The 144,179-nt window shown below is 39.0% G+C and overlaps 2 protein-coding genes across 2 annotated transcripts; one reads left to right on the forward strand and one right to left on the reverse strand.

Annotated features, from left to right (window-relative positions):
- Positions 1–4,310: 4,310 nt before the first annotated feature.
- On the reverse strand, positions 4,311–27,498 carry SLC17A5 (solute carrier family 17 member 5). Its single transcript, XM_041477492.1, has 11 exons — positions 27,264–27,498; positions 23,825–24,021; positions 22,135–22,368; positions 21,574–21,661; positions 18,839–18,925; positions 17,504–17,622; positions 16,419–16,577; positions 14,066–14,198; positions 12,221–12,368; positions 7,526–7,616; positions 4,311–5,991 (listed from the first exon to the last, which is right to left on the reverse strand). Exons 1-11 carry the CDS (start codon positions 27,322–27,324, stop codon positions 5,854–5,856), a joined length of 1,455 nt encoding a protein of 484 aa, XP_041333426.1. The 5' UTR covers positions 27,325–27,498; the 3' UTR covers positions 4,311–5,853.
- Positions 27,499–43,372: 15,874 nt separating this feature from the next.
- Positions 43,373–113,797, forward strand: CD109 (CD109 molecule). The gene is made up of 33 exons (XM_041477478.1): positions 43,373–43,493; positions 43,813–43,973; positions 58,138–58,166; positions 61,770–62,000; positions 62,144–62,269; positions 68,178–68,217; positions 68,698–68,782; positions 71,098–71,194; positions 72,243–72,378; positions 73,226–73,335; positions 75,045–75,284; positions 75,607–75,708; positions 75,799–75,861; positions 77,313–77,489; positions 78,369–78,521; positions 79,248–79,322; positions 79,752–79,812; positions 80,332–80,467; positions 81,237–81,354; positions 84,094–84,207; positions 84,413–84,631; positions 85,305–85,449; positions 86,186–86,362; positions 90,377–90,458; positions 91,751–91,979; positions 92,478–92,643; positions 93,732–93,922; positions 96,289–96,444; positions 96,530–96,595; positions 100,841–100,977; positions 105,095–105,251; positions 105,665–105,767; positions 108,052–113,797. Exons 1-33 carry the CDS (start codon positions 43,423–43,425, stop codon positions 108,240–108,242), a joined length of 4,344 nt encoding a protein of 1,447 aa, XP_041333412.1. The 5' UTR covers positions 43,373–43,422; the 3' UTR covers positions 108,243–113,797.
- Positions 113,798–144,179: the final 30,382 nt, after the last annotated feature.

The following is a 144,179-nucleotide window of genomic DNA, read 5'->3' on the forward strand; positions in this document are numbered from 1 at the left end:
CATTCTTGTTCTTCATGAAGCCCAGATGGTCAGGGAAAAAGGAGTAGGAGAAAAATAGTTGGGGTTTTTCCCTTCACATTTCCCCCTATCCTCCAATCAAAACCAAACAAACCTGCTGTCTGCTTATCTATTGACTCTTCTCATCCAGTAAGATGATTTGGAAATAGAAGATTAGTCATTTACTGCTAGAATACTTCAGAAGGAGAGGTAGAAATATCAACAGAACCATGTTTTCCATCAGAAAACATGACAATATGTCTGACTGAGCTAAACGTATTAAATAAAGTACAATGGAATTTAATATAGGAAAAGACCAGAAAAAAATGATATATTCATCTCCTACTCTGAAGCAGCCATATGGAAACTTCTGTATACTACAAAAAAAAAAGATTTTAAGAAATTTCTTTAATGAAATTTCCTTCCAAGAATTATCAAAGGCTATTACCATTTTTCACTCAACTCTATAGCAAATACAGCCTTTGAAGAAATGAGAAGGCAAACAATTTTAGCATAATAAGCCACACTTCCTTTCCACTGTTCTGCCTTGGGCAACTCCAAGGCACCTTCACTTTCAGTACGTTACCACCTGGTACAGGTTATGTTGCAATAAGAGCAAAGTTTCCCTTGTTCTGAAGTTCATCTGTGTTCAGTTGAAAATGTACACCAATTCCTGAACTATCTTTAATTATCTGCTAGCTGAGCTCCCATGTTTTGTGTCTGATCCAGGCCTGAACTCTACCAAGATGCAATCTTAGTAAGTGTACTGCAGAGAAATGAAAGTCAATTCAAAAGTTTGGAGCTTACACAGGATATGGAAAAGTAACACATGCAACTCTTTTAGGACACCACTTATTAACTGATAAGGCCAAACAGTTAAAATTTCACATGGAAGTAACTTTCCTCAAAGAAATGCAATTTCACTGGATTGAGTTATGACTCCTTTGAGAACTATATTGGCCAGATGTATAATGTAGCTTCTTAGCAATTACCAAGTGTTATGTTAAGTCAGATCAATGGTGTTACACACAATAAAACCCTGGTTTCTGTGTCAGGGATGTGAATCACACAGATGCAGCTTTAATTTAAAATGTATGACCAACCACCATTATGCCAGCTTTATGAAGGAGGAGAAGTAGAAAGGTTGCAGTGGGATTTAATTTGGTCTCCAGTGTCTCACTCAATAGAGTGTTATTTTATCCTCTGGCATGCCTTTGTGTGCCCCACCTCTGCCATTTGGTACACAATGGGATTTAAATAACTCTTGGTGTCTTCTTGCAGTTCTTTTTCTGGCTATTTGAAACACACAAAATGTTAATAACTAACACCTTAACATAAAACAGGTCCTGGGGGCTACAGGCAACTGCTGGGTGAAGAGCAAGAAATTCAAATAAAGAGAACTCATTGTTTTACTCTAGCATTTAACATGGCAAAAATTACTTCTGCAACAGACTATATACATCATATATATTGTAAATAAAAGAGCCCTTTCTTAAGCTATATTTGAGCACTATAAACATATAGTCAATTAGATACAGAATTGTAGAAATATTAATAGCTGTAGTATGAGTGAAGCATGAAGAAAGCAAATCAGCAAAGCTTTAAATTGGCTCTGTCATGTTCTGATTAGTTAAATAAATGCATTTTAGAAAAAAGGCTATTATATTTATTCATATAAAAGAGACCAAATAGGAGGCTACACGAGTCTTCTTCATACCTTCACGATTTTCTACTTTGTTGGTGGTGAATATGTCAGTTCTAGTGTGGTGATTTCCTCCCCATGGACACAGAAACAGCAGAATATATTAATACCAAATCATTAATGTCACATTATATCCTTTCCTTAGCTTCAAGGCAGACATAACTTCCTCAGGATAACAATTCGGGCCAGTATAATGGAGATATAAATAATTTGGGCTTGTATTAATGGAGACAGCATTTTTACTGACAGGTCTCAGAAAAGGATTTGACCGACCTACAACTGTTTGAGTGGTAATTGCTTTGATCAATTTGATGTGATTTAATTGATCTTCAATAATGTAAATTAAGAGTAGACATTCATCTTTTTGAGATACAGGTGCACAGGAGAAATGGGAGATCCTCTTAAAATGCTACTAACTGCAACAGTTTACAAAATACAGTAGCAGTCTTTTAGTTGTGATGATTGAGCTCAAAATATGAAGGAGGAAGCTTAAAGTTTAAAAACAGGTCTTTTTTCTCTGAAACTCTAGGTGATCTAAGAGAAGATACTACCTTTCCACACAAATTGTGTCTCACTTATCTGTGGGATGTATAGGCTTTCTCACCCATGGTTTTCCTTCCTGACAAATGCTAAAAATATTGGAAAACCCATTAAACTCAAAGCTTTGCTCATTTGTCATGGAACCAAACATTCCCACACAGCAAAAGAGGAGAAATTGGCAAATAAGTAAGTGATTGAGAGGAGAAGCCAGACAAAAGATACATCACAGGAACAATTCAATTTCTGGGAAATCAACCAAGATAGCCCTTTCACACAGCAAATGCAGTTGTTACCAGTTACAGAGAAACATGTAGAAGCAACATGCACAGGTGCCTGTGTATTATGGTGAGTTATATGAACCTTCACTAGGTTAGCATTCAAAAGACCTACCTAAGCTAACTCATATTTTTGGATGTCAAATACTTTGGACTTCTGTAAGGTTCTTGACTGATGCTTTGTACCCTTAGAACAAAGAAATAGTGAACTGAAAACCACACCCATTACTTTGTGGCATTTCATCTTTTGCAAAGCATGAGGAAGGCACTTTGTCAGGCTGTGAGAGACCATGATTCAGACCTCAGGCAATACCCATGTCACATGCTGTAAGATATTCTGAGAAGTTAATCCTCTCTGTTTCTGAAGCTGATAGAAATTTGCACTAAATGTTAAAAAAAAGAAATTTAAGTGGAACTGTGTCAGAGGCAGATATTGAAGAGAAAGCACTTAAAAATACCTGACAACACTAAGACATGTTCCCAAAGCAGTGGTTCAGCTCCTGCTCTGAAATGGGTGAAATCTGTTTTTGAACTGACTTCCCTCATTCCAGGTGGACATCCTAATTCGAGGGTTATTCATGGAACAGAGAGCACAGCTTCTTACTCTGGTACTTCTTATCTGTTAAGGAAATGCAGCAAGAAATAACAGTTATGGGATTGTTTCAGGAAAACAGTCACCACAGAAAAACGGGCCAATTTCTGTCAAGATCCTGTGTCACACAGGTGAACTGAGACAAGAGGTGCTCAAACCCTTGTTACCCATGAAAAACAGAATATGAGAAATGTCTTTGAACAGATGAAACTAGCTGAGAGAACCATGCAAATACTAGTGTGGCAACGCAATAAAAGTAATATCATGATTAGCAGAAAATATTTTGACAGCTTTTTCTAATAGATTTTCCTTTTTGCAAGCATGATACAGAAAGATAACACTTAAGGGTTTTTTTGGGATATTCTTGTTATGTGTTAAAAGCCTCACTGAATCAAGAATCCCACCCTATATTTTAAAACTTTCAAAAATGAAATCAGAAATAGCTCTATATTAACTTCAATGTAGCGTGTTGTCCACAAATAATGTAAAGATTTATAGCATTTTTTCAGTCCTGCTTTCCAAGATAGGAAGTTACAGAGTATGCAAAATGAGTAATAATGGTGCATTAGATGAAGGGAAAAGAAAATCTAGCATGCTGGTGCAAAAATTTCTGGACTGCTCAACTGTTGATATGCCTAAAATTCAGTTTTAACTAAATCCAGTTCAGACTCATTTAACTGATACAGGGAATGTCTACATACACTTCTACTGTATCTGCACCATTAAGTATGGTTTTTTAAATTTTAATATTCAGCTGAACAGTTTTCAAGGAAAAAGACTAAAAACACAGGAAGAAAAAGACTAAAAGCACAGGAAGCTCAAGTTTCCGACTTCAGAACAGGTGGAATTGCAACCCTCTCCATATTTTGCCCTGATGACAATCTCTAGAAAAGCAAAAGTATAAATTAATTTAAACTATATACAATCTTTTAATTTTTTTAACTTTTCCCCCCCTACTTTTTAACCAAAGATACTGAAAGAGTACAAATTTATTTTTGCATAAAATGCAATTATTACTTTTAATACGGTGTCAGGTGGAAGATAATACTTACCTGTAAAGCCAGACAAAAAACTTCTGAGGAAGGTAATTTTCCAAGAAAACATTAACCATTCCTTAATCTAGTCACCAACCTTGTTGTTCAGCATACTTTCAAAATGATATTTTAACTTCAGGGAGATAGTAATTTTCAACAACAGATGCACATGTAAATATTCAATCCATTTATTGTAGAAACACTGAAGACACAATATAGTTTTAACATACTCCCACTGAATAAGTACTAATTTAATCTGAACAACACATTGTTTATTGTGGAAATGCTGCAGACACAAACAGAGATTTAAACACAGTTTAAATCCACCATCAGAGAACATGACACTTCAAGGAAGGCCAAAACAAAATGGCTCTTAAAGCTAAAAAGGAGAGGCAGATGCCATTTCCTAGAAATGAAGGAAGGTAGGCTCCACTGGAGCAGATTTAGTACTGGGCTTTTCTTTTGGATTGGTGGTAAATGAAAAACCCAGAGCCCAGTGATTTTTCCTTTTTATCTAATTGCTCCAATCCAGGAATCTTTGGCACAGGAATTTTCCTTTGCTTTGTGGCTCTATCATTATTCAGCCATTTGTTCTTAACAAGGCCACTATTATTATAATTTTTAATCCTACTCTGTGGCATTTAAGTGCGTGTTGTGCAAAGAATGCTCTTGAGTGTCAAATTCTATCTTGATAGGAGAGTAACAGCACCAGGTTGTTGCACTAGTTCTTTTATACTCTAGTTTTATCTGACTAACAAACAAGGCTGTTAGAGAATTGATTATCCTCATTATTTGCTACACTGGCCTTATTTTATTTCATTTACACTGACAAGCTGACAAACATATCTACATGCAGGAGGAAAGAATTCCACTGCGTTGATTTAAAGGGACAAAAAATTTATTGCCAAACTGAAAGTTATTTTAAGGTAATCATGCAGATATTCTATTTGTAGTTCACTCTTGTACACTGCCTAGATTTAAACCACTGAGCTGCACTGCTTCTTCTTTGCAGAGAGAAATAAAAATAAGGTCTCTTTGAAAAACCTGCACCACAGAGGACACGTGGTTTATTCTCTCAGTTCCAATGCTACATTTACTTCTTTGTTGCTGTGTATTAGTTATGAAACTGTATTCAGGAAACAGGGAATGTTTATATATTCAAAACTTGTGCATAAAATAGAAGTTAGCCATTGTTAAAACAATGACAAAATAAAATCACTATAAAAGATTGTATGAAACTAGAGCTCTTCTACAATTTTTTAAACAGCAAAAAAACTATCAGTTTCATAATGGAAATCAAAACACATTTTTGGGTATAATTCTTTGCATGTCATTCCTCCTCACAGTGCTACAAAATCACTTTACTTTTTCCTCTCATTTTAGTATCAGCAAACATCTGCCTACATACTAATTCAGAAAATATTAATTAAAAACTGGAAAGTATTAGAGCCTAACACACAGATTTAAAATGTCTCTGATCATATATTTGATATCAAGTCCTAGCATGAAATTTCTATAGTTAATCCAAGTAGTTTCTTGTTAGGAAATAGAACACAGTCTGCCAGATTCTTTTCAGTACAAAAGATGCAGAGATAAAGTAGTTAACTGAATAGCTCTGAAGACTCCTAGGCATCAGCAGGGAAGGCACTTTTCCGGTCACACAGTTCTGAGCACAACGGGATTTAGCACAGCTTTGGTATTTCAACATCTCCTTCAGTTTCTATGCAAGTGATATCCACTGACTGCCCAGTCCTGAACTTCTCCACTTGCAAATAATGCAAAGAAAATTGCTCCAAATAGATTAATAGAGGCAGCAATATAGAAAACCATCTGCCATTCTTCCACAGTATTCTGTCAAATGGAGGAAAGAAAAAAAAAAAATGAGGTCAATTTGCAGCTTCACACTAAAGAAAATGTAATTTTAAAATTGATGCTATATGTCTTGCCTATTTAAATGTAAATGCCATTCAGCATGATTTCACAGCAACATAAAAGCATTATAAACATAAAGGATGAAATCATTAGTAAAGTCAACTTCAGTTTTATAATATAGCTTACACAGACAGTCTTATCAGAACTACATTACCCTGCCTGGATCAGTTAATCTCCCAAGATGCAGAACCATTGATACAAATGCAATGTTACTGTAAGGGATTCACTACCTTGGCTTTCAGATCAGGTGATCCAAGAGCTGAAGTGGCCGGCACTGTGCAGTAAGCTATGCCTAATGACTACTATATGAACATTCCAGATTCATATGCCTTTTGGTCCAAACAAGGTAGCTACTTTTGGGTTTGTTTTTTTTTTTTTTCCTTTTCAAATAAAGAAATAATATCTATAGATGCCTTAAAGGTTTGGGGTTTTTTTTAAGTTCCAGATGATGCTGTAACAAAACCATAAATGATCTTACTACAAAAACAGAATACCTGAAGAGTGCATTAGTATGGAGGGGAAACAACTAAACTGAACAAAAATACCCTAAAACAACTCACTTGTTAAGGTATGTGGAAGAACTGACTTTATTGGAAAGTATTAATGAATATTTTCTGATTGTTTTTGGTTAGAGCATGGTGATAATAACACCAAGGTCATGAGTTTGATCCTCATATGGGCCATTCACTTAAGAGCTGGTCTCAAAGATCCTTGTGGGTCCCTTCCAATTCAGAATATTCTGTGATCCTGTGATTTTTAAGAAGATCTTTAGAATGATCTCCAACTCCAAAAAATTCAAGTGTATCACTAAGCTTATCTCCCAAGTGCATCACTTATCTCTTCAAGTGTATCACTAAGCCCATCTCCCTTTCTTGAAAAGGAGAATGTTCATTGATTGTTCATCTTCACATGTTCATTGAGAAAATAGTAATCAAAAACTCCTCAAAGCCCCAGTGCTTCCCTTTTTCTATCCAAATCACCACACCACCTTGTTAGTCAAATCTAACACTAGAATCTAGTTTCTCACTTATCTAACAAGTGCTGACATTAGAAGTCCACACTTCACATGAGAGCCTAATTAAAAAAAAAAAACCAAGCAAGAACTTGTTCTAATTTAATAAAACAATACCACAAATGTTTCATCTAGCTGGCATTTTATCAGAGTTCTACTGTAATAAAAATATATTCATTTTATTCCTAGAGAATATAAGGGGTGAGTCAGCAAAATTTTCAACTCTTACAAAGGTCTTTGATTTTACCTTTATTTTCCTCATCAGAATCAGGAAAATAAGAGAAATAAGAGCTAGGAATTAAGTAATTCACAACAATGGAGCAATGTGACTTACAGCTGTAACCCATGTTTCATTTAAGGACTGCAGGCTTGAGAAGAGGGAATTTCTCTTCAACTGAGATAAAAATATAACAACGGGAAAAAAAAAATAAACAGACTCACATTATGAGTGAGGCTTTTGGCAATAACTGGCCCCACCATTCCTGGGATAGTAGCAAAAGAATTTGTGATCCCAAGGAGAATTCCAGCATACCTGCAAGAGAAGTTGTTAACACTGCTTATTAACTTGTAAGGCTTATCAATCATGGAAACAATTCTGTCTAACTTGATCATGTAGGCCTCATCTTGATCACACAAAAGAAATTAAAACACAAATATTCCAGTGTGAATGACTTAATTTTCTTCTAATAACAACTCACTGACAGCTTGGCACATACATTTTAAGGGACATAGTGTAGTGGTGGAATTGGCAGTGTTAGGTTAATGGCTGGGCGTGATGATCTTAAAGATCCTTTTCTACCTAAATTATTCTGCATGTCTTTATATTTCAGAGGCTAGTTATGGAATTTAACTTAAATTGCCTATGGCTTTGCTGAAGATCCACAATCCAAACTCACATCCCCTTTGCTAAGCCACAACCAAACTGTCTGGAGTGGATATATTGGAGCAGTTAAAGACACACTGCATGCCTTGAAGCAGAAAGACAAGAAGAAGTACAACAAAGTGCTGTTTGCCAACAGTAAGCATTGGTTCAGGTTTCATTGCTAAAAATTTGTTTGCCATCAGCAGTGTGCCTGGATATCCCCACTTACATTACAAAGTGTATATTCCAAAGACAGGAGTTCAGAGTGCTGTGGCAGTCCTTCCCTTCAGCTTTCTGTGGGTCAAGGCCAATGGGGAAATGGGTCTGACTAAACCAGTTCTGCTGGTTGCTGTTCCTGCAGCTCCATTCTGAGGGCTCCTGTTCCATGAATGTGCCGCTCTCTCACACACAAATGTATGTGCATGCACCAGTGGCCATAAAAACTTGCTGGGAAAAGCTGGTAACTTGCTTAATATCTGAGTCTCAGCACCTCATCTCTAAGCAATTCAAGATCTCTCTCACAGGCATGTTGCAATACCGAAAGTTTGAAACTGTACCGCAAGTGCAGACTTGTGAGAGAGACTGAAGAGAAATAAGAGCCAGATGTTCCACAGAAGTTTGACCTTCTAACCACCAGGGCACAGATCCCTGTTTTAGATTTTCAAGGTGGATTTGTTGGGCGAAGAATCATACAAAATACTAATAATTGCAGTTTACCGTAAGAGAAAGGAATCATATCCCAGTGATCATTTTAGGCTGTTCAGAGTAAAAGTATGTCCTCACCAATATTAACATAACAGAAACATATTTCATCACTAAAGAGAAATTCATAGCTTTGGAATTTTCTTTACCAAAACAGGAGAATTCAACCATACAGCATTGTTACAAAAGATTGCAATATTCATTCCAGTGGTATTAGAAAAACATGTGTTTTTTTCCTAAGAAAGGGAAACAATCATCTAGCCTACTAATTGTTTTTTTTTCTTGAAACTCTGCACTACATATCAGGTTAAAGCATGGCAATGCTTTAGTTAAAACTTCTTTATTTCTTATAAACCTAGCATGCAGTCTTCCTATCTTGGAAAGTGGTTTAGAATTAATAGGTCTTTATGAAGCTGAATGTCAAAGTGTAAAAGTTTCCCTTAGGAAAATAAGCACATAAAGCAAAACCCTGTTTAAAGCCTTTAAGTAGAACCAAATGTACTTTAAATGTCTTCAACATGTTTAAGCACTACAATACTGCTAACAGACACTTTTAAAACTAAACATAGTTTAATAGTTTCTCTGGTCAACAAAGATCTTTGGCAACCAATGGCTGGCTAAATGCCTCTGTTTATGCCCAGTGTTTCTGACATAGGTTGCATTCTTGATAGTGCTCGCTGTTTGATGCAGATAACTGTGATGGCACTCCCTTAGCACTGTGGAAACTCCCATATGAAAAGGGAAAGCAAAAAGTGACATGTCTGTAGACCAGAACCAATAGCAGGCTGGTTGGTCAGGTTCTTATGGCATAGTGGGGATAACCAAATACAAATTAACTTGCAGAGCACTCAAGTAGTAAAATCAAGAGTTAAAAAAAACAGCTATGTGAAGTATTTAGTGTACAACAGAGCCACATGAATATTACAAGGGATCATGGTAACACCAATATTAAAATGTGTAAAAATAGAAAGGTACTGATGTAGAGAGCTGAAATATAATATATATTCCCCAAAAGAACCATCTTGTCTCTCTCCTGTCCCCAACCCTTCCCCAATCCAATTCACCAATGGCATAACAAATACATGTTAGCAACCAAAACCACATAGCAAATATTCTTGCTAATTAAGCATCAGTATTTTACTTCACTTTTTTCCTGTGAGTATAATAATTATTTATTTGATATAATGAAAGTTTTAGTAGCAAAAAGTGATCATTTGCTATTCTTGGCAGCATGCTTTTAACCAATCTAAATGGGCATTTGTGAATTTTGAAACTGCTTTGAATAATTTCTGGTTTTTCTAATGTCTTTCAGTAAATTATGAAAAATAAGTACTGAGCTCTGAGTAAACTCTTTACCAATGCTTCCTTCACAATTTTATGCAGACCCTATTTTTAGATTTCTACACTTATGTCAAGCATTTTCTTGAAATTGTGCATATTTGCCTTGATCATTTCATCCAACAAAGTTCTGACAAGTTGCAAAAAATTAAGTGTGGGGGAAGAGGAAAGACAGTCTTTTTCTTCTCATCTCAGATGTTTTTTGCACTTCTGTATCTGAAGAAATTTTTTAATATGACCTTTGTTACAAGGACGAACTTTTTTCCTTCTCTCTCCCCATTTGAACAGATTTACCCTGAAGTAAAGCATGCGTGTGCTGAATAGACAATCACTGATTTCAATAAAACAGCACTCACCCTGACCACATCACCACCAAGGAAAGTCTTCCCACATATGCAGCCACTTGCCTCTAGAGGCAATGCTGGGCCAAAGTCTCTGAACTAGCAAGACACCCTCTTGCAATCAGTGTGCTCCCTTCTGCCTGTCTGAGAGGGAAGAAGAGCTAGAGGAACTTGTCTGGTGCAAATGCAAAGGGAAAAAGCAGGACTTTATCGAGGGCAGGAAGAATAGAGGGGGATTTGGTCAGAGGGATCAGCAGCAGTTCATGTGAAATAACTAACTATGCCTGCTGACAGGCATCGGCATGGTGTAACACCATTTTCTTCTTGTGGCTTTTTTTTCCAACACCTAAAATACTTTGAATACAGTTATAAACAAATTGACTCTTGAAATACACATATTTGAAATGCAAAATGAAGTATCTAAAATTGGAAGACACATACAACATCCTAGTTTGGGAAACCTCAGCCATTGCCTACATACAGAAGTTCCTTGTATGTGTAAATCACACCACAGTTGCATGATTTCCTTTTTCCTGTCACATCTCTGTTGCATTCCATGGACAGGTTAAATTGTACTCACATAACAAGCACCATTTAACACATATTTTGGAAACTAACTGTTGTAACTTCTGCAAAACGAAGCTTGAAAGAGAAGTTGTGTAGTGGTCCCATAACACCCCAGAAGAACTGCTTTAAGTACATTTTCTAAGTCTGTAGTTACAAATGATTTAAAATAAAGTGCACCACAGAAGCTATTTTTCTTACTTTAATATTCGAATCAGCTTTACAAGCTGTTTGTAGTTGGCCATTGATGCCTCCCCTCTTGCTTACTACCTCACCTCACCTGCCAAGATTAACTGGATTCCCACTATTTCATATCCATTTGTTAAGTCAAAAATTATCCATGACTGTTGATACGACCACCATCATTTCAATTGCCAAAGCCTGAATACCATCTTCAACTGGGATGCAAGGTTTCCTCTAAGTTGTCTAGATGATCAGAATTTTTTTATAGATGCTACTTCTACAAAATATTTTTTCCTCTACACTTACACTTAAAGTCCTTTCATTTTACACATTAATACTGAAACACACTTTTCTTTGGACATAAAATCATTTGACCCTGCTCACATCTTAGATGCTCACATCTAAGTGCTGGTAAATGAATGACACAGCAAAGTACTTGACTTTTACCAGTGCACTTTTAAAAGAATATACATACATACACACTCTTTGGGAAACTGACAGATCTGCCCAATCATGAATTTGCAACACACTGGACAAATTACAGCCTGAAGTCTCAACTTTCCATTCTTGAAAATTATTCATTTAAGAGCAAGTACATACCTGATTTGTTACCTACTGACAAATCAGGTAAACTACTTGTAACAAGATTTAGATTCCAATGTACAGAGCATTTTTCAAATGCACAGTGCTTAAATATGGTAATGTTCATACCAGAGGTTGATAGCTCCGATGGAAGAGTTGAAAACAATGAAACATTACTGTATTGTACAGTTCAAAAAACCATTATAAACGTGGTCTATTATAAACATGAATCAAGAGTCTATCAAGTCTATAATTAAAATCTGTAACTACAGAAATTATATAATTTATATATAATTATATAATTTGTTACTGCAGGATTAAAACTGAAATTATTCTAAACTATTGTTTATGTCATAGCCTCTGCCAAACTTGCACTTTTTGTAAACACAGTGCTTAATATTGTAAACCCAGGGAACTGTCAGTGTTTACTGAGGGTTTACACTCCAGGCCTGTACAGCACATGCTCCATAGCCACATTTCCAAGGCACCCGAGCAATGCAAAAAGAAAAAAATGGGGGTCATAAACATTTCACATGCACTAACAACAGTTTCAGCAGTACTTACGAAGGTGCTATGTCCAGATGGTTGATGCTGTAGCCTGATGTACAAAATCCTCCTAGTGTTGTTGATATGGTCACGAATGCAACAGCCAGTGCGTAGTTGCAGCCTATGAATCCGGCTGCTACTAAGAACACCGCAGGTCCGATCATTCCTTTAAGACAGAAGCCTCAGAATCAGCGGACGTTGGACACGGGAGACACTCGGAGGCTCCGAGCCGAGCGCTCTCCCGGCACCTTCCACCGCCCCCTGGCGCACAGAGCCGGCTCCGCACGGCGCGCCTTACAGCGGCACAGCGCGGCGCCCGAAACCGCTCGGGCTGCGAGGGACCTTAAAGACCATCTAGCTCCAGCCCCCTGCCACTGGCACGGACTCCTTCCGCTAGATCAGGCTGGTCAAAGCCCCGTCCAGCCTGGCCTTAAGCACTTCAGGGATGGGGCAGCCACAACTTCTCTGACCAACCAGTTCCAGTGCCTCACCACCCACTCAGTAAAGAATTTCGTCCTATTATCTAATTCTAATCTACTCTCTTTCAGTTTGAAGCCATTCCCCCTTGTCCTATCACTACATATCCTTGTTAAAAGGAAGAGCAGATGGGTTGCGAAACTGTTTTCTCAGGAAACAGCAACTAGGTCAGAAATATCCCACTCTAGTGGCAAGGAACAAACTAGATAAAAAAAAAATTAACAAAAATCAACAAGTTCTGAAAATTACCTCACAAATTAATTTTATTTATTGCTATAAATAAATTGAAGCTGCCCTGACACTGTGAACCCTGGGTGAATCCAAGATAGCTGTAGAGATGCTGCATGAGGCACTGGAAACAGCTTATCAGCCATCATGAGCTCATGCACACTGCTTCCTATCTGCAGTTAACTTTGGTAGCTGTTTCCCAGTACCAGAGCCCATTTCCATGACCCCATCATGACCTCTGTGAACAGCTGCAAGTACGCGCTTTTGCTGATGAAGCCAATCTAAGTCCTGCTTTGCCTAAAACAACATCATTTTTTGCAAACATGGGTGTGAGGTGTGCAGCCCTGCAGTAAATTGAATCACCAAAATAGCATAGGCTTGAAGACAAACAAAATGACTGAGAATTTGTTATAAGAGCTGCTTTAAAGAAAACAACTGAATCAGCTGAATTGAGCAGGCAGCAAGGATCACCATACAAAAACTGGGCTGCAAGTTTTGTGGATCCTGTGCCTAATCAGTATTTTTTTTTCCCTTCAATTTTTTTCTACTGTCCCCTCTTTATTCAGCAATTGACTTCTTTCCTAAATACAGCCTTTTACTTGTGTTCATTAAAAGCCTGATCTGGCTGATCTGCTGGTGATTTCAGATCATCTCTCTGCCCAATTAGTCAAGACCATTTTGGATTCTGTTTGGACTTTCTACTGTGGTGGCAATTGTAAATTTTGCAAGTGTATTCCTATTCAGTTACTTTAGTCTGAGATAAACAAAACACTGAACAACAGAACAGGCTCATGCACAACAATAATCCTGTCAGTTTGATAAACCTTTTCTGATAACAATGTTTCATTCACCCTTTTATGGTGATTTTACATGACCATTTATTTGATTGGTTTGCTTGTGCTTATCTTGACCTAAAAAAAGCTTTTGACAATCTCTTATTGTTCTTTTATCCAGTAGGCCTGCTTCTCATGGAAAAAGACAGGATTTACTCCTGACACATTAATGTACAAATAGAGTTGTTCCTCTCAAGCCATGCACAATGCTGCCTCATCTCACAGCAGAATGTTAGGCTACTCCCACAAGCCCTTAAATTTTCCCAAACTGATATTATTATATTTTGTAAGATTATATGTTCCAAGAGACGATACTTGCACCTACCTATTAGGGTAAAACATTTGCGAACACAAACAGTGGAGAAGTTCTGTTTTTCCCGTAAATAATCAGCAATTTGGCCAGACAGAATTATACATAACCAGCAGCCAAAATAAGGCAGGGCAGACAAAAATCCATTCTGTTAAGGACGTTAAAAGAAGACAGTTAAAACACTAAAATGACAAATCAATCCTGACTTAATCCATAACTACCAATGCAGTGAGACCAAAAACTCAAAGGTTTAGATCAGCAACAAACTTCAGGAAAAAGAAAACTGTAACTGAAGGTATCCTGTGGACATTAACCTGATTGTGGAAGTTTCTATGATACCAATATCAAACAAGTTACTAAAATAAGTGGAAGCTGTAAATATTATTCAGAATTTTGAAAACTACACAGAATCTCTGGGTTTTGTACTACTGCTACATTATATTATTCCTTATCTATCTGCTGAAACATCTGGTGCTGCCTGTAAATGGAAACAAAATCTAGAACTCAGACTTTTTATCATATCTAGGCTGGACACAATCTCAAAGCTGAGTTATTCAGGATCTGACATTACTTACACTGAAGTCAACAGCTGATTCCCACTACTTTAAATATGTGCTGCTTAGACCTCTGCCTGATTCTACATGATTTTCTGATGAAGGGAAACAAAAGGTACTACTAAACTGCCCACATTTATAGCCTTTCCAAAAAAATATAGATAGTTACTGATAACAGAGCTATAATTTGATCTCATCTGTGATTCAAAAGGGGTATTTGAGTAGCAATAGTATGACCTTCATACACTAGTATGAAATGTATATTTGCCAAGAAGTGAAAGATTCCCTAGAAATTTTAATTTTAAGTGAAACTAGAAATTCATCCTCACCTGGAGTCCATTTTATCAGTACTTAAGCACGCTGCCTGTTGGATTTCAGTGCTCAGTTTTCAAAAACAGTAAGTAAAGTTTTGAAAAATAGAGAAAGTCTCAGTAATGAAAAAACTTTTTTGAAGCACTATTCAAAGACACAGCATTATTTTTAACTAATTTCTGTATTTTAGAAAGGAAACTGAACAGGAACAAGTGTATAATATTTTAAACGGCAATGCAATTTCCATCTAAATGTGTGGCAACACTTAGTCCAACACTATTAAACAAGTTTGTTTTTCTTGATGTTCACAACAGTCAGTATTCTAAGCTAGTCCAAAAAGAAAAAGCATAACCCAGTGACAAAGGAAACCACTTCACAGCAGAACCTGTTACCATTTAATGCAATGGTGTTTTACAAAACACATGCAACTGAGAGCTGTGGTAGCAAACGACTTTCAGAGATATTGATGCCTCTTCAGGGAATACCTGAAGAGCCATAATGAGGAGCCCAACCAGCAACTTCAGTTAGTTTTTTCCAACTATTTTGCAGCTCACCCTAATGCAGCCTTCTGTTCTAATGCTAAAGCTCCCCATCTTCTCCTCCCAAGATTGCTGGCATCATCTCTTTCTTGGATGGCATTCATCTTCAGATTGCTCTAAACTAGTTTGGTTTGCTAAACCAGGAAAAGACTATGTTAAACTTCTTGCAATTTCTGAGCACTTTTTTATCTTAGCTATACCAGTTTCTCCAGGTAAGCTATGCCATCACCAAAACTCTTTCATTAAAGACAGACCAGTACAGTCAAGTAAATGCTATAAATAAGAATATTCCATCTTTCCCACCCTAATTTTTCCCTGATAAATAATTTTATAAAATTTCCTTGAAAACACTATATCTGGACCTTAAGACTATGGTTTTGTTTCATCCAGTTACCTTAGTAAGAAAAGGTATTTTACCTGTGCTGCTCACTGAGGAAAGAAATTGACAATCTGGAAAGTGATCCTATCAGAATGAAACTTCCCTCTGGTCCCTTTCGCCCCCATCCTTAAAATAGTTTCAAACATGCCACTTGTCCAATGGTTTTCTTAGTTTTATTTTTAACTGGAAATGTTCTCCTTTATGAGTTAGCAAAGAAGTAGAGACTATTTCAGAAGCCATAAAACTTGGTGTAAAATCTGAAATAATCATAGAAGCCATATAACAGGGGAAATATTTTCATAGTTACTGTTTTAAAGCAGAGCAGGTAAAGATGGGTACCATGCATCTTCAAACAGAAAATTTAACTTGAAAGCTAGCACTAAGGTAAATGTCAAATAAGTCCATAAAGTGGAAATTATAAGGCAGGCAACATATTTGATGCATCTGCTTAATTGTGTGGGGTTATAATTTCCCAGCTACACCTTTATATTCCAAGGTTCTTAAACAGCTTCCTCCATTGTAAACAGCAGGTGATTTAGTTTCTTTGATTCAGAAGAAAATGACTATATTTGTATGTATCTCACCTCTTGTGCATCAAATCGCAGGATCTCCTTCATGTATGTGGGCAAGAGTGTCAGAAGTGTATAGAAAGTCCAGTTGTAAGAGAAGTGTGCCACAACAATAGCCCAGAGTGGAAGGGACCCCAGCATAGGTCTCCAGGGAACAGACTTCTGTGTAGAAAGCTGGCAAACAGGAGACAAAGAGAAAAGAAGGAAATCAGGATTTTGATATGAACATTTACTAAATGCAGTGGTTTTGATGCTAACCAAATCTATGCTCGTGATTCGTTCTGAAAGGCACAAAATAAGTCTCAGTTGATAGATGCAAGTCATCAGCAATGAATGAATTACTGTCTTCAGTTCTCAATGAAGGTTTACTGAAGTATGTTACTGCTCTGATGTTTACTATTCCACAGTAAACCAACTACTACATTTTGTAATTCAAAAATTATACCTTCCCTTGTTGAAATTTGATGCCTTCTGCTTTTATTACAAATAATTAAATATTTTGTCACCCCTCGGGTGTTGATTTAGCTGAACCTTTCCTGTTAAATCCTAGATATTAACTGATTAAGTCTCTCAGCCAACTTCACTGTTTGTAGATACATATCCCCCCAGTCACAGGAATGAATCTTATGCAGGCTTCAGGAACTGGCTCATTGGCATTTTCTCTGTGAATAGTAATCTATTTCTTAGTCTAGATGACACTGAGAAAGAGAAATGCTGTAAAATATTGTATTGCAAATGTTAAAGACATTATACAGGTCTGGATCTAGTATAAAATGACAGATTTGAGCATGTTTTTAAATACAAAGCTTTTTAAATAAAGCACCTCAACAACATCTGTAACAAAAAGCATTATTATAAATGCTTTTGATTATTTGATTGTTTTCCAGTTAACAACTGCACTATTTAAAAAAAAATTGTTTGCAAAATCCTGCCTCCATCTCAGATTAAGAATGTTATTCTAAACACAAACATGCTTACATAAACATATAAGAAAGTATAACAAAACATGTAACAAACCATAAACAAAGCATGACATTAGTGACCATGTTTGTGGTTTATGTTCAGACTTAAGCAGGCTGGTCTCTACCAAAGTGCTGTACCTGATCTTTTAGAGAAGACAGTATATATTCTCTTTCAGCATGTGAAATGCTCCTGTGAGTTTCTGGTGTATCACTAACCAATAACATCCAGAAGAACCACCACAATACGCCAAGTGCACCTATTGTTGTGAAAAGATGGGTGAAGAAATTTTAAAAAAGCATTTTTATTGAGTAATACTCTCAGATGATATAGTCAGAAGTGTTTTCTCAATACTCTAATATAATTTTAATGAACATTATTTTTCTATCTATCTACTTACAAACACTAGTTCCCTAAAGTGGCTTAACAATACAATAAAGAATGAAGATGACTAAGCAGAATTGTTTCTTTTTATTTCTTTTCCTCTTTTTCTTCCTCTACTTGAAGTTTTTCATACAGCAAGAAAGCTGTGTGCTCATACATAATTGTATTTTTATCAGTCACATGGAAAAGCCACAAAGGATATGGCTTACTCTCAGGAAATAAAAAGCTCACATTAAGTTTAATCACAAAAAATACTCTGTGTACACATACAGAATATCATTACAGGCAACTTAATTGATGTACTATTCCTCCTTTTCTTTCTTAAACCAACCCCAGAATTGTCATTTGAAAAAAGGTAACTTTTCAATTATCAGTCCAAATTAACTGCACTTTTATGCAACTATAACAATGTAACTTATTTCATTTTGTTCAGTTCTTTGGTTTGAATCTTTGTGATTTGTAAAAAATTGGAGATGGCTTTTTTTGAGGAAAATGTAACTCTTGTCTTATATTCTGATTCCCCCTTTCCTGTGCAGAATATAAAATAGCTCAGACACGTAAACAGACCGGTAAAAGGCGTTAGCTAAGACATGCTGTTAAAACAAAAATTTTCTGCTTCAGCTTCTTCCACAATGTAAGTCACAGTAAACATGCTGTGCATTCCTTCAGGGTCCCTGTGACTGCTAGAGATTTTCCAGTTTACATTTTAAGCAGCAGTAACTTTTCACACATTCTTTCATTCAAAGTTGAGATTTATTCCTGGGATTAAAGTTATTAACTCAATTTCACACTTCAGATAAGAAATTTCAGCCTGTTGTTTTCAAGTGGTGGGAGAGTTAAGAGCATTTGACTTGTACCAGCTTTTGTCCAACTCAGAGACAGCTTTGCTCACTGGAAGAAGGCTTATTGAGCCACTCACTGGAATCTACTTAGCCTTAAATATCTCTAATTGCCCAGAAGGAATAAAACAGCAACCCAACATGTCAAATACACCTTTAAAACTTAAAGTAAGTTTTTTGTGATATGCTTTTCAAAAAGAATATGGATTGTACTTTTAATAATTAAGAAAAATCAAAACAACACAAACTCACCAAATATGTAGAACACATAAACCCAGTTCATATAGTAACAAATTAAACCAGATAGTGGCAGAGACACAACAGTTCCCAGCTGTGCACCTACCAGAAGAAAGAAAAACAAAGTGGAAAAGTAATTAGATCTCTTATGGACCCCTTAAGTATAAGTGCCATTTCAGAGTTATTTTATTTTTCTGTAATAAATCATGAATAAAGACTGTCACCACCACTAGAGGGTTGTGCTTTGCTTTAAAGAAACACAGGCACAATGAGCTGCCTTGGCAGCTCCAAGCAAATAGAGCCATAAAGCCCTAAGAAGCCCAAATTACAAGCAACGAGCAATAAAAAATAAGCATTCTTGTCACATTTGTCCCAATAAAGTGATGGCGCTAACACATCTAAACCAATGCAAATTAGTCAACTGGTATTGCTGCAAAACAAGGGAGAGCTAAACACAGTATAATTAAGGCCTTGGGAGTATAATGAGACAATATAGTCTGTTTGCATTTTTCGTATCTCCTTCCAGCTCCACAAAACCAGGAATGCTAGAAACAGGAAGCAGAAGTCATGCATATATAACCAGTAGGTTCAAGTTCCATGTTTCCTGAATGTGACAGGGTCCAGGATCAAGGGAGAAGGGAAAGATGAGCAGATTTTAGTTCAGAATAAAGCCAAAAGCCAGAAAGACTATTCCTGTGCTTATAATTCAACATACATTTTGCAAAGAATAAGGATGGCAGGTGTTTCCCTTTCAAAATCTAAACCAGAAAGTATTTACATACTTGACTCTCTACTGGTAATAAACAGTAGGTTTTGTCTCTTAATGTTAGCTGTAAAATTAATTCTCCAAACTTAATCTCAACTCAGAAAATATTATGTTGATATTCTGGCTACCTAGACTTCATCTTCATGGAAACAATTTTTATTTGAGGCAGAAGGCTCCAACAATGAATAAAACCACATACATCATGCAAAATATAAATCAAAATAACAACTACATATAACCTCAATCACACGTTCTCTCAGAAAATCAACACGACCATGATTAAATTAACTACAGACCACATGACTGCCAACGTGGAAGGAAAGGAAGGAAAACAGCGTGCCAGATTACACAAGCTATTTTATCCACCCTGACTGCTAACAATGGGCTGTTCGAAGCCACAGACTCTTCTCACTAGTACATTAGCATACATTTTCACACAATACAAAAGGGCAGTTTAAAAGTTCCCAATTGCTAAATGTAGTAGAATGTAATCCCAACTGTTTGCTCTGCTTAACTTGTGTGCTGGGTCTCAGAAGAAGACTTATTTTAAAATGGATTTAATTAAATACCAAGGCAGAAAACAGCTTTTTAAAGAACAGAAAGAAAAAAGTTTTTTGATGCATTAGATAAGGTGAAGTAGCTCTTTGAAGGGTCACTTCAATGAGTGATGAGACACTTGGTTCAGAGCAAAGTGAGGAAATAGGATTAAGGCTACATCCCTCAGAGAAAAGTGAGTCACTAGACTGTCTTAGCTCCTTAACAAACTGTAGCTGAAGTTCACATTGTATAGACCTGTCTTCTTGACAAAAAACCAAATTATTACTAATAAGAGTGAGCAAAGCAAACCATTACTTCAGTAACTGAATACAAAATTTGTCATCCTCAAAGAAATAATATCAATTTTGACTAGCAAATTTAGAAACCTGTATTTTCCACCTGCCCCTCAAATACTGCACTGAGCAATGTGACTGACCAATAAACCTCTAAAAAGAAGGCTCAGTGGAGGGGGGCAAGAGCAACATGTCCCTCACTTGGGGAATAACACTGGGTGTGACCAACCACAGTTGTTGCAAAGAAGCTGACTTTATCTCAACACAAAGGGCACCAGAGGGTGGCTTTGGTTTAGATAAGCATTTATGTCAGTCGAGTGGATCAGCTGATGGTGTAAATGTTTCTCCTCATCAGTTCATTAAAAGTTACACTGTCTCACTGACTTAGCCAGACTGACAAGAAGGGAGTGAATACATGGGTCGGTCGAACACAAAGTACAAAAGTTAAACAACAGAATTTCTGAGAGAACAGACTTGACTTGCAGTCAACCCAAATTGAAATGTATTGCAATTGCTGTATTTTGCTCAGTGTCAACTCACATTTGCTAAGTGCTAACTTATACCTCTACTGTGCTTTCAGTACATTTTGTATCATGCTGCTAAATGAAAAATCCTGTCTAACATCAAGTATCTTCAAAGAAGTAAATGTGATATCAAACATAACACCTTCGAGACACAGAATATCTAGGACAATCTGGTCAGAGAGTACGCAACTTTGACAAGGAGCTCTTGCAGCAATACATGGGACCTTTGATGTTTTCTTCCCCAAGTTACTCCAAGAACACTTAAAAAACCCTCCAAAAACCAACCAAACAGCTCTATCCTGTGACTGCCACAGCTTTTTTGTTCCTAATGCTAAGTGTTTTCTATTTACAGTATCTTCTATTAATCAGCTTCACGGTAATTATTTTCACCACTTTATACCAAAGTTAGCCCAAGTTTATACTTATTTGTAGATCAATACCTTTTGTCAGGTTATAAAAACCATGAATAAATGAAGAAAATTAATGGAAAGCAAGATTTACTTTAATGTTGCACTTTCTGGATTAAATGCTGATTAAAATTTACAATATAAATCCCTTTGGTTTAAGTCAATCCTCCCTGTTACTACAGTAAAAATTTATAATCCCATTATCAGCGTGGGAATTTCTCACCTGCATATGAAATACTAAGGAGCTTGCTGCGTTCCAGTGGAGGAGCCCAAGAAGACCACATTGAATGCATAGCTGGGAAGGTAACACCCTAGAAAACACCATTTCATTCTGTTGAAATGCAAGGGTTTTAGAACTCACTTCAACTTTACATGTTTCAAAGCATGCTTCATTAAAAAGCAGTAATACAATCTATGAGTTTGCTGTCTACCAAGAAATCACTTATAAAAATTGTGCAAGGCATGAGAATAAGGAGGCAGAATTAATTTCTCCTGCTTATATACTGGAAAAGCAACAACAATACAAACAACACTGTTTCGAGGCCCTGGTTTCTGAAAAATGAGAATAGTTTTGTCTCAGGTATCCTTACATTTCTTATTTGAAAAGCTTAGGCTGAAATATTGTGCAAATGCTTTAATTATTCTAAAAACCATAAATTAAGCCACTAAAATGAAACAATCCATATACTATTCCAGCATAACAACCCCCACAGAGTCTAATCGCTACAATTTTAAACAAATTATTCAGATACATTTTTGAATTACATAGAGGAAAAATGATTACCTCTCCCAGTCCTTCCAAAGCTCTGACAGCTATGAGGTAGCCAACTCCCAAATTTGCAGCTAAGGGAGTAAGCAAGGTGAATACAGAGGTACCAAAGATGCCAAACCCCAGCAACAGTTTGCCTCCAATTCTGCTTGCAAGATATCCTCCTGGAATCTGAGTAATGATATAGCCATAGAAAAAAGAACCAAGGATCCATCCCTGAGTCTCAGCATCCCAAGAATACTTTTCTCCCTAAGAAGAGAAAAAACCCCAACAAAATGCAGTAAGTTAAAGATAGCAGTTTCTCTGACTGTATTTTATGTAATGTAATTTTATGCAATGTAATCAATGTAATTTTTATTATATTGATCAACTATTTAGTCCTTCATAGATAAATTTCAATTTTTTTTGACGTACTCCCTAGGGTTTCTCTACACTCACGTGTACTGCAATCAAAGTTGTGTTAAAAGCTAGTTCAGGCAGTTTACAATCTGTTTGGACATACCTAACCCAAGTATGAAAATCTACATGAAATAAAGTGCTCTGTCAGTTATCCCTTTTTGAATTCTAACAGCTTGGATTAGGTGACAGGTACTGACTATGTAAGTCTGCCTGAGTACAAACCCACTTCCGAATCACAGAGTGGACATTCTGTCATGCTCTATAAAAAGGCTCTACCTGCAGAAAATTTATGGATTAAAAAAAAAAAAAAAAAAAAGGAGATGCAGGTGCTTAAATTTAATGTAAAGAAGGAGAGCAGTCAAGGACAGGGTTCACAAGGGTAGGTGGAATAATGGGAGAAGCACAACAGAGGGAAGATGGACAAAGTGGGCAAAGCACTAAAAGTGAAGATGATGGAGATAGAAATCGGCAGCTATAAAGGAAGCCAGCAAGAAGACAGGAACTGCTGCCCAATAAAGTGATTCTGAAATTTGGGATCCCTTCCAAAAGACCAATTTTTCCACATTTAAATGAGCAGCACACATTTCACAGAAATGATGAGTCAGGATCTTCCCATAAAGTTCACCATTATAATTTGTTTGTGATAAATAATAAATGAGCTCTAAACAAGCAAACAAAATGAAAGCAGGAAGATGGCAAGAGTGCTCATGACTACTTCAACTACAAGACAAGATCTGTGCAAGTTCAAATTCACAAAGTTGGGTTTTTTTTAAGAAATCTTTTTTTCCATATCTGGCAGCTCAGTTAGGAAGTGACATTTTAAGGATTACTGGAATTCAGAGGTAAATGATATAAAGACAAAATGCATGATCTGGGAAAGAGATTGAAAAAGTGAAGAGAGAAACATTACATGTTAATTTGTAATGAAATTTCATGCCATTGTGACTGTACACAGAACAGGCAAATTGGACAGTGATGGGAGCTCTGACGCAGATATAACAGTAACAATTGACAAGTGCATATCAAACAGTGAGTCATGGTAGATCTACGTGGTCAGATTAGCCAATTTCTAAGGAATATCACAGAAAAGAAGTATGTAAAAAAACTGACCCTGAGCACAGCACTTCTCAATTAGCTAGTCATTTAAGGCTAATATTTCCCAGAATAGCTTTAAAAAAACTACTGGAAAGGCCATCCAGTAAAAACCAGCCTGTTCTCTTGCCACCCAAATATGGTTCTGTCTATCCCAGAGTTCTAAAACTGCTTTGACATGCCACATTACAAGACAGTATGTCTGAGATCTTACCGTAGTGTTGCGAGGAACGTTTATGGTGGAGGAATGCTCTGGGCACACATTGGAAGTTACATTCTTTGCTGAGCTTGTGTTAGGTTCTACCATATCCACCAGAGCGACGCTGAGGTTCACACGCAATGCATACAGGAGGAAGAACCCAAAACAGGCCAGGACTGCAAGATTGTAGCGAGCTGAGCAGCATGCAGGGACTGAAACGAGAGCAAAAGAAAAATATTTAACAGACCTAACAGAACAAGAACAATTCATCAGCAGTTTTTACAAAGGTTCTCAGAAATCTTTGGGTAAGATAAAGAATTAACAAGGAGACAAGGTTATTTTTCTTCTTAAGGGGTTCATTCCATAGGGGTGTAGTCTGAAAATGATTGAAAAAAATTTCAAACCCCACTTTCATACTGATGTGCAAAGCAAATGTAATCCTCATTTAGACAACAGGCAGCTACCCACACTAGACTGGGGACTGCAGAGGATGGGTAGTGTGTGGTCTGTGGAAATGGATTTAGAAACACAGTTTCAGAAGTCCTCTCCAAAATACTGTAATATTCATTCAAGACAGAATTTCACACTTAAAAAAACCTCAAAAACAATTAGTGGGAAGCCTGTAATATACACAAAAATGGCTCAAGAAATACAAATACTCCTAAAATAGTGCTGAAGAACAGTCATTGCTACTTCAGGCTGTTTTCTAGGACAAATTTTCCTTCTATAAATTTGCTTACAAGGGAATATGCATTTGCTGACAGCTGCCAAAACTACCAAAAGGGGAATGGCAAACACTGTGGTGGCACTGTGAAACAGTAATAGGTTCCCAGTTGCCCAGTACACCCTCTTGGCCGTCACAAGGCAACAAAGGAAATGAGTCCTAAGATTCAGCATAAAATCTGTGTTGTGACATTAAGTCAGCTCTGTCAGTTGTTTATACACAGATGGCAGACTCTGCACTGTAAGACAGTTATTGATTACCTACAGCAGTACACAGCAGCATTTGGCAGAGAGCACTCATCAGTGCCAGGAGACCCAAACCAGACCTGAGCTGTAAGAGTCTGAATTTCTGCAGCTACTCTTTATGAACTGGGAATGCCTGAAACTACTGAGCAGGAATGTCAAATTGAGGAGGAACTACTTGAACAATCTGCTGAATTTGCAAGTAGAGCGTAGAGTTTCCCCTCTTGTGAGGGAGCTACGTTACTAACGAGAAGTTTTATAACCTGGATGTCTGAAACTCTGGGAAGGCTGGAGATCAGCAGATATCACATCAGTTTGCATCAGTCTACAGTGATCTCATCTTTCAATACTCAGAGTTCAAATGATGACTACAACAAGTACATCTATCAACAGGACTGACCAGAGCCTCCTCTGCTACTGCAGTATGTCACTTGAGTGGATTTTCTGATCTGCAATAAGAAACAAAGGACATGCCCTGCGGACAAAGATACCTTCCCAGTAACTCCCCTGAAAGAAGGAATACGCCTATGTGATTTTATTTTTCAAGGGGAACACCAACAGAGCCTTCCTGCAAGACTGTTTTTCATGAAATTAACAGAACTTTCCCATTTTTGAAGTCTCTAATCCTGACAAACTTTATGTGAAGTTCATTACGGCTGCACAAGTTGTTAAAATGACACAGAGATGCTGCACTTGCTATGTTCATTTAATAAATAAACAATAAACAAGGCTATTGTACAAATATGCAAAACCCCTTCCAGATCTATGGTAATTGCAAGTTTTGCCTCAGGAGCATTTGAAAAAGCCATCCTGGAATTTTAAATAACATGAGGGAGAGCAGCCAAGATTTTATTGCTTACATTAAAAACAACAGGCACCAAGAACAGGAAGTACTTACTACACAAAAACTGGTCAAGTAGCTTTGTTGTTTAAAAAGCAATTTGCCTTAAGCAGACAATGTAAAGTCATATAATCTATAAAAATGAATATAATTACAGGTAAACCTACTTAACTGTTCCACTTCTTGTAGTTGCTGAGGTTAGACAATAATAACAGAAAGCTGAATAACACACTGATGATATAACCCTTCCTTGGAAATGCAGATTAACTGGAACATCCATTACTCTTCTTCTATAAGGCTCTTACTGGTATACAACTTGCATGGAGAGCAAGCTTCACAAAAGAGATGTGCAAGAACTAAATGTCTCAAGTGTCAGATTTTTTTTCTCCAACTGTAAACATTTTATTAAAAACACCTAACAAACATGTAGAATTGAAGTCTGAAGCAAACAGCTACTAAATTATTGGTTCCCTGTCATTCCATCATGTGCACTTGAAATATCTAAGAATATTAGATCAGGTTAACAGAATAGAAGATTATAGGTGCGTTTCAGGAGAGTGCTATATAATCAGAGACACAGACATTCACCCCAAAAGTTTAAAGCAGCTAACCAAAGTTTAAAGCATTGGGTTCAAGGTCTTACCTTGAATAGCAGTCTTTGGTCCTATATCTATAGTGAATTCTGATTTCAGGGGCATGTTTTCAAGCACTGTAGCTATAATTTACCAAGACTCTTAAATTACAGTTAAAAAAGGTCTGTGCTGCAAGTTGCAGGACAGTTTAAAGGAAGTTGCTCATCTGCAATAGTTTTCCTTGTGGGTGAGGTGAGCCACCTCCAATTGGAGCCTGATGCATTGTGCAAACTTAAGAACATATTGCTTTAGGAAGGCTTGAGCTTAAATTCTCTCCTTCTGGCACTTTTAAAGCCATTTTGTTGGCAGCACCCTTTGATCCCTTGATGCAGTTGCACATTTGCTAAGTAGGTTAGAGCATTTTTGCATGGCATGCTAAAGAAACTAAAAATCTTATAGGTTGTACATTCTGGGAAGCAAAACAGCACAGACAAATATAAACATGCGGGCTCTGTTGTTAAGCTCTGACAGTATATCGAGCCTCCTCTCCTACCTGTGTGCATCCTTTCACCTTCCTTCCTCTCCATACTTGCAACAAGCAATTAGCCTTAACTCAAATTCTGCCTTCGTATGAGATTTTGACACCATCCGGTGGACGCCGGTAGCTTTTAATTCATGGACCGGTATTTGGGCTGGAATGTCTTTACTACAACGACACCGAGCCGAGGGCTGGTGACTGACAGGGCTGAACGCCTGACCCAGCCACCGGCAGAGCCGCGACCGCTGTCAGGACTCGGGGCCGTGCCGGATCAGCACCGCCGGGCACCGCGGCGTCCCCGGCACCGAACGCCACTAACGGCGCGGGCGGGCGGCGGAGCCCCCGGGCCCGTCTCCGCTTTTCCCGTCACCGCTGCCCGCAGCCCCCGGGCCCGTCTCCGCTTTTCCCGTCTCCGCTTTTCCCGTCACCCCGGCAGTGTACGGCGGCACCGACCCCGGGCCCCACAGCGGCGCTCGCGGCCCGCGCCTCCATGGCAACGCGACGCCGCCACACAGGGGCAGCTGCCGCCCGTCTCACCCGTGTCGGGCTGGGGCTCCTTCAGCAGTGGGGTGCGATCCTCTCCCTCCTCGGGCTCCATCTCGCTGCTGCCACCCGGACCGCGCAGCGCGCTCAAGGCCAGACCGCCCGGCGCCACCGCTGCGGCCGGGGGCGTTGCGCTGTCCGGCTCGGCTCGGCTCGGTTGTGCTCGGCTTCAGTTTCCCCCGCCGCTCCCCTCCCCGCCCGCTCGGCTCTGCCCCGCCGGGGCCGGGCAGCGGCGGCCGCAGCCCCGGCGATCATGTGACGGGCAGGGGTGGGCGGAAACGGCTTCAGCGCCACGCTGTGGCCGGGCCGCCTTCGGCCGCCATCTTTAGTGAGGGCGGCCGCTCCCTCGGTTCTTCTTGCCGAACGAACGCGCCCACAGGCGGGTGGCGGATGTCTCTGTGCGCGGTGTCCCGAGTGCTGAGGGAAATGTTCCTCATAGTTAGGACAAATCTGATCAGGCTGATTCACCACAAGCGACTGCTTCTCAGTGAAAGCGAGCGGCCTTTCGGTGTGGGTCCACTGCGGCAGCCACGGGCAGACAAGGAAAGGTCGAGGTGCAGGCGCTGGGTCTCTCTGTAACCACCGAAATACCATTTAATCATAAATTGCAGTATCTGCAGTGCATGGTCCTTTTGCTCTGTGTGTGCGTGAAGTGCACAACTGCTGGAGTGAGGTTTTAAAATCAGAATATGAAGGGGTTGGAATGGACCTTACAGGTCATGTCCCAGCCTCCCCTGCCATAGGCAGGGACACCTCCCTCTAGACCTGGTTTCTCCAGCCTGGCTTTGAACACTGCCAAGGTTGGGGCATCCACAACCCCCCTGGGCAACCTGTTCCAGTGTCTCACTACCCTCACAGTAAAGAATTTCTTCCTACTGTAAAACCTAAATTTCTCCAATCTGAATTTATACCCATTACTCCTTGTCCTATTAGTACAGTTCCTGACAGAGTCCTTCTGGCTTCCCTGCAGGCCCCCTTCAGGTGCTGGAAGGTTGCTGTGAGATCTCCACACAACCTTCTCTTCTTCAGGTGAACAGTCCCAACTTTCTCAGCCTGTGTTCACAGGGGAGGTGCTCCAGTCCCATGATGGAATACGTGTGAAAATGCACCAATATAGATTAATAAGCATTGTGGGGTATGTAATAGAGCTTCTCCTCTTGGACTCAGCATTTTTCAGTCTCAGTCAAAGCTAACAGCAGAGTGGAGATCTTTTAAGTTTTACAGGCTCTTTCCTACACGAGAGACATTTCCACTCACCCTGTTCACTCATTAGCCTTGCCAGGGCTGAGTGCTGAGTCATTTTGGTGATGCTGCCGGTCATCCACTGGAAGCTTTGCCTTTGCTTAGATGCCTGTGCCATCCTACTACTGAGTAAGTAACTGCCTGGAAAATTCTGCATACTGGAAAACAGAGGAATGTAAAAGATTCCTGGCAGCGTATTCAGCTATATGGTTTCACACAAGGTAGTTGTATGAGTTTGCAAGTGTCAATGGAACAGCTGTGGCTGTGGGCCTATCATACAGTACTGCATCTGTGTGAAAACATGAAGCAAATGAGTGCTTCTGTTCTGGTTCTGAAATTTAGCCTGAGGGTCTTCTGTGAGTCAGACTTACCTGGAAGCCATTCTTACAGCCAAAATTAAGGGAAGAAAACAGAAAAACAAAACAAGTATCAAACATATTGTGCATCATTTTATGTGAAGTGGTGATTTGGTCTGTAATACTCAGACTTTAGCTTTGCATTTCACACATGCTATACTCAAATGCTTTTTGGCATTTCTGCACATACCACCAGAGACTAGCACCCAGCCTGTGAGGAAGTGTAAGGGTGTATGGCCAGGATTGTGTGCAGCATGCACAGGGTCGTGAGTGTGATCACTTCCATTCACAGGCTGCACCCCAAGCTCTCCAAAAACTCTTCTCATCACACAAGGAGGATGAGGGGCTGCAGGGCCTGGAATGATAGACAAAACTTTCTCTAGAAGTCCCCTTTTTTTTTTACCTCTCATTTCTTCTCCCTGAGGCAAGTTGTATTTTGAATCTACCTACACTCTCAGTACATGATACTGCCAAAACCCCCTGCATTAACAAGGAACATGGATTCCTCTGCCTTGCTGCCTCCTTCTGGGATCTTGCAGACCCTCACCGTGGAGTGAATCTTAGTGACACACTGCACCAAAAGCATCTTGATTGTGAAGCTGTAGCCCCACAGGCAAAAGGTGACACCCATGAATACAGATTCAGGAGTGTGTGAGGAGCACTTACCTTTGTCACAGCAGGTAAGAATGTCCTTCCTGACACCCTGGAGGTTGACTTTGTGTGTAGCTGTGTGGAAACAGGCATGGTTTGCCTCTGTCCAACCTATCAGGCACTGCTGCTTGTTGGTCTGCTCTGCCAGTGTGTCATACTTGTGATGCATCCTCCTGATGTGGAGGATTTGAAGTATTTTAAGACTTCATTTATTTTTTAATTCTAAAAGGGACAATTGTTTGTATTCAAACACTTTTGCCCTGGTTACTTCCATTGCTGGATGCTCTGTGCTATGCTGGGGAGCTGGTGGAAAGCACTGCTCAGTGCCCTGCTTCCCTTGTCACTTGACTCCACAGCATAAAAGAGGAAAACAACAGAGGTTTCCATTTCCTTCCCTAAATCCCACCCTGACATTTCAAATCATCAGTCTAAAAAGACAGGCTGAAGCATGTCTCATGTAGAGCAGTAGATGGCTCTCTTTCATCTGAAGTCCTGTTGGGAACAGAAACACTGGGTATTAAGAGAAAATCCAGCCTTGTTCCCTCAAATCCATGGCTTCTTTTGGGCAAACTCTCATATTCATTCAACAGTGTAGACAGGATACAGCTGTGATGATGTAGGAGTGCATCTTAAACTGCTTACCTATACTCAATGACTTAAAAGATGAAGAAGGTGGCCAGGGAAACTGGATCAATGACACTAACTTAAATTGTAGTGTTTCCTCATGAAGCAAGATAATACCTCTTCTGTCAACCTAGTAAGTTCTATAAGATAGAATAAAAGTTGTCTCTGGGTTCCCACATTTTTTTCAGTCTTTTCAAAACTACTATTACAGGATACCTTTATTTATTTATTGATACCTTTTTAAGGAATCTGACTTTTGAAATGTTGTTTTTTCAAGATAAACAGAAAAAAGGAGCAGAGAAATACAGATCATATTCACAATATAATAGTCATCTGTTTATTTCTCTGAAAGTAACATAAACACAATTCAGTGAGTAAATATATATCTAAGTCTCCTTATACACAGTACAGTATATACAGCATTTTAATGTTGTAAATGCCACACAAAGATATTAGATTTTAGAATAATAATTTACAAAATAGAAGAATATAAAGTTAAGGTATCAGATTGTTTGGACAAGAGAAATTATGCACATGCATCCAAGCAAAACATTTCTCAGGTTTCCCATAAGAGAGCAAGTTGCAGTCAATCAAAAAGGAAAAGAATTAGGATGCCTTAAACTGGGCAGTTCTCCGACTGTAAAGCTGAATACAAAGTCATTACTTAATCATGCATAAGATGATGCTGACCAAATCAGAAATGGCTTATGTGGCTCTGGCAGTACAATGTGTTTTCATCTGTCTGGAAATATTCCGTCTGCTGCAAATGCCTCAGGGCACCCTGTCACCATGGATATTTTTGCCTGGGGGTTTATGTTGGGAGAGAAGACCCATTCTGCCTGCTTTTCTTATTGTTTGTTAGCAGAAGCATTCCATGCTGTTCAATTTTTGGCATTGGCCATGGCAGCAGAAAGCCTGGGACTTTCCTCAATTAGCAGCATTGCTTTCAAATGGAAGAAAGGAAGGCGTGTATTGTGTCCTCTCCAAAGTACTCCTCTGGGTTATATGGCAGTGCTCAGCTAGAGTCAGAGAAGTAGCTTAGGCTTTGTATTGCCTACATTTTAGTGTTATAGTGCCCAGTGGAAGTATAGATTGGAAGTACAGGTAACCTTAATGTCTAGACTCCCTCATTTATAGGTGTTCTTTGTAAAGGATATGGGAGTGGCAATGGTGCTGGACATTTCCTATTAAACAAGTGGGCTCTGTTCAGAACACTCATCTGTGCATGGAAACATGGTCTCATATTTCTCCTCTGTCAGTGGCATTTAGTAACTGCAGTGAATGTTGAACCTCAGACAAGACAAGGCACTGGGGCTTTGTGGAATCTTCTTTGTTTTTAACTATAGTTGTTTTCTTATGTATAGAAGCCATGAATAAACTTAGGGAAAAGAGTGGATTCCCCTTAAGCTTTGTAGATTAGTTCTGTATTTTCTGGGTTAATGGCTTAAAAAACTTCACTGTAGACTACTAAGGGGTGCTGGAGTGCTCACTATGAAAAGCAGTGATTTTGTCTGTGGACTCATAAAACCAGAGGAATAGCTATGGTCTGTTGGGCCCGTGCTCAGCTCCCCACAGTACCCCATCTCACACAGCAGTCAACAGCAAATGCTGAGAGAAGGGCTTGCAGGGACAAAACACAGGGTGATGCCAGCTCTGAATAGTCTCTGAAAGTTTGAATACACTGACTGGTGACTCAGGCTATTCCTGAGCAGGATGTGGATTCTGTTCTGAATAGTCCCTAACATTTGTCAGACAAGAATTTCTACCATCTGAATCCATGTAAAATTCAGTGTTCAGGTTCCCTGTGGCAAGGGGTTCCACATTTGAATTGTATACTATGGATATGTTATACATTTATGGTCTATCTGAGAATAAATGCTTTTTTTTTTTTTTTTTTTTTTTTTGAATTCCCAGCAAATAATTAACCTCTCCCTGTGCACACACCTACCCATAGAAACATAATTTTTTAAGGTATTTTACTAGTGGAGAGTGATGTTGGACTTGTTCTTTCAGCTGCATGTCTCAGTCTTGCAAAACCATGTCTTTATACCTGCCTGGTGCCAGGTTAGAGTGATATTTTAAAGAGTTTCCACCCCATGAGCAATGCATTATAATACTGCAGTGTTGAAGGTGTTCAGATATGTGCTAAACAAAATTAATCTGAATTATCCTGTCATGAAAGATGGAATTATGAAGGTAAAATATGCTGGTATCTCACAGGTTGTCTCAATAGTGTTGTCCTGTTCCTGATGGGAAGTTGATTGGTAGCTGGATTTGTCAAAGCCTGGAACTGCCAAAGCACATGCTGCAGCTCTCACTAAAGTGTTTTCTTTTTTGAATGCAAACTCTGTAGTTAAAGTTAATGGTAAAACTTAAAAAGAAAATTCTATTGGCAAAGCCTCAGTTAGTCTTAGAAGTGCTGATATGTGAAATTATGCACAATAAGTGAGAGATTCTGAAAATTATATTTCTCTTGTAACTAAATAAATAATTTTTTCAAAAATCTCAGGAATCTGAATGTAACCCATCATGCAGGACAGGACAATATGCTTTTTATACTCAAGGAACCTGATATGCCAATCAAGGCAAGAACCTGTGAATTAGGTACTTAATCATTGTCAGTCTCTTGTATTCAGTAGGCGTTCTCCTAGTCAATCTAGGAGGCTTCGAAATGTGTGTGACAGTGTGATACCCCTTAGACTGGCTTGGGAAATAGAGAATGACTGTACTCATTTTTACCAGCAGGTGTCTAAGGAAGATGTAGGTCTGAATATTCTCAGATGTTTGGTATCTGGGTGTGCCTAGCAAAAAGAAACAAAGCTACCCACAACAATAAAGACACTTCTCCTTTGACAAGGATCTGAATATTTGTTTCATTTGAATTTCGAAAGAGTAAATGTGGTGTCTTTTTATTAAAGCATTTTTTTACAATATTGACCAAAATTTGTCACTACATGCTTGAAAATTAACCCTGAATTCGTGGTAATTATTGACCTGCTTTTTATTCTGCAAAAGTTGGCAGCTATCCCTAGCTATTACACCTAGAGGATGTACATAAAAGATTTATATAAAAATGCAATAGGGGTATTACAAAACAAATGAAAAATAAAGAGGAAAAGGAAGAGAAAGAAACAAAAAGAGGGAGAGGGAAGGAGAAAAGAAGGTGGGCCCCACTTAGATAGCTTTTAAAATGCTGAACCTATTTGTACAGCAGTGCTCATGCTGTCTCAGCTGGGTTATTTGCAAGTGAGAAGCCTTTTTGTAGCTCTGATGTACTGCATGGTGGCAGGGCACAGAAGCTGCTGCAATAGTCTGTGGCTGTGGAAGCCAGCCATCCCTCAGAGATACCAGCATCAGGGAGCCTCTGGTACCTCACGGCAAGCCCTGCCTTATCCTCCTGTGGACTGGTGGAGTCTTTGAAAAGCCCTTGTCTTTTCCCTCCTGAAAACTGGATCCATGTCCATGCCTGCCTCAGGATATCTCTCTGGGACATTTTTCCAGGTTACTTTTAAGTTGTTAATCCCAGGAAGATTTTGGTGTATGATTTAACAACTGTCACTCTCTACACTTCAGGATTTGGAAAGTGGTACATATTTTTAAATTCAGCCTTTAAAATTCTCAGCTAGGAGGCCAATGCACCCATTACAAACTCTCAGTTTTTTCATGAGGCTTACTTTTTGTGTGTCAGCACATCCATGTTTCTCAGAATTACTTTTCACAGAATGACAGAATCACTGAGTTGGAAGAGACCTTCAAGATCATCGAGTCCAACCCATGCCCTAACAGCTCAACTAAACCATGGCACAGAGTGCCACATCCAGTCTTTTTATAAACACATCCAGGGATGTTGACTCCACCAGCTCCCTGGGCAGACCGTTCCAGTACTTTATCTCTCTTTCCATAAAAAACTTTTTTCTAATATCCAACCTATATTTCCCTTGGCACAGCTTAAGACACAGAGCTTTGTGTCCTCTGGTTCTGTCAGTTGCTGCCTGGAGAAAGAGACTGACCCCCATCTGACTGTAAGCACCTTTCAGGGAGTTGTAGAAAGTGATAAGGTCACCTGTTTGGAACAGCCTGGCCATGTACAAGATCAGCTGGATTGAATCCTGGCCTGGTGCCTATCACATAATATTTTGTACCTGCGTGTGCACAATATTGTACTGCCATACCTCGCTGAGAAAGGACCCTCTGCTTCCTTAGCACCAAGTCACATTCTGTGTTTTGTACTATGCAGAAAAACTGTGTGTCCTGTTGTTGAAAGTTCAGTTTACTAGAGAAGGGGAAACAAGACAACAGTAATTCCTGCAGTCAATAAAGCAGCAACCTGGTTGTGGTTTACATAATGTCAGTTAAGATGAAAATGCAACTAAGCATAAGTAAAGTACAGTTGGAAAAATGTAACAGCTGTTTCAGACATAATAAGAAATGTAATTGCCAACTCCTGAGCTCTGTGTCATTCAACACAATGACAATCCTTGAGGATTTTCAAGACTTTCGGATCAAGCCCCAAGAAACCTTTTCTAACCTCATTATTCATCTTGCTTTGAACAGCAGGCTGTATCAGACAACCTCCTGAGTCCTCTGCCCTGAATTTTCCCATGGTCTTGTGATTCTGTGACCCCTCTCAGGACTAAAAACATCATGTGCACTAGGTGTTTTAAATATAGTTCATGTGTTTTTTAATATCCAAAGTAACCAGCTGCCAAGAAAGAAGAGAAGAGGAAAAAGAAAGAAAAGAGAAGAAAAGAAAAGAGAAGAGGAAAAGAATAGAAAAGAAAAGAAGAAAAGAAAAGAAAAGAAAAGAAAAGAAAAGAAAAGAAAAGAAAAGAAAAGAAAAGAGCCTCCTAGACCTGCTGTTAGTGGTCACCAAAATCACAGGGTAAGTCTTTAGCCTAAAAACATGGCCAGGAGACCTTAGAAAGATGTCCAATATAGGACACATTTCAGACGTATGACAGCAATGGCCAAACATTTGGTTGTTACAGCAAGGTTTGGAAAGATGTAGCTCTTGGGTCCACACCCTCTTCATTTAAATAAACATGACTGGTACTGTGGGTGGTTGGCTGTGGAACAAACAGTTGCTTTTTGGACAGTGTGAATGAATACCCTATAGTGGCATTACTCAAGGGCTAAGTTTATTTAGACTGTGGCGTATTTGGTGACTTGAAACATGAAACCTTTACTCAGTTCCTTCTTAATTGCTGAGATCGGACTCCTCACCCTCCCTTCTTTCTTGTAGGCAGTATGTGGTAAGAGTTAGTCCTCAGGGAGAGATAACTGGTGTTTACCTGTGTCAAAACTAAACACAGAGTTTTGTGCAAGTTTTATAAATAGTTTAAGTGTATTTTAAAAATAATTCTTAATCAATCTATCTATAGAAGCCATTTTAGCTGCTACAGGGACTGATTCTGTAAGGGGCAATTTGTGTAATATGAGGTTGACTCTCATGTAATGTGATTGTCAAATAGATGTCATCTAAAATAGAATGGAGTTTCTAAGAGATTTTACCTATATAATTAAGGTCTACATACCTCTAACTATTTTTTTCTTGATACCACAGTGGAGTGGGTTGGAAAGGGAAAGATTTCTTCGTTTTATTTTTTATTTTTAGATTAAAAAATAAAAAAAAAAAAGACAAACTGAACTTAAATGTCACAGTTTTAGCTTTTGACCAATTTCCAAGCAGAACATTTAGGTTTTATTTTTAGAATGAAAAAAAAAGTTTTCCTGCAAGAGATCACATCCCACAACTTCTCATTTTAACAGCTGCTTCTAATCCTGTCTACTTTTCTTTTTTCAGTGTTGACCTTTTCTGGATGTGACAAGATGGAGGAAACCAGGACTGAAATAGTATACACCATTAAGAAGTGCTTTTCTTTCCCTCTTGACAATTCTATTTAATTTCCTTGGGAGCAGATCCCTGCTCTGTCTTTCCTAGGACACATTAATCTCTAATGGATTTTGGTCTCTTGACTCAAGAACAACCTCACAGATTTTTGCCAAGCTGCCTGGAGATTGCCTAGCCTGATCTCTATGTTATGGAATACAGAATTTCAGCAAGCTGACCCTCTATTTAGTCTCATTGCTTGATTTAGACTTTTGAAAAGGCATTCAGGTTTAATGGGAAAACATAAAAAGAAGCAGAAACCACAGCTTTTCCTTAGTAGTGTGTTCAGGACAACAACCTCTGTTGACAGTATGTGCCTCATCTCTAACTTGCATTTGACTGACTTTAATTGCCTGACTATTAGTTCTTGTTACACTTTCTACCATAGACCAGCACCTGGTATTTTCTTTCCATGAAATAAACAAGTGTTATGAAGGCTCCTCTCAGCCTTCTCTGGCTGATAAATAAAAATAGGCATCTCTTTAGCCCATTGTTTTAGGGCATTGTCTCCACACCTTGATTTACTTTTGTGTAAAATGTGGGAAATGAGTTTTGTCTACACTATGAATTGCTGTCAGGTGAGTCTGCTTTTGAAAGGAAGCTTCCTCTGCCTACAGGGATACAGTGGTCTATAAAACAGACTGCTGTACTAACATTCCCTTTTTTATGGGTATATGAATGAAATAAAAGCTATTACAGAAACACACATTCATTAAAAAATCTGCCAGTTTTTATGTCTTTAATTTAAAGTGAAGTTACAGTGTATGAATGCACATACTCCAGAGTGCCGTGATATACCAGTTTATGACATTATGGAAACACTGGGTTTAGAAGTTCCTTTTTAAAAACCTGTAATTGAAATTTACAGTTTAATTGCAGGCTATAGTTTAAGATAATTAAATCTTCAGGGAATTCTTACGTTCTTTAAAATCAAATTGTGTTAACTCACACTAAATTATTCAATAAGAATAAGGTTTTTCTTGGCTGTACTGACCTTCTGAAAACCCTCAGAGCAAAGGGAATAAGGACACTAAGGTAAAATGATTAATGACCTTGGTAAATGGAACTTCGTCACATACAATTATAAAAAATATTGCCCTAGGAAAACAGGTTTTTGAGGACAACCTGTCGTCATTTATATATGCTTTTAACTTCTCTCACTTTCACAGAAAAGTCATGTTTGCACATGTTTAAACATGCCCTTGCTGTATGGTTGAACATTTTACAATCAGAGAATAATTCTAAAATAAAATAATGGCATTACATGAGATTGTTTCCTAAATGTTCTGCATGTACGGATAGGATAGGATGCAGTATATCACTCAATGCTAAGGGGCTCAATACAGCAAAAAATGAAAAAAACCCTCAGTTCTTTATCAAACTTACAGAGATTTGAGTGAGGTGGAGGATACAATTTTGACCTCTCTACAGGCAGTGCTTTCAGTGCCACTGATGGCTCTGAAGCCAAGAGTCCACTTTGAGGCTGCCTACAGCAGAAATTTGAAGCTACACGTAAAATCCTATTACAACTGCCCTGTTCACTCATACTTTGGAGGACCTTCTGCACATCAGCAACAAGAATATAGAGTAATTTTGTAGTAATTCCTTACTGTTGTGTGAGATTCATCAACTGCTGAGAGCTACTGTCCTGGGAAGAACAGGGGACAAGGTCTTCATTTTCATTCCATTCTGTTCCTTCTGCACTGCTTAGTTAGTTCAAAAGGGCCAGGGAATGTGGTAACTGAGGATTATCTTTGCTGCTGAGGAATTCCTGCGTGTATCATTTGTAGATTTGTTCCTCAGACTTTCACATTTCCCATAGTATAATTTTGTCATTCCTTCTTTAATTCCCTTTTTTTTTCAGAATCTCATTTTTAAAAGTGAATCTCTCAAAACTTCATGAAGTCTCAACCATGAGGTCCTTCTACAAGGACCTTTCCTAAAAGACAGTGCTTCATTTTGTTGGGCCTTTTCAAAGCCCATATATATCCCTACATATAATGCAATAATATAGTACATACTGATTTGACGACATATATTTTATAGGTATGTTTAAAAAGTGTACAGATTTAATTTTATTTTAAAATTAAAATATTATGAAAATGTAAATATATAATTCCAAGTTCTTAAGATTTTTCTATGCTTTTTTAACAAAGAAGAAGCTTTTCTCCTTTTTGGACATACCTTGCTTGTTCTTATGCCAGTCTGAACAAAATCTGATACCTTCAGTGCCTTACAGCTTGTAAAAATTAATGTCTTTCTTTAGGTTTGATTCACTGAATACTCAGTGAGGACTCTTAAGATATAGTCATCTTACATGCTCTGGAGATAACAAGATATTTCAACTACTTGTCTTGATTTCCTGCTTAGAAATGTAATAGAAAATGGTGCTTTAAGAATGAGGATTAAGCTGATTCATTTAGAAGGCTACTTTTGAATGTCTGTTCATTCAAATGCTGGTATTTCAATGAGTCATAAAAATCTGTTCTGAAAAGTGCCTGCTTCATTCCACTGTCCATCCAGTGAATGTAAATAACCAGTTATATACAATTGCTCAGTCCACGTTTGATTAGGTGAATCCTACCCACTCTGGGTGCAGTAACAGTTCAAGCTGGAAGAGAACTTATAAATAACATTTTTCACCAAGGGAAGTGTCTTCAGCTAGTAGGAAAAAAAAGGTCTTAATTGTAGTGCAGACCAGATTTTCATAAAGCTCCACCCTGATAGCTCAGGGCAAATTTCAGTGCATGGCACACCCATTGACAGTGCAGTGTAAAGTGTTATGACACATTCCATCATCAGAAGCATCAGAGGTGTTCTGGGAGAGCTTTATAGCCTCTGCTCCTTGTCAGTACTTTCCAGCAAACACAAATTCTTCAGGCTGACATCCAAGCAAGGAATGTGCCCTCCTACCACCACAATGATCTTCCACCCACTTATTTTTAGTATTCATTTTAATTCTTGTCCACTCACTGTGAGTGATAAAACAGACTGTTGCTTCCTTCCTACTTCCATGAACTGCTGAATCACAGTTTCTGCTAGGACCTCATCCAAAGTCTGTTGAGATTGATTAAAAGATTTATCCATCCCCTAAATGAGCTCTGCTGCAGACCTTGAGTTCAGTGATGCATAAGGCAACTGGCTAAACTTTTGAAGAGAGAATATTATGCTGGAAGAGGCTGTAGTGGTCTTCTGATTCAAATATCCACATAACTTTCCACATAATCTGAATTTCTTCAGATTTCCCCGAATTTGCCTCATTTCATGGAAACATATTGTTTGTACCTTAGTCTGGAATGCCTGCTGAATCCAGTTGAATATCAGATCATCCAAGTTCACTGTCTAATGCTAAAAGCAGACACAGGGCATTGACCATTCTAGTACTCACTGCTGTAATTTTTGAGGAGATTTTCCCCAACATTTTAAGCATTGCAGTGCTTAGGTTTTTATATTTACCACAACAGCAGTTTTTACATGCGACATTAGAGAAAAGCAGACTTGCTGTGCATGTGTTTCCAGCCAATCTTCATACAATTACTAGAGCTTGCTAGGTGCTGAGGTCCTTCTAATTGATCAAGGCAGAAGTTGCTTGCTGGACCCATTAAGAAACCATTCTGGTTTTTTGTATTTACTTAAACACATTTTTATTTTGAATATACTTATAGGCTGCAACTCAGAGGTGTGATTTCTGCTGGTACTGGTACATATATTTGGGCTAGACTTAAACTGAGTTGTATAGAAACAGGTAACAGTATATCTGTTAGCACAGCCAGCGCTGTAGATAAGTTTTGCAGCCTTTACTGGCTCTGCCTGTCAGACACCATGAAGAATTAGCAAAATAAGGTTCCTGGGTAGCAGCAAAGGTGGTAAAAGTGGAATTTTCATAATGATGACATTTCACAAATGGGTGTACAACTCGGGTCTGGTAATGCTTGTTTAACTCCAAAATATGAACATTGAACAGAGAGGGAACTAGTTTCTCTGGCTGGCATGCAGAACACAAGAGCAACCTGTTTTACCTGCCAAATTGTTTCTCCACTGTATCCACTTGACTGGCTTGGAGTAGTTGATTATTATTAAATCCTTTCATGCTAGGTTATACTTCTTCATATTCATTCCTAATGTGCAGAATGTTCAAAACCAAATTTCCCTTGCATGGTGATCTTTGTACACAAATTAGTCTTGCAGGTGTTTGTTAGAAACAGGCATAACACACTTAGGCCTGAGACCTGACAAATGGTTGTTTCTATAGCCTTGAATGTGTAGACCAACTAAGGCCTTTTGTTTAGTTAAAACACAGATGTTTTAGCAGTTAATTGGAACTAATGTGATCTGTTCCTTCTGCTTGTTCTGGATGGACAGGAATTTTTTAGCTGAGAATGTTGTGTATTCTGTAACAGAAGCAGAAGTTTTTTTATTACTAAGTGCCCCAAAGTTTAAATTTCACCAGTTTAACACAAACTGAAGCACTGCTTATTTTCGTTTGAGTTACCAGTCTGACCTAAATCAAACAGTGACACACAACTGCATAATAAAACCGTAAGACAACTGTCAGTGGAAATGAGTAAATCACCAGAGTGCTGGGGAATGTAACAGTACTACAAACGGTAGGGTTGTGTGATCAGTTTTGTTTACCTGAAACCCAAGTCAAATCCAACAGAACAAATAGATTAGCACTTAGTAAGCATGAATGGGATACCAGTTTAGCTCAGTTCTCTCTAACTGTGCTAATTTTCCAGTTACTCATAACCCATTTTTATTCTTTGTGTGCAGAGAAATGTGCAGAGCAGGCTTGAGATATATGGTATATCTATAGGCAGTCACTGGCTATAGGGCTGAAAGTTGTCTCAATTTCTTATCTGCTCATCCTCATAGTTTCTTATGTTACTACACTGATGCCCACTTCTGGGGCTGTGCTGTAAGCAGGGCCACTGGAATGAGCTGCAATAGTTGTAAAACTCTCTCCAGAAAGCACTGTATAGCACGGGGTGCAGAATAGGGTTTGGAGGGCTGTGAATTGCAGAGCTGGGAGGTGCTGAATGGACGACGGGAAAGGGAGACATCACACAGTAAAACTGCTTCCTGTTCAGGTACAGGATTTAGTGTTTGGGCACCAAAGAAGGACCACATTAGATAAAAGAATGTAGGATTTGAAGCGGTGTTTGGGGGAAGCCAGAGCATATATTACAATGAAAATTAGCAGCTGCAGAGCACTTTTGAAAATTAAGACCTTGTTTAGATGCTGATAAGACACGACTCTTGAAATTTTGTCTGAATGGGCATATTTTCATTCATAAACATAAATGTGTTTAAGTTTTCTGCTGACTGGAAACTTACTGAATCCTTACATACCACACTTGATTTCTGAACGTTTAACCATGAAAATCTTCTACATGTTACCTACAGTGCAGTATATCCTGTTTGAAAATGAAAGGATGAAAACATCTCTGAGTGCATGGATACATGTGTAAGAAATAGAGCTTGTATGTTGGTATAGAATGGAATGTAACCATTTCTGCTCCTCCATTTCTTATCTGTTCTAAATCTATTCAGGACAATCCCTAATATGACAATCCATTTATTCTCTTACTTTCTGCTGCAGTATTCCTTTATTGGCATTTTTGCAGAAGAAGACATCAAATACATATACCAAATTATCTTAAACTAGCAAGCCCCTAGGAGCAAAAAGGGAAGATGGGAGTCTACAATACTGTTGCACAACTGGGCAAAATTTGTGACATTTACAAGCATTTTCACTAATGAACTTTTGGGCTACATTCACGCTAATGAATTAAACAGTGCCAGCAAATGTTCTTGGGACTGCAAATTGATGGTCTCTACCCTCAAGCTGACCTTGGCATGGTTTTGCCCTGGCTGTGGTGTTTTCTTGAACAATTTCTGGTACAGTTTGGGAACTAGCATGGACCATACCTCATAGGAAGTTGGGATGTTACCACCTTGTTTCGGAGACTGAGAGAGCTGATTAGTATTGATAGATAAGGTGGAGTGCCAGTTTGGCTCAGTGCCACGGAATGGAGACATGTGTACTATGCGTAGCTTTGCCATCTGAGGCTGGGGTTCTTGGGATGCAGTGCTACTTGTAAGCACTTTTTCTTAATCTCCAAGAAAAGGAGTGGCAGTGACTGTTCACCTTCCCTGGCTGTTTCTCACATGTAATAAGGAGTTACTAAAATCAAAAGCAAACATCTCCTGAGCTTTGCCTTATCATGCACCTTTTGCAGGTGAGGAGCTGCCATGATTGACTTTGCAAGCATGAGTTGTTTTTTGTGCTATCACCCCTTTCCTAGTCTACAGAGGCGACACCCTCTCTTCTGTCACCACGAAGACTGGTGCTCCAAAAAGAATCAGCTTGAATACAAAAACCTAGAAAAGCAAACGTAAAAGATGTTAGAAGACTGCATGACTGCCTGGCATACAATTAAAGCACAGTGTTTATGCACATTACTGTTCATATCTTATTTTCATAAGAACATAGTGTGATGCTTCTGTTTAGGACTATAGCTGACTGCATTTGGCTGTGTACCACAATGCAGAGGATGCCACTCCAGCACTTCTGAAGAGGCACACATCAAGAATTGAGTATAATTTCTAAATGTGTTAGACTTGCCCTGCAATGAAAGAATTTGCACAAATCAAACATTAGATGTGTCTAGTCTGCACAGTTAAAATTAACCTGCTAAAGGAACAGAAAATATTCTGTTACCCAAGCTGCCTTTTCAACTCTGAAGGTAGGTTAAGATTTATAAGTAGGTACGACCTTATTTTGCAAATATGGGGCACAGAGAACGTCCAGCCAGAGCTGTTCACAATCTGTTCACATTTAAGTAGCTACGAGGCTCCTTGAATTTTTGCCAGCATCCTTCTCCCTGTTCATCCTTCTCCCAGAACCGCTCCCGACTCGCCTCCGAGCCCGATCCTCAGGCCAGCGCGCCTCTGCGGGCTCTCCGGATCTCTCCGAGTCGATAACCGAGCACACAACGGGAGAGCTGCTCTCTGCTCAGAGCTGCAGGCAGAAAACATTGCTCTCGATGCTGCTTTTGTACGGTGTTGGGTTCTGAGAATCCCACCCGTTTCCCAGCTGCATCAGCCGCAGGATGTGGGAGCGATGGCTGAGGGCAGGTGAGACACCGGTGTGTATCCCTGTGCGGACAGATGTGTCTTGCCGCCGGGCCGCCCACCCCGGGCCGGCCCCGGGCACGCCCCGCGGCTCCTGCCTGCGGCGGAGCGTGCCTGGCGCTGGGGCAGCGGCCGCCTCTCCCTTCCCTTCCCTTCCCTTCCCCGCCCGCCAAGGCGCCTCCCGCCCGGCCACAGCCCCGGCCCCGGCCCTGCGCACAGCGGCGGACTCACCGGGCAGCGCGCACGGGGAGCCATGGCGCGGTCCCGCGGCGATGTCCTCTTCTTCCTCCTCCTCCTCTTCCTCTGCAGCTCCGCTGCTGCCGGGTACGTGGGGTTGGGGCGGGCGAGGGCGCGGGGCACCTCTTCTTCCTTCCCTCCCGCCCGGCACGGGGGCTGCGCGGGCAGCGCTTCCCGGGGCTCCCTGGCGCCCGCCTGGCAGCCGGTCCCGGGAGCGGGCAGAGCGGCGCTGCCCGCGCCCCGTCCTGTGCACCCGGGGGTGAGCATCACCTCCAGCCTCCGCAGCGGAGAGCGGCAGAAGAGCTTGGCAACGTGTGTCGTATGTCTTTTTGTGTACGCGGTTACTTTTTGTGAGAGTGTGTTTCACTCCCTGCCCTTTCTCCCTCTGCCCGTTTGGGCTTTCCAGACCTACGTTCCTTGTGGCAGCTCCCTGGAACATCAGGCCTGGAGCAAACTTGACTGTTGGGGTAGCTCTGCTGCCGGATAGCCCAGCACGGGTCACCGTAAAGGGAGAGGTGATCAGAGATAACGAGACCATCTTGAGCAGGGAAGTGGTCTTTGAGAAAGGTAAGCAAAAGAATGGACTTGCTTTGGGAGTATTTCTGTCTGCCTTCTCACAGAAATATTTTGTTCCTCCCAAAATATCCCAGCTTCTAAATGGTACTAAAATAGGGAATATATTTTACCGAGTAGGAGTCGCTATGGGAAAATAGTCTTGTACACTGCTGGCTCTGTTTAGAGTTGGGCATCTGGGGTGGATATGAGTGATTGCATGGGTGTGCTAACTGTCTGTAAACTCTGAAAATAATCAAATAGCAAAGTGTGATGGATGTGGGATTTCTGAGGAACCAGGAAGTACTCTGGTCTATGTAGTGGGGCCACTGTAGAAATAGTGGGAAAGTTGTTTACTGGTAGCTTGTTAAGGTGCAAAGTGGAAGTGTGTGGGAGAGTGGAAGGGGTGGTGGAACAAACAAGGTAATGCAGCAACTGAAGCTGCTTCTTCATGCTTCTTCATGAAAGTAATGACCTGAGCACCATAGGAAAGTGAAGATGACCGTGTCAGACACTTGGAAGCTCTGTGCATTTGAATAAACAAAAAATTTTAAGGATCAGGAACTGAATTGTAGAGAGTTTGGGGATGGAAGATAAGTAAATGTGAGAAGAGACTGATTTAATCTGTGCCACCAGGCAGGGGTAGTGGATGTGGTGGCAGCTCTGAAAAGCTGAGATATCCTGGCCAATGTACCTTTTTAGAAAGGTCACCTGGCAACAGAAGCATAGAGATATCCTACCTGAGATTTGTCCTTATGAGAAAGAGAATGTTTTTTATGGATAGTTCAGCTTTCAAACTGCTTTTACTATGAGGTGATATAAACGACATCCAAATTCTGTCTTTTTATTTTTTAGAAGTAGAGTTTGAGGGCAGTGTGAGGTACTGAAAAATCTACCCTGCTATAATGCTCTTTCTCTATGCTTGTGTAATTCTTCTGTTAATGTCTTACAATTAATGTAGATGCCTTAATTGGAAGCATCACACCTTCATTTCAAAGCCTTCACAGCCTGTAGAGAAGATTGAGGCTCTGAGTGTGATGGAGTGCATTTGAACAGATAAAAAAAACCAAACCTAAACAGCCAGCTTTTGTTGTTTTCTTTTGAAACCCAAAATTTTAAAAAGAAAATAAATTGTCTTCTCCTTTTCTTCCTCTAACTATACTAGCTTTTATTTCCTGCTTCTGTTCTGCTTTAACATAGAGTTCAGTGAGCCTTGCATGAGTTTCAATCCTTGTTTTGTCCTTCTCACCATTAAAAGCCAGACAAGCAACTGGTAAGTCCAAGCTTGTAAAAATATGTGGCTGTCTCTATCTTCTGAGCACACAGAATAATGCTTGACACCGGGAGCTGCTGAAGTCAGAGTGACTGGGGGGTTATCAGGAACAGGTATGGCACTGCATCAGACTGGATACGGTGAGGAGAAAGGACAAATGCTGTACTGAATTACTAACTTCTAATATTTTCCAGTCTTTTAAATATATCTTTAAATTTTCTATGCTTTTTTACTTGATAAGTGAAACGAACAAAAAAAAAAAAAAACAAAAACAAAAGAAAAAGATGCTGAGCATACTGTTTATTTCCTCTTGCAAAATTCTTAACATTTAGTATGTGGCCATCAATTTTTTTCTAGTCAGGTTATACAATCTGTTAGTAATTTGTTTTCTGTGAACAAATACGTAAGCAAAACTGTTAAGGGCCAGGAGTAAGGGAACTGCCCTGTAAAAGAGGATGCAGTCTTGGAGACATGTATCCAAAGATGATACAGGTATGGATCAGTTGTGATTCAAAGAGAAAGCAAGTTGTCAGAGAGAAGCAAATGCAGCTTGTCAGAATAAGAACATAAATCTTTAAAATTGTCATTGAAGAACACAACAATCTTAAGATAAAATATGAGGTGGTATTGTTGTAGCTGATCTTAGTCTGTGACTGAAGGAGGACTGGAGGTTTTATCAAACCAGCTGTTGCAGCTAAAGGAAAAAACTCAAGCATATCTCCAGGCACACAAAATCTTCTTTAAATTACATAATTGCTGCATATATTAGTGCTCAGAGAATGTTGGTTTATCTGTCACTGAATACCTACCTTGGTTAGACTGCACATTCAGTGGCACTGTTGCCTAAGCTGGCTCAATTATGCTCTGTAGTTTTCCTTGCATAGTGACAGCAAAAGCAGGGGATTAACTGCTCTGAGAAACAGATCTGACTGAAAAATAAAGTTTTAATTTTGTTTGAATGTTTTTTTAGGCAGACGGGTCCCCTGGTTCAATGTGCAAATGTTTGTGCTGGTGGAACTGAGTTGGAAATTGGATGCTGGAGACATAGGACAGTCTGAGGACACAGTTTTTATTAGGGATGTTTAATTTGACAGGCCAAGTTCATTCAAGTACCTCAGTGTAAATGCTATTACATACCTGTCTGTCAAATGCTTCTGCAATTGTCTTAAATTAAGGATTTAGCCTGGTTTTCTAGGAGGCGCTCAATATGATACATATAGAGGTCTAAGCTTCTGAGTTAGCTCCATGAGAGGACCTTATTGTATTAGAGGCATGGGATTTTTTAATTTCTATAATATAATTCTTGCTTTGAATAAGAAACAGAGTGTCTGCCCTCTGATGGTTGATGAAACATTTACTATTCTAATATTACTGGTAGTGGAATTTCGATGTCTCAGTGATTCTTGGGCAACTGTCTGTTAGAGAAACACTTTAGCAGTGGAGGTTGGTTCCCATCATTATTGTGCTTTTTATATAACTAAGGGAAAATAAATATTAATAAGTGGCTAGTGAAGGAGAAAGTGTGCATGCACATGGATTTAAAGATACTTTGAGCTTGTCACAATATTCCAGAATCTAAATGTACTGTATAGGAAGGGAGATTATTTAGGACCAATATTTTGGTGCAGAAATTAAGTTAATTGCATTTAATATAGTGGAGAAAAAACCCCAACTGAGTGTTTGTAAGGGGGAGGTTGCTGCTAGAGGTAGACTTTGTGTGAGCAAGCACAACCCAAAAAAAATAGAATGCGTCACCAGGAGAGAAGAGGTTTCCATTGCCTAGAGCAGACGCCAGGAAAACACAAAGAGCTGACTAAAGCCGTTTTGTGAGCTGTACCAAGCCTTGACACACTTTCTGTGGAGATGCAGTCTCAGAAAGATCCTCACCCTGACTGAAAACAACTGCAGAAGGTGACAATGGCTTGTGTGCAATTGGAGCTGTTGGGTTTTCTGTGTCAACAATAGCAAAAAAAGAAATTATGGTAATAACAGAGGAACAAGTAAAATTCTCTGCATGAATAACTTCATCTTTAGTGATTGCAGTGAAGGGTGACTCTTGCCATGCATAGTCATGCAGTAATTGATAATAAAGATGTACTATGAATTGGCAGGAGGTGTTTTCTTAGAGGGTTTGCTACCCAGACATTGCTCTGTGTGTTAGAGTATGAGAAACCTTACACCTTAATTGTGAGAGGTTCTGAAAAGTATTTTCTGTGTTGGCACTAGAATGATTTGAAAAGAATAAGAAGCATATAAGTTGGAAAAAAAAATTGGTTTTCAGAAAGCTTCTGTGTGTAATGAGGTGTCATAATTTGCCTGAGAGCATGAATATTTTTAATTCTAAAGAGTAAGATTCATTAGTTAAAACTTTTGCTATATAAGGTACAACGTAATGTATTTAAGGCATGGTGAGTGAGAATTATGTGAAGTTACTGGAGAATTTGGTTTACAGAAACATGCATAGTTTGTAGATGAATTGTACATATTAATTAATTTATGCTGCTTTTCTGTATTTCCAGAGAGGAGTCCACTTACTTGTTAACAAAGGTTACTGAGCTAGAGCATGGTAAATACTCGACTAGGATTTATGAAGCATGCTAGTTTGTGAGAATGTTTGTCAAGCTCAGACATGTAGTGATCCTCCATAGAGACAATGGAAAATCTCCTTTTACCAGAAGGCATGTTTTACATACTTGATGATATGATTCTGACCATGTCAGTATAAGAATCAGTGAGAAACACTAGGAATAGTAAGTTGTAAAGTAACACCTAAGTGGGAATGAATGGCCTAAACCCCTCAGTCCCTGTTATTAACCTTGAGTTGCCTCTGTACTTTATGTCAGAATAAAATGACTGAATTATTGGTGACTGTACTGTCTGTGCTGAATATCTGGGGGTAAAAGGTTTTGCTGGCAGTTTAGTGGAACATCTCCTTTCTGCCTAATTTTTTGTCAATGCCTAAAAAGGCAAACAGTGAGAGAGCAGGAGTTGCCAGCAGTGATTTTGCATCCATAACCTCCATATCCAAAAGTTCATGTAGCTGTGCCTTATGAAAAATAAGTTGTTAAATAGTCAGCACATGCAAATCACCTATGCAAAGTCAGAATGAAGGACAAGTTTTTGGGAAGGAGATGGTGAGGGCTGGACCCAGAGATGACTGATTTAGCAGAGAAGAAGGTGCTCTTTTATGGGCTTTCATATAGCTGGAGTAGATGAAACAAATAAACAAACCCAAAAACATAAAAGAACAAAACCCAGCAGGTTTCTGTGCCTGTTGTTGAATCCATCCTGCTAACAGACCCATTAAGTTGTTTGCAGAAAAATGGGAGTAGCGATCCTATGCAGTACTTGAGCTTTATTTTATTGTTTGCATGCTGTTTGAGATTTGAGGGAAGGAGTCCTTCTGTGACTCAATGCTTATGTGTTTGTACATGAGGTTTTTCTGGTCACCATGTTCTTTGTCGATCTCCAGCCAAGGAGGGTGTGGCTGATTGAGCACTCCAGGCTGTTCCGCAGTATATTCAGAAGGGTGGGATAAAACAGAAATGCAGACAGTGGGGCAACTCATACGGATGAAGGAATATTACATGTGCCTGTGTGCAGTTCCCTGTTGCCACTGTAAACTGGAGGGGCTTTGGAGCATTTAGGAAAGGGAGGAGAGAGAAGAACAAACTAAAGGTTGTGAATTAGGGAAAAAAGAAGTGATGAAAACAAACAGGAATTGGTAGGTAACATGCCATCAGAAACAAGAAGGGAAGAAAAGGGTGAAAATTCCTGAGGGATTCATACAAAAAGGATAAGTGCACATTAACAGAACAGAGAGGTAAGAAATGAAGTAACAAAACATGATCTAAACTGGCCAAAAAAACATAAAGAAGGAAAAGTGTATGTAGAAACTGCAAATGAGATCAGATTACAAAGGAACTTAAAGAAGTAGCATGGGTAATGAAGAACAAAACTGGTAAGGCCAAACCATTAGTAGGAAAGAACGTGAAGGATAGTAAGGCAGGGTTTTTAAATAACATATTGGTAGCAAGAAATCTAGAAAAGGATGTGGCTTGCTACTCTGATGATTAATGATGCTGAGAGGCAGTAAGTGTTTAGTCTTCACTAAGAAGATCAACTAACTGTCATGGAAAAGGCTTAAGAATTAAGATTACAAAAGGGGAAGAACAGTTTAAAGAGTACTTTGGTCAAGTGTTTAGGCTTGACAAAATTGTCTGTAGAATATTTAGGGAATTGACTGAAATAATTTAAAATCTACTAGTGAAGATTTGAGAGCATAAGTGAACAGAGAGGTTCTGGAAGACTGAAAACCTGCAAAGAAAATGTGTTGCACTCTGGGTTGGCAAGGGTTGTAGCTGGAGAAGAAGCAGAATTTTGTCATATTTTGATTTTACTAAGGCTTTTGATAGTCTGGCACGGCACTTTGACAAGCCAGCTGGGAAAGCAGGGACAGCATGAAATTCTTATTTAATGTGTTTTTACCTGGATGGAAAATAGTGTTCATCAAGTAAGTCTTAAGTGATTCACTCTCAAACTGGAAATGAGTTGCCCTGAAACTGTAGTGTTCAGTATGATTGACATGAATGAAAAAGGGAGAATGTTTATTAGATTAGTGAAGGGGTGGTAAGGACACTGGGAGAAAGGATTAGATTTTGAACACATTTTGGCAATACCAGAAATGATTGGGGAATAACTGGAGTGTGATTCACTAGAACTAATGCGTAGTTCTGCTTTTGTGGATGAATAAAGAACATGTGTTTATTGGATGGGGAACAAGGTGATGCAGTCCTGCAGGAAAAGGGGCATGTGTATGGGGGTGGGGCTAATGGTTTAAAGGTAACAGAAGGCTTGTAAGTAATACTGTGGTGCTCAAAAAAGAAAGTAAACATTGTGCTCAGAGGTATACACAGAAGTAAGCTAAATACACGTTCTGTAAGCTATGAGAAAGTATTCTAGTAATCTTCACAGCCTAATTGGACATCCTGGGGAATGCTGTGCTTGATTTTTGGTGCTCATCATGGAGCCTGTGAACCAACTGGGGAAATGCCAGGGAGAACAGACGGAAGGATCTGAGATCTCTCAGGAGACGAGTTCAAACCTGACAGAGGAAGATGGGCCTTCACATGAGATGAAAATAAATTGTGGTACTCCATGTCCCAGTTGTTGTGGATGCAAAACACGATTGCACAAATTTACAAGACAGAAGTCCACGGAGGATTGGCCCAGTATAAAGACACACAGGCTGGGAAGAGTACCCAAGGAAGGGTCACTGTGTACCTGTTCGCTTTTGACGCTTTTCAGATGTCTGTCCTTGACCATTGCTGCAGGTGGGATCTTGGGCCAGGCAGACTTGGATTTGACCTGGGAATCTCTTCTACATTCTGGAAAGTGTCTGAGGAGAGATAGGAGGAACTGGTGTGAAGTATCAGGAGAAGTGTGCTATACACCTGCTATGTACTGTGAGGTACATGAAAAGTAACTTTAAAGAGAAAAGGGTGGGAGCTAACAGTAGATGGGTCTAAGGTGATGCCCTTAGTGGTGACTAGTTAGAAGGAGATCCAAGCTGAAGTACTGAGTTAGAGAAATACTTGCAGAGGCAGCAAACAGTTGGGAAATTCATGAGTTTCGAGTCATACAGAGGTGACTTCCCTTTTCATGAGACCCTTATGACTCAGCACTGGCAGTGTTGCTGGTTTCCATGTGTATTATCCATGACTACCTGTTTGTGAAGGCACAGTTGAGATCCTGTCAGCAGGGACTGAATAGCAAGTATCAAGAGATGATGCTGGTTCACGTACATTCACTGCAGTCCAAATACGTATTACATGCGTTATAGTCACAGATCACTTCTTCAGCTTCCAGGAGGTATAGCTGTGAGGTCTGTGTTCTTATTTTGTATGGTTTGGGATTTATATTGCCTTCTTTTACTGATGGAAGAAGTCTCTGGTACTATTTTTGTATATTCAAATAATTTTATTGCCTCAGAAAAATTATGTGGCTTTGTCATCACAAACTTTAAATGTGTTCCAGAAAATGGAAGAAAACCAATATGAGAACCAACCTTATTCTTTTACTCCCTTTAAGCAGAAATTTCAATAGATTTTGAATGCATTATTTGCAGTTAATGAGTTTGAGAAGTGACTTGACTTTGAAATTTTGCTCCAGTTACAGCAGTTGTTGTGATGAGGGTGGTGTTAATACTGCCAAATATCTGGCATGTACAGGCTTAGCCATATTTTGTCCTAATGTGATTTTCCTATGTTTTAACTTGGAATAAAAACTGCAGCTGCTTTTAATTGCCTTTGCTGTGTCTGTGTTTATTTCATGGACATCAGAATGAATAGTAATGGTGGCCAATAGTGCCTTGAAAGCAGCGTGTAGAGATGTCTGTGTTTGTGTGTTTGTACATAGTCACTGAGGCGATGAAGTGTATTTCACATTTAGTTGTGTAAAAGGCTTAGTCTGAGATTATTCTGAATTGTTTGTATAGTTTTGCAGACTAGATCTGATGTCAAGAAAGTTTCCTGTGTAGTATTCAAAAACTGCCTTCCTAACAGCTGTAAATTTATAATTCATGGCAGTAGACTCATTATGGTGTGGTAGGCAGTGGTAATGTCATACGCATGACAAGAAGTCCATGGATGGCTCTTAGGTTTGTCTTGGGAAAAAGTTGAAAAGAGGCTGTACTTGAGTTTAAGCAGTGATAGTGCCTGGATAGCTCTCAGAAGATCTCTGGTTAAAAAGATTATATGAAGCTGTTCTGTTTTCCTACACAGCATGCAGTGTTTTAAAAAACACTCTCTGGTTTATCTAAGTATCGTGTTTTTGGAACTGGCTGGTGTCTGACTACTCAGCTGAAAGTGGTAATAATAGTATAATCCATGGGGCTGGTTGGTTGACTTTAGAAGACTGAGTGAAGAATTAAATGTCTGAATTACACTTCAAGTCTAAAAAGGCCCAGTCAGCAGGAAAACATGCTACTTGCTTGAGGAAAGGATCATGGATGTGGCAGGGCCAGGGAAGAGGTGCCCAGCCACCAGCAGTATCTGTTGGTCTGAGAGGGTGGGAGGTGGCGGTGTTCCTCAAGGGTAGATCTGACAGTGCTGACAAGGGGAGAGTGGCTGAATCAGTAAAAGTGACAAGCAGCTGAGTACCACGACTCCTTTGCCATGTAAGGTAGAAAGACACAGAGAATGCTGTGTTCAGGGGGCAGAGGAGAGGAAAGGACAGTGCCTGTTCATTCCTTCTGTTCATACCTTCTGGTAAATCTGCATCTCTTGTGTCCTGGCCAAGAGTGTTTCTGGGTGTGCTATGGTTGGATTTCTTCCACTCTTCTGATCATGGAGATTGGGGAAAAACTTTTGTATTTGGGTGAAGAAGGGTGTTTATCCAGTTGTCAGGAAAATATCCCTATACTTCTCATTGCAGACTGAAGCTAGAACTTGCTAGTAACTGCAGAGTTTGGTAAAACACAACTTTAATTACAAAAACATCTGTGCATTCTGCCTTTCTTCTGTCCTCCAGGGCTGTGGTGCCCTGTCTCTTGACCAGACCCTTAGGTGATAAACTTTGGTCCAGTATTTCTCCTTACATCTTTCTCCATAGGCAGCACTGCTACCTTGCCTCTCTCTCCCTTTATAATTTCTGAGTGCTTTTAGCCTCCAGGTTTGCAAAAACAGCTGCAAAGGATAAGGGGAGGAGGGTAGGAAGTGGCTGTGGAGGGGAGTGTACGTAGTGCTGGCAGATAGGGTTTAGGAGGCATTTTGGAGCAAGTTATACCCCTTTGCTAGAGGCCTGTTGGCCTCATTTGGCTTTGGATGTCAGCCCGAATGCTGACGTCCCCTGGCAGTCCCTGTTGTGTGCTTGAGTGCTGTATTGCCTCTCCTTCTGTCATCTGTGCCAAACTGAGCCATAACTTTACAGCAGTGGCTTAAGCTCTGTATTTTGGGCTATTGTGTAAATAATCAGTACTAATTTGGGTGTTAGCTTTAGCATGAGAGATGAGGAGTATAACATATTTAAAGCAAACAGTGAACTCAACAGATTTGCAGGTCTTCTTTGAAGAATAAGTTGTTTTCACTTCCTGGACAGCTTAGGCCTTCATATTACTGCTTTTTTTGTGTGGTTTTTTTTTTTTTAAATTATTTTTTAAACACAAAAATAGTATATACTTTGGACAGGAATAAAAATCTGGAAGGACATTTAAGAACACTAATTTTTATTTATATGGTGAGAGTTTTTGAAATTGATTCAGCAGTAGAGAATAACTGCAAAGAAAATGTTTTTTCTGTAGGGTTTATCCATTTCCAATGCATGGATATATGAACACAGCTGTCAGAGCAAAGATGTGGCATAATTTCAGTAAATCAATCTGAAGTGATTCCATTTATATTTTTCTGTTCTCACACATTATGAAAAAGGATTGAGGACATAGGTAGAAAAGTTTAAGTGAGAAAATCTGTTTGTAGCAATAGCTGCTACATGATCTAGAATATACAGTCAGTGCTGAATGTGTGTAAATAAGAGACTGAAGTGCTGCTTTACTGTTATATTGGCACAAGCTCTAGTTCACTGTGCCAAGCCATACAGTTATTTTTCTAGAACCTCTGTCCTTTTTTGGGGGTGGAAGCTAAAAATTTATGACTAGTCCTAATAGTGTCATCTCAAGAAGGGGTAGCATAAGTTTCTGGGTCTGGGTCAGGCCCATGCAGTGGGAAGAATTTAAGATGCCATTGTTTGTGCTGTTCTCCATAAATCTAAAAAAAAAAATTAATGTGTTTTATGTAGAATTTTTTATATTTGCTTTATTGATAATAATACTATTACACTGACAAAAAATGGCAGGGTGGAAAAATAATATACTGCTGACATGTCACTCCCACACTTTGATTCCTCATCTGCTGGACATTCCTAAATGCCAGGGATTCTGAGGAAAATGGGCAGGACAGTGTGGCATTTGTTTCCATTGTATTTCTGTGTATTTTCTCAGTGCAGTAGTTATTGAATGAATGCAGTCTCAGAAATTCTGTGAAAGAAATGGTTTTGCAAATGACAAGGAGAGAGATTTTATTCTTGAAGGTTTATGTGACTTCTGTTGGGATTTTTGGTAGTTTGTTTTTTACACTTTCTTCAAGATTAGTCTGTAACAGTCCACTGAATTTTTCATGTCTCCCCCCTCTTTGTAAAACAAAGTCATGATTCCCAGCTGGAAGTATTCCCTAACTAATCTCTTGTGGTAGCAGGGACGTGTGCTCTTGCCTGGTTGTTCCCTGCTGTGTCCCACTCCAGTTGTGCTGGTGACTGCTGCTGTGGAGAGCAGATGCAGTGAGTCAGGAGGAAGCGTTTTGTGGTTTGCAGTGCTTGGTGTTGGTGGCTTAGCTGTTCCAGGCTCCTATCTAAACTTGCTTCTTCTGCCTGGCGTTAGCTCCCTGTGTTTTATAACTGAAGGGTTTCTTTGCAGAGATGTGTTGAAGAAGACAGAGACTGCTGCCATTTCTGGCAACAGTAGATGCCAGACTTGACTGATCTTGTGGGAGTGTTGCATGCTGCATGTGGGTAAAAGTCAGCTACACAACAGGAGGGCTTGCAGCAGAGCAGTGATATGTGCTAGCTGTTGGACCATGGTTAATTCCTTATAAACCTGAAATTGCAGTATGATTAAATATAACTTTAATTCATCAAGTGAACAGAAAAATTTGCGAATTTCCACTATTCAGCATTGGCGTAAAGGAAATGTTTTGCCTTTAGCTCTTGCTTGAGCATGTCCAAAGTCATCCCTAGGCATAGTTGAACAGAGCTCCAGGGATTTGACTGCAGCTTGATAGTCTCTGAGAACATGGGAAAATCTTGCATGACAGGAGAATCCACTGCAATGCTAAAGAATTTCAGATCTGCCCAGGCTGCTCAATTCATAGCAAAATAATTACGTAGTGACATAAACTGGAAGATTACCTCATGCCCTGGAGCCTCTTTTATGATTCTCACTGGCTGGGAATTAGACAGTGCTCTGGGCTTTGTTACAGGGAGGCTGTGGCTCCCTAGCACTGTCTCTGAAGGTAAATCCTGAGTTGCACAAATGCAACTGTGATATAAATCTCCCTCCTCCCCAAGTCTTTCCCCATCTGCATTACATTTTTACCTAGCTCAGACCTGATGTTAGATCTCCCAGGCTTGGGAACAGGAAAGAAACCCTGCCATAAGATTTCTGGTTTTTTGCATGCCAGTTGTTCTCAAAACAGGTGGAGGCAAGCAGGCACTGCCCTGATGAGAACGCTTTGAAGTGCCTGCCCTGCTAAGGTTGCTTTGCAAGCTGGTGGGTGCTGCACAGGACTGCCGCAGCGGTTCCCTTCGTCACTCTGCCCTTGCGGTGTGTGGGTACCAGTGTGTTTGCACAGGAGGGGTAAAGATGGAAATAGAAACCCCATGGTGTGGGCTGTGGTAAAAAATCAGATTTGTGTCTCCCAGGGTCAAGTCACTCCTTTTGCCATTGCTGTAATTAGTTGTGTGGATTAGATTAAGGGTAGCGTAGCAGAACAGCCCTGTGCATATCCACTCAGACACACGTGGTAAATGGTTTCTATTCCTTGTTCATAACCAATTATCAGCAGTGACAAAGATTTTTTTTTCCTCTGGTATTATGGGTTGTGGTTGTACAGATCCCAGCTTTAGCACAGCCTTATTTCAGAGAAGGAAAGAAACAAGAGAAGGGTTGGGATTTTAGTGTATAACTGAGAGAAATTTCAGGAGGTAACTTTGTACCATCTCTGTTGCCATTTACAATGCATCTTCCTCCCTTTACAATGAAATATAATGCCCTAAGAAAAATTTTTCCTACTTGGCAGTAACTTACTCTGTCCTGAGGAAGACAAAAGTTTCTTCTAGCTACAATTGTATCTCTTAGTGCAATTGTTTGAGCATGGGGTTGTTTGGGTAGATGTTGGGAATAAATGTATCAGTGCATCTAGAGGTGTTTACATTGCCTGTGGATCAGGTACTCTGCAAGACTTCATAATGCTTCTCTGTGTGCCAAGTGTGAGGGCTCCCTGCCACTGTGAATTGGGGCAGTTTGTCCTCTACACTGGCTACTGAGAAAAGTATTTTGCCAGACACTGCTGTGTGGAAAACCTCAAACGCCAGTGAGGTTGCTCAGAGTTAATGACTGCATGAGATGCTTCTCAAGTGAAGAGAGAGACGATATGAAAAAAAATACAGGTTTAACAGCAACATAAACATGTTGTGGAAAGAACTGTGTTCCTTAGGCCCAGTATTGCCCATGCCTGTTAAGGTTTTGAGTACCAGAATGAAGTACTGGAGTGTGCTACCCACAGACTTAATCTGTGGGATGTGAGTCATTTGGTTTAACCCAGTTTATAATTTGGATGATGGTACATACTGGATAGCATTTTTCCTTTCGTGCTCTGGAAGCAGTCAGGACAACCTGTATGCAGTTCACTGAGATTCCTTCTGTTTGCCATTGTCAAAGGAAATAATTCATTGACTTCTAAAACTAACATTTATTGAAGTTCAGAGGTCGAGTAATTGCTTTATCTTGGAAGCAATGCCTTTAGGTCCAGAATCAAGGAGGACATTAATAAATAAATAAATAGATTTTTTTTTCCTTACTCTATGAAACAGCTCAGTAAAAGATAGGTATAAACCTGTGACTTTTTAGGAGATACAAAAAGGTCTAACTGAATAGGATCAGCAGAAGCAAATATGTGTCAGCAGTGTGCCTTGGCAGCCAAGAGGGGGAACCACGTACTTGAAGGTGCATCAAGCACAGCATCACCAGCCAGTCAAGAGAGGTGATTATCCCATGGCATTCAGCCTTGGTGCTGCCTCACCTTGAGTACTCTGTGTGCTTCTGGGCCCCCCAGCTTTAGGAGGTCCTTCAGTGCGTCTAGAGGAGGGCAACAAAACTGGCAACAGGGCTCAAAGACGTGTCCTGTGAGGAGCAGCTAAAGGCTTTGGTTCCTCTAGTCTGGCTGAGGGGCACTCCCGTTGCTATCTACAGCTTTCTGAGGAGGCCAAGTGGAGACAGAGGTGGGATCTCTTCTGCCTGGTATCCAGTGGTACGAGGTGTGAGAGCTGCAGCAGCAGCGCTTCAGACAGGACATTAGGAAGTATTTCTTTACTGGGAGGGTGGTCCACCACTGGAACAGGTTCCCTAGAGATGCAATTGACATCTGAAACATGTCAGTGTTTAAGAGGATTTTGTACAATGCCATTAATAACATGCTTTAACTTTTGGTGAGCCCTGAAGTCATCAGATCCCTTCCAACTGGAATGTTCTGTTCTATTCTGTTCTGTTCTATAATTCATGATGTAATTAAGATAAGAGCTGTGACACTAATGGCTTCATGATATAATGATATCCAGGAGTTTTACAGGACATTTATTTGGATTCTAAAAATATTTGAAGCCACATTATTTGAAATAGTTAAAGCAATAAGTTATATTAACCCAAATATATTGATATGTTAGTTGTTTTTTCCCATGGTGACATAATTCCGTGAGGTTAATTCTGGGTTCTCCTTTCCTTAAGAGTGATAAATCCTGTGCGTGGTTTCAAAAATTTTAGTCTTTATCTGGGCTGCAGAATGCATGGAAAATAATAACTTGGGTGGCATAGAGGGTTGAATGGATTGTAAGTGTTTCAGTCTCTGTGGATGTAAAGAAAAGCGTTCAAGCTGAGAACATGGACAACAGCCCCCACCAAACAGAGAAGTCATGTTGCTGTCAGTTGGTGTTGATACTTTTGCAGCACTGCAAAAGATACCGCACATCTTCCATCAACCATGTAAGGGGAGCAGCACTGCTGTAATATTGATGTTTTGGTAAGTGTGTGGTAGTTAATCTCACAGATTTCTGACTGTGTGATATTTTTTCCTTTTTGTTCAGGTACCTTTGGGACTCTTGTTCTTCCAGTAGTAAGTATTTTTTTCCTTCCCTCCTTCCTTAGAAAATGTTGACTGCCTTTAACTTACCACTCATTGGTGTTGACGGTATATTTTGCATGTGATCCCAGTTGTTTTCAGTGTCAGATGAGTGCATTTACTGGCCAATAAATCAAGGGTTTTTCAGATCAAATGCTCTGCAGCTTGTTAGAAGTAATTACAGGACTTGGGAGCTGGTTTCCAGCATCAAGACAAACTATCATAGAACTTGAACACAGAAATTTGTTTTGTGGCTTTTTCTACTGGCTGATATCTACATCTGTATTTCAGACACACCATGAAGGCTAATTACAGCTGAAAAAATTGTGTAAAGCAACAATTGAGAAATACCAAAATAAAAATATATTTATATACAATCTTTCTAAGGGCTTGGAAATCCATACTCAGTGAATGTACATAAAAAACCCCCAAAAGGGTATCTTGAATCATGTGTTGCGTATGAATCCTGAATTTATGATCCTGGATATTCATCTTGAAAACCCAATCTAAAGAATTATGTATTTATATCAGGAAAAAAGTTTTACCAAAATCGTCCAGAAGTCTGAGTATCCCATAATCTGGTGGTTTTAAGTTCTGATCTCAAATAAACTGTCTCTGATTAAGTAATCTGGAAGTGTTTGATAGATGGATAATCAATGACAATGAGCAGCTCAGCATTATGAAGATTACTTGGTTGAAATGCATCTGTATGAACTATACATTAGCAAATGTAGAAAATTCTTTTCATTAAAAAAAAAAAAAGTTCCTTAATATAATCTGGTCTTAAATGGCCAGGTCTTAAAATGTTCAAGCACCTAAAACTAGGCAGGGTATTTTCCTCCCCCTCTCACTATCTGAAGAGATTAAAACTGACTCATTTTTTAACTGCAAGATTTTCTATTCATTTGTGTAGCCACAGTAGACTTAGATTTTGTCCAAAGTGTAATTTGCTGGTAGCAGAAGGTGGGTAATGAGTTTCTGGATTCAGCCTCATCTTTTCCAGAGGAAACAGTAGCTGCTTTGTCTGAGGTACTCGTGATGGTGGTTGGTGTAGTCAGAAGTACGTGAGATGGCCTTTTTCTCTCTTGTGTTAGGGCTGCCAAAATGGGGATAGTAATACCATTCATTTGGGATGTTTTGACTAAGATAAAATATTTTCACAGCAAGTTCCTACTACTTAATGTTAATGTCTCTTGCTCATATTTGGGTTGAGAAACAACCCTTTAGAGAAGGAGTTGGTGGGGCAGAGGTAGTCACTATTACTATAGAAATTGTGGAAATGTTGTATTACTGCAGTTTCTGGTGGCATAAATATGTGAAACAGAAGGTGGGTTATGTTGCACCTCAGCTGTCCTAATGCATTGCCATGGTAATGCAAACCTCATTGTCTCTGACCTTTACACCAAGAAAGGCAGTTATGTAACCATGTTTTGGGAAGGAAAGATCTTTTGAAATATAACAAGTATAAAAATCTAGGGAGAAACCTATGCTATCTATCGTTATTTGTGGCAGTAAAGGGATACAGGAAAATAGATAAAGTCTCTAAATCGCATTTATAGAAGATTTACATTTTTAAAGAAGTAGTTGAAGACAATACTTGCAGCAAAATAATCCTGTAAGCGTACAATTCACTGCAATGATGAAACAAAACAAGGTTATTTTCCCCCATTTTAATTTTGAATTATTATAATATGTCCTGGATTTCTTGTAGTGAATCCTATATGATTTTTAGGGATTACAGCTTCTTTAAGAAATAGTAATATTCATAAATGAATGTTTGAGGTAATAATAAGGTAGTATTTCACAGATGCAGTAGCTAAGGCTATTCCTCTTATTTAAGATATTGCAGAATACTTGGCATGGAATTTGGAGGGTGTTGAAATATGTGAATCATATGTTCTTGGCAATGTGTGTACAAAAACCTGCAGCTGGGGAAAATGCAAAATCCTTTTCAGTGTGGAACTTTGCATCTAAAATTTAATTCTATAAATCCAGATTCCAAAGGGGGGATCTCTTCTTCCCATGTCGTCATAGGTCTGCTTATTGGTGAAAAAGAGCCTTTTTTATTTTTCCCCCTTGATTTCTTTTCCTGGCTTGTTTCAAAAACAGAAAGTTAATACAGAGGGATGGAATTGTAGTTGATTCCTCTTTATAGGTAAACACACAGAGAAGGAAATGTATTCACTACAGATGTTTGCATCTACCTTATTTGTCACCCAGTGACATTTTCCCATGTTTGTGAATCCCTGTTGCCTCAGTGTGCACTGTTAAAATGAGCTTTGACAGCAGTACAGCCTTTCTTTATAGCACTTGGTAGGATACTTTTAAAGTGCTGTGCCTGCTGAGTTAACAGCTGTAATTTTCATTACACTGCAAGAGGAGCGCTTCAGTTCCATATGTTATGCAGAAAAATGCAAGCCTGTTTTTAGTTGTCTTAACTTCAGAAGCTTTACTCCAGATTTACAGTTTCAACTCCAAACAGAAGCATGTGACTCTTAAGCTTTTCAGCAGGGCTGCTTGTTGGAATGAGCTGTGTGCAGTGTTAGAGCCCTTCCCCTTCTCCAAAGAGACATTCTGGTGGTCCAGAAGCCAGCATCTGGGCTGGGGTGTCCCTGGGGTCAGTGGTTGTCTGTGAAGGCTCTGCTCAAGTAAAGCTCCAGTGTGCTGCAGCATCTCTGCTTTAAGCCTTTCAACCCCTGTGACTGGGATTCCCCCCAGCTAACTTTAGGAAATGAAGTGATGCATCTGAATTATGAGCTCTAGATTTCCTCTGTGCACTGGAAAGACACAGAGAGAGAAGAAATCTGTGAGTGATTACTCTGACCTTATGTGGTCTAAATTTTCTTGCCAGTGATATCTGTCTCTTCTGCCAGCACTGAAGGAGCCTTCAATGTCTGTCCAGAAAAAGTTAACCATATAAAATTTATGTTCCTTTATTTCTTAATATTTTTGGAAGAATAATTATTTTACATTCTAAATGAGTCACAGTACGTGCTGTAATTATTAATTATGAAAGTGAAATGAGACCAAATCAATGATGTTGCTATTGAAAAGCAGTACCTCACCTTATGAAAAAGAAATTCTGTATTTGATTTTTCTATTCCATAGGACATAAAGCTGAAGACTATAAAAAAACAAGTGCAAAGTTCTCCTACTGTCCTGCTCATCTTGCTTACATGTACCTTCTTCAGATATTTTATTTTTGGAAAATTTCATAGCAAAAAGTGATGAAGAAAAACATTAGCCCATTATATCAAACCAAAGAAATTTCTGAACGGCTTAAAAAAGACAGCACAATCTATGCATGTGTAAGGCTGTGAATTGTATATGAATGCATAGATACTTAAATTCTTGAAAACCTGATTACTACTTAAAATTAGATGGAAATGTGTTGTTGTACTTCTGATAAGACATTTTCTGGTAATTGTTGAAATAATACATTAAAGTAATGATTAAAACCCCCTTTCTCTTTTTGATAATCTATGTAAGTTGACAAGTTCAGGTATATATTAGTCCTGTATGTCAAATGTTTTTTAAATTATAGTGTCTTCAAAAATATTTTGAATACCTAACAGAGTGTCACTATTTCTTTTTAAGCTGCCTCTGAACAGTGTTTCTGGGAATTACGAATTACTGGTGGAGGGCCGTGCTGATGGCCAGCACGTCTTCTCTAACCGTACCAGCCTGATGTTCATGGCAAAGAGCACCTCCGTGTTCATCCAGACTGATAAATCCATGTATAAACCAGGACAAGATGTGCTCTTCCGGATTGTCACTATCTATCCTGATCTCAAACCTTACCAAGTGTATCTGAATATATATATCCGAGTAAGTGTCCACAGGAACACTGTTAGATGTTAGATTGTGTCACGTGTTCCAAATTTCTGACAAATACAGGTCATATGTATTGCTACCTAAATCTTGCTATCAAGGCCACTCACATTTAACGTGCAGCTTGACTTTTCTCCTAGGATCCTCGGAAGAAATTGATTCAGCAGTGGTTGATGGAGGAGGGTGATTTGGGTGTAGTTTCCAAAAAATTTCAGTTATCAATGAACCCTCCACTAGGAGACTGGTCCATAGAAGTGGAAGTGAACGTGAGTATTAACATTGCCAAATCACAGAGAGATTTATTTCTTCTGCTAGATGTGTATAAAATTGTGTTTATTTTGCTGAAACCAGTTATAAACATGGATCATGAGATGAGCAAATCCTTCCCTTGTGTCAAATATTGGGCAAGATACTATGCAAACCTCACAAGGTTTTCAATAATATATGGTTTTGTAGGGAGGGATACAAAAACCCACGTACATACTTTATCCTAAGGTCTGTGCTTTGATTCCGGAATAAAAATGGCATTAAAAAAGTGAGGAGTTGCAATATTAATATAAAAGAAAGATCTCATGGAGAAGAGTTTTTTCCTTTTTAAGTGAAATAGCCCTATGTTTATTTGCAAGCAAATACACAGATATTTGTTGTACCACGCTGTGCAGCCACTCAGTGTCTCAAGGGTTGAGGAACCAAGACTATTTATAGATCTTTGCCTAGTTCTAGGTGTGTTTCACAGCAACTCACAGTGACTGATGAGTTACTGAGGAAAAAATAGCTTTGTAAAATAGAAAGGATGACTAGTAATACAGGACGATTGCAAAACAAAACTGTGAGTCTGTGTTGCATGTTGCTATTGGTAGTAGCTCTCTCAGGCCAGTCCTTTAGGCTGTTACACTCCTCATACACCATGGAACATGTTTCAAAAATAGCTGGAGGTTTAGCTGTTCAAAACTCTGTGTGTCAGGGTTATTCAGCCTTCTTTTTAGTACCTATAATTTGGGAACTGCATTTCCTATTTGGCTTGCAGTGGCTGTTCAGAGACATTTAGCAAGTATAAACAGGATTGCTTAATGTTACATAATGGGGGAGATGATGGGTAGAGAGGAGAAAAGCTCACACGATCATGTATTGCTTCGGAGCAACATTTGCCAGTACCAGTTATATGTTTGATAGATTTCTATGGGCTTAGGCATATGAGGGTGGTGCTCAAGTGAATGTCAGGACTGGATTTTTCAAACACTTTGTCATGTGGGTGTGGAGTTGTTGCTGTTGTCTGTGATGGGAAAAATGTATGAAGTTGTTCCTGCGCTCCTCCCTGTGCTCTGCCACTCCTTCCCATCCCCTGCCTCTCAGTGGCCTCTCAGCCACACTGAAGCAGCTGTAGTCAGGCTGAGACTCAAAGTGCAGTGGGGAAGTGACCCAAACTGAAAAACATTTGTGTTTTTCTTGGCCTAGACCAGACCAGTTCACTGATCCAGCTGGGAAGCCATCCCCACTCACAGCTATTGTAGGTGCTCTTCAGCAGTTGGGGAAGTGTGGCTCAGACCTGGAGGCAAAGGCTGGTGGCAGTGGTGGGCTCCTTCAACAGCTCACATGCCAAGCAAAAAGTGTTTGTGAAGTGCTGCTTGGGCTTTCTGCAAAGGCTTGAATAATGCTGAAATTAGGAGATAATTGATGAAGGAATTGTGGCAGCTGTTTTCAGGATCTGAATGAGTGCCACTCCCTCCTGAAATAAAACCAAAAAGAAAAAAAAATTGAAAAGTTGAAAGAAAAATGCTTTGTAAATTCATCTGGGCTAATGAAACAGCTGGGAGACAACTGAAGTGAAACCTTAGTAGAGTGTAGTTGATTGTATTCTAAATTTTAGCCATGCTACAGAAGGTTAATGATCTTGGAAAATATATGTCAGAGTGAGAATGTCTCTCAAGTCATGAATAACACGGAGAAAGTAAACAGAGAACGTTTTGTTCCTGTCTGTTTCAACATATAGCTAAAGGGCATCAGGTAGGGGAGGTAAGAGTGATTTCAAAATGACTGAAACATCATAACTGAGCTGCAGAGCACAGCACTGGCAGTTATTGTGAATGCTGAAAATTTAGATGGGATCAAAAAGGGTCCAGACAAATTCTCAGTACACTCCATTGAGAATTGATAGATAAAAGGGCCTTAGGTGTCAGCTCAAGACATAGTGTCACTCCTGGCTGTCCTGGTTGATGCAGTTCCCTAGGTGTTCTCTATTCTTGCCTTTATGGAAGATGCATTCTAACAACATAGATTGCTGGAGTAGATGAATACAAAGGTAGCAAACTTGTGTTAAATGGAGATCAGGCTGAATTGTTCCTTTTAGCATTTAAACTCTTTGAATTGAAAATTAAGATAGGGGAGAAAAACAAGTGTATATTATACATAAGGAAAAAAAAAAGGTTTTATATCATGGTGTCCAATAAAAACGGCTATTCTTACAGTGCTTATCCTTTGGGAATAGAACAGCAACCCCAAGTCCCACACAGAAATTTTTATGTTTACTTTCAGGCTCTTTCAGATTCTTCCTGATAAGACAGGCCACTGAGAACTTCGATTTACTGCTAAGGAAGGCTTAGTATATGACTGGGATTTTTAACAGATATGTCTTCCTCTCCTTAACTAGTACTGCCAGCTCTGGCTCTGGATGGCATCCAGCCAGCTTATGGATCTGTTGAGGCTTTAGGAACATCTTCATATGGCAAACCCAGACTGATCTATGTATGACTTAGCAATCCTGGTGCCATGACCTGGGCTTTCTAGTTAAATAGCCAGCCTTTCTTTCTCAGTTTCCCTCTTGTCTTTAAAGAATTGTTAAGTGATTAAATAAAGTTTCCTTTCTTGTGATTACAGATCAGTTTCCAAGTGTACTGAGTCTTGATTTTTGGAAGTGCTTCCTCTGAATTCTGTTTTAAATCAGGTTTTGGCTGCTTGCTGCTGTTAAACATCCTGTAGTATTTTTAATAAAAGTTCAGGTGTTACCACAGCTGTTCCAGGAAAACTCAAGACAGAGTAATTACGGTCTGGTTTCCAAGTCTCTACCTTGTATTTTAGTTGGATATCTTATATTTCCTGTTGCTGAAAGACTTCTAGTTGCTGAGTTTTTGTAGCATGCACCTCCAACCAGAAGTTGTTCCTGGTTAAATGGCATTTTGTAATCTAATTTATGGAAGTTGTTATGGATAAATTTGTGATCAAATATTGAAGAGTAGTAATGTTTCAGGTGCAACAAGAGCTTTCCAGAATATTTTTAAGAGTATTACTTTTTTTTTAAAGCTTCAGCTATAAAGCAAACTTTCAGAATCAACTGGGAATGATTATATACTTTACATGTTGAATTTTTTAGCTTTTGAGGTTTAATATATGTTGCAGTGTAGCCACAGCGAATTCTGTCATGTTTTATGCTACATCAGTTATGGATTTCACATTTGCTGGGTTAAATTTAATGTTGTATATATAGTTGCTTAAAAAATGTGTCACACTTCTTCAAACTCAGACTGTACATAAAGCCTTTGGCATTGCCTGAGTATTCAGTAGTTTGCAAATGTACACAGATATTAAGAAAATAATAAATAGTGGTGACACTGGTGGGACCCTGACTAATTTCTGGAGACGGCGCTATTGAATTTGAACAGAATTTCATTTTGGTGTTTGTTTCCTGCATGTGAAAACAAAGCATGGAAGTAATCATGAAGTGCTTCTGTTAGTTCTGTCTAGACAGAAATCTGTTTTATTTAGCTGCACAGCCAAGGCAGAAGAGTGCTTCTGACAGGGCCTGTGAGACAATAAGGCAGCCCCAGGAATGCAGCCGGTGCCAGCACTGCGCTTTTTTCCAAGGCAAATCCCTAGACCACACCCAGAGTCTTTCCCTGCGCTCTAGCAGCAATGCATGTCAATGTCAGAAACAAATAAGAAAGTTGACCCAGACCAGGTTAATTTCAGGGACTTTCAGTTGCCGAAGAAGAAAAAAAAAATCTGTGGGGAATGGTTCCTGTGACCTCACTTTCATTGGATCAGACCCAGTGAATTAAAACAGGGCAGTTCATGACAGCAGAGCAGAATCTGGACTGTAGTTGTTAGGGATTCTTGGATGTCAGGATACACAGCATCTAAGGCTTCCCTGCAGAAAGGCTCATCCTCATCATCCCAGAGCACTTCTATGGATCCCTTTGCCACTGTTTTCTTACTCTGGGTGATTGGCATAGAATGCAGTAGGTGTTCTGTAGTTTAAGAAATGCTGATTTAGAGCAAAATGTTGTTAGTCTGGAAGGGTAAGTGTAGTTAAGAAGCAGGAGAAGGCATGGAAGACAAACCTGTACTAGGATGAAGCAGCTCTGGAAAAAATGGAACAGGCTTGGTGTTGTTTTCCTGTCTTAAAGAAAACCTCTAAAAATCTCTCTTGGGTTGTGCATATATAACTAACTGACTAACTGCTTGTCTCAAAAGCCACTGTTGCTGGAAACTGGTTTAACAACTTCCACTTCAGTATATTTGAACAATATGCCAGAGAGACAGCCTTGCCCGAATGAACTAAAATGATAGAGTGGTTGAAATGCTGTTACTTGTCCTACATCAGACCAGCTTGGCTAAAAAATGTGTCAGTGGAAAATCTGGCTTGGTATTCACATCATCAAGATGACCAAGTAGGGTCTTTGCCTTTCCCTGAACTATCAAGCACTGCTTGATTTCTGTCACAATGCTTGTCATTTTAGAGAAGATGCAGCCAGGAGTACTAGTCTCACTGTAATCTCTGTTTTCTACTACTTACACTTATCTTAGTTTTTAATTGTACTTTAAGCATTTTTATTTTTACTTCTAAGATAATGGGAAACAATATTTTATATTCAAGGGACGTGGTTTTTAACTGTGCTGTCTGGGGTAACATTTTGTTCAGGGTTTGCTTTTTGGCAAATAAATTAGATACTTAGTATTGGAAATAAAAGCTGTACAGGGAACAAGATGTGAGATGAATTCACTGCAGGACATTTCCCTAAGATACGTCTTCCTAAGACTACCTGATAGTAATCTGATTGTGGACTGATTTATGCATGTCCATGCTGTAGCATTTTGCCTTGCAAATATTACGATTTGCACAAATGTTGTGAAAATAGCTAAATCTGCATGTATATTTTCAAACCTAGGAATATAAATATGTCGGTTATTTTGGTGATCAGTGACTTAATCATCACATTAGCAGCAATCTGATTTTTACTTTGATAGGAGTATTTCGCTAGGAGGTGTGTAAATACAGGTATATAAAAGGTTTGGTCTGAGGTGCTTAACTTGCAAAGTTGTTGATCAGGTAACAAAAATTTATAATTGTTTCCATTTTAGGTCCTGGTCCTAGGGTTTTTACCATAGGAGTTCTCAGTTTATCCTCTCTTGCTACAGTCATTCCTATCTGATGCATCTGGATTCCTGACAACTGGTTATCCATATTCATTTTTTTTTTCCCTCCTGGAGGAAATGAGTGAAAAATTTAGAAAAATAGGAAAATAAAAGAGAACACAAGTAACAGCACATTATGTAGTTCCTTGATTTCTTTCCTTGATTTTAAGTAACAAATAGCTGAGACAAGAACATACAGCACAAGGGTATCTCTGCTGAAGTAAGTATAGCTGTGGACTGTAACAAAACTGCAGCCACCTTTTGAGTAAATGTAGAATCATAAGATTATACAAGTTATAGAAATAGTCTCATCCACTAGATAGACTCTGTAGGAGCTTCTTGTTTGTACAAGCTAATTTAAGATGTGCTAGCAAAGACGGTGCTGGTATGTCAGTCATGTTTTATCATGATGAGTGTGACTACTTATGCTAGGTAGTTTTATGCTAACTAGCTCAGGTATTCAATTTTTTTAGTAGAGAAACCAGACATACGTAGATAGATGTCTGCAAACTGGAAGCTGCACAAGCTGTTCGTGATAAATACTCAGAGTCTGCTTCACATTAACTTCTGTGTCCCTCTGTTCTGTAAATATGTACTGCTGGTCTCTACAGGAGCTGATAGTGATTGAGCTATGACTTAAAATCACACCATGTCATAAATTGTAGTTTAACTTGAATATGGGTGGGATTTGGCCAAGAAGGTATGTTAAATTTACTAATGTAACCACAATTGTATGTATTTTCTCATATGAATTTTTTTCAATAGGGTCAAGTTCATTATCAAAGATTTAAAGTGATGGAATATGGTAAGTGTTATTTAGTAGTGACCAAAATTAGTAGTGATTCTCCATTAATTTACACTGGCTTCCCTTGTCTGACATGAACATTTTAAATACTCACAGAAAGTTTAATTTCCAAACCTTTGACTTCTCTGAGGCTGACAAAAAATCAAATCTTATGAGCTGCCCTGTTTATCTTTGGTAGTGTTAATGCTCCCAAAATATCTGTATAGTATTTGGTTGTGAAGCTTGCTGATGTAAAGGCTAAATAAGCTAAATGTTCTATATTTCAGACTCAGAAGCTTATATGTGGGCTGTTCTTATGATGCTTTTTTCTCTTTTCAACAAAAACTCATAGTCGGGCAGTTGGCTTAAAAATGCATCATACCTTTAATTAGGAAACTTAGGAACTAGTAGTCTTTATGAAATTAGGTGTTCTACCCTTGTTACTTAAAAAAAGAAATTTTCCTTCTGTGAATTTAATGCTTCTTGTATTTTTTTTAATAGTTTTACCAAAATTTGATGTCATGATAACAACTCCCTTATACTACTCTTTGAGAGATGAAGATGTAACTGGTGTTGTCTCTGCAAAGTAAGTAAATCACTGATACTGTTGTCACCCTCACTCTTAAGAGACTTATTGTGGTTCTCTAAGTGTCAAAGTAAAAAATAGAATGCTAATGAAGCCCCATCTATTCAAAATATGTTGGCTAGTATCTGTTTCTAGTTACTGGATTTTGTTGTAACAAGATTCTGTAGATTTTCAGACTTCTAGTAAGTTCTTTTGGTCTGGTAAATGTTGTTCCAGACTATAGCTATACATTTTCAGCTACCTTATTTGAAAATTTCTTATGTTTCTTGCTTGTAATATGTATTTTGATGCCTTTTTTTTTGTTCTTATGGTAGTTATGTTCTTTTATGGTACTCTCCACTTTGCCATGTTAAGATCTGTAGGTACAGTAGCTGTATTTTATTAGACAACTTGGAAAATTAAGCAAACTTTTATGAACATCCTCCTTATTCCAATAAATCAGCACCGCAGATTTCAAGCGTAGGTTTCTCATATCAAAATACCTATAGCCATAAATAGGTAAAGAATTAAAAGCTCTTGAGAAAGTCAGAAGAGGCTTCAGTGTAGACTACTGTGTAAATAATATTTTATTTTTCAGCTGAGCAAATATCTAGACAAAAAATTACTACACATTAATTTCAGAAATTAATTTTATTTTTGGAGATGAAAGCCAGATAGAGCTACCTGATAGATCCATCCAAGAAGACCTAAATAAAGGGTCTTTTGTGGGTTATCTAATGACTTAAAATACCTTCTGAAGAAGCACTCAGTTTACAAGTGAAATGCAGAAATCGTTGTTTAGCAGGCTATTTAAATTAAATGTTTGGACTTTGAGAAAACATTTCTTTCTATAGAGCCCATGCAACCTGATATTACAAACTATCAGTGCCCTGAGCAACCTGATCTAGTGGGTGGCATCCCTGTACATGGCAAGGGGGTTAGAACTATATGACCCTTAAGATCCCTTCCATCTCAAACCATTCTATGATTCTGTGAATCTCCTAAGGGGCAATTTAAAAAAGTTTTCCTCACTTTTTTTCCCCCATTCTACTTTGATTTTGGAATTCATTATATGCCAGCTAATACTTGATTTCTTAGGTTGTTTTGGTCTTCCCCAGGACACTTGTCCCTTTCATTTGGTATACTCATAAGGTGTTTGAAAGTGTACCTGTTTGCTGCAAGAAATTCATACTTAGATGCCAGTGAAGCATCTGAGGTTGAATCCCCCCAGTGACAGTGTTTTACTGATACATCGTAATTATTTGTAGAAAATGATTTGATTCCTGATGACTGTTTTTTAGAGACATAATGCCTCTTTATACAACTTGTAGAGGTCATAAAGCCCATTTTCTTTTCTGGATTGTTATTAGATCAAGTTAAGTACAGGGATGCTGCCCAATGGCAGTATAATTTCAAGGTTAATGGCATCTTATTATAGTAATTAATAATAAGGTCTGCTTAGACTGAGTTTGAATGCCAGACAGTGTTATCAGAGTTGTTCCTGTAACTATGCTGTTTGATTTTTCTTTCTTTCTGCTTTTCAGCTTTGATATTACTTAGGTGGCTGCATAGTGACTTAAAGTACTTTAAAGTTACCATACCTGCATGTATTACTGCTGAGGACTAGAATGATTTTAGGTGTCCTGTCTGTCCTCATGTCATTCCTCCCCTCCTTCGCTTCTCTGTTTCAATGTGATAATGTTGAGGTTTCTTTTAAGTATAACTTGGAAACATTTATACAAAATTTTATTTTATTGCTGATCAGTGACTGCAGGTTGCTACTGTCATACTAAGAAGGGAGTGTGTTACACTTTGCAGATTTACCACAGCTGGACATTGTTTGCAATGATTTCTTTAGACTGTGATTACTAAATAAATAGTAATAATTATTATATTAAAACTACAATATCTGGAGATATCTCCTTTTGTGTTAGCAGTATTTGGTAAGCAAATTACTTACACTTCCCACATCCCATTTTAACTCTACTGCACATTAGTTATGATGCTACATCAGTGTTCTGTTCAATAACTTGCTTTTAGCTTCGTATAGTTAACTTTTGTACGTCATACAGCCCATGATAATTTTAATAGGTTTGTAAAGCTTGTGTAGTGGAAAGAGCAGTACTGTGTATCTTCTCCAGATTTTGGGCTTCCAGATTTAGTGTTTCTAAACTGGTTTCAGTATGGCGAACTCCATATTTCAAAGTAGAAATGTGTTCTGCCCATGTCTGAGGCCAGAGAATAAGATTTTAATATGATCTTTTGCCTTGAGAGCTCTTCAGGAGCCCATGTCCTGGAGGGTGGTGTGTTGTTTGACTTTGCCTGATGTGTTTCAGGTACACATATGGAAAGCCAGTAAAGGGAACTGTAACAATCACTTGCCTTTCTGTTTCTTACTGGACAAACAAGAGAAATATAACAACAACAATGGAGGTGAGTCATCTCTTAGTATTTTCTTTAAGTCTGTGTCCTGTTGTGGGTTAAATGATGCTTGGAATCATTCCTGAATGCCAAGTTCAGCTGGAGAGTGTTAAACTCTCTTTAATTTCCAGCCTAAAGCATCTACATTCAGACTGTGTGTTGGGAATGATACTTGGCAGCTGTGCTCCTTTTACTTGTGCCTGGAGGTTATTTTGGAGTGTACCAAATTACCCAGGTAGAAAAATTTTCTAGAAGCTGCATAGGTGCTGGAGGACCCGTGCTCAGGAATGCTCCCTGGCCCTATGTCTGCCCCTGCATACTGAGCTCTGTGTCACAAGGCTGGAGGAGAGCACTCCAGTTGTCTAGGTGGAGCTCTAGCATGATAGAAACCAAAGCATTTTGCCTACTAATTGCCAGCAATTACATTTGAGCTGCTGCACTAATTGTAACCTGAAGCATGAAATTTAGAAAGACACAAAGTTTCAATCTGAAGAGGTGATTGAAAACTTCTTAAAAGAGGTGATAGATTTGTTGCGCTCTTGTTGCAAAACAGAACATTTTACTTTTAAGATGTGGACTGTTAAAAAAGGTTAAATTTTTGCTACATGAAGTGACTGTAATTTTCTGTTTGCTCGCTTCAGCCACTGTCTGACTTCAGTGTCTTCAGCAGCACTTAGTCTACAGAAACTCTGAGCTCAGATGCTGAATAGGGTATACCCCTCTCCTCAGGCAGGAACTTGTTCATTGTATTTGTCTGTAAAGCTTAGGTCCCACTGTTCTAGCCATGCAGAAGTGGATAATTCTAGAAATTAGGAAAAAAAAGTAACTTTTTCCATAAAGCATTCTTGCCTCTAAAAAAGTAGTGAACTTCTACTGGATTTAATAAAAATGGTTGCTGACAACAAAAAAATAAAGGGTCAGTGTTCATAATTTTCTGTTGTTTGCACTGCAAAACTTGTATGTGGAGAGAATTAGTGGACTTAACCAGAAATAAGCTATAGTAGACAGAAAGGTGTCCTTGGCTTTTCTGACTCAAGAGTTATTTTTTCCTACCTTGCAGATAAATGGGTCTGTGAATGTAACCTGTAACAAGCTGATGTTGCAGAACTTGAATGCCGAGCAGTTGTGGCACCAAGCTGACAGCGATTTCACGGAGCCAATAGAAATGATCGCGGTGGTGACTGAGTCACTCACAGGTGTGTGGCTGTGGGAGCTCTTCTGACAGAAATCCAGAGTGCCTTACTGCTGTGTGGAATAGGTTGGAGCTCTGAAAACATATAATGTACTGATGTCAGCACATCCACATTCAAATATATTATCTGAATGTTGCTTGCCTGGAAACTTAATAGTTTAACCAGCTGTTAACTCAGTACTGTGCTAAATGATTTATTAAATAACCAAGAAACACATTCTGATAGGAGCTTAACGTCAGTGACTGATCATTTTTGGTGAGAAGAGCAGTCATAAAGAATTGCTAGCATTAGCCTGAATTTCACAAACTTGACTTTAATCATAAATTTACCTGATGTTGTGTATTTGTAAGCCACATTATTAGAAAGAGTTCCCTGGTCCTAGCTTATCCACAGTCTAGCCTCTTCTAGGTGGACTGATTTGCAAACTGAGGGTTTTTTGTGAGTTCATATTCCACTGTACCTTCCACATTAGAAAAAAAAAAAAAATCATGTGTACAAAATGTATGCATGTACCAGAAACTCGGTTTCATTACAGACTTCCTGTAGAAACCCCAGCAAGGTGAAGCTGGCTGATTAGGGATTTAATGAATTTCTTCCTTGTGTCCTTCAGACACAGTCTGTGTGAGTGGAGCCCTGTGTGGTATATCTTATATTGCATTGTGGCAGGCAGTACCTGTGTATATTCCACCTTTATGCTGATGCTCAGCTGGAAGGATGAAGAATGATAGGAGCGGAAATGGTGAAAAATGTGATAGAATTATTTCCAAGTCATGGGCAGTAAATTGTATCACTGCTAAAGTAATACATGTGTTAAATGCATGTTGTCTAAACACCTACAATTATTCAACAGGAATCTCCCAAAATTCAAGTACCATCATATTTCCAAAGCAAAGTGACTATTTTATTGAATTTCTGGACTACACTAGAGTTATAAAGCCTTCTCTGAACTTCATAGCTACTGTAAGTTGTTTTGTCTGATTATCATCTGTGGATAAACAAATATGACTTCTCTATGTTTAGACAGCGGAGTTTGCCCTGCATTTTTAAGTGTAGTTTACAAATTTCTTTTCAAATTCTCTCTTTTTTTCACAATACATATCAGCAAATACTAAACTTGGAGGCATTTGCTCTAGAAAAGGGTAAAGTGGCAGGGAATGCTGTAATCCCGGTAGGATATATTTGTGTATAGTTTATCAGCATTCTTATGGAAGAGAAATCTTCCCTAGCTGTTATTTTTGACTGTGCTTTGAAACAACAAATTAGTTATTAACTTTCAAACCTCTTTATAGTATTTGTATATCTAAGTAACTATATATATGTATATGCACACATACACACATACAAATATATACTTTATATAGTGAATTTGTGTATTTAAACAGCTTTTACATAACTCAGTTAAAACTCATCAAACCACATAGCTTTCAAGTGAAAGTGTTGTTTCTGCCTTCTGTCTTTTTCATGCCATCTGCAGTCCACTCATAGAAATATTTTATGTTCTTCATTCTGTCCTTCATCTGCATTCAGTATTTCTACATTTTGCAGAGGTTGCATATTGTATCACTGCATTTTGCTTGAAAAGGGGAGTTAACTTTACAATTCTTGAGCCTTTACTGTATAGAAATGTGACCTAAACAGCAGTGATTTAGGCTGAATATACTCTTCCAGAGTGGATTGGCTCAAGATGTAGCTGTATGCTAGCCTGATCATTTGGGCTTTTGGTTTTTGTGCTTTCCATTTTCTTTGCCAGCATCCCAGTTTGAATCCACCTGTTTTTTAGTCCTCTTCCAAAGATGAACTGAGTGAGAGATAGCTGAAGCATTTGTCCATTCTTGCAGCTGGCAGACAGGAAGGTTTCAGTTGTGCTGCCAAAGAAGTGAGAATGAACAGTGCTGCTGTTGCTAAAAAGTGGAGATCTTACATGAAGAGCATATACTCTTCAGAGAGAGAGCAGGGAAATAGTGGCTGAGGAGGACTGGTAATGCAGTGACATCTATGGGCTGAAAAAGGAAATACTAGTTCAATGCATTTAAATATAAAAGTTCATTTTTTTTGTAGTGTATAATGCAGAATAAGAATGATTTTACTGGATGAAAATCTGCTTGAATGTGGGCATGAAGGTTTTAAGGTGTAGTGCTGATTGATGTATGATGGAGTGAAGAAGCACACTGTCAGTTTTGGGCCTGGTTTCAGTCTTCAACTCATTTGGTGAATTCGTAAAAACATCTGACTCAGCACTATCTCTGCTCATCTGACTAATTTTCCTACCGTATGTAAATGTTAGATTTCCCTTTCTTGTGATGGTGAAATGCAAGTGATAAAATTAGGTATTCAGACTGTAGGTAGGATATGTATAATTTACTTGAGACACAAACATTTTCAAGTAGAAGAGTAATTGGGAGAGCTGAAATGCAACGTCTCCTTTCAGGTCCATTTATTTTGCTTTTACTCTTTTTTTATTCCCTGGAGTTATGAATAATTTTGTTCTTGCCTGATTTGCCTACTTGCAGTGCTTACTAGGGAACAGAAATAAAGCTATCAAATTGTGAGAAATCTAAGGATGCATTATTTTTTTTAATGTGATGTGAGTGCAAATACATTGTTACATGCTATGTTTAGCTTTACCCTGTTTGGTGGGTTTGATAAGTGTTTTCTTTCTTTTTGTTTAGCTAAAGGTGTCGCGTTCTGATAGCAACCAGCTGACAGCTGAAGAGAGGCAGAATCTTGTAACAATCACTGCACAAGAGTCAGACCTGCTTTTCCATCACTCTTCACTTTCTCACCTGGAAAATGAGGCAACAGAGGAGAGAAATCTGACAGTCCATATCCTGAACTACACAGTTCCAGCAAATGGAGTAATTGATGTTGAATTTCCAATCCTGTCTGATACCAAAACTCTGAGAGTTCAGGTACTGCTTTGTAGCATGTTGCTTTGGAGTGTTGACACGCTAAATTGCCTGGGCTGGGATCAGTGATATGCTGTCCTGCTATCTGCAGCAGCTGACCTGTCACCTATTGATATTTTTGTTACTTCATGTTACAGCTGTAAAGAAAGTTAGAGATCCTGTCAAATAATTGCATTTAATAATTGCACCATGATATCAAAGGAAATAACCCCAGATACCCAAAGCATAAAGTGGACTTTTGCTAAGGCTGCCATGCTCTTGTAAGCTGTACCACATAAATGAACACCACAGATTTTGCTGTTTTGTTAAGAGGTTTTTTTTGCAGGCAGAGTTCCTCAGCAGTAAGACTGACATAGGTGTTTATGACGTGTTCAGCTCCCCCAGTCAGACTTACCTCCAGGTTAAAACAAAGAGCCAGGATATAAAGGTACAGTCTGAGACAAAACTTACCTCGATTAAAGTCTAGTTACTTATGGTTTTTCCATACTCATCCATATGAACTGTGTGCTTTTCCTAGGCTGGGAAGCCTTTTGAGCTGAACATTGCAAGCAACAAGCCAGTGAGAGAGTATCACTATCTGGTAAGTTACAGGCTTTGCATATGGGGACAATCCAAGGTGACCTTTACCAACTTGACAAATACTCCAGTGAGTGGAATGTGATTAAACATTTGAGACCTGGCATTTTTTAATTGTGCTTTGGGGAAGAGAAGGCCCAAAACCTTCCTTTCCACTAGGAAGGTCCCTTTTGAAAGAGGACTCTATTATTCTACCTTAGGAGGAATGCCCCTGGCACTGTAAGGAAGTTCTTCTCTGACCTGGGTGTTGGGTTATCTCTGCTTGCAGATGTGAGACAAGGCACAACTGTGAGAGCAATACTGTTCCTGACTGTGCAGAGCATCTGCAATGGGAGAAGGGACAAGGATGTCCCAGGAGCAGTCCAAACTGTGGCTTTGTCAGCAGGTCCTGCAGATGCAGATGGAAGCAGGGGCCCAGTGGATTCTGTCTGCAGATTCAGGAGTGTCAGGCTCAGCCTGTGGGTGCAGGGGGAAAAGAGCTGCCTGCTGAGGAAACAGATGGTTGAGTGGACAGAGGGGCATTGTTAACAAGGAAGATTCATACGAAGCATTTTAAAATAAATGTCTTGGGTAGTGGCTTAATTGCTCAGCTGCTCTACTGTATCTTGAAGGATCAGAAACATTTATTATATATACTATGGTAAATTTCCCATCCTTTAACACATGCCTGTCTTTTTCACAGTCTGCATCTTAGTGACCATGGTAGCTAGGATTCTTTTTCTTTCACGGACTTTAACAGTAAACTGACTTAGGAAAACCATGTAAAATTTGGGCATTCATATGTATTTTCTAAAATAGAAACACTCTCTAGAAGGTTTAAAATAAATCAGGTCTGTGCAAGCAAAGGCAGGGAACTAACTGCCCTTCATCTCTCTGTCTTCATTAGTAAGTGTATGATCCAGTAGGAAAAAAATTTAGAGTGAAACGATTGAAATCCATGTATTAGGAGTAGCTTCAGACTAGCTCTAATCTGATCTGTTAAAATGAATGTCTACTTTTAACTGGAGCACATTACTGAACTCTAGTTCATACTCTCCGTGAGGCAAACCAGGTGTTCTAAGTAGGGGTGTTCTGGAGGTTTGCTTTTAAAACTATGTGCCTGATCCAAACTCAAATGCTGTTACACGTGATAATCCACATGTTACACATGATAACCCTCATGAGCCAACCCTATTACTGTTGTATATTTATGTTCTGATATCATATGTGTGCACTTGGTGTAGTTCTTTACTTGTCCATAGTGATACAGCAATTAAAACATGGGAAAAAATATATTATTTAAATATTACATCAGATACCATGCCCATTTTCAGAGAACTGGCCTACCAGTTAGTGGAAAAAATAATAAATCACAGCTATGTGTCTCTTCTTTAGCAGCTACTTGTAGAACCAATTGCTGATGACATATTGAGGGCACCAACAATTTGAGTGTTTAATTTTTTTTCTCTCTTTCAGGTATTATCTAAAGAACAAATTATGGCTTTTGGCACAAAGTCTACAAAAACATTCACTTTAACAGCAGAAAATTCCTGGGCTCCTTTGATATCTATACTTGTATTCTATGTAGATGAGCTTGGAGTGGTTGTAAATGATGCCCTCACTGTCCCCATCCAGCCTGCTTTGGATGACAAGGTAATTGTATTGAACTTGAATCTGAGACCATGATTTTGTCTGGGTGTTGTGTGGTAGCTTAAAAAAATTTTCTTTTAGATCATAGGATTGTAAATGTAAAAACTTTTCATTGAGGATCTAACCTGAAGTTTGTGCAAGTCTTTAGAAAGACTTTTGATGATACCAGTGCAATTGGGGTCCAGTTTTTGCATATTCGAAAGTCCTTTCTACTGGTGCTGTGTTTTCCACGTAAGCAGATGCACATCATCTCCTCATGTTTTTGGTGGTTTGGTCAATTACTGAGCCAAAGGTTACTCTGGCCAATATGGTGACAAGGTATCATATGGGTATTAACTTCTACATAATTGCAGAAGTTTATAAAGACCTTGTTCTCGCCAGGTAGTGGTCACATTGTGACCAGTGTTTGTGGTTCATGTGAATATCCATACTTTAACTCAAAAAAGTTTGAAGAAGAGTGGGGAAATGCCTATTGCATCACTGAATTGATTTTTCCAGCTTGCTTACCAGGATGAGATTTGGTCCTTTGTGCAAATAAAGGCCTCCCTATAACATTTCGTAGGTGAGACCATCCAAAGGCTGGATGGGTTCAAATTCTTTCTCTGCTCTGGAGACTTCAACACCTACAACCAGAAATCAGTAGAGAGCCTGTTTGTCCTGCTGCATGAAAAATGTCTCAGTTTGCCTCATAAGTTATCCAAGTTACCAAAAGTCCTAGGAAAAAGACTCTCAGAGGTCTCCAGTGTCCAAAGGTTCTAGGAAAAGCAAATCCAGGGTCTTAATTATAGCCAAATAATCGAAAAAACCTATTTCCTGGGAGTTGTTAACAGCTGTAAATATCACTGTAGAATTTAAATCAGTGCTGTGTTTCACTTTTTCTAGATTAAAATCTCTTGGAGCAAAGATAAGGCCAAGCCATCTGAGAAAGTCTCCCTTAAAATCAGTACAACACAGCCAGGATCAGTAATTGGACTTTCAGTTGTTGATAAAAGTGCAAAGCTTCTGGGAGAAAGTAGTGACATAACAGAAGAATCTGTAAGTATATGGGAAAAGGAAGTTGTCATTATTGTATGAAAGATGTATGTTTGTGGAAATGTTACAGATTATATGCTGAACAAGCAATGTTCTTTGAGCATGATTTTTAACCTGTAATTATGCAATTTATTTTACTTTTGCAAGCCATATGAGTGGCAGAGACTGTAAGGCTTAAAAGGTAATAGGCACAGCATTTCCAATTCCAATCAATACTTCTTTGTTCTTCACTTGGTAAATTGTTAAGACTTGGCTGTTTCTTCTTTCAGAAAAGACAATGTCAGAAAACAACCCTAATGATTTCTTTGTGCTATTTAAAATTAATAATATAAAATAAAGATTTTTTTTCTTAATTGGGAGGGCAGAATAAATTATTCGTATGTTCAAATTACCTTTGGTTGCAGAAGCTCTACTGCATTTACAATTTGAAATAGATTACAATATATATAATTCCTAAAGTGCTTAAAGGACATAGCCTAAGTGCCATAAAATGTCAATGGGCTGTAGGCTTTATTCCAGGTTTATGTACAGTCTTGGTCACTCTTCCATTAACCATAAAACCACTACAACCTAACCCCCTTCATCCTGTCACAGCTTATTTTCTTTTGGACATGAGAGCTAAGCAACCTATAGCTCGTGGTACAGCTGTATGAATTAGCAACAGTGAAAGTTCTTAAAATGTGAGTTGGCATTCAGTCTGTGGATGATTTTGTTTTTTTTTTTCCTTAGGTCCTCCATGAGCTCAATTTATACAGCACAGTGCAGTATTTCCCCCTGGTCAGAGGTTCTTTTGGTGTATTTCAGGTACTGGGGTTTTCTTCATAATTCTAGGCTGGTTTTTTTTTTTTTACTGCTTAGTGGTTTGAACGTCACTTGCTAGGAAAAAGTGAACTTTCTAACTTTTGCAATGTCGACAATGTAATGTTTTCATGGCTTATATGAGTTTCAAATTGTGAATCTTGTCAATATGTAATACTCTGAATGCCATATTTATAAGTCCATAAATACAGGTTGCTTTATGCCTGATATAGTCTTCACTTTGAAAAGTTTTCAGTTATTATTCAGATTCATATAATCTCAGTTTTTTAGGTTTATGTATATTATTTGCTTTAGTTTTATGCTTGCTTTGTGACTTTATTTACCTAAAAAGAAAGAAGAGAAAAATAAAATACATAAGCACTGTTGATGTCCTGAATGTCCTGTATTGAGATATACTGTATAAATTTTATCCAGAAATGCAGCCTTTGGGTATCAACTGATGCAGTTCTTGAGGAGGATAAGGAACATTTTCTTTGTAAGTAATATAACAAATGAAGCCAAATCCAATTTACTGAGTGGGGAAGGAGGTCCATGGGATAGGGCCCCTATTAAGTCTTCTTACTGTGCTGCACACAGGTTGCATCCAGCCTTGAAAATCATTACCATTTCAAAGGTTGAAGACATACAAAATTCATACGATCAGCATTTCAGCAATTTTCCTTTTTCACTGCAGTGACATTACCCCTAAAAGCCTGAGGATGAGTGGAGTTTTTGTTTGCAGCTCCAGTTGATATATATTGCAGTGGTTTGTCATGTGTAGCCAAATTACATCAGTTTCATCCACACTCCACCACAGATGTCATGTAGAAATTTGTGTGAAACTTTTTTATTCTTAAAATAAAAAAGTTCCTAGTATCCCAGAATTGTCTTACCGTATGTAACAAAGCTATAGATTAAACTCCAAACAATATATTAATTTGAATTTTCTTAACTGTATTTATTTGTGCTTTCTAAATATAGATTTTGGAGTAGGACAGTATTTTTTATTTTGTAGATGGTGGAATGATACCTATAGAGGATGGTTTTGGTGATGATATGCCGGTATCTAAAAATGGACCTCCTGATTTCACCAATCTCTATGTGAGGACACATTTTCCAGAGACTTGGCTTTGGACTGACATTAAAACAAGGTAAAAGTTAGAAGCAAAAGGAAAACAAAAGGAAAACTTTTTTTTTTTTTTTTTTTTGGTGTTTCAGTAGCATTCTGCACCAGTGCTGACGAACACTGCTTTAAAAATGTAGATTTATATTCTGCTACCACCTAGAGGCCACAAGTGAGATTGGAGATGGAAAAAATGAGAAATTGTACAACTGCACAAGAGAGGATTATGCCTGACTGAAGGCCTAGGAGTTTCAGTAGAAGTTAGATAAAAGTCCTGAAGACAAAAGGAATAAACCCTTACTTTTACAAATGGGGAGATAATGGATAGGGAGACCTAGCCTCTTTCTCTACAGTATATAAAAAGATGGGTGATTAGCCCAGAAAGGGAAATCTCTTGCTATCTGCACCTAATTCAGTGAATAGATCAAACTGTCAAGTGATGGTGAAATCTGACCTGTGTCGTGAAGAACAAATCTTGTATTCTTTTACAGTTGAGAAGTTCAGGAAGCAACCATCACCTGGGATTGTTTTAAAGGACCTGTAACAGTGGATTACATGTAATGTGATCCAGTGTAATTGCCTTCAATTCATGTAATTTAAAATAAATAAAATTTTAAAAATAATTTTGATTCCATCACAGTATTTCTAAATGGTTAGAAAAAGGAAAATGGATAATGAGCAACTTTCCTTTTGAGGAATTTGGACTTAATTTTTCCAGCATTTTAAACATATGTGTCCACTTAATGATGTCTGTAAATGGATGGTTCTGAAAGTCTGCTCTCCCCTTGTGCCATCAGATCTGACACAGAAACCACAGTGGATGCCATTGTTCCTGACACCATCACATCCTGGGTAGCCAGTGCTTTTGTGGTCTCTGAAAGCGGCGGGCTCGGAGTGACGACTGCTCCGGTGGAGGTACCATCTCACTAGAGAGTTCTCCTCTAGGGCTGGTTACACTGCCGGTTCTTGCTGGACTCCAATTTAGTTCTAACAGTAGCATCTTCTTGTACTAATGAAGAGATTGAGAGTCCATGTGTGTTCAAGCTGTAGAGAAAACATCACTGAAAACATACATGATACTGTATCTACCTTCCCTTCCTGCTCATATGAATATCTAAGACTGCACACAGATATTTGGATGCCTGTTTCTGTTGGAGAGGGTTTTTTTGTTAAATTACTTCCAGGATGTGCCCATTTCAGAATCTTTGTATGTTGGAAGGCAGAGTGACTCTTTGGGAACAGTGTTCCGTGTTTTCTTGGCTCTGCCCAGAGAGCAGTCCGTGAGTTGGTAATTCATGCAGTGAGGTTTGCACAGACTGGCAGGGGAGAGGTGGCTGGGATGTGAGAGGAATTTGCCTGCTGTTCTGCTAACACTTATGCCTAATGCTTACCCCATGAGGGAGAACAGTTGATTTAAGGCTAAACTGATCTGTCAAAAGCAGTCCTAGAGTAAAAACAGGTACAACCTGCTGTAGGTAAACTTGCAGGGGGCTTGGACTAAATGTCATCCAGAGGTCCCTCCCAACACATTCTCTGATCTGTAATAGGTGCTGAGTTTTGGATGACTTAACTTGAGGAGCAGAGTGGACACTGAGAGCTGGCATGGGATGAGAGTCCCGTAGCTCCCAAATTCCTGTGTCCTGAGGCTCTTTTCTTGCTTCCAAGTGTTTGAGGAGTTCAGCAATTTAAGCTAAATTTAGCAGCCCTCAGGTTAGATCTCTAACCTGAGATTCCCAGTGTACAAGTGCAGTTGTCCCAGGATCACACTGTATTCAATGAAACCACTACTTAGAGAAGTGTTTAGCCTGTTTAAAATATGAATTAATTCTTGAAGTCTCATTTAGTTAGTATTTTACACACACAGAAGAATCTGTCCATTCATTATGTGAAGTTCCTAGAGAAACTATGTTCCTATCAAAGACAACTTCACTTCATACCTGAGTTTAGAAAGGCTGAGTCTGTGGTAGTGAGCTGTAGATTTCCATCTTGGTTCCTGGACTAGTGTCAGCATAGCCTGAAGACAGCCAACTTACCCATTTAAGTTCTCATGCCCTCAAATTCTTGGGGAGGGGCAATTTTTGAGATCCAAGCTGAGATCTAGGTCCAGATTTCACAGTTGGCTGCTAAACCAGACACAGAGCTTGTGCTTTGAATATCCTGACCTAAACTCCACTACAGAATTTGGAGCCCAATCTGGATTTTGTGGCTAAGGCTCCTTTGAGACTGGAATCTTGTTTCTTGTTTCTTTCACTTGGCTTGGCAGAGATGGGACAGAAAGAGGAATAGTTTTCTGATTAAAACTGTAAGGAAATACACACTTGGCCTCTCATCCTCAAATGCGAGAAGGCTCCAAGTAGAACAGATGTTGAGATAATAGTGTAGCTATAATCACCCTCATGCACTGTTCAGTATTCTCTATTGTTGGGACATTTAGGTTGTACTTAGAGTTCCATATGGCTGAAACATGTTAATCAGTACCATACAGAGAGGCAAGCAAAAGAAAGACATGAGAAATGTAATGGGGGAAATAAATGACATCTGCGTGCTTTATGTCATGTACTGCTTTGCATCACGGTTTTATTTTGACTTCTCCTACACAGAGTGTCAGTAATTTTACTCAGCTGTATTTTTGTAATATACTGGCATATTCCTGAGTGTAAAACTTCAGTTTTAAAGAAGAGTAAAACAAAAACAACAAAGAAAACAGGAACATAGGGAAAGCCTTTACTATGAACAAACCTATAAGTCTCCATCAGAACTTCTCTAATGTTTAATATCTAAAGAAGTTTATGACTCTGAGAGCTTCACAACTTTTTTTTTTTAGGGAAAGTATTGGAATATTTGCTAGCTAGAAAAAAAAAGCTGAGGGATTTTTGTTTCTGAAACTCTAAATGCTTGGAAGATGTTTTTAAATGCAAGCTGAATTAAAGTACTTTTTAGTTGACATTTTGATAATAAGGGATAGCATGTCTCAGCCATTCTTATTGTACAGATGTTCATAAGCAGTGAAATTTTGATCCCATTCAGCTTGATAAGACCTTACCATTGACTTCTTAGAGGCAAGATTTCTTCCAAAACCCTCTGTTCACAGATAAAAGAAACTGCTTGCTGGTATACTTCTGCAGTTTATATTTTAATTAAGATAGTATGTATTTTTAGAAGTATAGCTAAAGAACTTATGCTAAGATTAATCTTCCTAAATAAAAAAAAAAAAAAAACAACATTGTAAGGTGCAAAATTTGGGTGAGGCAGTTATTTAGTTACTGGTGTGTTGACATGAGGATAGGTCAACTGACATTGATCCATCACTTGTGTACTCAAAGCAATTCAGTTACCTTAATGAGAGCTCAGGACAGAGCACAGCTTCCAAGCTTGTCGGATGATAGACTCATAGTCCAAATTCAGTTGCCTCTGTTGGGACTGCCCTGTCAAAGCTGTTGGCATCTCTCATCTGAACGGTGTCTCTAAAGGTGCTAATGACCAGAAGTACCTTCTCCTCCTGTTTCAGCTCTGCAGTAATATGTTTTGTCAGCTGTAGAGTACAGATAAACATTATTCTGTCATTGAATTTAAAAGTGATTGGAAGACATGTTGTATAGTAATTTTCTTTCTAGTCTCTGCTTTTAAGGGTTCATGACTGATTTTGTTTTGCAGCTAGAAGTTTTTCAGCCTTTTTTCATTTTCCTGAACCTTCCATACTCTGTCATAAGAGGAGAGCAGTTCATTTTGGAAGTGAACATCTTTAATTATTTGAAAGAAGAAGCTGAGGTAACATAACAATTTCTTTATATTTCAATGTTACTAGATATTGCTGGGTTTTCATCACTGATGGAGACCATGTCTTTCTTTGTGAGAACTGGTATATTTTCTTCAGAGGGCAGACCTATTTCTCTGTACACAAAACAGGTGGCAGCTTATGAAAGCACCTTTTCAAAATCAACACTTTGTATTGCAAATGTTACTGTATTTACAGGTTACTGTGATCCTGGATATCAATGATGCTTTTGAAATTATTCTAACATCCAATGAAATAAATACTACAGCAAATCAACAATCTATATCTGTACCAAGTGAAGATGGGAAAACTGTTCAATTCCCAATCAAGCCAAAACAGCTGGGAGAGATTCCCATCAAAGTGACAGCAATATCGTCTGCTGCTTCTGATGCTGTTATCCAGAAAATTATAGTCAAGGTAAACAGTCTGCAGCTTGCCTTATTCCTGAAGTAAATTGTTCCCAAAACCAGGCTACATAGTGCAGCAAAAAGGCAAACCAGTGTACTTGTCGCCTCTTGCTCTGCTTGACTGGTTTGGAGTCAGGTGGCTTTAAGTAGAAAATACTTCTTATAAAACAAATTTTTAAAAGTCCTTTAAAATTCTTTAGATCCCCTTCCAGGAATGAACCCATAGATCTGTTCTATTACAGATAGTTTGTCCAATGCTTCTTGAAAGCTGTTTTTGTATCACTGAACCCATGGTGCTGCAGCTCATTTAACAACCTGTGCAGAGTGGACCTGGTGACTGTTTTAGATGAGTGCAATCGATTTTGCCGTACATCTGCCTTTCATTCGGGCCTATTTTTGATTAATATTTCTGTATTTTGGTACAGGTGGAATTTTAGCTTCCAGATTTTCTGGTAAACCAGACACTGATAAGACTTGCCTAGATTTGGATGTCTAAGTCTGATTCAGGTTAGGCTCCATTTCAGTGGAAGGTGGTAGATATTTGTGTATCTCATCCTGCAGTAAAAGTTTAAGATTATAGGACCAAACAATGGGTGAGGTTGGAAGGGAGTAGCATGACCTTCCTGCTCAGGGCAGGATCAACTACAGAAGGATACTCAGAATCCCTGTCTTTATTTTTATAGGCTGAAGGATTGGAACAGACATATTCTCAGACAGTCCTTTTGGATTTGACTGGGAATAAACGACAAACAGTGTCAAAAACTTTGGAATTCACTTTTCCTTCTGATGTTGTAAGTGACAGTGGGAGAGTGCAGGTCACTGCTGTTGGTAAGAATTAACTTACACTGTTTCTATCATTAGGGAATGAATTAAGGCATTAATTTTTATTTGTCTGCAATGTAAATAGGTTGAATCATTAAGTCACAGTAATTTACCATCATGCATTATGCTAAACATAGGGAGACCTTATGGATGGAGTGTTCTATTCCTTTAATTTGTTTAATTTATGACAATATGGTGTTTGTAAGGTATTTTCAGAGTTACAGGTTAGATTTTGGTCAGGAAGGTCCTGCAAAGTTTTCTAGTATCCTGTTCTAATTATTCTGTCTGCAGAATGATACCTATAACCTGACTAACTGTTGTTTACTGTGACACCTAGGCTTTGATAACAGTAGGTGAGAGAAGAAATAAATGAAGTTTCAAATACATACCACTATTGAAACATTTTCCTGGATTAAATAGATGTTGGTTTTGTGGGGTTTTGTTTGTTTGGTTAGGGATTTTTTGTTTTTGTTTTTGGTTTTTTTTTTTAAATGGCAACTCTTTGAACTCTTTGAAATTACTCTGTAGTTGGAAGGGTCTGTAGGGAGCTGCATCAGTGGGCATGAAGTGCTGAAGGAGATGAAGTATGAAGTATCTTTTCTGCCTGCTTAGAGGTGTTTAGTAGAAACATTCCTAATATATCATATTTTCTCCCAATTTAGATTATAACACCTATTATATATGAAGTGTGCATTTATTTGTAGTAAGCTTTAGTTTATTTTGGTTGAATTTTATCTTTCAGGTGATTTACTGGGGCCTTCTATCAACGGTTTGTCATCATTGATTAAGATGCCTTATGGCTGTGGTGAACAGAATATGATCAATTTTGCTCCGAATGTTTATATTTTGCAATATTTGACTAAAACCAGGCAGCTGAGAGAGGATATTAGATCAAAAGCAGTATCGTTTATGAGAAAAGGTCTGTATGCATAAAATAAGGATGTTAGATTTTTAAGAGCTTTTCCTAGTAAAAAAGATCTCTGTGACTCTGCATCTGGTGTTAGTAATATTGCTCAGTTTGTGTCATGAGAACTGGAAGAGAAACTCACTTTTTTCTTTTTCTTCCACTTTATTCTAAGTTGATATAATTAGAGAGCAAATTGTTTACAAGGGCAAGTTTTCTCAGAAAGAAGTTGTTGGTTTTGTATAAATGCTTTTTTTCATCTGTGAAATGTGTTTTAGAAGGTAATTCACGCGGATTTCCTAGATGGTTATTACTTCTCGTCTGATAAAACCACATGAGAGCAAACATTTCTGATCTCTGTCTGAAGCACAGCAGTTCAAAATGAGTCAGTGAGCAGAGTGAGCCATGTTCATCCCACGTCTTCAGTGACACATCCTGACCTGACATGTCCTTGTAGAGCTCAAGGAGTGGCATTTGATCTCATAGCTGGCTTTTTTGCCCACACAAACTTTAGGCTTGGTCAGAAGTGAACTCTGTGCCAGAAATCAAAAGCTGGAAAATTTTAGTTGGAAACTGTTACATATTTGAATCAGGAGATACGCCAGAACATCACAAACTTTGGAGACCACAGTTGCACTCTGGCTTTTGGATCAGACAGTGTCTGACTGTGGTGTCCCACACTCATCATGAGTCAGTCTCCATGCTGAGCCTGCTTCTCAGAGAGCAGTGACACCAGCCCCATGTGAGCTACACCCCTACTAAGGCATCGTGATGACATTTTCAATTCTTGTTTACTCTCTCTAAGTCTTTTGTGTTTGATTTTTTTAAGTTGTTGACATTTCCCCTGGAAAAGGCACAACAAAATAAATTTGCCTTTCATCAGGATTCCAATTTTCTGTCAAAGCAGTTAAATGAATTTTTTTTTAAACACTTCCTACTACATAGTTTAGTTGAAAAGTACAGTGGGGAGAAAGAGATGTGTTATGTAAACAGCTACTCTGAAGTTTGTAAGCAATCTGTCACTCTTTTAAGACTGAGCTTTGGTACCATAGTTTTCTGAAGTTTTCCAATAGTGGATTTATTTAAGTTATTTCAAAGCAAATGAAAATTACAGGCTTAAATGTCACTTACATGCAGATTGTATTGTGTTCTTAACTTTGTTCTAAGGCTCTGAAATGAGGTACGTGTTTTTAACACTGTAGGTGCCAGAACATTAAGTATGCTGAAATATATGTAACCTTAACATAGAAAAGAACCACAATCTAAAAATATTCTGGCTTTTTTGCTTTATTTTAATAATTGTTTTCTGTTGTTGCACTGATTATTTTTTCAAGTGTAATCTTCAAGTTGAAATTAACTTTAGCTTAAGATGTAATTTTTATAGACTCAGTTTTTGAAAGGATTGTTATGAAGTTTAATTGAAAACAGACTATTTCGCATGTCATAATTCACCAAGTATTGAAAAAAGTAACCTCAGAATCTGAAGTAAATATAATTAATTTATGGCTAAACACTTGTGAGAAGAAGGGATCATATAGCTAGCAGAAACTGCTATGTGCTCTTTCTTTTAGCAGTTTTATTTACTTAGAACAAAGGCAAAGCCAAAGAAAAGTTGCCTTTTAAGCACATTTCTTAATTGTGGTAATGACAAATCCCATCTTTAAATCACTTTTTCTGAAATGAAAAAAAACCCTGGTTGGTCTAAAAGCTTTTTTATTAGACCCAAAGAGGTAAAGATTTTGAGCAGAATTTCCAAGCTGTGTAAAAGGTGAGATCCTTTAGTCTTCCACATCTTTCTGAAGTCCTTTCCATCCTGATACATTCCTATTTCAGCCTTGTGAGGTCTTTTCAGCGAGCCTCCTACATCTCTTGGGTTCCAGCCAGCCCTCTGAGAATATCAGTGGACATCTTCATAATAGGATCCTTCTTTTCCTTCCGTGTGTTGACGTTTTTCACGTGTGACTGAGCGCCCGCTGGACCGAGCGCGGCAGTTCGCGGGAGCCTCCAGCTCTCCTGTTCCAGCGTTCCTGCGGGCGTTCCCGTGTTAGATACGCTCGTGCTGGGAGACTTTTTCGTGACTGCAGCAGGGCTGGCACTGAGACGAAAGCAAACAGAATGTAGGAAATAGCTGAGTGATCTCTCCCCCTCTGGTTCTGCTCATCTTTCTGATCCCTCCCCAGCCTATGTTCTGAGATGAATTTGTGCCTCTGTAAGGGCTGCCCGGCAGTCTCTGTTAAGCAGGCTGAAAGCTGTAGTCTAGTGCTTTTACACTACCAGCAGGATGGTGATTATAATACTTATTGCTGTGTGTTGCCAGTTCTGCAAAGAGGCAGAAGACCTTATTTTCAGGTCTTGCAGTCAGATACTTTTGAAGAGGAAGCAGTCTATATATATACATGTATTTGTGCTCCTCACAGAACATTATTTGGAGGCTTAAACTTTGACAGTGAATTTGTTTTTCTTGGGGAGAAATGGCACTCATTCCTTCTTCTTTTTCCTTCCACTTAGTATCATTAACTGAGCTGATAGGTGTGTCTGTATCTGAAAGATTCACCAGTTTTAGTGATGTAATTAGCCACTGTCATGCTAAATACATAATAAACCCCCTATATTAAAGCAAAAATTTCGATTGCAAATTCTTCTAAAGAAGACTCAAAAGCTAGATTTCTTGCTACAGGGGTTACATGGGAAGGTACCCAGATATACTGTAGCAGATTCATAGCTTTATTTCTCATTCTCTTCTATTGCAGACAGACCATGACTAGGAATTCATTTTATACTGGCACTTAGATTGAGGCACCAGGCCATTTGTTCCTCAGTGATTAGGGGTATGGTTCACTCTCTGTGCATCTGCAGTCAGGATGGTATGGAAGTAGGTGATTAATTCTTTATTAGTGAAAGCAAGGAACATTTTTCTGGGATGTTGTAGCTGGATAGACCTCACGGGACATATTTGCGTACATTCATTCATTTGTGTAGGACTTACTGATGGTTGCCTGAGAGTTTTCTTTCTGCCTGTCTGATTCTGTATTGTGTCTGTATCTATCAGGTCTTCAATTAATGAGTATATTTTCTTAATTATAATAGCTAAAATAGTCAAACCAAGGGAAAAGGCAAAGTGGAGGGACAGAAATAATGTGTTATGAAATGCTGTAAATAGATGCTGTTACTATTCTGGATTCACAAATGGCAGGCAAAATGCAAGGAAGAAAGGCTTTAGATACCAGAAACTACAGTGAGTAGCATATCATAGGAAGCTCTTAATTTCTAACATGAATGAACACTGGTTCTGTGCAGAGGTCATGTATGAGTGAGAATGCTGCTGGTGGTTGTGAGCAGCCATTGAGGCCTTTTATTATGGGTGTCCTGCAGTCAGGAGATAGCTGCACTTGTTCAGGATATTGAAAAAATCTTAGGGTAACATTTTAAATGGTTCTTCTTAGGATTTCAGGATCTTCAGGGCTTTTGAAATTTTTCACTCATTTCAGAACAACCAATTTCAACTTGCTTTTTCTGATGGCAAGCCTACTGATTTGTCAAAAAACACCTGAAGAGGAGGCCTGGTTTTCCAGCAGCATTTGTTGCCTTGTCCTTCCAGTTAGATAACACTCAATTTTTGCTTGTGCTGTAAAGATGGGGTACTTCTGCATGTACACAAGATCCCCGAAATGATGAAGCAATGAACTATAGCTGCATCTCTGCTCTGCTCTCACTGCTGTGCTCCTGGAATCCCCGGGTGTGGGAGCACATCTCTGCACTGGTTGGGTGGCTGATGAGCAGCCACAGGAGTTTCTGGTTCTCCTTTTGTAGATGGGTCCTTCCTATTGCTGCCCACTTCCTCACCATTTTTTACATGGTTTTGTGTGTCCCTGCATATTTGGGAGTTTTTTTATGAAATACAAGCTTAAGTAGTGCCCTTCTCAACCTTAGAAAATGCCTTGGTTCATATCAGCAGTTTCAGGTCCAGTTTGTGCAGAAACCCACATAAGAGGAAAGTGTTCAATACCTGTCTCTACTTTTCCACTTCAGGCTACCAAAGAGAGCTGCTTTTCCAGAGGGATGATGGCTCTTTTAGTGCCTTTGGAAATGAAGATCCCTCTGGGAGCACATGGTGAGTAGTTCTGCCAGAAATCATTGTGGAATTTTAGTTTTTTAGATATTTTCCCTGCATCTGAAAAGTTTTTGTGAAGCTGGTAAAAGTTTCCAGCTGTATTAGCCTTCTGCCTGGTTTTCATTAGGTGTTTAGGCCAACTCCTAAGTCTTTCTTGCTGGATAGCATATTGTCAAAGGCATTATTAGGGCAAGGCTTTTTAATTTTGGGAAAAAAAAAAAAGGAATGATGAATTATTTTAACCAGATAAATAGTTTAGTCTGAAGGGTTTTTTTTTCTCTTGCTTTCCTCAAAGGAATGAAGAATTACAATTAAATTAGTTATTCTTGCACTTGACTGAAACCATTTAGGGCTGTGTGATCATCACTGCTTCAATCAGATTATCACTTCTTTCCATACTGGAAGCTGAAGACTGACTGAGACATTTTGTAGGGAGTCAACAGAGTTATTGGTGGTAAAAATTTGTTGTACTTGCATCTGTCACACTTCCTTTTATTGAGACTGTAAACACAGCTGAAAAAGTCTTTTCAGTGCTGAGTTTCAGTCCAGGATGCATACTCCAGAGCATAGTCATGGAAGCCAGATAGATAATGGAGGGAGGTTCCAGTGCTTTGTTCTGCTAACCCTTGCTCAGTTTAGATGTACTGACGTATTTCAGCACATGCTTCAATCCCTGTTGCTGTGCTACTGAATGAGACTTACTTCTGGACTCAGTGGGCATCTTTCATTGACATCAGCAGGATTTGCCTTTGACTCAATATTGATGGATTGGAAGATGAAGATTGTTTACCTGTACTGGCAACTCTAGTACTTGAATAGTGCAGTGACAAGTTACATGAATGCACATTTGGAAAGAAGGGAGTCGAGGGATAATGTGGGATTAATAATAAAACAACCAAGGTTGTTTCAAGGATATCATTACAGGGATAGTGCTGGTAGTTAACATCAAACCCGTTACTGCATTACTTTGTAAATTATAACTTCTGTCTAGCAACAGAAGGCAGGAGAGCAATGTTTGAATAAAGATGCACTTGTGCTGGCAGACTCAGAGTCTATACTCTGTATTTATTTTTAAAACATAGCTGCAGAAGGGGTGATCTTCAGGAAAAAGGACATATCTTATTTTTTGGCGGGTTTAGTCTACTTGCTTATCTGGATGAGGCATGCATTTTGCTCTGCTTGGTAGGGGTGTGTAGAGCACCTTATGCTTTATAATATTCTTATATAATCTGAAACAGAGGAAGCTGTAATGCATGGCTAATTTTGACTTACTTGATGAACTTTCCCCCAAGGTTATCAGCTTTTGTATTGAGATGTTTCCTTCAAGCTCGTCCATTCATAGATATTGACGAAGATGTACTCATGGATACAGCTAAATGGATTGTCCGTCACCAGAAACTGAATGGAGAGTTCCAGGAGCCTGGGAAAGTGTTACACAGTGATCTTCAAGGAGGCACCAACAATCCAATTACTCTCACAGCTTACATCATGTCATCCCTCCTAGGGTTCCCAGATAAACAGGTATTGGAATTCATAAATATAATTCATAGTTAGGAGAATGCTTCATAAATTTTCATAGTACCTGGCAAAAATAGAAATAGAGGAATATTTGAACACAGACAAACTCTAACCTCATTTTGTTAAATATCCCTTACCTATATACCTTAGCTCTTCAGTTTTATATTTGCAAAATCTAAAGGCAGTTTCTGTTAGCAAGAATACTGTCATGACTTGAGTCCAAGAACTTGGAAAGAAATTTCTTGGGGGGAACTAGTCTCAAAGATATTAAGCCATTCCAATTGATTTAATTGAAATTACTCATTTTCATAAAGACAGTGTCAGATCAAAAGGCTTGCCTTTGTGATTCATGTGTCACTCTGAAAGAGATTTTCATTGTTTCTTGGCTGTGGTTTTGGGCTAGCAATTTCTGTGGTTCAGTGAAAATTTTTCTTTTACATTTTTCTATTCCAAGACGTATGTCATTCACTGTACATTCTTCAATATTATCTTGATTTCCAGCATGCTTACGCCATCAAGACTGCTACAAACTTTCTAGAAGATAAATTAGAAGAAGGCATTTCAGATAATTACACATTGGCACTTGTGACATATGCATTGTCCTGGGCAAAAAGTCCAAGAGCAAAGGAAGCACTGAATATGCTGAACCAGAGGGCAGAACGCCAAGGTACTGCACAAATATCTTACACAGTTGTACAGATAGATTTTTGTCAAATTTAAAAATGTTTATCATATAATATCTGCAACTCTGTGTTCAGAATTCAAGTCTGTTCAGAGTACGATATAGAGAATTAGCTAAGAAGTCCCAAGACATAAGAAGTATTCATAAATGAGTGGCAATTCACAACAAGGCTTGGGCCTTCAGTCTCAGTTACTGTGTTCCTGATAGGACTACTGTGATGCTGTTGGAGGACATGACTTGTCAGTTTTCCTGTTTTACTATGCACCTCGTATGATCAGCCTGGTTAAAGAGAGAGAGATGGATGAAGTTCACTATTCCAATGTAGTTTGGAGAGATCAGGAGGGTATTGGGGAGCAATGAGTATTAGAAAGAAGAGGTGAAGTATTGGACTTTCTGTAAGGCAATGCAGAGGTCTGTTGCACTTTCTCTAGGGACCTATCATCTCAGTATATTTAAACTCTTCCAAGTTCATCTGAATTCTTTTTCCTAATTTGGGGGAAGAACAGACCATATGGAGTAGAAGAAATGGAAGTTTTTGGCTCAAAATAGTAACTGTCGTCTTGAAGAATCCAAATTTGGATTTGTATTGTAGCCTAGCAACAGAGCCTTTTGAGTATCTGTCTATGTTTACTGAGTTAGGCCTTTTGGACAGTCACTTCTTGGAAGAGAAGAAGTCATTTTTTTGGGAAGGCTTTACTCAAGAATGAGTCTATTGAGCAGCTGTGCTGCCTGAGGTGCCTTCTCTGGTCCTGAGAGAAGGGAGCACTAGAACAACAAGGTGGCCTTTTCAGAAGGGCTTCTTTATGTGAGCACTTCAGGCTGACAAGGAAAGGATCAGTGTAAAGTTCACTGAAATCTGTTGAGTGACTGTTTAGACTCCAGCTTTTTTGTGTCTAGATCCAAACATTGCTGAGGAAGTACCTTATGGACCACACACCTAAACATTAACACGATGTCATAGATCCTTGCTAGAGCCCATGTGTAAGCATTAATGAAGAGGTTTCCCCTAAGACTTTCCCAGAAATCCAAAGACTTCAGTCTGTGGATCTGGTTATTGTTTGTTCCTTTTACAGGAGAATTTCGTTTTTGGGTAACACCTGCTTCTGAAATTTCTGACTCATGGCAGCCACGGTCCATTGATATTGAACTTGCAGCATATGCTCTGCTCTCTCACTTTCATCAAGACAGATTAGCCGAAGGGATTCCTGTTATGAAATGGTTAAGTCATCAAAGAAATCACCTTGGGGGATTTTCATCTACTCAGGTAATATCTTGTCTTAAGGGGTTTTGCTATACTTTCTAAACAAGCAGTGTATATTTCAAAATTAAAAAGGTCCATTCTTACATAATAATTACTGAGTTTTGTTTTGCTGTAGCTGCCCTGGTTATGTACATTATTGGCATCTTACTCCTGAACTGCCAGTTTTCGTATTTTTGGCAAGTCTAATAAAAAAGGGAATTAGAAGGAGACCTTCTTTATATAATATACTAACAACAAATTAACAAGAAATAGTAGAGCCTGTGGAAAAGTAATTAAACATATTTTCAAAATAACTATGATGAATATATATGCTTACTTCCTTTCCAAAAAGAGTAGCCTCTTTTTATTGTTGCCATGTGTGGGTCATCAAACTCCTAAAAGCTATTAACTTAGCAATTAACTGAAGGGAGTAGGTTTTAGAAAAACAGCCTAATCTAATCCCTCTTTTGGCAGTTGGTCTTAACTTACTAATGTATTTTGTCCTTACTATTGCATAGATTTTTGATGGGCCATGAAATTTGGAATATCTTTACTATCTCCAGGAGGTTTCCATGTTATTGAAGCCATGTCTTGTAAGCTGTGCTGGCAACCAAAAAATTAGATAGTACTTTGGATTGCATTGGTTTAAACTAGTTTTTAGATTAACTACAAATGCTGGTCACAGTAAAATGTCACATTTCATCATGCTTCTGCTTGGTACCAAGGTGTACAGCCTCTTCATTATTTTCACATGTTGGTTGGTATTAATCTGAGAGAAATGTGTTCTGAGTAAAATGCAATTTAAGAACCGGCCAGGTTCCCCTGAGGTATTAGTGCTTTCCTAATGTGTTAATTCTTGCTTATTATTTGAAGAGGTTAATTGAAACATTAAGTGACTTTAAAAAGCTTTTCTCTATTCTCCAGAAACCGATTTTACTTGGAAGTTTGAAAATCTATCATTTACCCTTGAGGGTAAAATTAAGAAATTAATTTAATCATTTTGTTCTTCCATAGTCTAAACTGTTTAGATTTGAAAATTTCTCCAATGTCTTGCTAGGTGCCTTTTTTAATTTGTAGAAATTACTCCATAGTTTTTTACTTAACTTTTAAGTTTGCTTTAAAAAATAATGTTTGGAGTGTTTCCTTCCATGAGTTACATAAGAAACTTGATATATTGTTGAACGATAAGGAGGAAAGCATTAAGTTGCATGTGTGATGCTTTATAAATTGGGTGTAGTAATTCACCATAATCTGTATACTTGATACAGCTTACTGTGAATTTGCAGTTGCTAATGAGCTGATCTTTCTGCATTTTAAGAAATCAGTGAAGCAGGTCATCTCAGACAAGGATGTGGCATGGGAAGGAGAGTGGATTTTTTATCAGTTAGAGTGAATAGTAAGCCCATCCTAGCCCCTTAAGGTGTGGCACAGTCACCATGGTCACCATGTTGTAGTGAATGAATTCCTGTTATGTTAGAATTTTGTTACTCAAAGCAGCCTAATTATAGATATAGTGTCTGTATGCCAAGGCTGAAAGGCCAATTTCTTCACTCTGACTGGTTAACAATAGGTGCAAAATGAACTGCATGAACAGTAAAAGTCCCTGAGATTAGAGACATATATTTGATTACTGTATTTCTTCCCAGAAAATAGTGGATGTTAAAATTCTCATTCCCTAAACTGGGCTGAACCAAACGTTCAAACACTACCTGTTGTGTTCAAAACCTGGAGAGCTAAGCCTACAATCACACATAAAGATGAAAAAATATATGAAAAAATATATATATGACTGGGTGTTTGTAAGTATATTCTGCAGTGGTTAAACAATTGCACAAAAACTTTGGATCAAATACAGAGGGAAACCCTTTGAAATTGTTGCTGAGTGTCTGATAAAAATTAATTTCAACCTTTTGTTGCAATTAGTGTTAATGATTTTTCAGACCTGTAGCTTTTGCATCAACGATCAAGGCACCCTGAAAAACTCCTGTGCAGTACTGAGTACTTAATGCACAGTCACTAAATAAATCTAGAAGGTAGCAATGTTGTTACTTCCCTCTGTGTCTTTCTCCGTGGTTGGTGTGTAATTCTGACTGTTGTGTCTTTCAGCTTGTCAGGTGTTGCACGCACCTTGCACAAGAGGAAAACTTCCTTGGCTGGCTCCCACCTTATTTTCTGTTCCCACAGTAGCTAACTTCTTGTCTTGTGTTGCTCTCTCTTCTGGGCTGGAATCTTCATGCCAGGGGAATCCAGAGATATGGAGGTGGCTGCAGGAAGATTCCAGCATAAACAAGACATGGGTGAATGCAGGGACTACGAGCTCCCCAAGGCATGGTCTGTGTGCTGTGCTGTCTGCTTCTTTTCAATACAGAAGGGTTTGTTTCTTTCAACAGGACACAGTGGTGGCTCTACAAGCCTTGAGTCTGTTTGCAGCTCTCACTGCAGCAAGCAAAACAGAAATGGATATAACAGTCACAGCCCCTTCTTTGGAAATGCCAGAAACATTCTTAATTGATACTCGAAACCGTTTCCTGCTTCAGGCTAAGGAGGTACTGTAAAAAGTGAGGAATACTTTTGTAAAGTCTGCTGATTGAAAGTACTTTGAAAATACTGGTTTGGTCATCTTTCTTTCAGATTCCCCCTGCACAACAAATGACAATTACAGTGTCAGCGGAGGGAATGGGATTTGCTGTCTTTCAGGTAGGCAATGCAGGTAATCACGTAGGTATTCTTGCTGAAGATACCCCTTCTGTAAGGAAGGTGTGTTTTGGAAGTTTTATAAAACATGTTAATAGGAACAGTCTTCCAAAATGTCTTATATCAGTAGCAAAGCAGTTCACTAACTGAGGATGCTGTGAATAAAATATGGATGTATTCCTGTAGTTTCTGACCAATGGTGTGGCCTTTTAAGACTGACAGTTTTGGGCACTTCCATGAGCCAGAACTGTATCTAAGCAGCCCTGTCCTCCTGCAGAAATGCAATGTCCATTTGCAAGACAAAGGACTGCAGTGGTACACTGGCAGACAGAATTCAGAGTAAAACAGGTATGTGGACTAGGCAGAAATGCCTCATTGAGAACCTGTGGTAAACCATAATAAGGCAGAGATCAATGCAGAGTAAGATTGCATTGCTAGTTAGAACAATTATTTTCCTTTCATTGAAGTAGAAAGCGACAAAAACTAAAAATAAGAGCTTATTAAAGCTGGGTTCTCCAGCAATTTTTACAGTGTACTGCAATAGCATGCGAAACAGAGTCAAAGGATCCTGCAGACTACAAACAGTAATAGACACTTAGCATCAACCAGAAGTGTGGGCATGGCAGAAAGTGGAAGGAGAAATACCATATCAGAAAACAGTGTTGGATCTAACTTGATACAGCCAGCAGTGGATCTCACTTCCCTGGTGCCCTCTCCATGGCAATTGGTTGTGACCGCACAGATGAAAGAGCAGACCTTGGAAAAGTGAGCAGAAATACTAGTCTCTGAGCATGAGAGACTCATTTTACTGAAAGTATTAACCTATACTTGATGACTGTGTCACAAAACAAGTGTTCCTACTGGACTACTAGTCATAGTGGAAAACTGAGAAAACTGATCCGAAGTCACCTTTATGTGTCTTCAAGTTTTATGCCAGGTCAGATTCTATCTCAAGTTCCATCCAGTCTGTCCTTGACTTTAGCGTTCTTATGCATTTGGGAAGCAAAAAAAGCCTGGTGATGGTTGGTAAATGTGTTTTGGGATAAAATGCCTTTTCAAAGAAGTCTTCACAGCTGCCTATCAGCAGTGGACAGCAGTGGAGATACACCTCATTCATTCACCACCAGTCTGCAAAACCCACAGTGCCATAAATCACAACCCATGTTTATTAATTCCCAGAAGTACAAACGAAGTTGCAGCAAAGTTCAAAAGTTTCAGAGGATAATTTAGATTCAGACTTGCAGGCCAAGATAGGAATGAACATCTCAGCAGGACTGCGTTCACACATCTGTGGTTTCAGTGTGCCTGTGTGTGTGATTGTGTGGAATGTAACAAAGTGGGGCTCCAGAACAGTTAAGACTACTTAACCCTAATCATTGTTGAGAAATACTCCCTGATATTAAGTTAGTTAATTTGTCAGGCGAGCTGATGAAAAACTTTTCAGCAAATTGTTTCCTGCTGGAAAACACTGATTTGTTAAAATTAATACCTTTTGTGAAAACATATTAGTTCCAATTACATTATTTTCAGCAGGAAAATTTCACATTCAAACTAGCATGTTTGGTGAAGACTGGGCAGAAGTCTTCCACCAAGAATAGCCAGTTGGCTTTTGGGAGCATTCCCTGGGGGTGTATAACACCAGTTATATACCAGTTATAAGTTTCTGATTTGTTGCATGAACGTGGAAATGTGCTCACAAAGAACTGCTGTTCAGGAACCAAGGCTAGATTATCTTGTTCATTTAAGTCACTCTGCTGTTGCCTCTTTTCCTGAAGCTTTGAGTCAGAGATGCTGTGACTTGATTCAGAATATTACACTTAACACCCTGGAGTAGTTCCTCCAAAACCTTATCTTTGCAGAGATCAGTTCCTTCCTTCTGCTTCCTTTGGCAGGTCTGATATCCTAAGAGAAAGAGCACCGAGGACATTGAATGAGATTTCTCTTTTTCCCAGACATAGGCTAGGTCTGGATCAGATTTAATAAATCAGATAGCATGTGACATTGCAATCACATTTCTTCAGCTGGGTTTCATTGTCTTGGGCCCGTCAGAGTACAGTGGTAAGAATCACTGTTCTGGGATTTGGCTTTCTCACCAAATGTAGTATGTCAAAACAGTAATTCATTTAAATATCACACAATACAAGATTAACTCCATTAATGGAAACATCATGCTTTCCCAACAGAACGGATTCTTAGGAAATTTTTTTTTTGGTGAAATATCACTGTCTGTGTGTGCAAGTTGGCAGTGTATTCACTCCTGACCCTTCAGGATCTCATAAAATGTATTTATTTTGGATATTATGATTGTAATGGCAGACATTTACTTATAGCTTTTTGATCCTGGTGTCAATAAAGTTTTCTAGTCGTCTCTCCATGTAGGTATATTCCATTGTGGGTATATCCCATTGTGGGTATATCCCATGCATGACCTAAGACACTTACTCTGCAAGAGAGAAGAGAGGATGGCTTAGGGTATTATGAAAGATGCTCTAGGGAAAGGAGTCAAAGAACCAATCTTCCTTAGGAGGCCTGCTGAAAGTCTTGAAATAAACATGTTTCTTCTGTGAGCTGGACTTGACACATGACTAAAATAATTGGCATGGCCTATGCCTTCTTGGAAGGAAGGAGAATGCCACTAAAATCTAGAACTAGCAACAAGGGGAGGGTGGACAGGCTCAAACAAGGGTGGGTATGGGCAAAGTGGATAGGTGAACAAGATCTCCTCAATCTCCTGATGAGGTATAGAGAGGGAATAAGGAAAAACCCTCAGAATTCTCTGTTACTCATTACTGGAAACAGTGACTTTTTTTTCCACTCAGTGTATTTTTATTGGACTTAGGCAGAAGACTGAATGCTATTTAGTATGATGGTAGTGAAATAGGTACATGATGAAATGCACACATATTTCTCCATTACCATTTGAATGGATATTGAGTACTCAAAAAGGGACAGAAAATACTGGAGATGTTTTCATTGAATTCACATGCTCAGTCAAGCTCATTTATGCTGCTAGTTTAAGAAGAACAAAGATAAGCATTGATTAGGGGATTATAAATGTGCCACATTTTTTGAAGTGTAGTGCAGTTGATAGTGTCATAGTTGATAGTTGATACTATTTGAAGCATCACTCTCATGCAGAAAACTAGCTTTTAGTTTTCTCTCCTTGGTCCTCTCACCAGAAATGGGTGCACTATACACAAGGCTGGACCAGTTCTGCCTTTAGCTTTGGCAGTTGCTTTTTAAAAGTTAAGAAATATAGTTGTTCATTTTGTTAATTTAATGTGAGTTTCTGTATAATAGTCTTCTGTCTCCAAAGTGAGTGTGTATACAGAAGAAGGCTTTAATTAAACTCTGTGTTGTGAAAACATTTTCCTTCATTGTCATGAGAAACAGGGAAAAGAAAGTCAGACCATAACAGCAATAGCTTATTCCATGAAAATACTAGCTGATTGACCTGTTCAGTATGTGGTTTCAGTACATCCTGCCTTGGCAGTAAGTTCCCATTCATTAGCTTTTTCTGGCAAAAGTTAAAACAGTTTTGTTTCTGTGGTGACAGATTGTTAAGGCACTGCTTTTTGTGTGCCTTCAACTGGCAGGCTTTCTAGATTGGTTGCATCCTTGGTACTGCCTTCTCCTGTGGAGCAGTTTGACATGATAAATCTTCACAGTTGCACCATGGCTGTCCCGAGTGCCTCTACAGAATTGGCTCTGCACTCATACAGCATGCTAAATTCAGGAATGTTGGGCAGGACAATGGGAATTATGTGTAGAGATTGAAAGAAGGAGCATAATTTTTGTATTAAAAAGTGAGAGACATGGCAGTAAAAGCAAAATTCAGAAATTAAAGACGATTCCCTCAGTAGTCATCCAGATACACATAGCATGGTTATGGGGTTCTTCTTTGCTTTTAGTGAAGGAATAAGCAGAAAGTGGCTAAAATAACTCCCCTTGCAAGACCCCAGTATGCATTTTGCTTGGCTAAAGAAAATGGAATGAGAAGTGCTTCCAGAAAATCACAATCCTTCTACAGTGGTTTCAGGTAGCAAATAGAAAATTGTCAGTCCAGATTTAAAGGTATGACAGGGCTTGTCCAAATTATAGGTTGGCAAGTCAATTATAGGCTAGCAGGTCTGTGCAAACGTGTGTTTCCTCATGTGAAGGCTCTGGTGTTATGGTGCTAGCAGCTTGGTGTTTAAATCACACTGCTTGCTGTACGTGTCACCTGATGTCTGTACTTTCAATCCACAGCTGAATGTTATGTACAACACAAAGCACGCCGACCAGAGGCTCAGATCTGTCCAAAACCAAGAAGCCTTTGACTTGTATGTTGATGTAAAAGATGATAAAGACGATACAAACCACTTGACTTTGAATGTGTGCACAAGGTAGGTAAATCAGTTGGAGCATCTCATACATGTCTTTGTATATACCAACTTTAGATTGCTTTAAATAAGCTAAATTATCCATTTGTTTGTATGAATTTGCTAATGTCTGGGATATAAATGTATACCTGCAGACAATAGAAATTGCTTTGCACAAATGATAGTAGTGAAACTAAGAATCAATTTATAAATCAATTTTTAGTGTTTTTTTTTTCCTGTTATGCATAAAGATTGAGGTACCCTAAATGTTAGAGGAATGTGGAAATATTTGTGTGAAATACAAGAAAAAACCTCAAGTGCTTTTGAACTACAGGGATGAGTGTGGACAGACTGGAAAATTGAATCAGTATCTCTGCATCCTAACTTGAGTTGCAAACTGTGATAAGGACCTATTGCTCTTACCTTTCATGAAAAGAATATTTTGCTTTTGATACAGAAGTAGATTTTTTTTGTAAAGAGAGAAGGAAGTTCTGAAGTGCTACAAACACCATGAAGTAATCATTCTTTTTTAATCTCTGTAATTAACTTCACTCAGAACAATTTAGGCAGGAGTCAAAATCCATATTTACATAATGATAAATTCACATTATCTTATTGTGCAACTATATTTGTGGTCTTTCATTCACCAGTAGTTAAGAACTTGGTAATGGAATACAATACATTATTCTAGATTTGAAAGAGGTGGAAAGTTTTCCACCCAGGCTAATTCTGTTCTTTTTGCTGAATAAGGGGGAGGGGGTAGGAGGATATGGGAGAACATGTGCATCTGGGGTGATGCTTCTTGTTCAGCTATTAAGAACTGAGCTGAGACTGCTCAAGTATCATCTCAGGGACCTCAGGACAGCCACCAGGTGTTACCTGGATAGAATTCACATCACATGAGAATAGGTGACTTTGAACTGCATATTCCTGGGTCAGCCAGTCAATCAAGTTATTTCTTTGACTCCTTTGTGCCTCCATTTTGCTTGCTGTGGAAGTGTTCATAAACATATTTAAAATACATATTTGAAGGTGTTTGTTTTCTGGCAGTTTCTTCAATATGCATTTCCTATTGTAGTTAAAGACCACTGCATATTTCATATGAAACCCTATAGGACATTTTCTCTCTCTCTATATATATGTATTTATGGTTTTTGTATTCTGTCTTATAATCCACAGTAATGTTGTTGAGATGACTGCATCTGTTGTATCTGTTTGTGACTACTTCCTCTAGAAGCACTGTTTTCTTCTTGTGGCATTATACATATTAGATATGTACCAACTTGTTACATTCCGTGTAAATGCAAGATTTGCAAAGTACCACCTGATACACTATGATTCCTCTTACATGCCTTTCATCCACAACCTCTTTTTGCTGTTTGTTTAAACTTTGCACACCGTATGCCTTGAACTGTTCTTACGCTCTGCCTTCCACAAGGGAGCTGTGACTGGAGATGAACCTGTAGGTGACACCATCATACAAATAATCAGCTATAGAGAGTATGATTTCAGTACAGAGCATTGATTTAATTTGGGAAATAGCCAGCAGGCATAAAGCCAGAGCTCTGTTTTTATATGTTTCTAATATCCAGTTCAGTGACACAGATGGTGGGCAGAGACACTAGAATACATGAGAGCTCTTGAAACAGAAGGGGCTTGTTCTCTTTTAAACTCTTCTATGAAGTGTCAACAGCCTTCTGAAGTCTAGCACAAACTCCTGACATGTAAAGGGTTTACATGATGGGTTTGCGGTAAGTCTGTTTTGGGCAATCTGGCTCTCTAGCTAAGATCTTTTGCTTAAAATACAGAGAAGAAGCGCTCCATCTCTCTGGGCATCCTCTAGGGTGGTGATGCTTTAATTGCTTAAGTGTTCAAAGAATAGAGGGAAATCTAATGACATTGAAAAGCAGCCTCAAGAGACTACTTTGATCTTTTAGTTAGTTCCAAAATCAGTTCCATCACCTCTTATTGTGGGAAGTGGACTGGTACTTTGAGAAGTCTGTTTAAATTGCTTAGGTTATGGCTTCATCTCTGATTGCTGAGCTTGGTGGACTAGTCATCTTCCTCTTCTTTTCCCTGTAAATTGTATATAATATATGCCTTATCTATATTTCTAAATTAGTTTAAAGTTAGCCTACTTATGATCTTTATAACATGATGTGGCTTTCTAGTAGAGAAACCAATACAAAAAGGCTGTTGAAATCTCAACGAGTGGGTATGTATAGTCTAGCTGTGGGTATGCATCTACCTGTGGATATACATAGGTACTGAAGGCTTCAACTTCACAGTTTTTTTCTTTTCTTTAATCTGGAGAATATCCACCTTCTCTCAGCCAGCTTGATAGGGGTTGGCTATGGTCTTCTTAACTGGTATTTTGACACTAGAGCAGATGATGTCTCGTTCAAATTAAAGCGGTTCTTGGTTAGAGGAGGTAACACACTCTCTGAGAGGCAAATACCCAGGATTGGTAGTTTTTTCTAAGTCTTACTGCCTACATACCTTTTCCAGACATGGGAAAATGATCATTGATGGTTCAATTTACTCTCTCATTTCTGCTTTCTGCCTACACTAGCTTGGTTTTGTTTTCTCTTCTTTGTATCATCTGTGAGAGGGTCTCATCCTGATCTCATATTGCTGACGAGCTGAAACATAAAGTTCATCTGAAACTATTATCCGTTTTCCTCAGGTACAAGTTTCAAGTCTGTCTTTCTCTCACTGGTCATTCTTGCGTGATGATTTTTTCCCTTTTTTTAAGAGACCATGGAGTTGAAGTGATGGTACCACAACCCCCCTCCAAGGCTGCCTCTCTTCTGTTTTTGAGAGCCAGATCCTCCTAAATTCTAGGGATATATCTAACTCACTCCTTGACAGTACCAAGATAGTTTGGTTCCCTGTTGGTATTTTAGTAGCACCCCAGGCTGGCTAGACAGCTATTTTACTCTCCTCTTATTGGTAATTATGCAGAAATAATTATATCCAGTTCCAATTCAATTATTTGTTTTCAATAGCAGCTACCTTGGCACAGCACATAGTTGAACAGATGGTTTCATTTGTTTCTAATATTGTGAGCCAACTGAAGTCAGCAGTTGTGCTGTATTTCTTTCAAAGTTGTATCTGCCTTGAATCAGCCAGGCTTAACAGCATTGCTTTGAAAGCAACTCTTCCCTTTTATTTTTTTTTTTTTTGACTACCCAGCTCTACAAAGAAATAGTTTAGTTATTTTCAATACTGCTAGCCTTTTGAAATGAGGATTGGAGACACTTCTATCTTAGTGGAATAATCATTTACCTTCCATGCTAAGGCAGGGGAAACTCTTCTGCTACCTGCTTTATTTAAAGCAGTAGAATCTTTTGCAGTTCATTTAGGTGACACTTGTAGCACAGAGCACCATAAATATATTTTGATACATCTGTTATGCACCATAGTGTGCAAAGTAACTTTTACTCCAGCATCTGGTTTTCACATTGGAAGAAGATATAATAGTAAGCATTATTTAGGAAAAGAGAAGGGACTCAGCTTATTAAATATTCGTCCAAATGTGGATTAATAACATGGCTATGCATTCTAAAATGGAAATTTTGTGAAATAATTTGGTGATGACTTTGTTAATGGTATCATCAGTCTCTGTGCAGGAAATATGAAAAGGTCTGGGAGACTTCTTTGGTGTATACACCTGTATCTTGGCCTCCAAAATGAATAAAAGCAAAACAATGCATTCATAAGACAAAATACATATATTTCAGTACAAGAATTCCTACAGCAGTTTCTTAATAGCTTTTTCTGAAATGTGTTTAATTGCAACAGTTTCTGCATATTTGTAACATAAACCTGTACTAATAGATGCCGATTGAAAGTTCCTCATGGTGTCAGTGTAGTCTCTCACATGATTTATGTATTGCAGTTTTCTCAGTGCTAAACCAGCTTTTGCATATGTGGCTAAAATTACCTGGAAAAATAATTGAGAAATTAATTATTAGCTCTTTATCATTAGACATTTTCTTGTCAGTATTTTGTTCCATTTGTTTCCTAAGTATTAAGCATTATTACTTCATTAGTTGGAACTTAAAGATCAAATGTTTTCTTTGGAGAGTGTGCTACTGTATTTCTACTGAAAGTTTCTTTGTCTCTGTGTTTTGAAAAGGTACTTTGGTTCTGGCACGGCTCCCAGTAGTGGTATGGTCCTTATGGAGGTTGGCTTACTCAGTGGTTTCTCTGTGTCACCAGATTTTGTTCCATTAGACAATACAGTCAAGAAGACGGAAGAAGATAATGGAAAAGTCAACCTATACTTCGACTCTGTAAGTTGGAAATAACAAAGAAATGTGTTTGTGGTGATTTTAATCTTGACTCTGACATAGTTAGGCTTAAATTTGGAAAGACGTTATGATTGTGCTCTTTGGGGAAATCAACATCTGCTATTTACATGGAATTAATAGTTCTATTTTTTAGTGAGACTGATTGGATAGGTGCAACTCAGTTGTATTTGTAAGGGGTTTCTGAATTAGGCCTGTTAAAAATCACACATAAGAAGGCAGACATTTCATGAACTCTCTAATTTGACCAAAATTACTGCAAATGAGATAATCATCTTTATATGCATCCTGACTCTTAAGCCTTTAGTAATGGACTACCGCTGAGCTAAAAGTCCTTAGCTCCTCCATGAAGCCACCATCCCCAGGGTTCTCAGGATGTTTCTCTTCTGTTTTTCTAGCTAAATGAAACACAGGTTTGTGTGGATATTCCAGCTGTGAGAGACTTCAAGGTGGCAAATATCCAAGATGCTTCAGTGACTGTACTGGATTACTATGAACCTAGTAAGTGTCAGTCATTGCAAATGGTACTTAATTATTCAGAAGTTTCAAAGAAAGTTTCTTCCTGTAGAGGAAGAGGAGAAATTTTAGTGAAGAAAAAGTTGCATTGAACTGTACTCTTTTTGGACATTTTCATGCCTAATTTACTAAAAATTAGTATTTTCACATATCTATTGTCCTAATGGGTTGATTCCTCAGCTGTTGCAAATTTTCTGTCCCAGCATGTTCCCAAAACTATCAAAAGCAGGAGCTTCACTGTGATTCACTTACCAAGTCAATAATTACCTCTTGAGTAGCTATGCCATCTGTTTCTTTCTTAAACTAAGAGTCCTTCATGGGAAAAAATGCCAATGTTTTGACTTCTGTTGTTACCTAAAAAAGGTGTACATTGAAAAAGGAGTTTCAAAGGTGTTTTTTTTGGGGGGAGGGGGTTTTAGGTTGGTTTGCTTGTGGTTTTGCGGGGCTTTTTGTTTGTTTTTTGTTTGTTGTTGTTGTGTATGAGTGTATTATATGTATTATGTAGTATGTGTTGTGTTGAGTGTGTTTTAGAGATGGGTAGCAAAGTTCTTTGGTAAGATTAAAAGCAAGAAAAAATTACAGGCTGCTGGAGAAGATACCAGGTTTTCATTACATGAACCACTTGGTACATTACTAAGGATTTGGGCTTGTTTTGAGATAAGGAATAAAAAAGTTGTATAGGGAATTTTTCCATGCTTTTTCACCTCAATACAAAAGACAACCTAATATGTGTGCTGCTTCAGCTAGATGAAGATCACATTTCTTCTATGTAGGCTGAAATTATTGTTCATTCACAGAATTTTAAAGTAAAATAGGAAATTAACGGTAATAAGTATGCTGTCCATTAATTAGAGCATGTTTAAGGGCTAGAGGCTTAAAAAATTACAGCAAGTTTTTATTTGACAGAAACACATAATGTGTGGCTGAAATGAATTTCCAGTTCCTGGGAGAAGAGCTCAGGATCTAATCTTTCATAAGAATGCTATTAGACAGGCTAATAAATATGTTTGTTGTAAAGTTACAGGTAAATGCACATGTAAATATTTTTATTATATTTAAATAAATTTAGTTAATAAATTCTCAGAAAAGGACCAAAATTTATTTGACGTAATCAGTGCTGTAATTTCTTTAATTTCAAGATAATTGTTTGTGGAAATACCATTTTAAAGAACACCATTCCTATGAATATATAGACAGATATATTATTGATCAACAGATATATATATGCTGTGATTGAGTTCTTCTGGGAGAATTCCTTCCTGTCTAATACAGGAACGTGATTTTATTTTACTTTATTATTTTCCATCACTGTTGTAATTGGTGACCCAAGCTGCAGGGTTATATTTTATGTGATGATGACAGATTCATGTCAGATTCAGAGCTAGGAAATGCTCTGGCATTTATTGATAGATGTGATTTTGTTGTGGTAGATAGTACAACTGACATATGTGTAAGAGCTGGCTTGGATGCCAGTACAGCAGTATTCCCTTACCTGACATTTTATAACTAACTGGGTGTCACTGTTTGGTAAATATTTTGGCCTATAAAATTACATGTTTTTTAAATACCCTGAGGCTTGTAAAGAAAACAAAAATAATTTCAGTTAAAAAATTCCACTAGTCAAAAAAAGAAGTTACAAGGTCTCTAGTTGGAAGGAAAAAAAAAAAAGAGAAAAAACCCCACTATGAGGAAACTTTGCAAAAACTTGTTCTGTGAGCAATTTCCATGCATTGATATTTCTGAAATGATTTTTCAGACTTCTAGTCTGGCTCTGTAGCAGCCCTTCAGAGAATGAGAGAGTAAAATACAAGAGCAGGACCTAGGTGAGGTAAGCAGTCCCAAATTCAGGAAGCTGGTGCTTCCATACATGATAGTGAGAGAAAGAGTCAGTCAGGAGAGACCTGGCTCTTAAATGTTATAGCCAGCAACTTGCCAGGTAAAGATTCTGAGTTCCTTTGTCATGTAGGTAGGGGCAAAATTCCTTTCAAAATGTTTGTCCAAGGTTTGTGAACAGATTGTGTTTAACAGTTGAGACTGAGTCTATGAAATTGTGCCTTTCACCAGGTGTTGGCCTGAATATATTGAGATGTTCTGGGTGAAGAAAAATTAATAATGGCTGGGCTTAAATATCTGGGAAGTGTTCTGCAGTGTATGATGAGCTCTGTGTCAGAGTTTAGTGCATCCTTTAAAAATTATTTCTTTTTGAAGCTGGGTTCTTGGTTAATTTTCAGAAGTTTATTAATTGATGTTAACTAACCTTTCTGAACAGGAAGAAGAGCAGTGAGAAGCTATAATTCAGAAGTAATGCAAAGTGTAACCTCTTGTGACTTCTGTGAAAGTGATTGCAACCTTTGCCACCGAGATGGTTCTGCAGCCTTGCTTCAGCACTCTTCATTGGCCTCCTTGTTCTGTGTACTCTTTGTCCTTCATGCAAACTTGCTGTGCAGTTGGGTGCTGTAAAAGGAAACAGATTATGTTTCACATCCAAGGTTTCCATAAATTATCCAAAGAAAATTTTATGTTCAGATACCAGCCTGTCTTTAGTGATTACCATGACCAAACTCCTGCTGTGTTCAGGGAGAACTGGGCTGGCCCATATGGTAAATGTCTGGCTGTGCCAGAAAACTTCTATGAGTGTCTGCTGGAAAAGCTTTCCAAATGTTAGTTTCATACTGAATTTATTTTCTGAAGAAGCACAGAGTTACTGAGAAAGCAGTATGATAAAAAGTAAGCTTAGCTCCTCATTCCCACTTTATTTTTACCCCAGTGTCCAACTGTGCTTGTTTTTTAGGGATGTTAGTTTACCATGCTTTTCCAAAACACTATCTGCTTCTCCATTAGGGTGTTGATAAGCAGTGATAGGAGCTTGGTATCAGAACTCACTTTGTTCTGTTCTGAAGATGTGATGCTCCACATTAATACTGAATTTCTCTGTGTGCTCTCATGGGGAATAATATGAAAAAAAAGAAGGAGCTGGCTTCAAAGCAGCTCCAAGAGCCAAAAAGTACTGCATTTACAAACTGCTGAATGCTCCAGAAAGTTGTCAGTCTTGTTTTTTAATTTTGAATCATTACAGAGCAGGTAGGTGGATTTTTTTTGTCAATTTATAAGCTAATAATGCTTGAAAATAATGCCTCAGGATGTTCTCATGCATTTTGCTCTGAAAGGCTTGTTACTGTAAACGTGTCAAAGATAAAGTCTGTTTATCAGATTTCATTTTTCCAGGGTTATTCAGAAACAAATGCAATTCTCTTTCCATGTGAGAATGCTGGTGTCAGCTGGCATATTTTTATGGCCAGATGAAGGAAGTTTGCTTTGAGCCTGTTCTTGTTTTTTTGACGTCTCCTAGAAATGTCACTCTGGGGCATCATTTATGTCTTGCGCTTTCAGCATCACTTTGTCAACAGTTCAGGTGGCATACCCCAAACAGCTGTTTACTGCTCTCAGTGCCATGTAAGTTGGTGGCCCTGGATGCCATCTGTGCCCCTGTTGCTGGTGGTAGGAGAGGCTTTTAAGAGGCATGGGCTGCATATGCACTCAGTCCTGCCAAACAGTTCACATGCTTACTTTAACCACGTCCATGTATGCTCAAGTGCTCTGCTGAAGTGGAATGGAGGAGAGGGATGGTGAAAAGTAGCAGCCACTTTGACATCCAAACCTGCTCTTTGCACATGGGGAGAATTACAGATCTCTGTGAGTGTGGAAATGTGTGAGCTTGGGAGCTTGTTGCTCCTGAGTGAGTGTATGAATGCATTCCATGTCTGGCAGCCAGTCTGTCCTTTTTGTACCCTACCTGTAATATCTAATGCTTATTTCTTTTTGATAAGACGGCCAAGCTGTTACAATCATAGTTACTGAAATGAAGTTACTAGCTGTCATGCTGACTAAGAGAGGTGGAAGTTTTAATTTCTATTGATTCCTTTTCTTTCTTTTTTAGACGGAGTGTGGTTTTGTGCACATGTAATAATATGGCAGTCACTTTCCTCAAGCAATTTCTAATCTTCATTACATTTTTTCTACTGCTTAAAATGTATATTTTTGTATTTATGCTAATCTATAATGTTGTTCACAAAGGAAATTTTGCATTTTAGCATGGGAAGAGGCCTGAACTTCCTGGACTGGGGGTGCCTTCATTACCTATGTATAGGTTTTAACTGCAGAACTAGTTTAGATGGGGTTATTTGTTTTACTTCACCTGTTTTTGGAATTTACAATGTTTTTCACATATCTGGGGTTCTGTCCTGTTTCTTAGGCAGAGCTTATTCCTGGTTCTTCGTGATCATTCATGCTTTTCACTTGTCCTTGGTGTGTTTTGGATTTAGCCTTTTGAGTAGTTAATTAGTGCCTGAGCAGAGTGTGTGTGCTGCTCTGACCCACATGAAGTAATGTATTTATTGATGCCAAACACACTGCTTAGTCAGTTGGATGGATGCAGGATCTCACCCTCTGTAAGTCATTCACTGGGTTACATGGCTCCAAAGCTAAGAGGAATGAAGATACAGAATTAAACACATCTCTGCATCTAAAATCCTTTATTCATTTATGGGAGCCTAAATCCAGCTGTGCCAAGGGTAAGATCTGGAAAAAATTCTCATCTGAACTGTGTTTTGTTGTGGGTTTGATTTTCTTGTGACCTATGAAAGTTGGTCTTCTCTTGTCCTTGAGAACAGCAGACTTGACATGTCATTTGTCTCCCTTTAATATAATTTCAAAACCCCAAAACTCTTATACTTCCAGATTTTACTATATGCAGGGCTTCTAATAGGGACATTGGCACCTGATTAATGATAGGATAAAAGGACTTATTTTGTAGACAAGATGCACTGGAGATAAATTGCTCTTTTGCAGTACATAGTAGGAATAAATTAGTTCTGTTTTGCATGCAGTCCAATCTTCCTGAAAATTCTCCAAGAAAAACAGATTTAAACTGCTTAGTTGAGTTTTGGACAGTGCAGCTTTTACTAGTATTCCCTTACATTTGTTTTTGAGACAAACAACACATGTTTTTAAATGACTTTTGGCTGCCTTGCGTACTGTATTAAGAATCATCAGTTATAATGTACCATGTCAGGGAAATTGTTGGAGTCAGTGAATAAATATCCTCTTTTATTCTACTTTATTCTATACAGAAGGCTTTTTATTGCAGGCATCCAAATCTGCATCTGTCTCAAGCTATTTTAAAGAAACCACGTACACTGTATGACTTTAAACAAATGTTTACACTAGGTGGCCTTTAACATTCCTGCATCCGTGCCTTCAGTCACTTTGCAGTAGTGCCGGTGCTTTGAATGAGTTGCAGAGGATAAAATTTGTACTGTGGTGGCAGTGAGTGGAATATTATTTGGCATAGTGACTTTTTTTTTGTTTTCCTCATTGTTGTGTGGAAATCTTTACACCAATGCTCAGCATTATATATTATATATATTATCCCCATTGCTCTATAACACCCATTTTGGATGTTGGGGGGGCCATGCTCCCACTGAAGTTAACAGGAAATCTTGTAGCAAAAAATCTTTTGGAACTCTTTAGCAATAAGTTCTACAAGGAGTTTTAAGGAGTGATACTAAAAGTAGTCATGAAAATGTATTTTGTGAGGGAGTCTTCGTGTATTGTCTCAACATTTCTGCTGTTCATTGAAATCTGAGTGTACGCTGGTATTTCCCATGCCCTTTTCAGCTACAGGCTGTCAATGGACATGGTCTGTCTAGGGCCCTTAATATGCTATTGAATCAGTAGGAGCCATTTATTTAGGATTGAGTCTGAAACAAAACTATAATGCATTTTAAAGGTGTTTCCCCCAAATTCTGCCTCTGCTGTCATCCATGATCTTAGCTGAGGGTTTCTCTACAGGATTCAATGTGGGTGTCATTTAGAGATTTTCTATACTAAATGCTGTAGTACAGAACAGGGAATGAGTGCTGCTTAACAGGTTTAGAGCACCTCAGAATCTGCAGGCTGGGCCAGTTTGGTTCCCAGCATGGCACCACCATAGAATGGTTTATGTTGGAAAAGACCTTTAAAATCATTGGGTCCAACCATTAAGCCAGCTTTGCCAAGTCCACCAAGTAAATCGTGTCTGCAAGTGCTACATCTATACTCTTTCTAAATACCCCCAGGGATGGTGACACCACTTCTTCCACTGGCAGCCTGTTCTGATGCTTAACAGTGAAGAAATTTTTCCTAATATCCAATCTGGACCTCCCCTGGCACAACTTGTATCAAACAGAAGCAGTGCAGGTATTCCCAGCTAGCTTCCATACCACATGCACCTGTTCACTTCACAAGCAGGAGTTTGTGGCTTGCGCACATCAGTGGCACAGGCTAAAAGGAGGAGGTGGCCAGACAAGTGCAGGAGAAGCATGAGAAGGAGATCCAGTGTTCACAGAATTGTAGAATGTGAAGGAGTTGGACTGGACTGTAAGATTATCTTGTTCCAACTCCTCTGCTGTGGGTAGGGACACCTCCCACTAGACCAGGTTTCTCAAGGCCTTACCCAGCCTGGCTTTGAACACTGCCAAGGTTGGGGCACCCACACCCCCCCGGGCAACTTATTCCGGTGTCTCACCACCCTCACAGTAAAAAACTCCCTAATATCTAACCTAGGTTTCCCTTCTTTCAGTTAGAGCTCATTACTCCTTGTCCTGTTACTACAGTTCCTCAGAGACCCTGTCTGGCTTCCCTGCAGGCCCCCTCCAGACACTAGAAGGTTGTTGTGAGATCTCCACACAATCTTCTCTTCTCCCAACTTTCCCAGCCTGTGTTCACAGGGGAATCTACCCTGGTGAAGTGCTCCAGTCCTCTTATCAGCTTCATGGCCTTCCTCTGAACTTGCTCCAGCACTTCCATGTCCTTATATTTCAGGCCTCTCTTTTGCCTTGAAAGTCACTGTTGACAGTCAAACCTAAAATACAAAAATTGGCTTTATTCAGTTATCAAAATATTATCCTAGCAATATTTCTCTGAATGTGTTGTTCTTGTTGGTATGAATACTGACAACATTTGATTTTAGCCGAATCCTGCAGAAAGCAGGTGCGTATACATAGCTGTTCTAGGCTGCAGTGTTCTGCAGTGTGCAATGTATGTGCATAAACACAAGATCTTCACAGTGCCCAAACCAACAACACTGTGTAATGTTCTGTTTTTAGGAAAGAATATATTAGAAAGCAACTAGTGCCTAATGGCATAATTTTTCTCTCTGAAACGCTAAGAAAGAGGATTCAATTTTAATACTAATGACTAATATTATTTTTGTTATAACATTTCTTCTTCTATGTTCTTCTTCATAAGTTCTTATGCAGTGAACCATATCTATATGATCTGAAGATTTTGAAATTAGATGCTTAATTTATCTGTAAAATATAACAGCAGTTGTTTCCTTTTCCCCATATAAAAATATTTCACTTCCATACTGTTTCTTATTCATTTTACTGTATTTCTGTGTGCCAAATGGAAATGCCATTGCTCTATTGCTGTTCTATGCAATGCAATAAAGGGTGATGATAGTGTGCTGTATTAGATTAGTCTAATTTTTCCTATAGACAGCTTGTTTTCAGATAGGTATGAGCATTAATGCCTTATATACTGCATTTGATTCACCAGTACTCCAGTTTAAGGTTTATCTTTAAATTCAAATAATTTGTTGTATTTCTTAGTAGCTACCCAAAAACTTCATCAGCATTGCTTATATCTTAAAATGTTATAATATGAACTGGGTTTTTTTGATGTGATTTTTAGTTTTGTTAGGTTGAATGGGATACTAAATAAAAAGATGAAAATAAAAATATGCTGGATCAGCAGAAGTATATAAGCAGGTATAATGTCCTACTGATTGGCACATCTCTTCTTTTTCCATATCAGGCCTTAAACAATTTGAACTAAAATTCTTGACTACCTTGTGACATAGTCAGATACCAAATTTGATCTAAGTTAATATCATCAATCACATTTCCACTTTTGATCAAATCAGAAATCATAGAAAAAGAATGCTTTTATGAGCTGTTTTGAGCAAACAGAGGTGAACTAACATGCCAACTATGCAAATAGCTTCTCTCTTTTCAAGTAATAAAGCAAATGTTAAGGAACTAGACTGTTTCAAAGGAATTTGGAAGATTGTAATTTGTTTATTTTTCTTCAAATAAAGTTTGCAGTAGCTATTTTTAAATGCTATTAAAGATGACTTTTAATAATATCTGTCTAATGTTTGCTTGTTTAACAATACAGCTACTTATAGTAGATCACAGTTTCTGTACACTGCTGACCACTACCTCAGCACTTTTTAGAGGTTTCCTCATCTGTGTTTTAAAGCTCAGAATTTAATAATATAAATAAAATTTTCAAAAAGTATTACAACAGTGGCTTCTCTGGTTAGGCTGTAAACAGTCACCTCAGTTTAAAAGTCTACTATTTTGTTTAACATGAAGTTATTGCAAAGTTTGCTGGTATCTGTAAAAGAGGTAGCATAAATAGTCTTGTGTGATGAGCTCAGTTCAGGTAGACCCCTTGTGGTCATGGAGAACATGAGGTGTCTTCAATGAGGAACTGTACTTTTGTTGAAAAGGAGAAAATCATCCAGGTACAGTGCTAATTGCTGAAGTGGAAGTAAAAGAGCGCCAAGAAATTTTTATGTCAAGATGTTTTATGCAAATATAATTGAATTGATGTGCAGATTTTTTTTTTGGGTGACCTGCTATTTAAACTGCCATTTTTCATGGTTTAGAAGTTTGGTCTCCATGACACTGTCTTTTCCTAATTTTCTTCATAATTCTCTTGCTGTTCCTCCTGCCTGCCCTTGAAAGAGCTTCCTGGCCCCTTTCAGCTCTGAGGTCAGGATCTGCTCAGCCTGACTTACCTCTTTTGCCCTGACCATCTCTCCTATAAGTTCAGTGGTCATTTCTGTGCTCATGTGTCACAGATCCTTCTGAGCCTTTATGACCTGTCAAGACTAGAATCTTCTCTGTTCTCTTGGAGAAATAGCTATCAGCTCAAACCCAGAATGAGTGAAAAACACTTGGAACTTGTCAGCACAGATTTATGAAGCTGAAATAATCCTTAACCAACCTAATAGCTTTTTGTCGTAAGAGAATTGGCTTGATTAAGGCTTTCTCTCATAATTTTATTCTGTTTCGATATTGATAATAGTCCTAAATAAAGCAAATTTGGAACATGAGATATTCTGATGATAGACCAGTCTCTAGAAAAGTGGTTTTGGAGCAAGCTAAATGTAGAATGGTAAAATGTAGAAGCAACCAGAGGTTAAGTGTAAATATTTGTGCAGACATACATACCATCCCTTCCTACACAAGAAGTGTCAGGCAGATGTGTGTGTAAGTAGTGCATGAGTGGTGATTCATCTTTCTCCTGCCCCATGGACACTTTAAAAGACCTGTGAGCCCACGCTGAGGATGTGCTCATTGGTGGTGCTCACGCTCAGGCCGCAGTACCCTGCTCCTTGTGCTGTGCCAGCACACGCCTGTCCAGCCCTAGCTGGGTGTTCATGTCTGCAAACAGCCACGATCCTAGGCATGGCTACTAAGGTAAGTGAGGGTTTTAATACGTCTGAAGCAAAGAATGAGAAATCATATCCCTAATAAAGAGGAATAAAATGACATGAGAAAGAGCCTCTTGATCTGATTCTCAACAGCCACCTACCAGGGAGACTGTATGGATTTTCCTGGGGAGTCTTCTGGCTCACACTCATGGAAAGGGAGGACTGAGCTGATGGATACTTTAGGTAAGTGGATAGACATTTTGTTGTATTTTTTTTAGACAGGAATGATCACTTAAAATGCTGGATCAAGTGGCAAAGATAGCAATATAAACACATATGGAAATAATGTACTAAGAAAGCTCTTGGTTTCATATGCAGAAAAAAGATAGAAGCCAACTCTAGCTCAGTGGGCAGCTAATTAAGCCAGAGGTCTCTCTGTACATTGTATTCTAAGTTCAGTACAAGTGCGTGTATCAGCAAGATGCCATGTGATTTTTCCCTTATAGTTCACACTTTGATTTCAGGAATGAACTGTGTATCATCCCCGTAGTGATTATTTAAAGATGGGGTGGCTGGATGTTAGATGAGTGTCAGTATGATAAATGTGTCTCGTTTGTGTGTATGATCATTGTCCTTGATCAGTTTAGGTCTGTCATTTTTCTGTTCCTGATTTTAACTGAGTCTTAGAATAATAAAAACACAAATGTTTTTACTGTTCAGTAACATGAAGTTTTATTGAGACAGTTGTAAGGAGTGATTTTGCCGTTGCTACATATTCTGCTTGCTCACTTAAGATTGAATGCTACAGCTTTCATGGTTCCTTTCTCAACTCCTTCCACCATTTTTCCAACACACAGAGACCAACCACAGTTTAAAAGAATTTTATTACAGGATACAGGAGAAGCAAAAAAAAGGTGTGAATTCTTTGTGAGGAAGCACAGCGTGTGGTCTCAAAGTGCTACCTCTCACCAAAGGAATACGAGACTCCACATTTTACAGAAAACAAAGCCTGGTGTGATCAACAAGGCTCTGCCTCAGCTGCTTCTCTGGTTTCATTCTTTTTCCATTCATTCATAACGACTTTATTCTTCTTTTGCAAGAAGTAGAGCTGGGATAATGCTACACAAGGTCATACACAGGAACACTCTAACGCAGTCCTAAACTTCAAGTCCCTCTAGATTAGCACATTTCACCTGGCAACCAGTGGGGCACATCTGGCTTGCAGGAGGTTTGAACACAGCCATTTTCCTTGGAGGTGATTGAAAACAAGTTATGTGAACTGCAAGCAGAGCTGAGCAGCGGCAGGCATGAGGTGACAAGGAAAGGGGAAGAACAAAGGCGGCTGCCTGGAGAAGGAACTGCCTGGCAGAGAGCACTTGTTTGCACAGTCTCACCCCAATGCCCAGGTATGAGACCAGCTGTCTCCCACCTGGGGAGGCAGCCAGCCTGGTCTCTGGCCAAAACATACCTTTGGCAATGGGATGTGAGTCTGTCTGAGACATGAGAAAGCTGGCTGTGTGGAAGAAGGAACAGAAGAGTGGGAGAAAGAGCAGAACTTTATTGCAGTAAGTGTTGGACTGTTACTGCTAAATCAACATGTAGATCAGTATTCTGTGCTAGGGGCAGCAAAACTGACTCTGCAAGCTGACATGTTTCGCAGGTCACAAAACATTCCTATGTGTATTCAAGTTGCATTTTCTTGGCCTGAACAAAAACCTCTTGCTCCATGTCCCGTGGAGTGTGGATGGCTCTGTGAGGGATGTTCAGGAACAGAACACACTACTGTAAGCAACCAGTGAGAGTCAACAATGACAGGCTGAGGTACAAAAAAGCAAACAACAGAGTGTGATGTATAAACACGAATACACTTGGGAGACATATGGTGCCTTTGTAAGCTACTGGCCATGCTTTGTTGAAGTCTGTGACAGGAAACCAGTGCTCTGACTGTGGGGGCAGAGATCGAGAATTGTCTAGGAAGTTCAGCCACCATGGGAAGATTGAACGAATTAGAGTCCCTTGAAGCTCTGGGAGGTAGGGGTGTGGTTAAGATATTTCTCTCTCAGCTATGTCTAGCTATTTCAAAAGCCCTTGAACACTCAGGAGAGTAATTATTACACTGTGACCATAAGAGGTAAGATTAGAACCAGGTGAATAAATTGCAGAGAGAAAGTTTTAGTTTAAACAGCAGGGAGAACCTTTTTAACAGGAAAAACAAACTGTGGGCCAGGCTGCTGTGGGAGACAGCCTCCTTCTTTCTTCAGAAAGAAGAGCAAGTTAGCAAAACACCTTCTAATAATGACCCAGGTCTATGTGAGACTGTCTAGATGGTGGAAATGGAATAAGTAATCTCTTATGTTCTTCCCAGAGCTGTTTTCTTATGAGCTGATGTCTGCAAGCTCTGCTGCTATCACACAAAATTGGACAGTTTTTACAAGAGACCTACTGAAATGCACGAAGTGTAACTTTCTGCTGATGCTAAGGAAAGTGCTGAAAAACTGCTTTGAATTTACTGGAGTTATAGTGGAGTTACATGGTGATTATGAAAATCTAGGCCATAATTCCCTCCAAAAGTAATTGCTAATTCTTAAGAGCAAGGTAGGACTGCCTGGACATTTAATTTATAATAGCGTTCACAGTATGTGCAGAATGAAAGTCATTCTTGAAAAGGCTTCATTAGAAAGTAGAAGATCAAGTGTCCTATAAGAAGAGTTATCAGATATAGTGGTCTGAATTTCTGAGCCTTTCAGGGGTTGTCTAGACACAAGTAATTGTGAGCCTGCAACCTAACTACAGATTGGAGCCTACGACAACAGAGCAGCTGTTCTCTCAGGTAGTTCCTAAGGTCAGGCCAAACCATATCTTAGGTTTTGTAGGTTTCAACGCCCAACTCCTCATCATTATAAAGAGATTTAAATGTTGTGTTTGTGACTGTGGTGGTTACACCTGTGATGTTAGATTATAGCTTGCAGATTCAATGTACAGACTAAACAAACTACCTGGGGAGTGTTTTCATTAGTGGCTATGATTTTGTGCCAAGATTTGTCCTCCGTATAATATTTCTGCTGAAATTTCTTACTTCTTCACCATTTTCTTTCCCAAAGATAAAATCAAAGTGCCAGAGGCAACAAAACTGGAAAAATTCTGCCAGATGAAGTGTGTGCTGAAGGCAGGCTGGTTAGGCAGGTCTACACCTAGTGCCTTTGAAATACATCAAGAGATGAGGCTGGCATGGTCCCAGTCCTTCCTATTATTATAGTTCTTGCTCTACTTAGAGTTTTTCTGCATTTTAAGCACAGTGACTGGCTGTGCAAGGGCCTTGGGAGTCCAGCACCATAGAAGACCCCAAGAGTCAGGGCTCTTCAGGGTATCTCAGCCTTAGGAGTCCTCATGAATTTTCTTAGTGATTACCTCTGCTCTTGCTATTCCCCGGCACCAAGGTGCTGTGGGGAAAAAAGTCTTCTTATTTAAGCCACAAAATATCTGTCACGTATCCAACTAAATATCCTATGTATATATATTATCTATCTATCTATCTATCTATCTATCTATCTATCTATCTATCTATCTATCTGTCTGTCTATCTATCTATCTATCTAATCTCCCCTCTATATATATCTCTCCTCTATATATAATATATAGCAGCCAAATATCATTCACTGGTGTGCTGGGAAGTGCAGTTGAATGGGTGGTTGCTCTGTGTTGACCAACAAACTGCTGCTCCAGCAAAGACTGTGTTGGGGATTGAACCTTGAAGGGGTCAACCATGTAACTGCTGTAGGTTTTGGATGCTGGATGTGGCTGTTGGCAATGACAGCTGATAACTTGACAAACCTGATGATTCAAAACAGAAACAACCTTGGGAGGCAATGCAGAGGGTGATGTTATAGGTTACAAAACCATAAGGAATTTCTTTCTCCCTGGTGAGAATTCTCACTGTTCCATAAGGGCAACTTGGGAAGAGAACAAGCAAGGACAGAGATGTCCTGACATTGTTAAACATTTAAGCTCTTGAAAAAGTTATTCAGAACTACTCTGTGTCTTTTCAAATATGCCATTCATGTTTACAGAGGGAAGTCTGTCCTGGTTGTTCAACAACAATGCTTGCTAGAGCTGATAGTGACTATTCAAGGGACTCAGAATGTAGACAGTAGAACATATTTATCAAGGAGAAATCTAGTGACCATTCAAGGGACTCAGAGAATTACAGAATGTAGACAGTAGAACATATTTATCAAGGAGAAATCAACCAAACCCCACCTGCAGGATTATGTGGAGGCAGCTATAAGTATAGGGAGAGATTTTTCACCTCTGCAACTTACAAATTTTGCATATCCACATATGAATAGAGGCACAGAATTTTGTTATTTTTTGTTCTACAACTTACATTTGAAATCCTCCCAAAGATGTGAAATGCTCAATGGTGTAGGTCTGATATCCTGGCAGTCCAATTCAACACCTCCAAATGAGTGTTGATGAGGTATGCACACTCATTTGATACTTTCTGTGTTTCTGTTCTGGGGTGTTGATCCTATGAAAGATGCCATGATGCTGGATCACAGCAAATACCAGAATTGCTGCCCTTGAGTAATTTTAGCTTTACAGTCTGGGAAAACTTTAAAATTGATGACATCAATTTTAAAAGTCAGCTGCTGTGTTATTAATTTTTAAAAAAATTATTAGTTCTTGGTGAAGGCAGTAATCATTAGCACAAATGGGTGCATGCCTCACAGCACGTAGAGCACAGAGTCAGGCATGGAATTTTCTTTGGAGGCCACCAAGGAGTCCCAGCTGAGGCACCTTTTCAAAGTCCTGATGTAATGCTCATCCGCCAGCTGTACATATTTTGATTTTTTAGGCTGCCTTCAAGTACTTATGTTGAATATTTTAGAATCAGAAATACAGATGACTTTCAGTTCTTGGTTTCTGAAAATCCCTGAGTCCCAGGGAACTGTAAGTGATCTGCTCCTTTGAAAATGAGCTCACTGCTCTTCACTGACCTATGATTATTAGAGCTTACTGGTAAGTTAAGATTGGAAAAAAATTGCCAATAGGCAAAAAATGAAAAAAATTTGCACACACAGTATTTACATAACTTGTGTAATGCCTAGTGGGTGAGCCTGACAGGGTCTGAAAACCAGGTGACAAAAGATATTTCTAATCCTTTTTCTCCTGATGCCAGTAAAGAGCTCGGTGTAATTCTAGTTGCTGTCCTCAGCGCTCAGCATGCTGTATCAGATTTTATCTGGTTTTATTAGAATAGTCCATTTTTGTGCAAGTCTTTCCATACATGAGTTAAGCAGAGAAAATAAAGGAGGTAGAAATATTAAATGACTACACTGTTAGAGTCTTTTTTCTTTTATTTACAGTGGAGCAAACAAAGCTTATGTACCACCATCTTTTATGAAGGAGGTTGATTCTCAGGCAGAAGAGGTTTACGTTTAATTTGTGATTTAAAATCCCATTTTTTTAGCTTATTTGGAGAATGCCAGCAGTTTGGAGAAAGTACACTGTCTGTTTCCACTGGATCCTATGCCTAACCCGTCCTATTACAAGGTTCCAAAGCCGCAGGAACTTACCAAGTTTCCTTTCAATCTTCCAGATGATCTGCAAGTATTTCAGTAAGTCTTGTGTAGAATCCTAATACAAAATTATGTCCCTTAATTAAATAAAGGACATACAGTTCAGTACCCAAAGTTTTTTAAACAAGTTTTTCTTATAAATTTAATTATAGTTAGAATTTATGGCTGGTTTTATGAAAACATATCTGACAAAGTATATCAGATATATTAATTAAAAGTTTTGCAAACAAAGAGGATATCTTTAAAAGCTCAGAAAACCGTTTAGTCTCCGATGCCATGAAGAACAAAGTCCCCTTTTGAAAAATCTGTTTGTGATAGTAACTGATGTACTAATTTTCTAAACAGATTTTCTGAAAACGGATTCTACTTCGACCAACCTTAAGGAAAGCCTTTCAGGTGCTAAACAAATGTGAAACTTCAGGCATGCACACACAATTTCAAATGGTGTGGTGGAGGAGCAATTGTCACTTTAGGATGCTCAGATAGGTCAGGACCTGGTGCACGTGCAGTTGCCACTGACTGCGTTGTGAGTGGTAGCTGGGACACCTGAGAAGTCCTGCTCGGTGGCCCTGACCCACCTGTGCCAGGTGTCATTCAACCTGTGTATCACTCACCTGTGCCAGATATCATTCAAGCTGTGTATCACTCACCTGTGCCAGGTATTGTTTAACCATGGGGCAAACATATGGTCCCTACTGCAGACAACTCCCTGTCAACACGTGGAACAGGGAGGACACAGAAGGATGTGGAGAGATGAAGGGATATGAGGAAAGAGTGAGACAGCTACGAAGCAGCAGATAGATCAGTCTTGATTCTTAGTATGTGTTTGGTAGAGCCCTGGTGAAGACAAATTCTGAACCAAATCCTTGCATCTTCTCTTTGAATCTCATTAAAGCTACAAAGCATCCACAACTATGAACTAACTTTCACTCTGTCATTGATTGGGGCTTATTCTGCTTTGCAAGGCAGGTATTTTAAAGGTATGTAAAGACCCTTAGGACTACTTTGACTGGGACCTGTAGTGGTGTCATGATGGATTTTAAGGGCCAGTGGAAGGACTGTGATAGGATTTGAGTTCAGCTATAAAATTTTGAAGTAAATGCAAGCTTGAGGATAAGAGATTGCCTCCTTATTTCAATGTTTTTAAAAAGCTTTTCTTTGTTTTTATTTCTCCCCTATGTAACTAAATAGTTATTCTGGAAATATCATTAAAATGGATTAAAAAGAAATATTATTCATAAAAGAAGTTTCATCATTACATTCTATTTTCTCCATGGAAAATACTAGGGTTTTGATATAGTTGAATGTCAAAGCCCTGCAGATGTAATTGTTGTGTTTTTGAAAGGAAAACATTAATTAAATGAATGTGTCACTCCATGATAGTTGCTGTTCCATCTTCTTTGTGCAGAACCTGAGAGTGAAAAAGTCACACAAAAAACCTGAGAAGTGAAAAAAAATCAAAAGCACCCTAAAATTGCTGGCTCTATCTCCTCTTCAACTAATACTGTCTTCATAAATAGAAAGGATGACCACAGTATTCTGGAACTGCCTTGCCATGAAGAAGGTGATTCAGAAATGGAGGAGGTCCAGAAAAATTATGAGAGTAATAAGGAGACAGCAACAATTCCAAATTTAATGACATTGGAAAATTTGAATCAAACCTAAACTTCATTAAAGTTACCAAGCTTTTTTTTTTTTTTTTTTTTTTTTTTTTTCTTCTGAAATTTGGAAATATCAGAACAGTGCAATTACTCCAGTGGTTTAGTATCTTACTTTTTGGAGCTTGAGGAAGCAACTCAATTTGGAGTTAGCTCCAGAGAGCTCCTGCACCTTAGCCATGTATGTTGCTGAACACTGGAATAAAGCCAACAGTTTTATGCCTCCAAGAGAGACTGACCTCCTTGCAAGGCCTGAGGAAGCAAAGTATTTTAGGACTGGGAAAATCTTTATCATCCAACTGTCCTGGAAATATTTGGGTCTGAGTTAAGGGTTACATACAATGGTGTGCAGCTAAAAAATATAGATGCTTATCTGCTGTACTTCAGAATGCTTTATGTACCATTCTCTATTCAGTATGTGGTATGTATGAACCTTTGGAATTAGCAGATAGTATTTTTGGTAGTTCATGCTCTGATCGTTTTGTACTTTGTCACAGCTGGCAGCTCTGTTAAAAAGTCTTGCAAAAGACTTTCTTGTTTGAAAGGCTTGAATTTTGAAACATAAAAAAGGAAAATAAGGAAGAAGTGAATGTAGATTAGAAGGGACATTTAGCCTGCCAAGGTAAGCCACAAGCACAAGAACCTCCTGAGCTTCTGGTTTTGAGAATTCAAGGTGGCTCAAACAGCTGTTTGGGATGAGGTTTATCATTGTCAGTGCATCGGGGGAAAAGAAGGAATATTGATCCTGTTGATATTATAGGAGATAGCTGCAGAAATTTCTCAGAATTTCTTGGTTTTGTCTTTCACTTCCTTTAAGTTTTGATGCTGAATGTCAATCTTCAAACTAAGATATTCTTGAGAGATTTCTATTTTGAGAGCGTTTTATGATGAGTGCATAAAATATGCATTACATATCTTTGCAATGTGATAATTCAACATTTTATGGCAATGATTTCACTCTGTAAAAGTTGTAATTCAAAAAAACTAGGGAAAAGACCATAAAACTTTGCTGGAATTGTAGAAAAATTGCAAAGTCTAACTCACCTAGCAGAAGCTCGGAAATTTCAGTGAGCTGAGTTTCAGATTTTATTCAAATATTCCAGATTCACTGAGTTGTGATGGTTTTCCTTAAATGATCTTTCTGACATCATTTAATGAAAATATTTTAAGAAAAAACTCAAGACTGATTTAGTCTTTGATATTTCAGAATTTTTTTTCAGAAGGGCAGAGGTGTGGGAGTGGTGTGTGTGGGGTGTGTGTGTGTGTGTATTTGCACTTCCTTGAACCCTTTTGATGATACTGAAAAAGATACTATTTTTCTCAAAGTATCACCTCAAAGAGTCCAGTTATGGTAGTGCATATTTCTCTCATTATGAATTAGAAAAATATCTGGTAGCATGAAGACCTAAACACACCTATTAGGTAAAAGACTGAGTGTTAAGTCCTACATCATATGAAATCTTAATCTCCCAATAAATACTTAAATATGCAGCTGTTATTATCCTCTTATAGACTGATTTTCTATGGAACAGAAATATGAGGATTAAAGAAACTTTTTACCAAAAATGTTTTTTAAATTTCTGAACTCTAGGTAAAGAAACTATGTAGTCAGAAGTCATATCTTATGGTAAAAGAAATTTTTTCTTGGTGCTAAAAAACCTAAAATAGATCAAGATTTGCACCAAAGTCATAAAAGACTGTGAGAAGTAGCATTCAAACAAAAACCAAGCTTTGGATTCTGGTGAGAGGCAATATTGAGTTAGTTGCTTCAGAAGAAAGAGCTACTGAAAACCAAAACCTTGAGCCCAAAACCTCCCAAGGAGAAACAGCTGGTTTTGGCATAGTATGTGTTTATCAGTCCTCAAAATTCCAGTTTCGTGGCTCCAAACTCATAAAACAATGAAGAACACCTTAAATATTAGCAGATGAATATGTTGCTACCGTAAGGGAGCTCCAGTCCAACTGTTGCTGAACTGTACTTTAGAAACTGGTTTAAATTCTTTTTCTATCAACATCACATAACACCATGATCTGACTTCTCCAGAGTGTGAATGAGGTAGTGTTAAGTTAAGGTTTCTAACTCCATTTAGTCCCTGCACAACAAAATGTTTCCATCCATGCTAGTAATCAGATGGATCACATTTCAGGACGAATGTTATGGATTTGCTAAAGCAAAGGAACTCCAAACTGGATTTTCTTGCACACAGATTTTCTCACTGATTCTCACAATATGAATATACTTAAAGTGTGCTGAAAATGGGTTTGGCACTGTGCACACTGTCTGGTAAAATAGTCCTTCAGCTGTCTTTAGACTGAAAAACAGACTGACAAAAGTTTAACTATTAAGAAGGCAGATAGCAAAAGAAACTTGAACACATTAGAAAAACTTAGCTGCAAGTGTGATGAAAGACAACTAATTTGTTTCAGGAGTTTTTATGTCCTTTATGTCTTATAATTATAGCCATGACCCATTGCTTAGAATTAATAAACTGAATTTATAGAATAACATAGGATTTCTTTCTTTCTTCCTGAATTCATATGAAGTATCATCACTTACTTTGAAAAACAGCATTTTTACCTCATAACATATTGAAGTACTGAGTCTATTAATTCTTTTCCAATGTTAAAGAATGCCTAGCAATAAAAGTGAGCCAAATATCAGCCTTGGCCAGTCAGTGGGAAGGGTGGTGTGTTCTCCAGATGACAGTGGATCAAATTGTCATTATACACACAAATTCATCCAGGGATTCTGGGCACCCCTAATTCCCAGGCATGCCAGAGAGGCTTAGGAGTGCTCAGAAATTTGTAACTTGTGAGGTTTCTAGATGAGGTCCTCGCATAGTGGTTATTCAGACTGATGAGCTCTGTTTACAGTCTTCTTTTCAGGGAGGCATGAGACCTGCCATCTAGTTCATAAACCATTCTTCCCTCCTGGGCAACATCCTGCCACTTACAATCCCAGAAAAATGAAATGTATAGCCTCTCATTAAATTAATTTTATTTTTAATAATTGATATTTTTAAGTTGCAAAGTTAATGATGTTTTCTTCATTGCACTGGTCAGGTTTCAGGGCAACTTGAGGCGATCTGGAGACACTGCTGGCCTGAGAGTTTGATATAGAACCAGCAGGAGGGACTCTTTTCTCTATAACAGCCCTTAGTTCGTTAAGTGTTGCTAGAGTCCCTGAAAATTTTTCAGAACTGAAAATTCACAAATACTCTATTGCGGGCCACAGGATAAGTGACAAAATTTTGGCGTATCTTCATCTCCATGAAAATCACATATAGTTCAGATTAATCAAACCTTAGCTAGACAAGAGTGAGTCAGCCTTCTCCAGGGTCTTCTGTCCTAGAGGAGTGATCTGTAGTAAACACCTTCCTGTTTTCTCCTCCCTTTCCGTGTTGACATTTTTCCATCCAGAGCTTTACCTACTCAACTGTTGCTCTCTGCCAGGCTTTTCCATATCTCTATCCTTCCAGTAGCAGGTCGTTTCTGGGGTTGCCCTGAGAACTGCAGATTTCCTCCTCCTCTCCTTCTGCCTTGATTTTGTTGACTTTAGTGTTGGGGTTTCTGCTTCTTTTGAGAGAGTTTATGACTATCCAGAAATTACCTCTGCTAGGAAATTATTCTTTTCCTTAAAGGAATGTGTTCTTAAAAACAACACTAACCTTTCAGGGTAGACTCAAGGGATGACTAATATTTTGGCATACTCTCAGCCGTTCATATTCTCTCCTCTTTCTCTTTCCTTTCAGTTCCATTGTGTGGATTTTCTAACTCTCTTTACAGTGTAATTGGAAAGCATATCTTTGTTTATTTCTTTCACCACACTGTTTTTTTCTCTCTAGTTAATTTTCCTGCTCTGGGAATACAAAGTACTGTGAACAAATAACAATGGATAAGCAGTGCTTTAATGACCATTGTCTTTAATTTCTCAAGGTTCTGTCTAGATTCGCTTTTTGTCTTCCTAATTTTTTGCCATCTGTGGTGAAGATTATGCAGGCCTTAGGATTTTTCAGTAGACATCTGTAATAATTCTCCACTTTCCTTCTTTCATCTGCAGAAATTGAGCTCAGTCTATCTTCTTCAGAATTAAAGAGTTTGGAAAGTATAGACAGTTTAAATCTCTGTTCCTTTTCTCTCATCCAGCTGAAATGGTGTGGGCTTTGTTACTTTTTTTTTTTTTTTTTTTTTTGTGAAGTAGGCCAGAAGATTACTGGGATGTCACTAGTCTCTGCTAAGTTGCATAACTGCCAACTTGAAAAGGTTCCTGGTTGCTTCTCTTTCCCAGCACACGCTGTTCTACTGTTCACACCATTTATTCTAATACTTGTCAGGCATGTAATGCCTTTTTTTTTTTTTTTTTTTTAACACTATTCAGCCTGAAGAACTCACGAAGATGTGTGGTGTTAGTGCATTTTCAAGGAAGACATACTCAGAATGATTAATTTTTGAAGGACAAAGGGGTGAAAGCCATTGCACCTGCTGACTTCCAGTGCTGTTACAGTCTCAGAGGTGACTTCAGAGCCAGGTTTCCAGCAGTGTTGACCTCCTGTATCTTCTGCTGCCTTGGGGTGTGAGGAAGTGGCCTGGTCCATGTCTGCTTGGGGACAGCGATGTGGAGACTTGCACTAGCATGAGGCATCCCTGTGACCTCACTAAAGCCAAGAGAGTACTGGGGCCAGAGGAGGCTTTCCAGATCCTTGACCCAAGGCCTGCTGCAGTAGATAATCCTTTCTGGCAGGTGACTGGACTCTTCCAAGAACAGTCTGGGAGCCCACGTTGCTTGCCACCATCTCCTCCATTTAGTTCCCACGCTGGGAATCTCATTTGCATCCACATAGTTTTGCTCATTAGAACCTTTCTTCTAACACCTAGACTATATAATCTGTCATTAATGCATATGGGCTGAGCTGCAGAAAGCATGAAGAGGTGGTCACCAAGTGTGTTTTACTGGCTTCTTTTCTTTTTTTTTTTTAATGGTTCTTCAATGCTTAATGTTTTTCTAAAGAAATAAACATTGTTGTTTGTCGTGATCACTTTTTCTCCATTTCCATCCAGAAGTGAGTCTCGTTTCACCATGCCATTTTATTCCGTCTCATCAGCTCAATGCTGTTGTAGGATGAATGAAGTACAGCAGAATTTCTGTGGTACAGCTGCTCATGGGAGCAGAGAAGCACGAGTGGCTCAGAGACAGAGACATGCTGGTAACATGGAGACTCCATCAAACTGCACTTTAGAGATAACAATGGGGGAACAAATGAGCTCCAGAATAGTTTGGGTAGCTTGGAATCATTCAGTGATCCCACATGAAATACCACTGGCTCCTTTTTTGCTCTGCTGCTGGGGATGTAAGTGGCACAAGCAGGTGGATGGGAGTCCCAGGAAACTAAAAAGGAAAGGCAATGTCCATCAGGACTCTTTGACAGTACCAGTCTCCTCTGGTCCAAGATCAGTGAGGAGAGAGACACTGCAGTGTGTCCCATAGCTGGCAGAAGGGATCAGGAGTGTGCTGTCCCGTTTGCTCTGCACCTGTTTTGGATGCCTTTCTGCTTGGTTCCCTTTCCTTTTCCTTGATCTGATGTAATTTTTGCAGATGAGGCATTCATGGAAAGATTCCAACAGACCTCTAGTAACTTTTTCCATTGAATAATGCTTTATCCTTTTTAAATGGTTTCAAATAAATATGATAATTAATGAAGATAGGAAAAAAATTAGGAACATAAGGCATTTTTGGAGGATGAGCAAAGACCACCTGGTATATCACATATTTCCCTTACCCACATATCTTCCCAGCCCAGCTCTAGCCAATTGCTGCACAAACAGTTCTAGTATTACAATCCTAACTGTTTTATTGGTTATGTCTAGATTTGCCACAGTCATAGTTAAAAACTTTGCTGTACTTGTGACCAAAGAGTCACAGAACATCCCAGAAATGATAGAAATGAGGGCTGCTAGGAGATTTAGCTGATCATTATTTCCATTGTTTCATGACCACTTGATATGCCTGACAGATATTTGTCCAACTTGTTCTTAAAAGTTTTGTGTCTGCCATTGTACTGCTTTGGTCTCCCAGCTAAACCAGTGTTGCACTTCAGTAATCACCCCTCAACCTCTGCTGCTGCCCAACAGCAGGAATTCTTGTTCCCAAATGTTTCCATTCTGTGCCTCCAATGAAACCGGTGTTGGGATGATATTTGGAACTGGGGATATGTTTTACTCTTCCTGGGTAAAAAAAGTCACCCCAGAATTTCATTGCATGAAGCCCACTGACACAAATTTGAGGTACAATTTCTCACCTATGCATTCAGAAGCAGATTGTTTTTGTCAATCACAGTAGCAACAAGGACAGTCTTGAGAACCTGCTTCTCCTTCTTTCCGTATAAGGCTTTCTATTTATATAGGTGCTCATAAGAGAAAGTGCTCCCAGTGCTATGGCACCTTTGCCAGACTCTAAGTGTGTTAAAATGATCACTTTCCATTTCCTTGAGTGTAGCCCCGAAACAGCAAGATCAGAAGGAAGGAAATGAGTTCACCCTTCTTCCATCTGCAGTTTTATGCCCTTCCATTTCTCACCCACCCCCTTGCAGGCAAGGAATACAATTCCCACTCAGACACTAATAACTGCCTGTGAATTTGGTGGGGGAAGGGGATATTTTCCAAGATATTGAGCTCTAATAGAGAATTTCCTGCTATACTTCTGCTTCTTTGGCAGTGGGTCTCATCAACAGCACATTGCTAAGGCAAGTGTGACCAGCTGCTATGGGTAAAAGAGGATGTCTCTTGGGAAATGCCAGGCTTCCCAAGACTGCTTTTATAAATCAGGTCTGGAAGACAGCCCCCTGCCAGCACAAGTCTGTGGAGAGCCCACATTTGGTTTCTCCACAAAAGGAAATGCCTCATCAGAGGTGAAACTGGGCTGATTATCTGCAGCCTCTGAGCAGAACCAAACCTCTGCCCTGTGCAGAGCACAGCACATTCATCGCATCTCCAGAGGACACAGGCTGTTCCTGTGTTCCAAAGTTCATATCCAAACAAAAAAAATAAGTACAAGAGCGCAATCCTTTAGCCATCTGGTAAATGGAAAATTCAAACTTTGCCATAGAGGTTGCTAATCTCCTCCTGGCAGCTGGGATGCTGACCAGACACCCTGACGCAAATCCAAGCAGCAGAAGGCAGGCATACACCTGTCAGGAAACGAGAAGAAAGTGTGGCTCTTCGACTGCTCGGCACAAGCAGCCAGTGTCACCTCCCCAGAGCCAAACCCCTCATGTCTCAAAATGCTACGTAATGCAGCTGGCAGCTCCAGTCAGTGGAGTCAGTGCTTTTAAATCAGGCTTTTAAATCAGGTGCATCGCCCTCGCCACATCCCATGGTAGTTCATTTATGTGGTCCTCGTGCCTTCCAAGATGCTACAGAAATCTGAGAATAATGCTGGCAAGGAACTTTTCATCCCCTCTTTTATGAGCATCCTATCCTCACCAAGAGGACAGTGAGGTGGAAGAGAAGAAGAGGAGACAACTGGGTTTTATTTTGCCATGTCTATAGAGAGGGGCAGAGATGAGGAATAGAAGGAAAGGCAGCAAGCAAGTGAACTGTTGCTTCTGTTTTAAATAGAAATATTTAGGCTCCTATCTCTGGGGATCTGGGATATGAGTCCTGAAGGAATCGGAGGAAATCCTAAAATCTCAAGGTGCAGTACCAGAAGCAATATGGGAAGAAGCAGAATGCCCTGACCTGAAAGCCCTGATGACATTTGTTGGTTTACCACTCAGTGTTGGTTTTTTTGAAGCTCCTGAGAGCTTACCTCATGATGAACTGAAGTTAGACTCAAAACTTTTATGTTGTGAGGCTCAGAGCACTCTAGACCTTCTCTGGCCTTGATCCAGTACATATCTGATGAGGAGTGGATAGACTGGTGTGCCTGACAGCCACTATATGTGCCATTCATAAAAAAAGCAATGCTGGGCTGGTTTCAGTCCATGGCAACAGCAAACCCAGCCTGCTTCAAAGTGCTCTGAAGGACATGCCTGCCTTTAGATCATGGCTGGCAGGTGGGAGCTCTGGGCTCTCCTTGTCTTTCTTCGATACATGGGATACAGCTCAGGGTGACAGAAGAGCTCTGACCCTGAGACTGAGTCTGAGGGGACTCTCTGCCTGCTGCTGCTGGCAAGGCAGGCAGGGCTGGTGCTGGCCTTCCCTGCCTTTGGCCAGGGCTCTGACCTCTAGAACTGCATCCTGTGGGAAGCCTGGCCCAGGCAAGAGCTATGCAGCAGAAAAGACTCACTTGCTTGGCCTGGCTCTTTAATCCAGAAGGGATCATTTTCAGTGAAGAGCTGTGTCCACAGGTAAAAGGAAATGTCAGAATGGATTGCCAGAAATAGGTGCCTGATTTGAGCCCAGTTCAGGTGGGGATGTTTTTACTATCAGTAGTTAAATGCAGTGGAGGCAAAAAAAGGTGAGACATATCCTGTTTATTGATTTTCACTTTAACAAAGTAAATTTGCTTTTCCTGCTTTTTGCTTCTTTCATCTCTCTCTAAATGGGGATTCTATCTGTAGCATTTTACAGTTATGAAGTATGGAGAAACAGTTCAGAGACTGGCATTATGTTCCCTTGTTTTCCCATCCTATTCCCATGGAGATTTAGGGAGGAACTGTTCCAGACACAGCATTTGGCAGCATTTGCTCTTTATGTTTTTCTGAGCCCAGAAAGCTCTGTTTCTGTTTGATCCTGATGAGACTGGTGTTGAGGAATTTGCCACCCGTAAAAAGGCCACTGAGCTTTCGGGGAGGATGAGACCACAAACATTTGCTGCTGCTCCTGGTTGAGAAAGGCTAACTGCATGCACAGTAGCCTTATTTAACCTGCGTGCTGCCCCTCAGACATCCTGACATCAGAACCTGCCGCGATGGCAAAAGAGCGCTGCTCCGAGTCTGCAAAAGTCATCAGGATACTCTGCTGCTGCAGGGACTGGGGCCAAGCAGCAAAGACAATCTGCCTTTGAATGCAATCAAACATGAGTTTCTGCTCTGAAGGCTGGAGGGGAATGCCAGGAGGACAATTTGAGTGCTAGCAGGATGTCTGGCCCCGGGGCCAGGCAGTGTGCCAACCTGCACCGACCCGCTCTGCCACCACCGCCTGCCTCTGTCCAAGAAAATGCTGGGTCACTTTAAGAAGATTTGAAAACAAGACCAATATTTAAAAGATACCCAAACTGTTACTGTGGCTACTATGGCTAAGGGCAGAAAATCACATCAAATTCTAACAAATATAATGGCTTACCTTGAATTATCAGGATCGTCTAAGGGAAAAATGGCAGTGTTCCATCATCACTTTTGTTTATCATTTAAAATGCTTTCAGCATAGATTTAGGATATTTTCAGGCTGAAGAAAAGTAGGTTTACAAATACTAACAGGCTGGGCACCTGTTAGACCTCTTGCTGGTCTCTGTCTGAGCTTGGATCCAACCGCTTTTCACCATCAAGGTGACATTCCAAGCTGCAGCAGTGCTGGAAATTTGCTCGTCATCCATTTTTCCTCTAGTTCCAGGAATGAAATAACACTATAAAAAATGCATCAAAACAAGCCTGGAAAAAATATTTGCTGTAGTGCCGAAACCAGGAGGTAAGAAGATTCATGGACCACATCAGTTTCTGTGCACATGTACCCAAATTGAATCAAATTTAACTGGCAATTTTTATTTTTTCTTGCGGACTAATTTTTCTGCAACAGTTGAAATACTACATTGTTTACTCTAATGTCTGTGTGCTTCTCTCTAAGACAGGTCTTATTTGTACTCTATCACAAAGGACAGTAATTCTTATACATGAAATGATTTGTTGTATCAGTCACTCTTAAACACAGACTTATAGTTGGTCTGACGAATAAGTTATCAGTTGAATAAACCTGAGTGAAAGAAAACCTCAGTGAAACTTCTCAATATTTCAGTCTCCTGAAATAAAGTGCTTTTGCCCAGACTTCTGAACAGCTGAGTCCATATATTTCACAATCCCAGCATTAAATATATTATTTCTTTCAAGCAGAAAGCAAATGGCGGACAGCTGACAGTCGTACCAGCCTTCCCCGTTTTATATCCAGGTCTTCTGGTTCATGCCCTGCACTGTCAGGAACTGGGTTGCTGAGCCACCACCCCATCTGGGTATCATTGAGAATGTCCTTTCCCTGGTACAGAGAGGGACTTGATGCCTTAGTAGTTACTCAGGGGTGACCATTTGTTCAGGAATGGTACTCACCAATTCAGTGCTCCCACTGAGATTCTCCAAACCACATGCCTCTCTTGCTCTCCTGCTTTTCCCTCCCCGCTGGCTCAGGCTGGAGAGGGGAATTGGAGGCACAAAAGGCAAAGATCACAAGTTTAAATAAGAACAGCTTACTGGATACAGCAATGAGATAAGAAAAATTAACAGCAACAATATTAAGAATAAAAGTGTACAAAGGAGAGAGTGATTCACATGCCCAAATGCTCACAGCAGAGCATGACCCAAGTGCAGCTGACCAAATGCTCACTGCTCACTACCCAACTACAAGAGACCTCTTCTGGTAGAAAACTCCCTTCCCCCTGGCCCCAAAAATGTTGTGAGGTGGTATAGAATAACTTTCAGGTCCTAGCCATGCCCCCTCCGGGCTACTGCAAAAAGGTAATCCTGTCCTGGCCAGAGCCAGGACACCATTACTAGTCTGTTCTTCTGCCAGGCAAAAAGAGAACTCACAAGCCCAGCAGACCAAGCCAATAGACCCATGGCAGCCAGTCGTAGCCCCCATTTTAGAGCTGGGGGTCAGGGCAAGGAGGACTTTCCTGCTATCCCACACCAAATACCCTCCCATGGGCAATCACAGACCTCCCAGCCCCTTACCTTGTAGTCCTGCTGACTCCTCTTCCTCTCCCTTGCTTGATTTCTCACATGGTTTGGCACAGTAAAATGCCCATTGGTACACAAGAGCCCCCAAACCATTCCTGTTTGGAGATGTCAGGGAAGCTGAGCTTTGCCCCTAGAGCATGTGTTGGTCTCCTGTCTAGTGGTGGCTGTGGGGGTGATCCAGCATTACCACAGCAGGGCTGATGGCTGATGGGGGGTACAGCCAAACCCCCCATCTTGCCTTGGAAAAGGGGTTTGAGAGGGAAAACCCTTTAGTAAGCAATGGGATAAATCACACCTGGGGTGGGAATGGCAGATGGGAAGTGCAGAACAAAGTGAAAAGGTGGCTTTGATTACAAGGGTTCATAAAGTCATCAGTCAGAGAAACCCAGTACCTGGGGAAAGGCCATGTTGCTTGGAGAGGGAGAGCAACAGAAGCTTTAATTTTCATGTGTTTTTCTTGGTCCACAAAGCAGAGATCACCCAGGGAATGCCATACCCCAACCCCACCTCGCCAGCCATTGGCTGCTGAGACGTGAGCTTTGCAGACCTGCATTTCCCTGGGGGATAAATACTCATCCTCTTCAAAAGCATTTCAGTCCCAACTGAAAGAATATTAACCAAAATGGCTTTGTGTGTGAGAAAAGGCAAACAATCTGTTATACAACTGTGACTCCTCTGTGTGCAGAGACCTTCATTCTGTTTCCCTGAACTGTAAGAGAAAGGAGAAGGATTTACATGGTAGAGCAGCAATGCATGCTTCACATGGAGAGGTAGCTGCTTGGAAAATTTCTGTGTGAAACTGAAAACACTGAACTTTAATTATAAAAAAAAGAGAAAACTTCAGTTTAGCTTTCAGCCAAAAATGGCAAATGATGGAAGAATTGTGGTTTCCTATGAAAAAGTAAGAGAAAAATTTCCAGGAAAGTTTTTGTCTAGTCAAAAATATTCTGTTCCATTATAAAATAAATAATAATAATAATAAAGATTAGATCAGACAATTTCTTCACAGTCTTGCTTAGGCCCAACATTCCTAAGAGGACAATACCCACTAGATGTCAGTGTATTGCCATGCAATAAAAACAAATGAGCCAGAAATGTCATCTGGAGTTTTTTGGGATGAGGATATTTCCACTGTGCTGTCTTCTGTCAAAAATGTTGCCAGTAACTCCTTAATTTCTATAAAATTCCTAAGCTTTGTATTTCCAGAGGTTTTCAAGGTCGTTGCAACAGATTCCATGGATTATGCCAGCCAGATATTTTTCCACTACCACATCTAACCCCCAACTGACCTCTTAGTCCCCAGATCTTAAAAAACCTTTAAGCAACTTTTGAATAGCACATAAAAGGAGTGTAATCCCCCTGACTTCTCTATCACTCCCACCTCTCCTCCTTCAGTTCATGGTGTTGCAGATTTTCTAGAGAGAGAAAAAAAGCACTTTATTTGGCTGAGGTGTGGGTACACGTAAAAAAAAAAAAAAAAAAAAAGAATTCTGCAATATTTTAAATAGCTGAAGAAAATACCTCTCAGCTTGATATCAACATGTGAAGAAAAAGAGACTGCATTCTATGAAACATGGATGTTAAAAAAATTCTAGGATTTTCCTGCTCTCAGCAATCGTTCATTTTGGTATTCAGGTATTCCAAGCAAAGGCCAAAAAAATGCCTTTGAGATAATGACTACTGAAAAGTTTATTCTCCCCACAAATTTTGCCAAATGCTATGATACTGCAAACTGCCCTCCTTCACTTTTGTCCCTGAATTGACTTCAGTGGAGTTGATGACAGTTTTATCACAAGAAAATGAGGCCAACATTTTCTAAAAGTTGTGATCTGGGTGGTGGGCTGTTTCAGTATATTCTGCTGCTTGTGTCTTCTTCAGTACTGTTTTCACCTTCTTGAATATTTATTCTGTTTTAAGAAAAATGTACAGCATTTACTTCTGGCAATAGGAGAAATTGTTTAGGCCTTAGATAAGAATGGCACTTTCTTTCCTAGATGCAAACTTCCATTTTAGGAGGCTTGCTCACATATTTCTGCTGCTGAATTCGAATTTGAATGTTCAGAAGATCAAAACTCCCTTTCACATACACATACAAATATAAAAACAAGTGAAATTCAGATTTGGAGTGTTTTGTATATGACAAGCCAGCTTTTCTGAATAGCACATGCAGACACCTGAGCAAAATTTCAAGTACAGAATCTGTTAGGGCTTCTGGGTTGAAGTCTTTTCTTGGTGATCAGTTGGGATTCCTTCCTTCTCAGAAGAAACTTTCTTTCTTAAGAAAAGTAATTTTTTTTTTCCTAAAGATATTTTTTTGGTAGAATTATTTTGTACCCAGTACTTGCTGCTGAATTCCATGGTTTTACATAGCTTATATGCTTTTTAACACCAGATTACTGGGAGACAGACAGCCAATTAGGAAAAGGAAAAAAAAAAAAGTGTGTATCAGATCTGTGTTTGCAAGACCAGACAAAATTGGAAAGAAAAGAAGAGCCCTCTTAGTCATAAAACTTCAAAGCCTCACTTTTCCTTAAAGAATAGAGAATGCAGGAGTGAAAATTGAGAAACATGCCTCCTCATGTTAAATACCCTCCTGCTCTGCTTGGTGGTGGGCGTCAAGCCATGCTTCACAGTAATGCTTGTGGGAGAGACCAAAGGACAGTTTTGGCTGGCTACCAGTCCTGGGATGGTAATGAGAAGAACACATTTAATTAGAAATACTGAAGCTTCATCTTCTGCCCAAGAAACTGCTGGGACTGAGTTGTACAAGCTAAACTTGTGGCTGGCATAGGAGAAGTGTAAAAAGGTAGTTAATAAGTTAAGTTGCTTGATGTTTATTGGACCTCAGCACCAAAAAAAGTGTCTGTAAAGAGACCCATGCACATGCAACTCTCTCAAAAGGAGCCTGAGGAGATCAGCAGCAAGAGTTTTGGGGAAAGCACCAGCTCTGTACGTGTTCTGACTGGCAAGCACTATTTCCAGCCACATTTGGCTTTCATTTACAAGTCATGCTTTGCACATGGGGTCTGTCTCACAGGTGTAGCATGTTCCAGACAGCAGAGATCAAACGAAATTGGATAAATCTGCCTATTGAGACTTAACACATGATGTATACTGGAAGATATGATACAACACCTTTGGTCCTCTGTAGTTATTCATAAGTTGGAACATTGTCCTATTTAAAGAGGTTCACTGTAAAAGTGTTGTTTAATTTGTTCTAGCCCAACACCTTCAAATCATCATTTGGGATTTTCCTTGTAACTGAAACAGTTTATGTGAGCTGTGACATTTCAGGTGGGTCTTTGTTTTTCATCAGGTCCAGGTTGATTACACTGTCTGCTACTGATAATTATTTCTTCCAGGTCTTTGGGAATACACAGTAATCAAGCATTTGAAACAACAAGGGAGTCAACTTGCTCTATTCCTTTGCAATTTCATTGTTGTACAAGCCCTAGTTTAGAGGGTCACAAGGAAGCTTTAATTCTTCTAATGGTAGTCCAGATCTCTCTAGAAGATGGGAAATTATAATCCTTTTGGCATCAAAGTTTGTTCAACAAAGTGTAACAACAAGAGAAAGAAAAGTCCAAGGCTATTGTTTTTAAATTTTGTTTTGGTTTGATCACTCTTGAAAAGAATCTTGTAGGAAATTTATTGCTAGTAACCCTTCTGTATGATAAATTCTATCTTTAGGGTTTATTCTAATAATCCTTACCCTTAAAAGAGTCATTGAAATAGTGTGAAGGCATATATGTTCCCACAGTCTTAGAAACTATGTGGTGTGGGTTTTTGCTCATGCCAAGGCTTAGATCATTGAAAGAATCAGGATGAGATAAAGATCCTTCTTTGGTGGACCTAGTGATCCTTCAAATTGTGAATAGAAAGATGAACCATCATCATGTTCTTGTACAGAAATCCAAGATGTGTTTCATCCTGGGGATGTATATTCTCCACAGGTAGCAATTTATTTAGAAATTATTCTTTGTGTAAGAATTCTGACACTAGGAAGCAGAAGAAAAACAGAAGAACCTAAGAAAAAGCGAACTGTTGCACATGAATAAGAATGGATCTCCAAAGTGTTAGTACAATGAAAACCATTGTAGAGTACTGCCTTTGCACTGAAGAAAGGTGACTGGTTGCAAGGTGATAACAAGTATCAGTCAATCTAGGGAGGCATCTATAAAGAAGAATATTAACCATGTCTTCTGAAAGAGAAACGTGTTCCTAAGTGGAAGCCACTTAGCAGCAGGTTCATTGGCTTAATTCTTAAAACCATTCTTGAAAATTTAGGACATGCTACATACTGGCAAGCAATGTGAATGAAGACACTAGATCAGCAGCTGAAATGCTGTTTTACAAAGCTGTAAGAATGATATCTGCTCCACAGCAGGAGTTAAAGAACAATTCCAATGCCCTGAAATGCTGCATCTTGACTTGGTGGGGTAACCTGGGTGATCAAGAGGACTCAAGAGCGCTCCCAAGTGAAAATCTTCTGACCACTGGACCCTCCTTTTCAGGCCAGGAAATTCTGAGTCAGAGTTCTCCCTAAAGCACACTAAGGTGACTGAGTCCCGTACTGAAGGGGGACACCTAATCTTCACTTTGCTGCAACAGGTATTCCTGGGGAACTGTTTATTTGGGCACTCTAGAGGAACCTGTAAGGGTGCCAGGCTCCACCTCTGAAATGTCACAATGGATCACCTGGGGACAGTAAATAAAATGGCCAGAATTTTAAGGTCTGGTTGGATATTTTTATGCTCCTGTACCAAATGTTGCCAGTCTGAATAAGCAAAGTAATGCATAAGTGTGGGAGAGCAGCCACAGGGAGCAGCAGTTCTTCAGATCAACTCCAGAAAGAAAGTCACTAAGAAAATTGCTTAAAACATAGGAAAAAGGTGAGAGATGGGCAGAAACACAGGGATGATATTGCTAGAGAGCTGGAGCAGCTGCTGAAAGGGACGTAGTAAAAGACTTGATCAGCTCAAGGAGATACGAAGTGCCAGGGTTGCAGTGCTTGGCTTGCTCATGGGAACAGAGTGAGAGTGCAGAACACTGGGAAGATGGTGGGGTATGATGGCAGGCCACTCTCCAGAGGTGCTGGACAGGCAAATGCAATGAAATGGTGCTGCCTGAGGTTGGGGAAATGCCAGGCAGACACTGTGATACTGCAGACTGTGGAAACAGGAGAGGTGGGAGAGCAGAGCGGAACATTTTATGAAAAGCAGTAATATGCTGCTAAGATACCAACTACAAAAAGCTCTGAATTTACTGAGAAAAGGATGTAGAAATATCTGGATAGATGTTTAAGAGTAAAACAAGTTGCTCTGCCAGGACAATCTGCCTTTAGACAGCTGGGAAGGAACATGAAAGGGGCTGACTAGCAGTGATCTTCAGCTGAAGTCAGGCTGAGAGGGAAAACTTTCATGTCTGAACATCAAAGATGCCTAAAAGGCCTAAGAAAAACTCAAGAGATTTTTTTCAAGCATTGTTCTTGCCCTAAGCAATGTGTGGCAGACTAAATACGATTCTTCTTCAAGGTGTGAATTTAAGTTAGTGTTAGGTCAGAGGCACAGCCTGAAATGAGATGGTTGGTGTACATGTTAGCAATAAGAATTTTTTATAAATCGATAAGAGTGGTCTGGGGCAAAGAAATCGTTGAGGGATGAGTTTTTGGCTGCTGGAACAATGTTTAGTAATGTTATTTTTTACAAACAATACTCCAGGAATCAACTGTTCCTTCTGAGATTTTTCAGAATGGGAGATTGTGACACAATCTCTAAGAAGGTCACAAAAAGAAATGAATGGAATTGTTTTGCCCATATAAAAATAACAGGGGAATGCTAAAATTCATCATTATTGGCAGCCTCAGGGCACTTTGCAGCAAGTCAGTGCTGCTGGGACAGTGAAGAGAGGTTTGGACCAGGTCTGCTTGCATTTTGCCAAGTTCACATCATTGCTTATTCATTTCTCACTTTCCAAAATATGAAAGCCAGAATTTTTCATATTTGGATGGCAAAATCCAGCTGAGTTAATTAAATCAGAAGTGAGAAGGATACCAAGTGATTTCATAGACCATGTCAGTTGTGTTTTTTGTGCAGGGGATTTTCTCAATATGCTGTTTGGAACATGGAAGAAAAATCATAACATTTTTGTATTTCCCCCCAATTTTAGTGTGCATTGTAAGTAATGCCCTTCTGATTATGCCATCTTTGTCAGGAGATGTGTGGCAGCTTTTCACAAGCTCTGTGCCTGACTAGATAAGTCAGTCTAGGACCTAGGACTAGACACCATCCCAACTGGTGGAGTTTGACAAGATATTACATGTTCACTGAGTAATTCTGTGGATATGATTTAAGCATATGGTAAATTCAAGTTACTGTTGTAGAGCTTCACTGTCTTTCATTGTAGGCTGAGAGATCTGCAGCATCCAAACTAAGAGCTATCTTCTATACTTACTTTGCTGGAAGAGTTATGATCATAGACAATGGAAATTTTGTATCACTTGTGATGGCTGAGCAATGGTAATGAAATATGGGTTCTACTGTTCAAGACTAAATATTGGGTCAAGTTTTGCTATCAGCATGCTTTGACCTTTATTTGCCCAGTGAGGTGAATAGCCCAGTTTTCACTACTCAGCAGTCCTCCCTTCCACTTCAATTTTGTTGTGGCTGCTTTCCTTTCTCACCCCTGTGTATAACCTCACTTATTCAGACTTCAGATATGATTATATGAGGACTGAAAGCAGCTGGTAAATAACTGTGATAGAGGGTTTTGTAGTACAGACATAACCTCTCCAGAAACTGGAGGGTGGCTCCAAGGATGATGTGTTCAAAAAGGCTATTATCAGAACCAAGAAAAATAAGGCTATGGATTTAGTACCAGGACAGCAGGATTTGAACCCTACAAAACTAAATTTGATATACCTTATATCTGTCTGTTTGCTTTTGTTGACAGCTTTTTTTGGTCAGGTGTCTACATTTTCAAAGTGGCATTATACAGTGAATCTTACTATATAAAAAATAAAAAATACATTAGGCTTTTATCTGATACAGTGAGATGTACACCTTGGCAAAATTAAAATGTGTTTTCCTGGCCATTAGAGATATATGAACTCATTTTATAGCTCTCTGTTCTCATTAATTTTTGCATGTAGCTATTCATCAACAAATACATAGTATGAGTAATTTCCATTAAGAACAGCTATATTAAAGTTTTAGTCCCTCACAGCACAACTGCAGGAGATTCCAATGTGGTCATAAACCAGTAAGCAGCTAACTGATTCCCTCAGGTAGCATTAACAGAGAGGAAACTCTACTGCCCACAAGCCTAGGACAGTTTTCCTGATTTTCCATTAAGTGTTCTGTCAGTTTGCTGAAGTTTTCTTGTTGAAAGAAGCCAAAATAATATACAGAAAAGAAGAATTAGTTAGAGGTGAGAGAATAACACTCTGGGAGTTTCTTTCAGGTTTGGGAAGTTGCTCTTTAATTTTTTTCCATTTTTCCAGGAACCACAAGACAAACTTTTATCTGCTTCAGTGCTATGTGCAGTCTTACAATGTCTTGTAAGATTAGGAAAAAAGGTTTTTGTGACATGCTGAAAAACTCTTCTGGCGTTCTATTTTTTTTCTCTAATCTATAAATTGTAAGTATTACTAGAAGAATGAAGCCACTGCGGGATCAGATTAGAGAAAGGTTACTATTGGTGTAAAGAGCAACCATCAAAAAGAGAGTGAAAATGGTGGGGATGTCTAAAAATACCCAAAGGGAAATATCTCAATATACACCGTAGTTATGCTTAAATTACACTTTTAATCTGTAGTCACTTGGTGATGCTCTTGAGTTGTATTTTAGCTTTGGGACTGAAAAATTGCAGAAGGGAATGTATTACTTAAATGTTCTTCCATTTTCATTCCTGTCTCTAAGCTGAATCCTGAATTTAGTAGGGTCCCTTCGTACACTTCTAAGCTCTCTCCTGCATCTCTCCTGCACAGACTCGATAAGTAAAGCTGAAGTCATTGTGAGCTCTGTGCCAGAAATGATCAGTCCAGGTGGCACGATGCATCTCATTATTTCCAATCATCTGAAAGTATCCACTGAAAACTAGTTGTTCAGACTCTCTTCATTGTTGCTAGCGACTCCAGAGAGTACTTCATCTCAACTCATCATAAACCAATTCTCTCTTGACCACACAAGAAGTCTAAATGAGTAGATTCCCTTTTTTTTTTGCGAATCCTTCTGGAGCTTGTTTTCTGGTTGTTTTTGGCCTTGTGAGCTAACCCAGCCCAGTACAGCACAGCTGGGATCTACCTGAGATACAGCAGAGAACATGTAATGCTATAGAAACCACCCTGAGGCACATGACCAAATGTTCAGAGATTTCTGTAGTACCTCAACTGTAATAGGAGCCCAAGGACCTAACCCATGTCTGAAACAATGGTAAAAATAGCTGTATCAGCTCTGCTCTGGTATTTCCAAGACTTCTTTTCATGCCAGCTTCCCATGGATCCTCTAGGGAGCTGAGTCTTCTGAAAGTGCAGTTGCTGAAGCACAGGAGATGGTGGAGTCACCATCCCTGGAGATGTTTAAGAGATGTGTGGATCTGGCACTGGATGATGCGGTTTAGTGGTTCAGGAGTTACAGTGGCAGTGCCAGGTGGATGATCTGACTGGACGATCTTAAAGATCTCTTCCAACCTTGATGTTCTATGATTCCACGATTCTCTGATCCTGGGCCTGTTCTGACACATTGCTGTTCACCTAAAACAGTTAAATGGGGGTTTTAGACTGACAAAATGATCTAGGAAGTTCTGACTTGCATACAAGGCCAGAGAACCTAGTCACATTTTGTTTTTCATCATATTACCTTTCTGTAGCATCTATTCCCTCAGATGGGTAATATCTTTGATATATTGACTACTTGGATTAAAATGTTATTGTAAAGCATAAATACTTACACATACACTTTATAGTCTGTGTTTTAAGAGTGTGTAACAAAGGAAGCTACCTGTGTGATGCCAGAAAATATGCCTTAAATAAATGGTATTTAAAAGTAAATGTCTGCAAGTTACACAACTGATGCTTTTATGTTTAAGGAAACTCAGCTGGAAGTGGGGGGACTATAAAACCAGACTCAAATGTGAATGTCTTTTCATTAGTAATGTCCTGTCTTTCCAAAGTGTATGCTTGAAAGCTCTGAGTTAGATGCTTTTACTTTGGCCTCATGATCTAAGTAATCACAAGCTTAGAATTTGTAGATGTCGTATCAGTACCAATTTTCCTTAAATTCCAAAGTTTTTTCTTGGTTGGCAGCAATTTAAACAAGATGCAGCAGATCCTGTCTAAATGGAGCATTGCAATTATGTTGCTGTGACATCTCAAGTAAATACTATTTCAAAGTTTTATTATTGGATGTGAGCAGTGAACACACCAACAAGGAAAATGAGTAAATGCCAGACATCATTTTCAAATTGTAACATCCTGGGGGGTGCTTGAACCTGGTCAGCTGTATGGGAATGTGGTGGAAGCAGGGTGAACTAAACAAGCTGAGAAAGCTGCTGAAGTACTGAAGAGGTGTTGGCGCTCCATCGCCCGTGCGAGAGGAATTTTGTTCTCACAGACACCAAAGGAGCTCTCAAGGCAGCTTGTAAGCCTCCAGATGATGGCTGAGCCACCACCTACCATGAAGATGTCAGTGAAGTTCACATGAACTCGGACATTTAAATTTTTATTCCCCCTAATCTGCAGTGCATTGATTGATGTTGCTGGCAAATTTGGCAGCATTTTCTGATCCCAGAGCTCATGGAATCCCCTCTGCTCAGGCAGAACAGAATGTTTTGTTGCTGCAACTAAAGGGCAGGGGCAATTTTAACCTTCACTCTAGGAACAAAAAGCAAAAGCAGAAATTCAGCTATAAATGTTCCTAAGCTTTCAAAAACAAATTACAGCTTTTCTTTTGGTTCAGAGTCCTTGTCCTGTGTGCTCCATCAATGGAAAGAAACAATTATCTGTTGAATCAGTAAATTCCTTTCCAGCAGATTTCTCAAGCACTATAAAGGAATCTAATACATTGAACAAGACATCTGTGTTGAAAATTTGAAGGAATGCTTATTGCTATTTTGTCTTAATCAGTATTTTTCTCTCTATCTCTTTTTCAAGAAAAGAAAACAATCTTTGTATTCATCAGTCTGATATGTGTAAAACATGCTATTTATTTCTGAATGACCACAGGAAAAATTCTAAAGTTGTATGTTTACTGGAAATTGTATGAATTATATGAATTATTAGTCATACAAGCCCCTTATTTTTACAAAACAAGAAAGAGCATATGTTTCAAATTTGACATAAAATAAGGTCATACAGAGAGGCAGAAAACCCTGAATTTCATATATCAGAAAAAATAGTAATTCAGAATAGCTCTAAAGTATATTGCCACAGCCTATGCCAGACACTGAAGATATTTTCTACTCCTTCCACCACCTGTTTTTTTTTTCCTCATACAAAACCACTCATTGCAAGAAGAGGAATTTTATATCAGGATCTGATTGTCAACTGAATGTAAGTGATGTTTTTCAACTAACATGTTTGAATATTGAGTATTAGCCTGAGAATGGGTGCCCTTAAAATTTAAATGGTTGCTCTTGTAATAGTTGCTAATTTTATTCACAGATTTCTCCATTTCAAATATAGCTTATGCTGCAAATGACATAGTGAAACCAACAACTTTAGTAACCTCAGAATACAAGATTATTTGTAGAACTTACATTTCTTTTAGGCCAAGTGCTATAAACAGACATGCTTT

This window comes from Pyrgilauda ruficollis, unplaced genomic scaffold (genome assembly GCF_017590135.1).
Source record: "Pyrgilauda ruficollis isolate IOZ18807 unplaced genomic scaffold, ASM1759013v1 scaffold40, whole genome shotgun sequence".
Taxonomy (NCBI): domain Eukaryota; kingdom Metazoa; phylum Chordata; class Aves; order Passeriformes; family Passeridae; genus Pyrgilauda; species Pyrgilauda ruficollis.

Excerpts from the sequence above, each read along its gene's own strand:
- SLC17A5 (XM_041477492.1), bottom strand. The coding sequence starts at position 27,324 with ATGGAGCCCGAGGAGGGAGAGGATCGCACCCCACTGCTGAAGGAGCCC. Across the intron at positions 21,662-22,134 it reads CTTTGGAAGGACTGGGAGAG|GGTGTTACCTTCCCAGCTAT; the intron begins GTAATCATTTTT and ends GGTGTTTTCTAG. Across the intron at positions 7,617-12,220 it reads CATCTGGACATAGCACCTTC|GTATGCTGGAATTCTCCTTG; the intron begins GTAAGTACTGCT and ends CTTCTCTTGCAG.
- CD109 (XM_041477478.1), top strand. The coding sequence starts at position 43,423 with ATGGCGCGGTCCCGCGGCGATGTCCTCTTCTTCCTCCTCCTCCTCTTC. Across the intron at positions 84,632-85,304 it reads TCCAGAAAATTATAGTCAAG|GCTGAAGGATTGGAACAGAC; the intron begins GTAAACAGTCTG and ends TTATTTTTATAG. Across the intron at positions 96,445-96,529 it reads TCCTGCTTCAGGCTAAGGAG|ATTCCCCCTGCACAACAAAT; the intron begins GTACTGTAAAAA and ends TCTTTCTTTCAG.